At 42.9% G+C, this 141,600-nt stretch overlaps 6 protein-coding genes and 1 long non-coding RNA gene across 7 annotated transcripts in view; 3 read left to right on the top strand and 4 right to left on the bottom strand.

Moving 5' to 3' along the window:
- Positions 1 to 937, top strand: part of LOC134548700 (uncharacterized) — a 4,954-nt gene extending 4,017 nt beyond the window's left edge. The window contains exon 3 of the long non-coding RNA XR_010079874.1: positions 260 to 937. This is a non-coding gene — a long non-coding RNA (uncharacterized LOC134548700). The remainder of the gene's footprint in view (positions 1 to 259) is intronic.
- Positions 938 to 26,037: 25,100 nt separating this feature from the next.
- Positions 26,038 to 33,726, bottom strand: PSMG1 (proteasome assembly chaperone 1). Its single transcript, XM_063393191.1, has 7 exons — positions 33,566 to 33,726; positions 33,231 to 33,328; positions 31,917 to 32,068; positions 31,508 to 31,570; positions 29,361 to 29,559; positions 28,354 to 28,490; positions 26,038 to 27,316 (listed from the first exon to the last, which is right to left on the bottom strand). The coding sequence occupies exons 1-7, from the start codon at positions 33,685 to 33,687 to the stop codon at positions 27,242 to 27,244; spliced, it is 846 nt and encodes a 281-aa protein (XP_063249261.1). The 5' UTR covers positions 33,688 to 33,726; the 3' UTR covers positions 26,038 to 27,241.
- Positions 33,727 to 34,412: 686 nt separating this feature from the next.
- On the bottom strand, positions 34,413 to 77,551 carry BRWD1 (bromodomain and WD repeat domain containing 1). The gene is made up of 41 exons (XM_063393185.1): positions 77,419 to 77,551; positions 77,227 to 77,285; positions 77,055 to 77,084; positions 76,809 to 76,868; positions 73,638 to 73,788; positions 72,736 to 72,834; positions 72,358 to 72,518; positions 71,970 to 72,191; positions 70,516 to 70,616; positions 69,868 to 69,938; positions 68,788 to 68,888; positions 68,125 to 68,165; positions 67,315 to 67,413; positions 65,793 to 65,943; positions 65,222 to 65,356; positions 64,111 to 64,239; positions 62,696 to 62,921; positions 62,198 to 62,383; positions 61,147 to 61,330; positions 59,890 to 59,980; positions 58,821 to 58,961; positions 57,321 to 57,406; positions 56,255 to 56,450; positions 54,969 to 55,085; positions 54,763 to 54,870; positions 54,304 to 54,428; positions 54,124 to 54,206; positions 53,665 to 53,776; positions 50,488 to 50,549; positions 49,544 to 49,699; positions 48,854 to 48,974; positions 47,436 to 47,561; positions 46,822 to 46,897; positions 46,291 to 46,335; positions 46,047 to 46,193; positions 45,209 to 45,361; positions 44,774 to 44,943; positions 43,164 to 43,399; positions 42,173 to 42,355; positions 40,734 to 41,711; positions 34,413 to 38,118 (listed from the first exon to the last, which is right to left on the bottom strand). Exons 1-41 carry the CDS (start codon positions 77,474 to 77,476, stop codon positions 36,995 to 36,997), a joined length of 6,900 nt encoding a protein of 2,299 aa, XP_063249255.1. The 5' UTR covers positions 77,477 to 77,551; the 3' UTR covers positions 34,413 to 36,994.
- A 3,181-nt stretch (positions 77,552 to 80,732) lies between these two features.
- On the bottom strand, positions 80,733 to 85,537 carry HMGN1 (high mobility group nucleosome binding domain 1). The gene is made up of 6 exons (XM_063393190.1): positions 85,446 to 85,537; positions 85,115 to 85,147; positions 84,975 to 85,004; positions 84,824 to 84,874; positions 82,902 to 83,033; positions 80,733 to 81,625 (listed from the first exon to the last, which is right to left on the bottom strand). Exons 1-6 carry the CDS (start codon positions 85,458 to 85,460, stop codon positions 81,578 to 81,580), a joined length of 309 nt encoding a protein of 102 aa, XP_063249260.1. The 5' UTR covers positions 85,461 to 85,537; the 3' UTR covers positions 80,733 to 81,577.
- Positions 85,538 to 85,575: 38 nt separating this feature from the next.
- GET1 (guided entry of tail-anchored proteins factor 1) lies at positions 85,576 to 91,656 on the top strand. The gene is made up of 6 exons (XM_063393189.1): positions 85,576 to 85,771; positions 85,802 to 85,921; positions 87,525 to 87,690; positions 88,511 to 88,578; positions 89,866 to 89,980; positions 90,646 to 91,656. The coding sequence occupies exons 2-6, from the start codon at positions 85,832 to 85,834 to the stop codon at positions 90,717 to 90,719; spliced, it is 513 nt and encodes a 170-aa protein (XP_063249259.1). The 5' UTR covers positions 85,576 to 85,771; positions 85,802 to 85,831; the 3' UTR covers positions 90,720 to 91,656.
- An 898-nt stretch (positions 91,657 to 92,554) lies between these two features.
- LCA5L (lebercilin LCA5 like) lies at positions 92,555 to 103,542 on the bottom strand. The gene is made up of 7 exons (XM_063393186.1): positions 103,380 to 103,542; positions 100,706 to 101,220; positions 99,624 to 99,761; positions 97,994 to 98,087; positions 95,707 to 95,810; positions 95,285 to 95,411; positions 92,555 to 93,732 (listed from the first exon to the last, which is right to left on the bottom strand). Exons 1-7 carry the CDS (start codon positions 103,540 to 103,542, stop codon positions 93,146 to 93,148), a joined length of 1,728 nt encoding a protein of 575 aa, XP_063249256.1. The 3' UTR covers positions 92,555 to 93,145.
- A 10,771-nt stretch (positions 103,543 to 114,313) lies between these two features.
- Positions 114,314 to 140,944, top strand: SH3BGR (SH3 domain binding glutamate rich protein). Its single transcript, XM_063393187.1, has 7 exons — positions 114,314 to 115,122; positions 120,937 to 121,122; positions 127,384 to 127,464; positions 133,959 to 134,198; positions 137,269 to 137,298; positions 139,365 to 139,469; positions 140,448 to 140,944. The coding sequence occupies exons 1-6, from the start codon at positions 115,078 to 115,080 to the stop codon at positions 139,425 to 139,427; spliced, it is 645 nt and encodes a 214-aa protein (XP_063249257.1). The 5' UTR covers positions 114,314 to 115,077; the 3' UTR covers positions 139,428 to 139,469; positions 140,448 to 140,944.
- Positions 140,945 to 141,600: the final 656 nt, after the last annotated feature.

Genomic DNA, 141,600 nt, shown 5'->3' with positions numbered 1-141,600 from the left:
GAGAGAAGGGCTGTGTGCTAAAATGTTTAAGAAAGAAATCTCCTTTACCTTGGTGACACGTTCCCTTCTTTTCCACAGTGCTGATGAACTGTGGCAGGTTGCTCAGTTAGGGAGGCAGGAAGAAGTAGGAAAAATCATCATATTTGGGAAAAAAAAATAAAAATTACAGTCTCCAGCCCTCAGCTGGGTGGCATTCAACAGTCTGTGATGTGGCAGGTCAGAGAAAATTTTCTTGTGACAAGTTTCTTTCCTTCTACAGGTGGTGAAAGTGATACTCACCCTTTATTTTACTGCCAGCACCAAAAAGCAGCTCAGGAGTGTCCAAGCCTGGCTGATTCCTACCACAGATCCCACTTGCAATGGCCGGTCACCCTCTCTCTGTGATGTTTGTGAACCCACCAGCCATGGGCCAGGCAGGGTCAGTCCTTGAAGCACAGACCCAGCAGGTCCAGTCTCACATCACATTCTCCCTTTGAGCACCTGAAATCCCTGAATGTTGGATTATACCTTTTTCTGGCCCAGAGATGGGGCAACTGAGAGGCACTTTAAAAACTTTTATTCCATTTTTAGTGTCATGTCAAGAGTGAGACGATACAGATGTTATAATTCATGCTATCACAATCAGAAGCCAAACTATTTCCTTATTACAAAACATTATAAGTGTTTCTTGACCTATCAGCTTTTGGCACACAATGCTGCTTTAAAGCAAATCACCTAAAATTACCCCCGTGGGTCCTACTACAATGCATCTTTCATAGTTCTATTTTTCTAAAATATCTAGTCTTATTTGCAAGGCCATCCTTTGAAAGTTGTTTCCAGTTCCATTTCTCCCTCAACAATATCCGTCCTATTCCACAGAATTTCTAAGTCATCATTTTTTTATCTCAAAATTTGCATACAGATACAAACTATGTGAGCCTTCTGTCGGGCTTTGAGAATTCTCTACAAATCTATTTCCCACACCTGAAGTCCCTTTTTGCCTGCATCAGCCCCTCAGCTCTGTCTGGAGGTTCCTGTCCTCACCTGCAGATGAGAGTGTAAAACTCATTGCTCTTCCAGACCTAATCCAACCCAGGATCCCAAGTTCTTTGTGGGAAAAGGCAGCCACCAAGCCAGGTCAGCATCCACACAGCTGGATTATTTTTGGCAGTACTATTGTTACCATCCAGAAACACAGTCATTTTTAAGCTTAGATTCCTAAAATGAGAGAAATTCTGACCAACACACCATATTTTCATCAGGTTCTCAGATAAACCAGCACATCTCTGTGTCATCTCCATGGTTTGACAAGAATTGACTGTCCACATTTGTCTCCATCATTTGGAATACTTTGATGCCCCAAGCATGCCAGGTGGGATAACAAATAATTAATTCACGTGTAGAACATGGAAAGAATCCACTGCAACATGAATGAGAAAATCCTGTTTCTACACCTCCACCAGCCCTCAGAAACCTGAAAGATTCAACTTGCTGAGGAGGCAAGTGTGCAAATTCAGCACCAGCTTCTTTGGGCTGAATTCTGAGTATTTTGCTACTTCATAGCAAGTCATCTTTACACATTTATGACCTGGCTAACCTTTCCCAGGCGATTCCAATCCCAGGTGAAACCCAATTATCTCATACATGAAGTTAGTCCTGCCTCTTTACCTTGTCCTGCCTGGTACAAGGCTAATTCTCTTCAGATCCCTGAAATATGAGATGACAGTACCATCCTCTGGATAAGCAAGATGTGCTGAAAGCAAACACTACCGTAAGGCTTCCAATCCCAAAAAACCAACTCAAAATCTCATTTCATATCTGACCCACTGAAATCAGACCACGTCACAGCTCTCACAGGGCTTTGCTGTCTTTTCTAATGCACACACAGAGCTGTTCCCACCTGCTAAGAGGTGTGTCCTTCCTCCCTCCCCCTCATTTGAAATGTGTGATCCTAAAGGCATTGCTTTATAAGGAGGATTAGGTCAGGTCCTCCCCTAGGTGTTGTAGGAACAAGGATTTTTATGTGGACTCTCTGTCAAAACAAGCTGGGATTATTAATATCAGCCTTGCTTGAACAACCACCGTTGGATTTTCACCACAAACCTCTCCTGGCATCTCCAGTTTCTCCTGAGAGACCACATCAGCTTGATCTAAAGAGAAGGCCTGGACAGAACAGATGGGGATCACTGTGGAGAACTGAAAGACCTGTGTTGGAGTCTAGAACATTCCTCTGGCCACCCTGGAGGGTTTGGAGACCGGACAGGGGGGTCTGGGGTCTGTCCAAGGGGGTCAGAGCCTCACACAGAGCCCAGGAGGACACTGCCTCTGATCCCTGCCATGGCAGTGAATGCCCACAGTGTATGAAGAATCACAAGCTGAGAGAATTCAAAATAAGTAGTATTTAGTTTATCATAGAATGTAAATGTAGAATCTAGGATTCTCAGTATATGGGGTTGAAGAGGCAAGATGGAGGAATTGGGGAGTGGCCCCTGTGCTCCTTGTTCTTGCTCTCGTCCCCCATTTTCTGCTGAGTTGGATCTCAAGGATTGGTTTAGAGTAGAACTGACATGTTAGCATAGGTAGTAGGTATTGGTACAATTTTGTAAATAAAAAGTTCATTTTGGACAGTGGTTGGGTCAGGGGTACCGTACATAAGGTGTGGGGCTCTCTGATCTGCCCAGTCCCCCGCGTGTCCTGCTCTGCTGGGGATGCCTCACAGAGCTGAGACAGAACTGAGATAAGGTTCCCTGCCAGGGAGGCCTGGCAGAGCTGAGAAAGAACTGAGATAATGAAGAATAAACAACCTTGGAAATGTGCACTGGCAGACTCAGCTTGTCTGCTCTACCTCTGGTGTGAAACACTTAGGGCAAAGAGAAGACTGAAAACCTGATTACCTCTGGGAACAGCAACCCAGAGGAAACTCCCAGGGAACAGCAACCTTGGGGGAACTCTTAGCACCTTGGAGAACACCAACCCCAAGGAGAATCTCAGGGAATCAATAACCCTGAGAGACCTGAATTCCCTTCCCCAAAGTCTATTTGCAATATTAGCTGGTACACAGGTGGCCTGGGGAAGATTTCTGACTACAATCCATCCATGGCTTTAAACACTCGGAAATGTTAAGGATGAAGTCAGGCTTTTTATGGAGACAAAATTTAAATTTGAAGGGGACCATTGAAAAGCCAATAAAGCAATGACCCAGATCAAAGAAGAGAATTTCTTAAGGAGCACCAACATTCCTGGTTTGCACTCCTCCTCTACCTGCTGCAGGCTTGGTCTTCAGATCATTTCAGGTGAATGAGTGGAGCTGCCACCATGGGTGAGATGGGACTGTCAGGGCATTATTCCTCCTCCAAATGCACAAGATTCTTTATTTCACTGATTTGCCACTTCAAGCACTCATTCATATTGCAGTGAAATAAATGCACAAATTCCCTTCTACTATTTCTTCTCACTCACCACACCTCCAGTCAGAGCTGTTCTTTTTTCTCCTGGTAAATTTGGGTTGACATCACTGACAATCACATTGTGATTTTCTGCTCCCATCCTTTAGGAGCCACCCCTTCTTCCAGTCCAGCCACTTTTTTAGGTCCTTCAGGGAACACTAAGGAACAGGTTGTTTCTTCCCACCCCACTATGACCAAACCACAGGCTTTTTTCTTAAATATCTGCTCTGGCAACCACAACACCACAGGAGTTGCCTCCTCCCTGGCTCTGATCCCAAATCCTTGGGGTAAATCACTGCATCATCCTCTGTTACAACCCACTGAATGCAAGGACCCACTCAGCATTTTACCTCTCACTGTAATTTCTTGAGAATATTGTGAGTCAACAGGACACACCCGGCTCAAAGACCAAAATCTTGCCACATTTACACACTCAAAACTTTAAAGTATCTGGTCAGATCTGCCAGCTCAACCACACATTTGATGATCTTCACAAAATAAGGCAAGAACAGTATTTCTTCCTGAAGATTTTAAGTGATATCCACACACAAAATTTCTCACCATGACCTCTTCACCACAACAGAAAGGATAAATTCTGTTCTCTCTTCTTAAATTTCACAAAAAAATTCCCTTCTCTCAAAAAAGACCACCACTGAGTATTTTCTCAAAAAACTAGATGGACAGAGCTAGGAACTCATGGGGAATTTTTTTCTGTCTCACATTTGTTTAAAGATCAACAGCCTCACTAAGACAACAATAAAAGTGTCTGGACAAAAGTAAATCTCAGTTTTCCCACTGAAGGGAGCATTGCTTTCTACAGCTCACTGACCCCCCAAACCAGGAGAATGAAACCAGGAGGAAATGGAAGAATCCAATAAAAATGTGTTGGGTAAAAAGTGGGGGGGAAAATAAAGAGCTCTTTAACTGATAAATTTTAAGACATGATAACCTTTACAAAATTTAATAGTTTTACTCTGACCAATATTTATGCTGTTGAAGATAGAAGAACTGACCTGGGATAAAAACAGATTTCATCTCTTTGTGGAGAAATGTTCACAAAAACTCCACAAAAAGGGTTTTTTTAAACACAAACCCTCATGGTGATTTTGTCCAAAGCAGTACCAATAGCACATTGTTCAGTTTCTATGAGCACAACAGTTTATCACAGCAATTTCTGTGTGACTGTTCTTCTGTGTGAGGATGTTTCCCAAGTCAAAGCAAGAAGGTTGCAGAAATCCTGCTTCGAAGCATTTTCTCTTGTCCATGGATCATGAAAAGAATGATGTTCCTTAGAATTCTAAGGACTTGATGAGAGCACTGGAGTTTAGGTTTGAACCCACAGCAAAGTGTGATGACTTTGCTCATTCAATGCCACACGAAAACACTAAGTCATCAAAGAAAGAGCTCCTGAAATCCCTGCATTAAAAGAGATTCCCGAGGTCAGGAAAGGGTCCAGCTGCCTGTGGCAGAGCTCTCCTTGGGCCTGGGGGTTCTGCATCATGCCAAGCACCCATCCAGGGGCAGTGTGCCCTCACCTGGCATTTCATCTTGGATGGAGCTGGGACAGCTGTGGCAATCTCCTCTGCAGCCTCCAAACTGCAAAACTCAACCACAGAACCCTCAGGCCACCTGAATTTGCAGTCACCCATACTGGGCTGTGGGTTTGGGGGTAGGGGCCTCCAGAGGACCCTTGCAAGACAAATTTTTCCATTATTCCACCAAAACATTTCATTTCTTCTCTCGAATCCAGTAGCATTTGACCCCACTCAGAGCAAGTTTCCGTTATTTTAAAATACCTTTCTTTTTTTCTGGATCAACCCTAAAATATTGTCTCTCAGCCCTTTATATATTGTCTCTCTCAACCATTAAAACCATCTGACAGTCATTCAGTTTAACTGAACACCTGCTGCCTCATTGTAATGGAGAGAGAAGTACTGTGAATTACATGCTGCTGTAAAAAGAGGAAGGGACTTTTAAAAACCATTAAAAAATTCCTCTGTGTTCAGTTTCTGAGAAATACACTCATTATTTGGCTAGAAACATTAGCTGTCAACTAAATGTGACTTGGACACATACAGGAAAAAACAACTTGGAGCATTTTCCTCTGAGTATCTGAGGATGATATTTCCACACCTTTGAGAGCTGAATCATATTGCATTTCCTTTTATAAATCTCCTACTCACTCCAGTAGTCAAATATGCTTGGGAAGTGCATATATTTTTTTTAAAAAGCAGTTTTTCTAAACAGTTGAACAGCAAGGCAAGAGGTTATTGATTTCCAGCTTGCCAGTAGAGCAGAGTGATGTGGTTGGAGACCACAATGAGCTTAGCACCAAAGGAAAAAGCAACAGAGAACTTGTATCTGCTGCACTGATTGCTGTTTTGATTTTGTTTCTTCCTTCAACAGGAGCCCTGCAACAGAAATACATCCAGGGATGTGCTATTTTGACCTCCCCTGATAAATAAAGAACATTATATTTGTATTTTTACTTGGATATTACAATAGATCATGTGCTGGTTTCCACCTGTCCATAATCTGCTCACAATTAAATCAAATTCATCTCAGACACACGAAAGTAAAGAATTATTTCTCTCCCACAAGTCCTTAAACATGGGTAACTCACTTTAGATTTCAGCACAATTAATGCCATGACTTCCTTGCTGTTGGGAATTCAGAATAATAAAATGGGCTGGATTAGAAGGACCTGAAATAAAATCTATTTCCAACCCCCCTAGCATGGGCTGGGAATGCCTCTCTGGAAGTTCCTGACTCTCTCCATTGATTAGAGAGGGGGTTTCATGAGAGGTATCACAGTGATGTGAACAACAACCTTTTGTTGTGAAAGCACAGTCCCATTGCAGATATTACCAAAAATTCTGTTTAATGTGGTCATCAGAGAGGGTTTCCCCCAGTGTTGCCATGGAAAATGTGGATTTATGCCACAACCAGTCCAAGAGTGGATGGAGGACTTCTGCATGACCTCCTGTGGGGCTCCAGCTGAGTCAGAGTTGCTCATCAAGCAGTTCCTGATGGCCAGAGAGCCACTTGCCTCATCCTTTTTTGGGTATAATCTGCACTTCCCACCCCACTCTCCCCAGAACTTCCTCTCAGGGCAGGCTGTGTGGTGCTTACACCACCCATGAGCTCAGCTGGCTTTTGGCGTGCAGGGAAGAGACAGAAATGCCAACCAAAGAGCTCCTCCATCACTGGGTAGGGATTCTGAGGGAAGAAAAGCAAGGGGAGTACAAGAAGTGCTCGCTCTGCTCACAAAGCTTGCACTTGCTGCCTTTTTCAGGCAGACAGGGCTGCAGCTAATCACAACTGTGCAGGAATCCCAATTTCTTCTGAAGAGACACACCTCCCTCTGGCAGTGAGAAAATTCCAGCAGGAGCAGATATTCCAGGTGCCTGAGCTCACGTGGCCCTGTCAGCTGCTCTGCAGAGGGCTGTGCTTCGTGTTCAGGGATAAAATGCAAACAATCATAACAAAAATAAAGGTAATTTTCAAATAGAAACACCTGTTTCCCACAGAACCACAAAAATCTCCAGGGCTGCTCTTCTCACTGGAGCTGCAACTCATTATCAGGGACAGCCTTGCAAAGAGTGTTTGGAAAGAGATCAGCAGATGCATGAGCAGGCTGCTAAGGTGTTTAAAAAACACACCCAGAAAGGTGCTGGTTATTTGAGATTGTTCATAAGGAGAAAAGTAACTTCACTCCTGAAGCCCCCAAGCTGCAATGAACTTGGCAAACGCAATCCTCTGCCTCCTGCAGGTGCACTCTGTGGGGAAAAACAGGAATCAGGGTGCAGGGAAGCCCAAACCAGTGCCTTAGACAGCAGAGAGGGAGTGCAGAGACAGGGGAAGAAAGGGGAGACAGCAAAAACTTCTCATATTCTGCTCCCAGCTCAGCCAGAAAGCAACTGGTGGCAGCACCTGTCTTGAACCACTGTTTGTTTGCTTAGCTTTTTAAAAGACAGATGTCACAGGTTTTTGTTAGGTTACAGTGAAAGATGTAACCAAAAGTTTGTGTTCTATTATCATCTGCTAAACCCAGCTGGGGCAGGGTTCTTTATCCCTTCCAGGACCCATCCTCCCTGCAGGGGATCTCTGCTGTCCATGGGCCATCCAGGCTCCCTGCAGGGCTGATCCAATTCCATCATCCATGGGAGATGCTCCACCCAGGGGAGGAGCCCAGCATTCCCACCTGGATAAACCCTGGCATTCAGAGCCCAGCACAGCCTGTGTGCACTGCATTCCCACCTGGATAAACCCTGGCATTCAGAGCCCAGCACAGCCTGTGTGCTCTGCATTCCCACCTGGATAAACCCTGGCATTCAGAGCTCAGCACAGCCTGTGTGCTCTGCATTCCCACCTGGATAAACCCTGGCATTCAGAGCCCAGCACAGCCTGTGTGCACTGCATTCCCACCTGGATAAACCCTGGCATTCAGAGCCCAGCACAGCCTGTGTGCACTGCATTCCCACCTGGATAAACCCTGACATTCAGAGCCCAGCACAGCCTGTGTGCTCTGCATTCCCACCTGGATAAACCCTGGCATTCAGAGCCCAGCACAGCCTGTGTGCTCTGCATTCCCACCTGGATAAACCCTGGCATTCAGAGCCCAGCACAGCCTGTGTGCTCTGCATTCCCAATGGATAAACCCTGGCATTCAGAGCCCAGCACAGCCTGTGTGCTCTGCATTCCCACCTGGATAAACCCTGGCATTCAGAGCCCAGCACAGCCTGTGTGCACTGCATTCCCACCTGGATAAACCCTGGCATTCAGAGCCCAGCACAGCCTGTGTGCTCTGCATTCCCACCTGGATAAACCCTGGCATTCAGAGCCCAGCACAGCCTGTGTGCTCTGCATTCCCACCTGGATAAACCCTGGCATTCAGAGCCCAGCACAGCCTGTGTGCTCTGCATTCCCACCTGGATAAACCCTGGCATTCAGAGCCCAGCACAGCCTGTGTGCTCTGCATTCCCACCTGGATAAACCCTGGCATTCAGAGCCCAGCACAGCCTGTGTGCTCTGCATTCCCAGAGGAAGGCTGGACCCATCTCACCCCACTGCACCTTCAGAGGAAACTGCCCCTGCTCCAGGATCATCTCTGCTCCCACAGAGCCACAGCTGCACTGCAGGAGGGCTGGGCTGGACCTGACCAACAGGGGGTCAGGCTGTGTTCAGACTCTGTCAGTGGTTTTTATTTTTACTACAACATTTTTAGTTTCATTTTCCTAGTAAAGAACTGTTATTCCTATTTCCATATCTTTGCCTGAGAGCCCCTTAATTTCAAAATTATAATAATTCAGAGGGAGGCAGTTTACATTTTCCATTTTCAGGGAGGCTCCTGCCTTCCTTGGCAGACACCTGTCTTTCCAAACCAAGACACAGGTACATCAGCAGAGCTCAGATTCCACCACAACCAAAGCAGTGGCATCTCAGTGGGATTTCCTTGGGCCAGTCATGGATTCTGGTGGGAAAATGACCCTTCCCAGTGCTGTTGTTGGGGGAACCATCACCCAGCTTGCCTCTCCCTGGCAGTTTACTCCCTCACTCAAAGTGGTGCACACAGGGAAGGTGACCCACCTTTGTCCCTTACAGAAACCGTGTCCATGCTGACACAGGATGCCCCCCCAGTGCAGAATCCCCTTGGAAAACCTTTTTTCCTCCTCAGCTTGCACTCCCAAAGCTCCTGAATCTAGCTCACAGGGGGATTTCCCACTGCCTTGCCCCCAGGATAATGGGTTTTCCCTGGCACATCCCTGGCCAGCTCTGCTGCCCCTTCCCCACCATCTCCTCCTCAGTGACCCTACAGAGCCTCCTCAGCACGCCTGTCCCCACTGGGACTCCTCCAAAGCCTGATTAAGGAAATCAGAAAGCACCACAGACCCTTTCCTGGGGTGCCCTGGCATCGATCTCCTTTCTCTGGAATGCAGCATCCACCTTGGATGCTGAAAACTGCTGAGGTTGGATGCTCTGTGGAGGCACTGACCTGCAAAAAATCAGATGCTCATCATGCAGGGGAAAACCCTAAAAATGCCACCTCCTAGGGCATCTGCCTGGATAGTTCATTAAATATTCAAGGATTTAGGGGTTTTTTTAATACTTTGAGGAATAACAATGCTCTGTAACCCTGTCCCAACCCCCCTGACAAATTTATTTTTGTCTTGACATCATATTATCATTTGGGGAATTGCTCACTTCCAGTAAGATTGTCCTTAAAGGGGAAAAATGTGCAGTGAGAGAGACCAGATCAGCACCCACTTGTAAAAGAACATCATCCCCACCACTTTATCAGCTTTTAAAAGCAACGTATGCCTGAGAGGAACAAAAAATAAGAGAGGTTTTGTGGTTTGAGAGCTAGGGACCCACAAGGATCATGGAGTCCAACCCCTGGCCCTGCACAGAACAGACCCAAATTCCCACTCTGTGCTTGAGAGCATTGTCCAAACTGTTCTTGCAGTCTGGCAGCCCTGGGGGTGTAACCATTTCCCTGTAGTGATATTATGGGAATGACATGAGTGGCATCTGATGCCAGTTTGTTCTCCAAACTGGTGAGTGTGGACTAAGAAGTCACACAAGACCCCTTCCACTTCACTCAGTGTGCTCTTCTGGTTGATGTTGTGTCTTGCACAATGAAAAACACAAATTTTTTTCCTATTTTTGTCCAGCTGTGGACAGAACAAACTTTCCAGGGAGATATCTGGGAGAGAGGAATCCCATAACCTCCTTTGCTTCATTCAAGGCCTCTGTCTCTTCCCTGCACAAATAATACACGCAGAAGTTTTTAATTGGTTAAAAGGAATTAAATGAAAAAAAAATAGAGGCAGGAAAAACCCAGCCCCAAAACCCAGGGTGAAATTTAAGCAAGTAGAAGACGTGCACGGCTTTGCTTTGAGCTGCTGGAACCTGGTTCCATTGGGTTCCACGGATTACTGCAGCACCCAAATTTTTCCAGAAATCTCAGACAAGTTTACCACAGCAATTAAGCTGTCTGCCATCTGCAAAAGATTTGCCCAAGAGTTTTCCTAATGTTCCCCCCACACACCCCCTGAAATACATTTAACTTAATTCTTTCAACATTTTGCCTATCATTCAAGTCCATGTACATTAAGCACTGCAGAGCTGGCTGGATTTTTGAGGGCAACTTTCCCTTCTAAGGATTAGTTGTGCGCTGGTGCACTGAAATTTTATATACAGAGTAACACTCTGAATATGAATTATTTCTCGTGGAACACTGCGCCTATTCTTGGGGAGCGGAGAAGTAAAAACTTTACTGGGAGTTCCAGCCAAGGAGCTGAGATTAACACCCTTTATTCTCCTCCCAAATGGTGAGTTATTTCGAGAACACTGGCCCAGGCTCCAGCTTGATGTCTCCATCACACTGTATAAAAGTGCCCTGCGAGTAAAAACGTGCACTCAGCCAGTGACAACGAAAGACGTGGACCTGAATTCTTCACTGGAGAAGGTTTCCAGTTTTCCCAGGAACATTCAGCGTGCCTCGCCGTCCAAGGAAAACAGTGGTTAGGAAAACTGAAGGGTATTCTTTAAGTTTCTCCTCCTTGCACATAAACTGGTTGTTCCCGACTGCCTAACGCTGGTGGGTGTTCTCACTTTTCACTATGGAAACTATATTTTTTTTATGGAGCTCTCTAAATACAGATTTGCTTGTGTGACAAATAATCAGCCAGTCTGCGGCACGTTATTTTCTCTCTCCCTCGGTGTTTGTGCTTGCATGGCAAATTCTGTTCTTCCATCGTGTACCCAAATAGTGAGTCCCTTAAAATAACCTCCAAAAAAAGTGATTTGTTTACAACTAAAAGGCAGGAGAGTTGGTGGCACGACCTCTCCCTTCTGGAGACTGATTTTGACAGAACTGGGAACAATTTTAGGGTGGTCAAACATTGGCAGGGACTGCCCAGGGAGGTTTGGAGTGCCCATCCCTGGAGGTGTCCAAGGAAGGGCTGGAGGTGGCACTGAGTGCTCTGGGCTGGGGACAAGGTGGGCCTGGGGCACAGTTGGGACTCCATGGGCTAGGAGGGCTCAGAACCTAAATGGTTCCGTGATTTTGTGAGTTTTATGCTGTTTCTATGACTTTGCAGAAGCACAAGATAAAGGTCAGGCCTTAGAAGAACTGAGAATTAGAACTGGGGTTTTCACAAAGCCCTATAAAATACTGCATAATGGAGAAGAGTAGCAATTGTGAAAAGAAATAACTCAGTCCCTCACCTGGGTTCAGTGTGGGGCCTTTGTAATCCTTGACTGACAAAATCTAACAGTAAAATATAAAACTTTGCCCTTGAAAGCACATGTTGAATTTTAGGATGATGAATCTGCATTTTAAAGTCATTCATCAGCCTCTAAAAATCATTTTGTGACTCTGTGATTTTATAGATAATATTTTATATTCATTAAACAAATTAACAGCTTGGTTTGCTCTTTCAGTCTCTTGTGGTGTGTTTTTCCTATTTCTGAGTGATGAAGCCCTTTGGACATGTTGTCCTTTCCCAAAATCCCAGAACGGTTTGGGTTGGAAGAAATCTTGAGATTCCAACCCCCTCCCATGGGCAGGGACATCTCCCACCATCCCAGGCTGCTCAGAGCCTGACCTTGGACACTTTCAGGGATAGAACATCCACAGTTTTTGTGGGAAAGTACCAAAAAGCTCAGAAATGTGATCACAGATGAGTAGTAATCTGCATGACCAGTCCCACCACACTCAGTGGGAACACTGGGATAGCAAAACGCTGTGCAGAGTTCTCAGATTGGGTTTTAGCCAGCAGCAGCACACACAAACTCTCCCAGCTGCCTGCCCCATGTCATCCTGTCCATCCTTATCCCATCAGTCCCAACCTGACTGCAAAGCGTGTCCCATCCTCCTCCAATCTCCACCATCCTCCACAGCTGCAAGGTGGAGCTGTTTGTTCTTCTTTCTATATAGAAAGTCAAATTTACAGCACTAAACGAGTGCTGTACCCACCCTACTTACACACCCTTTCAAAAATACCACTGCTATTCAAAGCAGTGGATGTTGGGCACCAAAAAATAATAACCAACAGTGTGGAACACATAATTTCCATGATATTTTTTTACAGCCCATGGGCCCAGTGCTGGTCACACCAAAAAGAACACACACAAAAATACAGCAAAGCCATCAGAGAGGCTGTGAGCTCCAGCAGCCCTGCAGAGGAGCAAGAGCTCCAATCCCCTGCCATGGCAGGGACACCTCCCACTGTCCCAGGCTGCTCCAGCCCCAGTGTCCAGCCTGACCTTGGGCACTGCCAGGGATGCAGGGGCAGCCACAGCTTCTTTGGGCATTTTTTGTTGGCATGGTACTCATGGGAAGGAAACACAGAATTTGTGTTTTAGTCCAGGGTGCAGAATAAGGAAGGGCTACACAAACACCAAGTGCTACCTGCCAGACCTTACACCACAGATTTTGCTTCAGGGATTGCTCCTCCAGCTCTCTGGAGACATCCATCATGTCCAGCATGGCAAGGTTCCAGCTCAGGGAAGTGTTCAGACTGTGCTTACATCGAACAGGAGCCAAGGGGGAAGGGGGAACCTTGGGAAACAAGGAATGGTGGGGTTACCACAGACACTGTGACCTTTAAAATCTGTGGGACACAAGCAGAGGAAAATGAACAAACTTGTCTAGAGGGTCTATGGGGAAAGGCAGTGCCTACAGCACAAACAGAGAATCATAGAATCAAGAATCATCCAGGTTGGAAAGGAGCTTCAAGCTCACCCAGTCCCATCATCACCAGCACCAGCATCCCCCCAAACCCTGTCCCCAAGGGCCACCTCCAGACTCCTCCTGAACACTCCCACAGACAGTGACTGCAAACCTCCCTGGGCAGCTCAGCCCAAGGCCTGACCACTCTTTCAGTGATTTTTTTTTTTTTTTAATATCCAATCTGAACCTTTTCTGGTGAAATTTGAGGCCATTTCCTTAGTCATTTCCCTTGGGACACAGCAGCAGAGCCCAACCCCCCTCACTGTCCCTCCTTTCAGGGAATTGTGCAAAGAAGTGAGGTCCCCCCTGAGCCCCCTTTTCTCCAGGCTGAGCCCCTTTCCCAGCTCCCTCAGTCATTCCTCATAACTCACATGTTACAGACCCTTTCCCAGCTCCATTTCCCTTCTCTGGACATGCTTTAGCAACCCTTCCCTTCCCTTCCCTTCCCTTCCCTTCCCTTCCCTTCCCTTCCCTTCCCTTCCCTTCCCTTCCCTTCCCTTCCCTTCCCTTCCCTTCCCAAACCTTCCCTTCCCTTCCCTTCCCTTCCCTTCCCTTCCCTTCCCTTCCCTTCCCTTCCCTTCCCTTCCCTTCCCTTCCCTTCCCTTCCCTTCCCTTCCCTTCCCTTCCCTTCCCTTCCCTTCCCTTCCCTTCCCTTCCCTTCCCTTCCCTTCCCTTCCCTTCCCTTCCCTTCCCTTCCCTTCCCTTCCCTTCCCTTCCCTTCCCTTCCCTTCCCTTCCCTTCCCTTCCCTTCCCTTCCCTCTGGACATTCTTCTGGCTTGAAATTATCCTGCCTAGGAATTCTCCTTCCAAAAAGTCTCTTCCAACCTAGTGATTCTGTGATTCTGTGAAATCCAACTGCTGTGCTGCCTCCCCCCCTCTCCCCTGCTCTGTCTGCACTCTGGGATTTTAATGGACTCCTGGTCTCTCTCTATATCCTGTGTATAATTTTCCCAATTCCTCAGACAGTTTTATTCTGCCACAGCCTCCAGTGGTCTCTGCTCACAGCCCCTGGCTGCCAGGCCAGTCGCTCCAAACTTCTCACCACACCTGGAAAAGCAGCAACAACCAGAAGTCCTGAACTCAGGCAGTATCTGGAGGTGCCAACACCCCATCCAAGCCCAGAAGGACAAAAGCTGGTGCTGAAAATCACCTTTTGCCACTTCAACTCGGAGTTCATTCTTCATGCCCACCACAAAATTCACTCACCAGGTGCAGGACTGGTCTGCCTGTGTGGTGTGAGGAAATTACAGCCAGGTCCATGGCACCTCTGAGTGCCCCACACCAGATCACTTGGGCAAACAAATTCTTCCTGATTTCACCAGCATTGAGGGGAATTGAAGCAGGAAGACAGCAACAATAATTTCAAATATTGGCTCTCTGTTTCTCTAAGAAGTGAATAATTTTGAAATTGACAGTTTGCAGCCAGCAAAAAAAAAAACCAAAATAATTCAATAAATCAGCCTAATATGCCTTGGCATAGCAGGTATGTGCTTAGGTATGTGTCTGTTCACAGGCTGGAGGTCTGCTAGTTGAATTCATATATTATTTTAAAGTGAGCTAAAATGCTGTCACTGAACAGCAGTTTATTTATTTTTTCTCCCCAAATGAAACCTCTGGCAAAAGCATATGAACAAAGTAGATCCTATCTATTTCACGTGTATTTTCTGCATGAAATCATCCCTGGAAGTGTCCAAGGCCAGGTTGGATGGGGCTTGGAGCAACATGGTCTAGTGGAAAGTGTCCCTGTGCGTGGCAGGGGGTTGGAACGAGATGATTTTTAAGGTTCATGCCAACCTAAACCATTCTGGGATTCTATGGAATTCATTTTGGGAACAATAGGAAAGCGCACACTCATGGTAACAGCAGTGTTGCTCAAAAAGCGTATTTTATAAAACGAAGAAAACATCGAGAGCAAATGTGTGGGATAAAAAATGTCATTTTGTACTAGAGACCAAAACAAAACACAGCTCCATTTTCAAATGCTGCCAGAAAGAAAAACTTTGAGTTGTGGATGTGAGTTATAAACCACGATTTCATCTCACAAAGATGCCCCAGCAGGGATCCGCAGCTGAACTGGGAGCACTGGGACTTTGCTCCGTGGTTTCCCTGTGGCAGGGCTCTGAGAGCCAGAAGGGTTTAAAGTGGAGCAGCAAAACCAGAGCACTGAAACTCAGCTTCAGAGCACTGAAATTCAACTCCAGAGCACTGCAACTCGTACAGCGTGGCAACACTGCCCTCCTGCTTCCGAGAGAGTCCTGCCCTCTGCTCTGTTCAACACACGGATGCTGAGAGGTGTCCCAGCAGCTTCTTCTACCGCAAAAGTGTCAGGGATTAGCTCTGTGTTTCCTTCAGTCTATTCAAATCAACTTGTGCAGGCAGTAAAGACACAGCTGGACAGGGAAAAGAGGATGATAAAAGCTCAAACCTTTAATTTTGTGGTTTTCTCAGGGGGAAAACATAGCTGGAAAAATCAGCTCAAAATCCACTGATTTCTGGGTTCAGCTTCAGGCTTTGTGAGCAAGCTTAGCACTTTATAAGTGAATTAACTATGAAAAGTAACTAAAATAAAATAAGAAATAATTATAATTAAGCACAGAAACACAGAATCATCAAGGCTGGAAGAGCCATTCAGGATCACCCAGTGCCACCCCAGCCCCACCAGCATCCCCCAAACCCTGTCCCCAAGGGCCACCTCCAGACTCCTCCTGAACACTCCCACAGACAGTGACTGCAAACCTCCCTGGGCAGCCCAGCCCAAGGCCTGACCACTCTTTCAGTGATTTTTTTTTTTTTAATATCCAATCTGAACCTTTTCTGGTGCAATTTGAGGCCATTTCCTCTCATGCTTTCACTCAAGACACAGCAGAAGAGATTGATGCCTCTCCTCCCGCACAAATAAAAATGATTTCTATCTGTTCTTTTCATGAGCTTAAACATAGTGGAAAATATTTCAAAAATAGGGGAAATGGTTTGTTGGATTAGACTAATCCTGTTCTTTCTGCATTCTGTTTTTGGGGGTGGCAGGGAGGGAAAGATGCAATATTCTTGTGCTGGCCAGATTAAAATCTAAATTAAAATTATGTAAATCTAAAAATAAATGAGAATTAAATGAAAATATTAATCCCTCTGACCTGTTCCTACCTGCTCCTACTGAAATACTTGTCCTGGGCCAACAAAGCTACTGAGAAAAGTGAGGAAGAGAAGAGAGGACAGCCCTTGCTCCCTGCACACTCCAGGTGCAGCCTGAGCACAGGATGACTCAGAGGGTTAATTTAAGCATTTGATGAAGAAATTAATTACTGATTTACCTGGTCTAATGGAATGTGTCCCTGCCATGGTTGGGGGTGGAATGAGATGATCTTTAAGGTCCCTTCCAACCCACACCATTGTGTGATTCTGTGATTTATGATGCTGTAAAGTAAGATGATGATGATGGAAGCCTTTGATTCTGTTCAACACTTTACTTGAGCCTCTGTGTTTTTCCCCTTGCAGAAAGAACAACAATCTGAGATGTGCAAATAAACCAGGAAAATTGGAGGGAAGGAAGGAACAGCTTGCAGGGCAATTGTGAAAAACAAATAACAGCAGTAATGAGGAAGGAACAGAAAAAATCTCCACAAAGAGAGGACATGGGTCAGGATTTAGAAAACATTGGAAAGACTCAAAAGGTACATGGAAAAAAAGCTTGAAAAGGCTTATTGAACCCAGGAGGTGAACAAGACTGAGTAACAAAATGAGAAAAAAAGAGGTTTACAAGGAAATAAATCCCTTTGTTTCCAAGATCCCACAAATCAGGCTCTGGGTACTGCTGCTGACAAACCCAAGTCCCAGGTGTTCATGTGTCCCAAACTTCCCTGGACTTCTGTCCTCCTTTGAAAGTTGTCACATACACATTCACACTTCAAAGATAAAAGTTTCCCTGGTTAAAACTGGCTGTGTGCTGATCCCTTAGGAAGGATATTTCCTCTTCCAAAGGAAGAAAAAGAATTAGAAAAAATTGATCTGCACATCTGCCCCATGCTGGCTGTCACCTTCCAGGCTTCCCATACCTGTTGGGTTTTCCTGACATGTGGCATCTCTTTGATGCCCAGGAGCTTGGCTTTGTTCTGCGCTCCAAGGTCACACAGAGGGCTTTTCTCAAAGCATCCTTCAAAGCCAGCTCCCTGACAATGACAAATCTCGGTTTACTGCCTGTCCTGAGGCCTCACAGTGTTCCCTAAGACATCCTAGTGGTGCTTTCAAATCCATCACTCTCCAAGGCAGATGTAAAGTAACCATGGAAAGCTGTACACAACCATCAAACCATATGAGCGGTTTTATAACTCCTGGCAACCCACTGAATGTTAAATATTGGATTAACCTTCAGCAGCTCTGCTGGTGCTTCCTGCACTTTGGCAGAGAGCTCTCCCCACCACGGAATGTTCGTGGAATGGGCTACAGCTCTCACTAAAGAATTTGAAAATGGAGGCCTTTGTTTGTTCTACTCTCAACGTGCAGCCAGAGGGAAATGGAGCAGCACAACAGGATCACAGCCTGGGAGATGAGGCTGCTGCTGCTTTTCAACCTCTGTGAAATTAGTTTGTAACTCTTGACTTGCATGGCTGGCCCAGGGAAAAACACATGCTCGAGTTGCTACCAACCCAAACCTACTCTCTCATGAGTTTTGTTTCCCTCTCCTCCCTTCACTCCTAAGTGAGAGCTGTGATCCCTTTGGGATCAGGACTGGTTTTCCTTGTGCAAGGTGATTTTGCCTTACATTTGCTCGACCTTTTCTCCCTTAGCATGAGTGTTTCTCCAAGCAGGAATAATTTCCTCTGAGAGGTGGCTTCGGGTCTCTCCGCTCCACAGATTCAAGCACAAGTCCCAACACTGCCTTGCACCTCCTGCCAGCTTTTCATCAAGGAATTTCCTCAACTCTGCATCCTTCCTTGCAGGGTGAGAAGCCTTGTGTAGGACCAAAGCCATCTCTGGGGAGAGGATCTGCAAAACCACAGGCACCAAAGGGACCCAGTTACAGCTCCACCTCTGTAGGGCACAGATAGAGGAGCTGCCACGAACGTGACAATCCTGCCCAGACACCTCAGGCACTGCAGTTGTCACCTGCCAACTGTTAGCCCAGATTGGGGCAAAATAAATAAACTCAGCTCAAAGGGGCTGCTCCACCCCTGGAGGTGCTCAAGGACAGGTTGGATGGAGCTCTGAGCAATCAGGGATACTGGAAGGTTCCTTGCTCATGGCAAGGAGTGGAATGAGATAATCTTTAAGGTCCTTTCCAACCCAAACCGTTGTGTGGTCCCGTGATTCTGTGAAAGGCATAGGGAGAAACCTGATCCCAGAGGATGCCAGGCAGCTCTGCTGGAGAAACTCCTGCATGCACATTCCTCCTGACTTGTGTTTTGCATTCAGGCACAAGCTGCAGCATCCTCAGAGGCAGGAGGACTGATGGGCTCCAGCACACAGCCCTGCAGAACATGCCAGCAGCCCCGTGACAGGGATAATCACCACGTCCCAAACACCATTTAAAGAAAGGCAACCTGTCAAGTTTGCTTATACTTTGAGGCTCAGCCCCGGAGGACTATGGCGAATTTCCAACACATCGAGCTAATTGTAGTTTACATTCGCTTCACTCTCCATTAGACCTGCTCCACTTTCCAGGGAAGCTAATTGGATCCACAGCGCTTGGGCAGCCGGAATTTTCTGCAGGAAACCCGAGCAGCTCTCCTCACTGAGCAGAGCTCTGGGTACCAGGCAGAGGGAAACATGCACACGGGCTGTGGCGTGTCACCCTCGGCATCGCCACACGCCCAAAACAGCCCCAGCTTCCTCCACCCTGCTGGAAATAAAACATATGGAGTTAGCACGGCCGCTGATTGGATTTTGATTGCTCTGAAACGCTGCCAAGTTTAAAGTGGGGAGTGCGGCCTGAAAGGAAATACAGTAGACACCAGACAATTTATTTGTTTCTGAGCAGGGACCTGGCTGCCGGGCGGCTCCGAAGGTGGCTAACGAGAGCAGCATGTTCCCATATGGAAACCAGATGGCGGGACCGGGCGGGATCCGGGAGCGCGGCACGAGCGGCGTTATCGTGGCAGAGGGGAGAGCAGAGCCCTGTGAAACCTGTGCCAACCACAACAGCAAACTGCTGATAAATGCCTGCCACGGAGAACATTCCAGAGGGGTCGGGATGGTGTGGGAGGTGGGAAGGGAAAACACCCCTGGAGACAGGAAAGGGATGGTCATCGTTGTCGTCAGTGCCATGGGTAGAGCTCTCCCAGCTCAGCATGGCAGCCGATCCTATGGATGTGAGAGACTATAAAACCCTGGAAGAGGAAAAACCAATCCCCCAGTGCCACAGTGTGGCAGCTGATCCTATGGATGTGAGGGACTATAAAACCCTGGAAGAGGGAAAACCAATCCCCCAGTGCCACAGTGTGGCACCTGATCCTATGGATGTGAGAGACTATAAAACCCTGGAAGAGGAAAAACCAATCCCCCAGTGCCACAGTGTGGCAGCTGATCCTATGGATGTGAGAGACTATAAAACCCTGGAAGAGGAAAAACCAATCCCCCAGTGCCACGCCCATCAGAGCTCTGCCCACCCAGGTGATTCAGCCCCATCCACAAGTGACACCACCAGGGGAGGCTGTGGCACATAATATACAGGAATGAAGTCAACAGAATTCCCTGAATTCCTGGATTTAGCACAAATTAATCCATCGTTTTGACAGAAGAACAAGGAGATATCAACCTTCTCCCCCCACATTTTGGATGTTTAAGACCAGAATGCTCTCACACCTTTATATTTCCAGTTTTTTTAAACAGCAGTGTTTTGATGATGGCATACAAAAAATAAGGACAAGTTTGTCTGGATTTTTTTTTAAATTAAAAAAATCCCACCAAACCAAACCAATTTTGAAAATTAACTCTTAGCCTGAATGCAAATTAATCTTCTCTGACAATTAAAAAAAAACCAAAAAAACCCACCCCAAAAACAACCCCCCTTAATAAACCCTTAAAGTTCAAATTGTCCTTTTTATTTTGCTGAGATTTTTTGTCATGTTTTCCCAGACCCAGAATAGCCATTTTTCTGAGGCTGCTTTGCTTCAGCCAGTGAAGGGGAAAATAAGAACTATCCACACGGTTTCAACTCCAAGGACAGAAAAAGAAGGAAATAATTGACCATGTCAAATCACGGTCCAGCCAGCAACCTGACAGTGACCACAGGCACATTCCCCACTGCTCATTAACTGCTGAAATGCTTCCAGGACAGGAGCATTTTGTGGAAAAACAGCATCCAGGGAGTCAGAGTCCATGACTAAACAAAGGTTATGCTGCTACAGTCTGTTTTCTCACCTCAGGAGCTAACAACTTTTCATTTCTTGATTTTATGATTTGACAGATACAGGGAACAGGGGGTTTTGAGCCATTGTCCACGGAAAAGGCATCAGCTTTTCCACATTAAGTGCTCAGGATTTACAGCTTTCCCATTTGCCGGTGACAGTGCAGGAAATGTTTCACTGGTTTGTTGCATTTCTACACATTCACTGCATGTCCTCAGTGAATCGTGAGAGCAAAGCTGTGATTTTGTGTTTATTAAATTTATGCTTGATTTATGCAAAAGGAGGGCCGTTCCAAAGCCCACAGAAATCAAGTGTTTACAGAGACTCTGAGGAAAACCCTCTTGGGACAGGAATGTATTTAACGACAGATTTGAGCAGCCCCAAACTGAGACTTGGGTCAGTCTCCCTGGAAGATTCCAGGGTGCTCTGACCCCATGTCCTTCCTGTGGTTACTCCTGGGTGCTCCTAGAAATACAAAGTTCCTAAAAATGCCATCCTAACTCATAGCTGACTCTTGGAGAATTTCATGCCCTGTCCTTTTGGGCCCATGATTGTCTGAACACAAGTGCCTGTGTGTGCCCTGCTTGGAGGGTTTGAGCACCAAATACAGAATATTTAGGGAAAACAGAGTAGAAGAGATAAGGGAGATGCACAGAGAAACCCAAACTAGCCACACACCCATCAGAGATGGAGTAACTCCTGAAGGCTGGCAGAGGCAGGCAGAAGCCAAGGGGCCCTGGGGTCATGGAATGGTTTGTGGAGTCATGGAATGGTTTCAGTTGGAAGCAACCTTAAAAATCATCCAGCTCTACTCATGGGCAGGGAGACCTTCCCCTATCCCAGGCTGCTCCAAGGCCTGTCCAACCTGGCCTTGGACACTTCTAGGGATCCACAGCTGCTCTGGGCACCCTGAGCCAGGGTCTGCCCCCCCTGCCAGGGAACAATTCCTTCTCAATATCCCATCTAACCCTACTCTCTTTCAGTTTGAAACCATTCCCCCTTGTCCTGTCACTCCAGGCTGTTGTAAAAAGTCCCTCTCCACCTTCCTTGTCATGCTCTTCAGGTACTGGAAGGCTAAAGTTGTTCCCCAAGCCTTTTCTTCTTCAGGAATCTTTAATGCCAAGCCCTAAGAAACAACCTTAATGTTGAGCTATGTAGCCAGGAAATCAAAATAGACACCTCAGTCATTGCTTGTGATGCTCTACCTGGCTAAATAAACCAGCCTTCAAATGAAAAATAACACTTATTTCACCAAAAGATCAGAAGCTGTCAGTGTCCAAAGGCCTCTTGATATGATCTCAGCAACCCAGTAAATCAGTATTTGCATGTCAAAAATCTCTGAGTGGTTATTTAAGTCTGTATATACACATACAACCATAATTTGGAACAAAAATAAAAAGCCATTGGCATGAGTTTTAGTTTATTTCAGGGTAAAGCAGTGGGTATCACTTATTTCAACATCATCCCATGCACCACAAAGCTACAGGATGATGCAGTCTTATTCTAATCATCACAGAAGTTTTGCACTGATTTATGATAAAAGAGGAAAATTTGCCCCATCCCTGTCTCCAGCTGCAGATATTTTTTTTCCCTGTGTAACACCCATGATCTGTTCTCCTGCAGAAACAGGTCACATCCTGGCTGACTCTATACCTGCAGCTGGAAAAGCCAACCAGGTGTGTTTGTGTGAGCTCCAGCAGCAGAGGAACTCAGACTTTTCACTCTCTAAGCCAATTTTTCAATGGCAACCCCTAAATACACCAGGCAGGAGGAGTTCCCTGAGTGATGCTCCTGTTTCATGCTCAAAAAATGTAGCAAAACTCTTCAGTCCATAGTCTCTAGAATATTCCAGTCTGTTCTTTAAGGAAACACAACTCTGGGCCAAGGCTGAGCACCTGCCTTTTCACGTCCCACTTCTGGTTTAGTTCACAGAAGCACAAAATATTCAGAGTTAGAAGGGACCCATTACAATCACCAAAGTCCAATTAATGTTAGAAGTCCAACCCAGTCAGACCTGGGTTGTCCAAAAGTTAGCACCAAATATTTTTTGAACAGAGACAAAGTTGAAGTCTCAACAACCAGTGGTCTCTTGAAAATTTGGTGGCTTTAGGAGGAAATTCTTCTCAGGGAGGGTGGGCAGGCCCTGGCACAGGGTGCCCAGAGCAGCTGTGGCTGCCCCTGGATCCCTGGCAGTGCCCAAGGCCAGGCTGGACACTGGGGCTGGAGCAGCCTGGGACAGTGGGAGGTGTCCCTGCCATGGCAGGGCTGGCACTGGATGGGATTTAAGGTCACTTCCAAACCAAACCATTCTGAGACTGTGATTCCATGACTTTGCCACAACTTTTCATCACAAGGAAAATCCAGCCCTCATGGGGTAAATAAAAACCTCAGATGGCAACTAAAAGCACCCCAAAACATACTCAGTTTTTAAAATTGATTCTAAAATCAACTCACAGCTACCTACACTTGGAAATACCTACACCAATGGAGACTGTATTTTTATATATATACAAACATATATATATATATGCACTTGCTTGCCAGCAATGTCTTAATCTTTAAAAGCTCTTTAAAAGCTAATTCACTTGGCTACCTAAAGAAATTTGTTGCCCAGTCACATCAGAGGAGGACTTTTGCCTTTTTCCAGCAGGTTTTGCATTTCTGGCTCTCAAGTTCTGACCAAAAGGGTAATTTTTCAATCATTAGAGAACAGGTTTGACATTTAGGATTTAGTGCCCTGTAATGACATCTTTAAAGCTGGAGAGTTACAGTGTACTGAAAAAAAAAAAAAAAAAAAAAAAAAAAAAAAAAAAAAAAAAAAAAAAAAGTTGGCCAGACAAGTAACAGCTAAGAAACTTACTGGAACAAAATGCATATAATAAAAGGCTTTTTATCTTTTAAACACTCAAATAATTTTGTCCAACTGTAGTAAAGACCAAAACTCTTTTTAATCCTCTCACTTGGAGCACACCTTTAAAACAAACCACAACAATGGACGGAGCTTCCTGCATCCACTTCCTCCTATGACCCACTCTAATTCTTTGAAATAAATGTGTTTCAGGTTATTTTTGTAAGGGCAATGTTTAGTGTCTGTCCCCCAGTGTGTAAATGTGCAGAATACACCAAAGATTTAACATCTGCTATGAATAATTTTACAGAGGATCTCAAGTTCTCCTAAGGTTATTAGGATATTGTACAGGTGGCCAAATTATTAAAGTATGGTTTAAATCCAACACTTAGGCATTTTCATAACGTGCATTGGATTTGAGGGTCTGGAAGCCACATGTCAACACCAGAAAACACCAGGCTGGCTCCCTGGAAGTCCCAAAAATCAAAGCCACTTCCCAAACATTACAGCCTGGCTCCACAGCATCGCAGCTGCGGCCACGGCACCCCCGGGGTGGAGGGGATGGAAAACCCAGGGCAAGCTGCTCTCCTCTCAGACAAGTGACCTTTTCCATCAGCATTACAGCATTGCTTTCTCTACCCCACACTGATTAAGTCGAGACTTCCTCCAAGTGAGCTGGATTTTAACATCTGACTCAGAGCACACACTGCGGGACAGAGTAAAGGCTGAGGCGCACAGAGCCAGCCAGCTGCTGCTGCTCCTGGGTCTTTGTTCAAAAAAGGGACAATTAAATGAGGGAAAACTATTTAAAAATTACATGAAAAAGCCCTGCTTGCTGATAACACTCAGTATTTGCTTCTGGTTTGAGCTGCTTTAGGAGGAATGAAGGGGAGACTCATGCCTGCCATGCTCAGTGGGGCAGAGCTCTGGGAATTTGGGTCCCAGCTGGGAGGAAGGACATGGACACGATTCACACCAGCACAGGCAGCATGAGAACCCACTTCTGCAGCCTAGGGTTCTGCTGGGCTGCTCTGGAGACCACAGAAAGTGGGGTTTAGTGCAGAAACACTTATTTAAGGGAAGCACTCGCTGTATTGCAGCAAGGGAGAAGTTCCTGTAGCAATTCCCTCTGTCCCATGGAGTAGAGGTGGACACCACAACCTCAAGAAGCACCTAAATGATCACCTGAGCTCCTCAGGTCTGAGGAGGCTCCAGGATGAGCAGAGGGCTGGAGCAGCTCTGCTGGCAGGAAAGGCTGGCACAGCTGGCATTGCTCAGCCTGGGCAGGAGAAGCTCTGGGCTGAGCTCAGGGTGGCCTTGCAGGGCCTGAAGGAGCCCCAGGAAAGCTGCAGAGAGACAATTGCCAAGGGCTGCAGGGACAGGAGCCAGGGAATGGCTCCCAGTGCCAGAGGGCAGGGCTGGATGGGCTCTTGGGAATCAGGAATTGTTCCCTGGCAGGGTGGGCAGGCCCTGGCACAGGGTGCCCAGAGCAGCTGTGGCTGCCCCTGCATCCCTGGCAGTGTCCAAGGCCAGGCTGGACACTGGGGCTGGAGCAGCCTGGGACAGCAGAAGGTGTGCAGGGGTGGAACAAGGTGATCTTTAAATCCCTTCCAACCCAAACTGGATTGGGCATTATCTTTGTAGAGCATTGCTCTCACACCTGTGGCCTGCACTGCAGTGATTCCAACAGGTTGCAAGGCAAAAGCAAAGGTGTAAAATTAACCTCAAATCCAGGGCTTTTAGGTCAGGCACATCACCTTGGAGTCAGACCCTTCAGGAATGGATAAACACCTCTGCGTAGCAAATAAATTCTGCAGCATGACAAAGCAGAGTGGAATTGAGAAGAACCCTTGGTTTGGAAGACATTCAGATCAGTGTTATCTAAAAAAAGTTTAAAAGTGGCTTAAAATGACTTTAAAAAGTGGAAAAAAAGCCCTCTTCCAGTCTCACAGTTTACTCTGGTTTCACAATTTGTATGTAGCAAATACCTCAGGAAACCAAGTCTTACACAATCTCATTTTAAACTTCTTCCCCCAAAGCTTTGAAGCCATCTGCCACATTTGACAAGTCTGAAATTGGTGAACTCCTACAAGCATTAAAGCCACTAGCTGTTAGGAAACAAGAAAGTCTCTCTGCAGGCTCTGATACTGGAGAGCACAGAAGGGAAAAAAAAAAACCTGCAACATTCTAATACGGAAAAAAATCTCCAGTCAGCACTCACATCTTATCAGAGACACAGTTCATCATTAGGTCAGCGGATCTCAGAGTACTTAAGGGGTGAATATGAGCTGCTTCCTACATCAAATTTTGGAAAAAGGCAGAATTTTAAATGAAAATCATTCTCTCATTTCACTGCCCTACAGTACTTCCCCACTACATCCTACCCAAACATTTCCTGCTATGGAGAGCTTTAAAGTAAGAATAGTGAACCCTTGAAGAATTCTGCCAAAATACCGAGTTTCAGTCTGATTTCACCTCCCAAGCTGCCATGGTTTTGTTTGCCACTTTTATTCAAGGTGTTTAAGAGCAATCTCGCACCTCAGCATAAAGGCAACTAGTAAAAAGTGAATTAAATGTAATATAGTAATTGTTTTGAACCATTGAAAACTGCCTGGATGATCACACCAATACCAGAAATACATTCACAATTCCTCTAAGGAATAATTTGCATAATTTACCATTAAAGATATTTCTTGCTATCTGCTTTATTTATTATGAACCAAACCAAACACGGAAAAGTAAAAAAACATGGTGCAGCCAACTTCCAAACAACAGAATTCTCAGATCACACATAAAACCAATTTCTGAATTATAAGGATGGACAGAAATGGGGAAAAAAACCCCAACAAAGCTTCAGAATTTGGTCCAAAATCCAGTTCCAAAATCCAGCACCACTTTAGGCAAGATCTGCTCATCTGTAATTACCTGAACTGGAATCTACATCAGTGACAGTTCTGTGAAGGAAAACACTGTTAAAAAATATCCACTGAGCATTCAGTGTAAGTCACACCCAGCCAAGAACAGAATTACCTGGGAGCAGATTCATACTTTAACACCATTTTCTTAAACAAAATGTTTAATTAAACAGAGTACAACTCAGAACTGCACCTCAATCCTAGTTAATACTTTAAATAAACTGCTGAACTTTTTACTAACTTCCAGAGAATTTTCTGAGACACTTTAAAAACTTTTACTTTCCTCTAACAATCATATGCTCTGCCTAAGAGATCTTTTATTATTCCTACCATTGCCCAAATGTTGGTGTTTTTTAAGTGAATTAAATCAGTTTGCTCTGGCAAATCCAGCTGAAGCAGCCTGTGATCCTGTCAGCCCCTTTGGCCAGGACAGCTTATTTTTAGCAAGTTTTAAAGGCATTTACCATACTTTAATTACTGCATTTTGTACCAATACATACATTAAAAAGAGCATGTGGAGCCATAAATAGGCATAGACAAAATTCTCTGTGGATGGAAAAGGACAGAGTGCACATTGTCTCTATCACAGACAACTCTTTGAAGACCATCAAATATTAGAAAAACCTTCAGGTCTCAAAGTAAAAAAGCAGAGTTCTTGTTAGATACAGACAGAATTCCTTATTTGCATTTCCTCTTTTACATATAAAAGGAATACTTTTAGGTAAGAAAATCCCTTTAGGAGGAGAAAAAGGAGATGCTTTTCCATATCCAAGGTATCTTCCCTAAAATAACTCCAGAAGAAAGTCTCCCAAGCCGTGCAGAAGGGTGTTTGCAGTGATGAAGTTAAAAGCAACAAAAAATGAGTGGAAAAGTAAACATCCACTGGAACTTATTCTACTTTTATGGAAAAAAAATCCCAAAAGTCCTCTAGAGAAGAAACTGGGGTTTACAAAAGTGCAGCATCAATGTTCTGGTCAGATGTAGATATTATTGTGAGTTTCACTGGTTGTCAGGAACTTCTTCAAAATTTTTGTGCTTTCAGAGGCATCCTGGGGAAAGGAAGAGAGGATCAGCATCACCCACAGTGCTGGGAACAAAGTAAGAGCCCCATTTTCATTACTCTGAACATCACTTTCAATAAAATATTAACTGTGAACAAACCACAGGTCTTCTGAATGAAGTTATCCACAGGAATCTGCAGTTCAGCAATAAAATGGGATTTATTATTTTGCATTCCTCCTTGCTTGGACATGAGGGGAAGAATCTTTGTTTTGTCATTGTTCTCGTTCAGAGTTTAAATATTTACGTCTTACTCAGCAGAACAGAATGAGCTGTACTGAAAACTGGTTTTAGAAATGAAATAAACACCTCAGTACATACAGATCTCTTTGGCATTTAAATCTGGGTTCAAAGTGTTTTCAACCAACTCAAATTCAATTAAAAACATTTCAGGAAGAGTAAAACATTCATTTTAGGAGCTGCACTGGGAATTCACGGGAGCAATGGGATTTACTGTGAGGGCGATGAGGCCCTGGCACAGAGAAATTGAGGCTGCCCCATCCCTGGAAGTGTTCAAGGCTACGCTGGATTTCACAGCTGCTGGATTAGTATAAAAATGTCTTCAGAAATTTGGTCTTTCAGGTCCAAAAAGAAGTTACAGGTCAAAATGGGTATTTTAAGAAGCTTTCCTGTATGCCAGAAGAGAAGCAGATACAGAGGTAGAACAGAACCGTGAATAGAAAATGTAAAAATAAAAAAAACACACAACAAAAAGCTTAAAAGTTTTAAATGGGGCAACTCCAAAGGAAACTGCAGCTTACACAATCACAAAAAAATCCCTCCCTGATATATTCCTACCATTAGAAGAGCCTGAAAATTCAAAATGAAGTTTTGGAGGAAGCTGTAGATTCGTAACTTCTAAGCCACACAGATACTACAGCAGGCACAAAGCACTGTCATTAAAATCTGTCTTTTTCTGCCTCTTCAGATGAAATCCTCACAGGGGAACAAAAACAGCAGAATGGAGGAGATGAAGACAGACAAAACCAGGCCACAGCTGCCACTAATTTTAGACATGGAGTTTTACCTTGGCTAAACTCTTCAGGACTTTAGAAGAAAGCAGAGGCTTGAAGGCTTCAATGGTGACCGTGTCCAGCTTGATGACATCGGTGTAACACTGATAGAGCACTGCAGGGATCTGCCACACCTGGCAGTAACTCAGAACTGAACACAGGGCAAAAGAAAATCTGTGTTAAATTCAGCAGAAATGCAATCTCAGTTCTGTGGATAAAAATCAGAATTTTAAACCCACGGAAGTTTCATTACCAGCTCAGGATGCTGACTGCAGGAGCAGCCTTTCCTCAACCCCCAGCAACACAAGGAAATAAACCACCAAAAATTAGTTAAATGCAGGTGTTTCTTCCTGGTACATACCTTAACTGGAAACTGTAGTATTGGTAAATAAAAAAATAGCAACATCTGCAAAAAAACCCAAACAAAAAAACCCAAACAACAAAAAAACCCGCAAACATAAAAAGTGTGAACAAGAGAAAATCATCCCCTTTTAGCTCCTGCCAGACAAGCTTTTCCTCATGCTGCTACCATTAGGGATTTTAAACTGAAAAGCTCGAGTTTTCTATTAAATTACATAATAAAACTGAACCTCACTTCTCCATGAGGTTGACCAGCAGCTCTGTGCAAGCTTCCTTACCTGTAATATACAGAAAGGACTTTATGAGCTTTTACTGGGGATGCTCAAATGAAAATAATCCTTCAAAAAACTTAATTAATTACTAAGAAAAATTCCCCAAAAATCCACTGTACAATATGGTTTGTAAGGCTATACTGAAGCATTTTCCAGTACTTCTGTCCCATACATAATGGGTAAAATGATTTGTGGTTGGTTTGGAAAATGGTCCCTATTTTCCAGGGCAATGTGTAAGATGGGAATCTGTCAGTAATTAAATTTTAAAAAGCTGACTTGTCAGAAAGTTCCCACAGTTAAGCATAAATTCTAATTGCAGTGGAATGCTTCTCAGGGGGAATTTTGTGTTTCCAGCAGCAGCCCTGTAATTAATTGGAATTGCAAAGTACCAGCAGCAGGAAGATCTCTCACAATGTTGGGCTGCTCCAGCAGCGGGCAGCAGACTTCCTCCTGGAATTCTTTGGTCTTCAAGGCTTTCAGGAATGGAGATACAAGTGTCAGAGTGGATTCCTGAGTTTTATAATCAGCTACAGGACACGTGGAAAGGATGGTTACTTGCAAGCCTTTCTTCTGCATGGAGCCAAAAACCTGAAATTAAAAAAAAAAAAAATCAGTAAAATTTCTCTTCTCACAATAAAAGAAGAGAAACCTCAAAGATTTCAATTTCAGAGTGAAGGGCACTTGAACTCAGGTTTGCAGGACTAAAATCACTTTGAATCACAGCCTGGAGGTAGAAATTTCCCAGGCATTCTGCTGGGATGGAGGTAAAAAACCCCAAAATAACAGCTGACATATTTAGCAAGTCTAGTGATCTTCTGGAGAGGTTTTAGGTTTTCAGCACTTTCTATTCCATATATTAAGAACCACTGCTTTAATTAATGGTGATTGTAGAAAGAAAAAGGATCCCAAAGAAAAACAAGCAGTTCATTGAGCTGCATAACATTTGAAATGAAAATTGTGCTCCCCAGATGTCCTACAATATTGTAAGAGTCTTCATTTTAAATGCACAGATTTTGTTTCATTCTAATCGAGTTGAATTGAGAAAGAGAACTCTACATTTTCTTTCTCAAATTCAAAGAACTGAGTTTTGAAGAACCTTCTGGCCATCATAAAATACCAACAGGAGAAAAGAAAATAGAAAATTTGGAAGCAGTGGCAGAAAAGTGCCAACAGTTTCTGTCTGTGTGCCAATTCCAGGAGGGGAGCTGCCTGTGCCCCCCTGTCACTGCGTCACCACTGTGACAGAAATCTGACAGAAATATTCAGAAGCCCACAATTTTTCCACTTGCTTTGTTGGGAACACCAGGTGGAATTCATGGCTGCAAAACTCCAGCCTGTGTGTTCTCGTCTGTCAGTGATCCCTTACAGAGAAAACACACCCAGATGTGAAGGTCTGACTTGTGGAGATGGGAGATGCTCAGTAAATCAGGATTTACACACAGAAAAAGGTCTGCAATTCACATTAAAAGCAAAAAGATTGCTAGCATGTTGTTTCTGCTGCACATTTAAAAATACCAATAACCACAAAGCCTAAAAATACTCAGGAACGTTGACTTGGTACAACCACACTCCCCCTGTTTAGGAACACCCACAATGGAAATCACACATATCCAAACAACTGGGGTGGACAACAACCCCCCAGTCATCTTTCCTCTGCAATCCCACTTTAAATGAAGAGCAGGAATGTGTGGAATACAGCAAAATGTTCGAGATCTCAAGGTTTTTAAACTTCCAAATGGGCCATGACCCCCCTGCAAAGCCACACTTATCTCTAAGCACAGCTTTAGAACCCCTGCTCATCCCTCAGCTCAGCAGAGATTTAAAGGCAGGCAGGGAGACACACAGCAAGACAAAATAAGCCACACTTCCTCCAGGCAAAGCAGTGACCCAAATCCATCAGGAAAATCAAGAGGAGGAACATTCCCCCCCGTCTTTATCTCGTTAAAATCAAAATGATGATATTTGGAGGGACTTCACTGAGGCAGCAGTGCTCCTGCACCTGGCTGATGCTGGGAATGGCAAATCTGGGAACAAATGGGACAAATGCTGCTTGGGAGGCACCTTCCCCTCCAGCTCCCTCTTGGGAAAGGCACAGAACACACCCAGCAGCTGACACCATCCACCAGGAGCTCCTCAACTGGTTTGTCTGCTGATCCTTTGGCAGCTGTCCAAACTGCTGTTGTGGGTTTTTTAAGGAAAACTTCTCCCAGGGGTGAAATGCAGCTGATATAAATCATGGGAAATGAAAAGCAAGCAGGAAAAAGGTTTGGGAAGTGCTTAAGGGCCAACAAAACTGAAACTGTCCAAAAGGAGTGACTGCACTCAGCTGGGAGGTTACAGCAGAAACAGCTGGCAGCATCTAGAAAGGGATTTCACAGAACCTGCAGAGAGTAAAAATTATCTATTTTTGAATATTTAATAAAAGAAAGCCAGAGGGAAAACTTATTTAACACTGTCATGTTTAAAGTATCAGAGAGGAAGATGGAATCCCACCCTCAGGATTTTATTACTCCATTTATTTTCTTGCCAGTTTTACCTTCTCAAGCCACTGGAACTGTTGGTCCTCAGCCACGTAGCAACTACACTGGCACAATAAAACCTAGAAAAAAAAGTAAAAACTTGTGTAAGCAAGTGGTTTAAAAGGCACAACAGCAGCTCATAATCACCTGTACGGATGATGTGGCTGCAGACAATAACTTGGTTATTTTGGGTTTCTTTAACTCTGTTTCAGAGAGGATTTTTTGCTCACAAATGCAGTGAAACTATGAGGCTGTGACATCTTTGTGCTGAGCTCCACACAGAACTTCAGAGTTTCAGTGGGAATTAACCCTCCAGATAATTTATGAGTTTAATCTGTGATCCTGAAGTGCCTTGTTTGGGGGTGGATGAAGGCTCTCTTTTTCAGAAAGCCAAAACACAGAGGAATTGATGCTCGAGTCACTTACTGTGGGATCTGATATCAATCTGTAGAACAAACAGAAAGAGTCTGTGGGGAGGACGTTTGTGGTGCTGGATGTTCTGCACCACTCATTCCACAGCTTCACAACTCCAACCACTTCCCAGCACACAGAATCCAGGATAAAAGATGACAGGAAAGCTAAAAAGGCCATAAAAATACTGTTAATTTATAAAAAATAAAACTTCCGTTTTACAAATAAATAGATAGACTAAATTAGATTATTGCAATCTGAAGGAAGAATAACTAATTTTTATCAATTTAGATCTACTGACCAAATCTAAGAATATCAGCAATGTGAGTAGCCCCACTGTACCCAAACTTAAAAAGATGAAGAAATGTTCAATATATACATATCCCTATCATAAAAATCATTTTTTCTTAGGAATTATAGCATTAATATCAACTTCAATTTCTTTAATATTAATTAAGGATGTGAAATATTAAGTCTCTAATACTTGCAGATATAGCAGATTAAAAACAAAAATCACTGAAGCAGCAAGGCAGAACTATTACACTGATTCTAGAAAACAGAGGCAAGAGTGTGGCAAAAATGTTCATAAACCAGATTCCTGTCAAAAGCTACAGAAGACAGATCCAAAATATCTATTACCATTTTTCAAGGAAAAACCTAACAAAACCCAAACAAATTTCCAAAGTTAACTTTGATAAAATCTGAATGTCACTTAAATGCAAGCAAGACAACTTGGTACTGTTAGAACAAAACTTTTGCAAATTAATAAACAATCCCAGAGAGCTTGCCAAACAAAAGCCAGGTAAAAGAAAAGGGGATTGTCCCAACTAAAATCCCAAACTAAAACATACTTCACTTCTCCTGTTCACCTGAAAATACATGGGTTTTTAGCAGGAGCAAACAACTGTAATAACTGTGTTTTACACGTAGAGAGGAACTTCAGCTTTCTCTGGACAGCTCAGCTGCCTCCAGGTTTAACCTCTGCTCCTAAACGAGGAGCTGCACATTCAGTAAATAGAGGGGTTTAAAGAGCTGGAGAGGGACTTTTCACAGTGTAATGGGGTGACAAGGGGGAATGACCTCAACTCAAGGAGGGAAGGGTTAGATGGGATATTGGGAAGGAATTGTTCCCTGCGAGGGTGGGGAAGAGCTGGAATGGAATTCCCAGAGAAGCTGTGGCTGCCCCTGGATCCCTGCAAGTGTCCAAGGCCAGGTGGGACACTGGGACTTAGAGCAGGGAATATCCTGGCACATTTACACCTCCCTCCCAGTTTCTGCCTCCTCAAATTTACCCCCCAAACCCCCAGCAGCATCTGGTTCTGCACGCACCCGCAGCGTTCCTTCCAATGGCCACGATGAACCTGGAGCACACCAAGGGCTCCTCGGCACAGCCGCCCGCCTGCCAGGTCCACAGCACATCGATCTCCCTGGGAAAAGAACCACACAACACCCTGAGCTGGCAGGGATCCACAGGGACCATCCAAACCCAGCCCCTGGCCCTGCCCAGACCCGCAACAATCCCACCCTGGGCATCCCAAAGGCTCCTGGAGCTGTGGCAGCCTCGGGGCCGTGCCCATTCCCTGGGGAGCCTGGGCAGTGCCAGCACCCTCTGGGGGAAGAGCCTTGCCCTGATCTCCAGCCTGAGCCTCCCGCGCCGCCTGTACCTTTTCTTCTCGATCTCCCGGCGGATCTCCCGGTCCTCGGGCGTCTCCTCCCGCGCCTCCTCCTCCTCGTCCAGGCCGGCCCGGGACGGCGCCACCACCACCTCCCCGAAGAAGGTCGCCATGGCCGCCACCGCGCCTGCGCGGGCCCGCCCTCAGCGCCGGAACCGGGCCCGGGAGGCTCCGGGGCACCGCGGGGGGAGAGGCGGCGACATCGCCGTGTGCCACCGCCTTCTTCCGAGGATTAACCATCCTCTCAGTGAAGAAAATCCAGATATCCCATTTAAACCTCCCCTGCCTGAATCGATGGCGTTTTGTTCTGTCCTTGTTCCTGGAGCACAGCCCGACCCCCCCGGCTGTCCCCTCCTGTCAGGGACTCGTGCAGAGCCACAAGGTCCCCCCTGAGCCTCCTTTTCTCCAGCCTCAGCCCCTTCCCAGCTCCCTCAGGAATTCTCCATTCCCTTCCCAGCTCCCTCAGGAATTCTCCATTTCCTTCCCAGCTCCCTCAGGAATTCTCCAGCCCCTTCCCAGCTCCCTGCCCTGCCCTGGACACGCTCCAGCCCCTCCAGGGCTCTCCTGCAGGAGCCACAGCTGGGCACAGCCCTGGAGCACAGAGGGACAATCCCTGCCCTGCTCCTGCTGGACACACAATTCCTCACCCAGCCCAGGGGCCAGTGGCCTCCTGCCCCCCTGGGCACCCCTGGGCTCGTGTCCAGCCCTGTCCCCAGCACCCCCAGGGCTTTTCCAGCTTTGCAGCCCCTCTGCCCAGCCTGGAGCCCCACGGGGTTGTTTGAGCCCAGGGCAGGGCCCGTCCCTTCGCCTGGTTGAACCAAATAAGAGCACAGTGACATTCCAGGTGTATGTACAGCTTTACTTTGGTCCACTAACACATGTACATCATCAAAGCCTTCAACAGGAAAGAATTTGATTCCTTTATGGTTCTGTCCTGCACTTTAATGTTTCCCTCTGTTCATGCTGCCTGATCACCTTCACAGATCCAGGTCCTGCTTTAAAACAAACCAAAACACCCCCCGAAAGTCACATTATTAAATAAAAATCCTACTTTTAAAGGTCTACTACTTTACTTCCCTGAGTACAGCTAGACCAAACCAAAACTGGTCACACTTAAAGGAAGGTGAGAGGACTCCCAGTTCTGTAAGAGTCAACATGCTCCTTTAATAAATTAAAAATAAATAAACTCTTAAAGGGTGAAAGACTCAAAATACCTTTCCGGTTTAGTAACTCCTCTTCCTACTGTCTATGAGTATAAAATTAAGAAATACAGACCAGCACACGCTTTGCTCAGAAAATAAAAGTATTAGGATTCCTAAGGCAGTGATTCCCTCTGGGATCTACAGCTCCAGAGGCCAGACCCTTCTCCAGCTTTCAGGGATCACCATGAACCTGTGCGTGCAGTGACAGAATACAGCACCTGAAAGAAAATCTGCTTTGTAAATCTAAGCCTAGATTAGAAATATAAACCTACCAGCCAAATTTTAGCTGTTCAAATTGAAAATTAATAAAAAATCTGATGTTCACTTCAGTTACTCCCAAATTGGATGTTGTACTCCAGAGAACACTGAGAATAAGCAGCTGCTAAACAACAAAGTTTATGGAAAATACAAAAAAAAATAAAATAGTGGACTTACTACCTTGTAACAAAGTTTGCTCCTCAAAAAAACCCCACAAACCCACCTTCAAGTTTCATCACTAAACACAACTGTGTTTGTATTTCAGAAACCAAATAAAGAACCCAGATAAACATTTATCTTGAATTTACAAAATTCTGCTGAATCCTCTCAAACACTATGCTCAAAATAAAACTTCCTGGGGCAAGAACAATTTAAATTATTTTTGGACTTCATATGGAAGTTTTAAGGAAGAAAAAAAGGAGTATTTCTCTATGCTGAGATAATAGGCAGGATAGCAGAAGTGATGGTAAATGCAGACAATGTCAGTGAGGGTGTTGCAGAAGTGGCTCTCACTGATGCCAGCTCCCTTTTCCATGATATTATTTCCATTTGTAAAAGGAGTTCTGTTGTTATTCACCAGCACTGTGCAGCTGCACTCAATTTCTTTACCCCCAAACCCTTCCAGATCCCACTACCAGTCCAACCTGCTGGAAAACCAATTCTCAAACTTGTTCTTTCAGTTCAAATAAGCCAGTTTAGGATAAATCTGATATTCTGCCACATCTTCTGCTGAATGATGAAATCGGGAATCACCAAGTTTTCCAAAGTGTTAGAAAGGGAAGCTGCAGAGCAGAGGAGGAACCCTGGAGTGGGGAAGGAGCAGAGATTCCCTGGTGTTGGGCTGGGGGCAGCCATTGTAGGGCTCCCACCAGCACAATTCCAGTAAAAACTAAGAATTCAGAATTGCTGTGTTTTTGTCGTCGATATGTGTTCAACCAGGGATTTCCACATATTTTCCTGGAGAAATTTTCTTTCTTGTCAACAACAGCCACCTCAAACATTGTGAAAACAGGAGATGTACTGCAATGCTCAGAAATTGGTAACGTTTAATCAAGGGGAAATCCAACATTCAAACACTTTAAATATGGAGGAACAACGGAAATGTACCAAAAAAAAGTCTGGAATGTCGGAATCCTGCACCTCAAGCTTTCCACGCATAAAGAAAACAGAACAAGTGTTTTGTTTGTTTTTCTATTTTATAAAGAAAACACACAAAAACCCTTTAGGCCCAAGAGTTCCCCTGCATTTCATAATCTTAAAGTTTACAGTATAGAAGTCACATTAATGATGTACTACCTGTCAGCAGAACCCTCTGGTCACCAAAGCCTCTGGAACTGGCAAATGAACTTCTTTGCTGGTAACTGCTTGTCAGCAATACAAGTACAGAACTTTTAACACCTGCACTGAATCAGGCTGTGAAGTTATGAAAAGCCTTTTCATTCCTCTTTCTCCACCAGGTTTTTAGAGTGTGTACTATTATTTAGAAGCCTGTTACTATTGTGGATGATTTCATACAGCGTTAGAGATGTTTGGAACCTGTTCTTGAATGTTGCATGACCTAGGTAGTATTTCATTGCAGCACCCATAACAATAATACTCAACATACTGCTATTAACCTGTTTGCAGTGTTTTAACATTTTTTTAACTCTTGTTTATATGTAATAAAATACCAGTAAAGACAAAAAATTGCCCCTATAATGAGGCACATTTTGGCATCTGTGCTAAATGCTGCTACATGGGCAGGCAAGTGCAAGTCAAAATATGAAAAAAGGAGCAAGTCATCATCTAATCACATTCATAACTTTTTCATAGAAAAATATAAATATATTCCCTGAAATGTAGGACAAAGAAGAGCCAGCACCCATCAGGAGTTCTAGTGCTATTACCATTAAAAAAAAAAAAGAAAAAAAAAAGAAAAAAAAGGAAAAGAAGGGACGGGCTGGCTTTCCTTTTGTTAAGGTTACGTTTCGCACGCGGCGTCCTCGAGGGCTCTGTCGTCGTCGTCGTCGCCGTCGTGGTAGCGCACGGTGCGCCGGCCGCCGTTGCGCGTGCGGATCTTGGAGCGGCGCCGCGCGCGCCGGCACTCGCCGTACTCCACCTCCTCCCAGTCCTGCTCCTGGCTGCCTTTCCGCCGTTTCCTGCGCTGCGGCCTCCTGGAAGGCTTCAGCGAGTCGTAGCTGAGGGTTTCTCTCCTGCTGGGTTTTGATCTCCTCTTGCGCTTCCTGCTGTCCGTGGCGTCGCTGCAGATGGTGCTGTCAGTTCCCGACTCCGAGGTGAGGTTGGCTTTGGAGCTTCCTGCAGTCCCGGCTGCTTCCCCGTCCTCGGACACAGAGCTTTTCTCCTTTTTCTTCCTCCCCATTTCGGATTCTGTTGTTTCTCTCAAGTCCTCCACCGGTTTTAATCTCTTGAAAGAAGCTCTGGGTTTTTTATTTGCTGCTACTCGGGTATTTTTAGTTTCAAGTTTAGTTAATTCAAAATCTACCTCCTCTTCGGAGTTACTCGTACAATGGTTGTGGGCTGAAGCTGCCTGCCTCGAAATTGCCCAGCTTCCCCCATTTTCTACCCTGTGGTTTGTGGAATTCTCCTCCGAAGAGTTGTAGTCAAAATTATTTGGAGTTGCAGCACAGAGGGGTTTCTGTGGCTGCACGTGGTTATCACTCTGCTTCTGAGTCTCTGTCTCCGAGTCAGTCCTTTCATTCTCAGACTCAATAATGTATTTCCTTTTAGAAACAGAAGGCTCTGGGCAGGAAGGTTTTTTCCTGCCACAAACCTGCTCGCTCTCATTTTCAGACCTGGAACAAGCCTCCACCTGCGAGCTGTTGAACAGCTTCTTCCTGCAGGCCGAGGACGCGCTGCCCTGGAGCTGCCTGCGGTTCTTCCTGACGGGGTAAACGCTTTCTGAGCTGGACAATTCCTCCTTTGCGTGGCTCAGGATTTTGATTTTGTTGGCTGCCAGCGTGGCACACCTGCGGGGGTTCTTCTTCTCCCCCACGCCGGACACCTTGATGTGCTTCTTGTAGTTGATGATGCACGTCCTGCTCCGCAGCACTTTGGCACTTTGGCCGGCCTCCTCTGATGCTGGCTCTACAAAAAAAAGAGTTACAAGTTCTTTTTAATATCTCACACTGCTGAAATTATTAGTTTATTATGCCCAAACACTGCCAGCTTTAATGAAATACAATATGAATATGAAATGATATTGAATGAATGAGATTTTCTCTGTTAACAAATTATTGTCTCTATTAAAAAATAAAGAAAATAACTTTACAATGAATATGAACAATATGAAATACACAAATACTGAATTTTCTTTTGATTTCAACTGTTACGTGCAATTTATCTCAATTCTTTACTAAAAATACCATTAGTATCCCATTAACTCTTGAGACTGTCACTTTCCATGGTCTCAAAACAGCTTTCTTTAGCATCACCCTGTTAATTAGCTCAGAAATTACCAATTCCCTCACTTAGCCAACAAATGCTGTCATATTATTAATACTTGTAGCATTAAAAGTCAAACTTTTCCTACTAGAATAAAACTTGCAATGATAATTACACATTTTAGACCTTTTTATCTTAAAGAAGAAACTCTAATATTTCATGTGGATGCAAGTTCCACAATTTTAGACAGTTTCAGATGGAGAACATTGAAACTCCTTAGTGATCCTTAGTGACTTTAACACTCAGATTGCTGCTAACAGTGAATCTTCCATTCAGTGTTTTTGTAATTAATATAGAACTTGCTTATGTTATAAACCAAATATTCAATGTGTAAATCATATACTATGAAGATCAGTGTTTCCCTTCTAAATAAAACAATTCATATATATGAATAAAAAAATTGAAAGTTCTTGAAGTAAAATTTAAAAAATAAACAAAGAGGGAAAAATTACGAGGCGTAAATTCCAATGTCCAGCTTGAGTACCAATATTAACAATCTTTTCATATACCAAATCTGGTCTTATGTAAATGTTGATCCCTTTATGCGCTACTCCAGTATATTCCTATTTTTACATTTTCAAAGGATAATTGATTTCCTTTCTTTGTTAAGAGTTTCCAGAAATGATACATGAATATTACTACTTGTAGTAATTGTACTGTGTCATTTGATGGCCAAAGCACAACTCATTTCTGCTGCACATCTGCAAAATGCTGTACAGAAGGTGAATTAATCCACAGACTAAAAAGAAGAGTTAGATCTTATATTATACACTGTCCTCCAATATTATTAAGTAGCTGGAACACAAGGGTAAAGAATAAAGAAGTCCAGTCTTTCTGCAACACTGCCAGAATATTAAAATTATACTTCGTATACAAGATCGTAGATTTGGAACAAATCTACAATAAAATGTATTGAAATTTCCCACTGAATATCCAGAATTTAAAGCTGCAAAGGTGCAGCCAGGTGGTACAAGCAGAAAGAGGGAGCATTAACCAAGCACCTCCAGAAACTGGAAGAGCTTTTAAAAGACACAAAGATGTCAAGGTCTGGTTCATCAGGGTGTCCTGGAGTTCAGGCCCAACTCCAAACCTGGAATACTGGGCAGGAAAATCCAACCTTAGCTCCAGGCAGCTCAGCTGCAGGGGGCACTACAGCCCACAAAGTGCTGCCACAATTTATCTCAAAACTTGGCTTTCAGTCTTTTCTGAGATATAAAATCCCATGCTGAACAGTACATATCTATAATATATATTATCTATAACATAATATACATTACAGAACTACATACAGAATGTTTTGCATATCAAATAGATGTTATTTTTATTAAATGTATTTCAAAAATAACTGAAGCAAAGCTTCCACATGAATTGTTTAGCTGGCTAATTGAGCCGTGTGTATATACACATCTAGAGTTACAGTTATATATATACACAAAAAATACGTATTTATTTGAAAAGGAGAAACTCTACCAGGATGCCCCTATATATGTATTAAGTATAAGATCTTGGGACAAAACAAGTAAATTTTCCTCATGGAAAACTGTCAAGCCAGAGTCATCTTAACAGACAATAATTTTCTTAAGATTCTTGAAACTCATTGACAGGTTTGGAGGGATTACACCAAACACCAACCTCTGAATAGTCTTTCAAATTCCAAATTAGGACCAATTCCCTGCCTATATAAGGCACAATGCACTTGACCTGGTTTAATAAACATCAGCATCATCCTCATAAGCGTAAAAAAACCCCCAATCCTAACTGTCTACATTAGGATCAGCCAGCAGACAAAGATCTGAGTGACAAATAAAATTACAGAATAAAACCCAAAAAGAAAATAATTTAACTTTCTGAAACAAGTGGAATATAAATCTTACTTCTGCCAAGTGCCTGTCTGTGTTAAGGACTCTACATATCATTGGCAGAATAAAATCTCAAAGTCAAATCAAATTTCAGGTTCTGGTACACACCACGGATGTGAGAATAATTTAAACTCCTTTTTGTCAAATTAGTTTTGAAAAATTATCAATAAAGTTACTTCAAACTGAAAATAACACTTATAAATGTGCTCTAGCACAGAAAATCTCAACAGAAAACTAAAGCAAGTAACAGAACTGCAAACCAGAGGGTTTTGGTTACCAAAACCTTCAAAACAAGGAGCTGGACAAAGAGAGACAACACTCGGCTCTCTTGGAGATTTTCTCTGTTAACAAATGATTGTCTCTATTAAAAAATAGAGAAAATAACTTAAAAAATGTTACCTTTTCTAACGATTTTTGTTTTTCCTTTCCTCTTTCTCATCTTTGCTTTCGCAGAAGTTTCACAGTAATTGCTGTTATTGGAGTCACTCTCCGAGTCCGAATCAGGAGAGTGATGGAAGCTGGAGGCAGCTCCAGATTTGGAACTCCTCACAATCCTAGTGGGCACCAAGCTCTCCCACACAAAACTCTTCTCCTCCTCTCTGGCTTCTGCTTCAGATTCTGCTGTGTCCTCTAAATCACTCAGGACTTTTGCTTTTTTTAAAGGAGGAGACAGCTGCAGCCCAGAGGCTTTCCTGCCATTCCACCTGTCCGACTCAGAGTCCGCCTCATCCTCAGAATTGCTCGCTGCAGGCTTGTGATGTGCAGGTGTTGAGTGGTCAGAAACCTTTTGGCTGCTCCCATCCTCAGAATTATGGCTTTTGGACTCCTCCTCTGAAAGGTCTAAGGTGGGACTTTTCACTTTGGGGGAAACAGAGCAGGCGGGGCCCCGGAGCTGTTTGTGCCCGTTGCTCTGCCAGCTCTTCTGCTTGGCCTGCGTGTCGGGCTCAGAATCCGAGCTTCCATTCTCAGATTCACTGACAAATTTCCTTCGTGGAGCAGAGCAGCCACTCTGAGACAGAGTTTTCCTCTTGGTGAGCTGCTCTTCTATTTCCTTGTCGCTCTCAGACTTGAGGCCTGCCTCATCCTCGGATCCCTCCAGCAGCATTCTCCTGGCGGCGGCCGAGGCGTTGCGGTGCGGCAGCTTCCTGTTCCTGCAGATCCCGATGCTCTCTGAGCTCGACACCTCCTCCTCCACGTCGCTCATCAGCCTCAGCTTGTTGGCAGCCACGGCAGCGCTCCTGCGCAGGGTTTTCCTGTGCCTGCCCTTGCTGTTGCTGAGGGACTCGGATGTCACCGCTGAAGTATTTTCAGAGTCGCTTCCATACAGCTTTTTCCTGACTGTTTTCCTTGTATTCCCGTTCTCCTGAAGAAGTGAACCTGTAAAGGAAAGCAGGGATTAATATCTTAAATATGAAATAGCAGCTTTGAAGTCTTGTCAAAACTGGGACAGGTTTAACCCACAGACATGATGCATTAAATATATTCCTAGTGACAGTCAGGTGCTTTTGCTGTCATAAATTTCAGATTCATTCTGCTTTCATGACAACTAAAACTTCTTTATGAGTTGCTGCTTTTTTTCTTAACTTAATGTTGCAAGTTGTTCCCTCTCACCAGGCTCTTATTTCTGCCCTCTTCCCCTAGTCATGAAAAAATCTTTTTAAAAGTTGAGTGCAGTATTTGAGAGCTTCAAAATTAGCACAGATTAAAAAATGAGTATCTTACACATACAACGATTTACAAGAATACTAACTCCACCCAGTTATTTTTATAAATATAAATATATAAATATAAAACCTTGAGCTTTTCTTGCTGTTCTGCTGAATCTCCTGCCACCCTACCTGTCTGTTTCCTCTGAGCAGCCCTGTTCCGAGTCAGCCTGCGGCTGCTGTTCCTCCTGCACACCCCGTTGTGCAGGGGAGGGGACACAGGAGCCCCAGAGCAGCCCTTGCTGTCTTCTGAGCTGCTGGAGGAGGATGAAGATGAAGAAGATGAAGAAACCACAGAACCTTCTATTTCACTCTCTGTTGAAAGAAAGAAAGAGCAATTAGCAGGTAGAATTCTCAATAGCTTCCAGTTAAGAGTTACATTTTGCTAATCCTGGAATCTTTAGGATTTCCTCACATTATCTTCAAATACATTCTCATGCCTAAATGTCTTACAGGGATCAAACTGATAAATCAACAAAATCTACATTCATGCAGTGTTCAGTGACAGGAAGCTTCTTTAGCCTGTATTTAAGTTTCAATTAAAATAAAACAGCTCTTTTCAAACACCAGATTTAAGTGAAAAACATGTTTAAGAAAACTCCAAAACACAGAACATTTTCTAACACATATCACCAGAACTTGCATTCTGATTCTCTGAAATAAGCTGAATTTTTGTCAAGGGGAGGTGTAGGGAAAAAGACAGGAAAGTTTTTAAGTCTCAGAAACTTCTGTCATTTGGTAATTGTGAATGATAATTATTATATAACATATATATACATATGTGGGCATTTAAACTGTATTTTATATAGGATCAATTATCAAATACTCTATTATCAGATACTCAATAATCAAATACTCCAACTCTTTCCTGTTGACAGATTTCCTAATTAATAAAAGTAAGTTTACTGTATTCTACACAATTTCAAAGCAAAAAATATATATAGTACACAAATCTTTTTGTAGCAATCACTGTAAATAATGTAATTGTCCAAAATCCAGTAAAACACACAAAATTCCGCATCACACAAAAAATCCCAGACCTTGTTTAAAAAAATTCTGCGTTAAGAATGCAAACTTCATTGAACAACTCAGAATGCAAATGGGAGCAATTCTAAATTCTGACCTGATGACAAAGCAGAACAATTAGTGAGTGTTGTGGATCTGGCTTTGCCATTCCTCTCGAAGGAGGCCAGGCAGGCGGAATCCGAGGATTCTCCCGAGGAGCTCTGGTTGTAGGAGCCAGCGTTGGGTTTATGGCTTGCGACACACGCGGCTCTGCTTGAGGTAGGCTGAGGAAAGGAATCTTCCTGCTCAGATTCGAGTTTGGCCTGAGACTTCAATGGTTTCTGCTTCACATTTCTAGGGAGAGTGAAAGTAATAAAAGCAACACAGGTTGTAAAACTAGGAGAGAGAAGGCAATTATGTGTTTTAACAAGATTTAATATGATTTTCTATTTCTGGGAGGGTATTTTATGAGCTCATGTGGTGTGGGACAACTTTAACTCTGGCCAGGATAAAAATGAAATACTTTCATTAAATTAACAGTCTGCCCTCCTAGGGAAGTCACACAAGAGGAGACAATCTTTCTCTGCTCTGAGAACCAGAATTTAATGGTGGATGTCCTCCAGACAATTCATGTTCTCTTATTTTCACTGCAGCAGCAGCCTCAGTTCCTGTTGGATTCCCAGCCTCTGGTTTACTGCACATGAGTCTCCAACTAGAAACTATCCAAACAAACATTATTCCACAATAAACTGAGCTCCCAACACACACAGAAGGTGGAATCTTACAGACAGTCAGTGTTTAAAATAAAGCAAACCTCACTAATTTAATCTTTCCTTGCCTCAGTGCTACCTGCCATCCTGCTCAGTCCATTATTTTCATCTACAGAACTGTTCTGTCAGTTTTTTCCTTGCATTGCAGGTTTTCAAACATTCATCCAGGTGCACAAGGTGTGTAAATTCTGTTATCCCAAACCTCCCTTCTGCTGTGCCCCACTGAACAGCCCCACACAATTCTCCAGGTACGAGCACAAACAAGATTCAAAAGACAAATTCTGCCTATTCTGGTGTGTGGTTATGTTAAAGTATAAAAGTAATCTCCTGAAATTAGAGGGTTTTTTAAATTAAACTCTTACTCCTACCCTCTCCTTGCCAGAGAAGGAAGACTGGACAGCAACAGAGGGGAAAAGCTCAGTTTCAGTAATTTAGCTTTTGTATTTTGTCCCACTTTGTCACACAGGCAAATTAAGAACAGGAGTAAATCATGTCAAACAGCAATTGTGTCAAAAGCTTGCATGCCTTCAAAAGAGAAAAAGCAAATCTGGCTGCCAACTGAATGCTACACCAAGTGACAATTTCTAGAAATTCCACAGGACTCACTTTATTCTGTCTGTAAAAAAATACGTAATTTATGCCAATTTTCACCTTTGTAATATATCCAGAAAGTAAATCTTTGTTTAATTTCTCATTAGTTTAGTTAAATATTGATTTTCTGGTTCAGATATTAAAGAAAATCCCAAGCTTTTCTACTCTTCTGTCCCCTTGTATTTCTCAGTTTTATAGTATTAAAAAGCCCACTGGGTTTTTTTTTTTTTTAAACATATTTTTCCTGCTGCATGAAAATTATAGGAAGTCTCACTGGGGTCACAAATAATTTAAAAAACCAAATGTGAGAGTCAATATGAATATCAGCCAGATGAGATAAATGTTGATACCTTCACAATTTGATTACCTGAGCGTTTTGGTGGGCTGTTGCACTGAGCTTTGATTATTAAATCTTCTCGTGTACCTCTGGTTTCTCCGGAGCTTTTCGTTCTGTTTCTGGCCATTTTTGAAATCTGAAACAATTCTTCGGATTTTCTCTTCAAACAGTGCTGACAATCTCAAGGTCATACTGTAAATCTAGGTAAGGAAGTGGTTTCTATTAAAAACAGAGCCTTTGATCCAAGAGCAGTATTTGTAATATCACAAACTGCACAGAAAAGCAATAGTAAAAAAGCACAGGCAGTCCTGTGTAACACCAAATAAACAGGAAATGAACATATTAAATATTTTTATCCTATTTCTCACCCAGCCAGCAGCTTTATCCAAAGTACTGATAAACAAATTGCAAAATAATACTGAATTTCATTAAGACATTCATAAATCCCCAGATATTAACAGCTACCTTTGACTTTTTGTTTGGAGTATAAGATTTTGCATTACTAAATATCAGTCTGATATCTTTGCACAGTTCCATTGGAGTGTCATAATTCCCAGCTTCCAGAGTTTCCTTCACTGTACCAAAATCCATTGGAGTGTCTATAATGTGTCTGTAATCCTATAAAAAACATATGAAAAAAAATCAGTGAAAGTATAAAGAAAAAAAAACACTTTTGAATTTATTTCTGTCATTTAGGAGGAGCTAAAATGACACAAATTATCTTCAGCAGCAGTGGAAAGAGAAGCACCACAGCAGAAAGCAGTACTTTTGCTGAGACATGTTGATTTAAAATCTCTTTTTTCATTATTCCCTGAATTTTACGGTGAGAACCAACAGATCTGATGTAAAAAAACAACCAAAAAAAGCCCCAAAACACAATGACCTCACAAAAAATCCCCATATTAACCCCCATCAAAACACCCCAATCTTTCTTTCTACTCATTCTTTTTCTTTTTAAGAGAACCTGAAGATGTTTTTAAAACCTGAAGTGAGACTAAAACTCAAAATGTGGCATCATCAGGAAAAGTTATGTGCTGCAAAAAAGTTTTGGTCCTTTAAATTAAGTTTGTTGGGTTTTTAGAGAAAAAAAAAAGAGACTGAGGGGGTACTAAGGTTATCATGAATACCTAAAAGAGGGGGAAAAAATCAAATTCATAGCTCAGGCTCACTAAACAGATTTTAGACCTTCAAGAAACTAATTTTAATTAAGAAATTACAGATTTTTCTAAAATAATTCCCTTACAATGCACAGGAAGGCAGCAAGAAAAAAAACAAGCTCTTAAGGTTATCAAGTACAACTTACAGGATATTGATCCAAATCTACTGGTTGCCTGAAAGGTTCAGAATCCTCACACTGGAAAATTAAATTCACCAGTTCCATGCACTGCTTCTTCCAACAGTTCTCATCATAACCACCTTTCAGGTTTTTTCCTTTTTTTAAGCCCCGTCCCTTGAGGGAAAAAAAAAAGTTAGGGAAAGCATTAGTGAAATACAGCAAGAAAAAATTCAACCTGTTTGGGTTATAAGGTAAAGATTGGCCAACTCACTTTTCTTCTTCTGTAAGATGTTCTTGGAACACATTTTTCATCATCCTGCACAAAATAAAATCAATTATCTTAAAAGTGATGTAGGGAAAAACACTGGATGGAGGCTGAAAGTGTCATTAGATTTGAGACTGTGGTAAAATTAAATTTTCTTCTTAATTCTTTCAATAAGACAAAAGATGAGCATAAAAAATACAACACAGCATCTGGGAGACTTGGAAAGCAATATCCTAGATAAGGACAGGAGCTGGAGTCTGGAATCTTCAGTGGTTTGAGAAAAGGAAAAACCACCATCAGCAATTGCAATTAGAGGTTACCCAACAGCTTTGAACTTTGGTGACTAAATATTACCAATAATGCAATTCATTGATAATAAATGACATAAAAAAAGCCATAAAAATTCCCAACATAGTCCATGTTTGTATTAGCTATGTAAATAACTCAGCAATTTCACCAACAATATTTGAAGGTTGCTGGTATTTTCTTACCACCATAAATGACTGGAATTTTCCACAAAAGACCACCCCAACTTACCAGATCAGCATCATGACAATCTTGTTCATCATCTGTTGTGCTACATAATTCAAAAATGTTTGTACAGTCCTGGTCACTGCAATGCAATTAAATCTCTGTTACTGGAACAGCAAAAACAGAGCTGTTGTTTCCTAAATTAAACTCAGCCACAACCAAGTGCTCCATATAAAAGGGAAGACAGTAACTGAGTATTAAATGGAATATAAAGATCAGGATTAGGGATTTGAAAGGGGCCTGCCCAGCTGCAGCAAGGCTGCCCACACTCATTTCAAAATAAATCTCTCTGTTTATTTTAAGCTTTCAATTAAGTCAGACAAGCTGCAACAGGAACTTCTGCACAGGACAGCACAGAAGTTACATTTACAGGCTGAGCTACTTAACACACTCAATGTCAAGTGACATTTTGGGGCTGTAATACCAGGGAAAAAGGTAAAATGCCTCTAAGCTAAACATTTCAGTGTTTAAGGTAACACTCAGAATTATGCACCTGTCCTTACAGTGCACTGAAAAGAGTCAAAGCAGGGTTCACCACAAAGGGATATTGAGCTGTTTTTACTCTCCACTGTTCAAAAGCACAAGGATTCAAGCAATATTTAGATTAAAATGCCACTTACTTAATAAACTTTAGGAGCTGGGTGGTGATTTTTTTTGCAGCTCTGGCAATAGCACTCCCAGGCTCGTTGAAGGTTCTGGCATTGCTTTCAATGTATCTGACTTCCCAAACCAATGCTGAAATTCTCCTTCAAATTAGAAAATATTGCACCTTTAATACTAAAGAAAAGCTTAAAACCAGCCAAATTTTATCTGTAATTTTCTCTCCAAATTAGATTTAGATGTTTTTCTGTTTTCTGTTCCTTTAGGGCAGTCTCAAACTTTTCCTTCACATGGAAAACCCTCAGAAGCAAACCCAACAATGTACAACTCATTTCTCAGCTCATTATTGATAATTCATCCTCAGTTTGTGATATAAACTCAATTAATTCAGCTGACCAAGGAAGCAGTAGCATTTGTTACCCCTAAATCATAAAATACCACTGAAATCACCCAAGGACTATGGATTTCCTGGAATCTTTAAAAACACAGGCATTTTTAAACAGCTTACATTTGATTTATTCAAAAGGAGGGGGAAGAGTATAATTTAATCACTGTTCTAAATTATCACATTTCTTCTAGAAATATCAGAAGTTGCTTGTTACAAAGCCCTGAGAAATGGAACACAAGCTGAGTCGTATCTGAGGAACTTTTAATTAATAAATACAAAGCACAAGCAATTAAAAAGGAGTGACAAGACCTTTGGCCAATTGTATTTTTAAAGACATCCCAGCTATGATGTCCCTTTCTGTCTTCCCTTAAAGGCCTTGCTTTGAGGCCAAGTGACCACTGAAAACAGTGCCCCTGTAAAATAACAGATTTGAGAAACTGCTATAAATTGAAATTATAGCTTGAGAGAAATGAGCTGCCACAAATGTGTAATTTCATTTTTACAACTCATTTTCCCAATTCCTTATACCTGTGAAGGAGATACCAAAAGTCTGCAGTTTTTCACCTGCAGAATTTCCAATTATTTCCCAAGATATTTTTTCCATTTTATAGAGGAGGAAAAACACGAGTTATGTCTCTTCACTGTATTTACAGACACCGAATGTAGGTCCAGATGAAGAATATACTTAATTTTATTTTCAAGCTATGATGTACCAGCACATCCAGCAAACCAGAGCTTTGTCATCATTACACTCTTCCCTCTTCCTCTTCTGTAAATTTTTACCATTTAAAATGCTGCTGTTAATATTTAACATTTCCCCTCTGGTGTTTAAGCTGATTTCTGAAAATAGCAGGAGCTTAAACCTTCTTCGAGTTCAAAGTAACCGAAGGACAGCATTTCAAAATCTGAATTGTCATCAGCACTGAAGTAACTTCAGGGATTTTTTTTACTACTTGCTGATTTCAAATGGTGAATTCCTCAAAGAAAGAATGTCAGGGTTTACTGCAGCTCTGCAGAGCCCCCAGATGAGTTTCCCCTGGCAGCACTGACCTGTAGAACCTGTTGGCCAGGCGGGTGCGGATGGTGGTGAGGTCGGTGGGATACGCGATCACCGTGCAGTACTTGGGGTACGTGCACAGGTCCACTGGGCCAGCGAAGGCTGCTGAGATGTCTGGTTAAAAAAAGAACAATTTAAGAATTTAACTGTCTCACCTCATTTTTGGCCTTCCAGTGCCTGAAGGAGCTGATAGGAAAGACACAGAGAGACAGCTGCCAAGGGCTGCAGGGCCAGGAGCCAGGGAATGGTTCCCAGTGCCAGAGGGCAGGGCTGGATGGGCTCTTGGGAATCAGGAATTGTTCCCTGGCAGGGTGGGCAGGCCCTGGCACAGCTGTGGCTGCCCCTGGATCCCTGGCAGTGCCCAAGGCCAGGAGCATGGAAGAACCTGGGACAGTGGAAGATTTGGTCTCCTGGATTGGCTTTCAGGTCAATCCCAATCCAAGCCCTCCTGGGATTCTATTTCAAAGCCTGTAGATCCATGACAAGTGAGCTGAGTGTTATAAAACCAATGACATGTAAAACCATAAAGATCTCAATACAAAAACAAAGAACTACAGAGAAAAACATTTGCTCAGTAAAATACTTTGTCACAGGGAAATTTTAAAGGATGCCCTGGGTATTCCAGGCTCTGTCTATAAATGTAACAACAGGAGAAAACCACCTGAAGCTCAGCTCACACTCACCAAGAGTCATGAGCTGGTCAATCCCACGGATTATCCGTTCACAGGCCTCATCACGGGACTTCAGCCCCCACTCCCCCTCCTGGGGTTTGTACAGGAGCTTCTCCACCTCCTCCAAAGTCACAGAGACACTCGCTCCTAATTCTTCAGGCTGATCGACTGAAGAGAGCAAGTAGGGGCAGGAGTGAGAACAAGAGAAATTGCTGAGCACTCACAGTTATTAAATAATTGTATAAATAATAATATAAATAAAAAAATAATATAAATAATTGCAACTGACAAGAAAAACCCTCGCCTTGAAGTAGAGTTTAATGCTAAGGCTGTAGGAAAAAGATTAAACAAAATGGATACAAGCAGCAAAATGTTATAAATTCTGTTTATCTGCAGTTTTGAATTAAGTTTATCTTTTTGACAGCTTATTCAGTAACTACTTCCTCAGTATCTCCCCAGCTTTCCTTCCTGCTCCCAGCTGCTACTGACAAGTACTGGAAAAGTGAAATCTTAAGACAAACCACAAATGCCACTCCTTTATTTACAGATAATCTGGATTTGACCAGCAAACTTTATAAATTGCTGGTTTTAAACTATGTGCAGTAAGGATTTGCTGACTGGAAATTATTTTATTTATATTCTTCTTACACCCCCTTGTATTATAGTACACAACAAAACCATAGTTTGAAACTTGAGGTGTTTTTTGAAACCTGACATTTGGAAGCAGCAGGTTTTATTCTCTAAGTCAGAGCTACACCTTTAAAGTATTTTTTTTCAAAATTGCTCTGGAAGATGCAAAGGGAAAAAATATAGATATATTCAAATTATTTCACTAAATCTGAATCACGACTATCTTTAAGACAGGAATCACCTCAGGTCCACAATCTGCACGAAACAAAGGAACTGGAAAGAGGTAAAAGCACATTAAACTGTTTTATTAAAGGGTTTCTACCTACCATTATCAGGGACTGGTTCCATGTCCCATGGGCTCAGCTTTTCAATTTCACCATTGTCCCATCTGATTCACCAAGTAAAAAAAAAAAAAAAAAAAAAAAAAAATTAAAGTTACCTTGACTGAGAACTGTTCCCTCCAAGCATATTTAAATCTCAGCTATAAGCACATTTAAATTACAGCTATTTGTTGATATTGACCAAATACACTGTAAAAACATGCACATAAACAAAGGCATTGGTTTGCAGTCAGCAAAAAGGAAATGTTCTTCACAATCAGTTTCAGACTAAAATTGTGCTTCTGATTTTGGCTGTATGTAATTTACCCAATAAATACATAAATCAATTTTACAGAGCTTGTATCAAGAAGATGAAGAAGAAAAAGAAGCTGCACATTTGGAGAAGTGTGGCAACATCAAGGGGAAGATTTGAGAAAAATACAAGAGAGGATTTTTCCTGCTGATCACAGCAGGAATTATATCCACAGCAGGCAATGGATTAAGGGAGAACAGGAAGTGAGGAATTTCATGTGCTAGCATGCAAATTTATGGGGCAGAGGACATTAAGACAAAGAAAAGAACAAATATAAAATGAAGAAACTGAAGTTAATTGAAGTCCAAGACAAAGCAAAAGCAACAGTTCAAAGTGTTACTGATAGTTCTGGATATTCACTCTGATATTGAAGTGTTAGATGTGAACATCATTCTGAGAGCTCTCCAAATCCCACCATATTTGGGCAGATTTTTACATGTTTTTAAAAACACATAAAATACCAAAGAATACTGCAATTTTCAAGGTAAAAGCCATCTGACTGGATCAGCTTCTCACCTCAGTGATCCAGAGAGGCAGAAGTACCCTGTATGCAGTGCTGGATCCTTCCTACAGCTGGATTAATCCTTATGTTCCCATTTTTAGTTTTTATTACAAGCACATAGCAGAAACAAATAGATCAGACTGCAGCTCACAAGTTTCCCTCCAGAGCTTTGCAGCTTTGCCAACAGTTCCCTGTCAGAGTTCTCCAAATTCCTAGGTCCACTTAATAAACTCTGATATTTGGATTGATGCCTCCTGTGTACTTATTTCAAACCAAGTGGAAACTGAAATGATCAAGCTCAGAGTATTTTATCACTAAACCCCTGCTCTGGCAAGAGCAGCTCTCTGCTGTTTTGGATTTCTCAATGCCTTAGGAAAACTTGGATCATTCAGCCTGTTTGATTTTTATGAACTAAAAGTCCTAAAGGTTGGTCTGCTCAGTTCTCCTCCCCAGTTACTGTACAATACTTCACAAGTTGTTGATATTCACAAATGGATATATTAATGCATAATTTTGCATGTAAGACTTTATCAGGAGTTTAGTACAGCTTAAGCCTCACTTAGTTCTGCTTAAGTTCCACTCGTTCAGGTAATGCCACCTCATAATAAATCAAGCTGCCTCTACACAAACACCTATTACTGTCTTGACAATAAAGTAACAAAAAAATTTGAAAATTATCTTCAATTCATTTATTTTCCATACAACAGTAACAGTGATAAACTGAAATAAGTGTGACAAAAAGAGCAACAGACCCAGCCACATCACAAAACTTAAATACAGCTGCCAAACACTACAGATATTTTCATACACGTATCTTGGGATTCTGCTCTCAAAGAGCTGTTTGTGAGGCCAGGCAGAATAAAGTCCTTTTGGAAAGGGATCTTAAGGAACACATTATTCCTTCCTTCAAAGCAGCTCTAGACTTTTCTGCTGAAGGCTGATGCATTAAAATATTGAAATATCCTTTAGGTCTTATAGGGGAAAGGAGCCCAGGAAATTGGCACCAGGCTTTTGTTCATAACTGGAAACCTGATTTGGAACTGGCCAAGAAAAATCCAAAGCCCACCTGCACTTGCTCCTAAGAACATCTGTGGTACACAACAAAACACATGGAATGGATGGGATATGGAAGGGAAGGTAACAGGCAAGAACTTCAGTGTGGGAGTTACTTCCTTCCCACTGAGGAAACATCATGAGAGGGAAGACAAGTAGATGAGACAAGGAATCAAAATATGTAACACAATCTTGGCAACCTCACTGGATTGTCTATTAGCTATAAAATTTCCCTTCTTTGTGATGAGCAAGAAGTTCAAAAGCCTTTGAGTGAAAAAGCAATTAAGAAGCCCTCCAACAATGAAACTGTGACTATTAAATGTACTGTATAAGACATGAGAAGTATCTCTGAGCACGATGGAAATAGGAATATTGAACATTAACTGTTTTTTCTCTTTGCAGTCCTCCCTTGCTGGGGGAAACCAAACCAAGCAAAATCCCAGAATGATCCTTTCAGTGCCTAAAGGAGATGACAAGAAGGCTAGAGAGGGACCTTCACAAGGGCATGGAGTGAAGGACAAGGGGGAATGGCCTTAAGCTGTACAAGGGGAGGGTTAGATTAGACACTAGGAAGGAATTCTTGACTCTGGGGGTGGTGAGGCCCTGACACAAGTGGCCCAAAGAAGCTGTGGTTATCTCTTCCCTGGCAGTGTCCAAGGTCAGGCTGTTTGGAGCTCTGGGTAAGCTGGGACAGTGGAAGCTGTCCCTGCCCCTGGCAAGGGGCTGGACCAAGATGATCTTTAAGATCCCTTCCAACCCAAACTGTTCTGTTTCTGACTCTATTCCAAACAGCTTGGACAGGTCAGGACAAGGTCAATATCCTGAGTCTGAACACTGAAGTCCAGAGATATCTTTGTTTACCATTCTCTCCTTTGTGTGAAGGCCTTTTTGTGGATATGAAAAAGGGTGCACAATGTGAAAGACAATGTGTGAGGACTTGAGGCGTAAGGGCCTTGATGTCAGCAACCACAGAGGAGATTCAGCATCCCCAAACCAGCTATCAGTGCAGACCAATAATTAATGTTCACAGAAAACTGCAATGCTTGCTTTGTGGAAGGGACCCAGAATTACTCAGTACAGGAAATGTGAAGAGGTCAACAACTGCTTTCACCATATTACTACTCATCAACAAGTTTCCACAAGTTATTCTATATTCACACTGTGCTACAGCAGCAATTTAAAACCATTAAGAAGTGACAATATCAGGAGTAAAATAATTTCAGTGAACAATTTACACGTTCTCATAGCAATGAGGCAGTTGTGTGAGAGCAAAGACACTCTAATAACATTGGAAATAAAATCTTTTTGTACTCACTTGACACTGTAACACTGGAAGTGGCTGTCTGGATACTGAGGCTGGTAAGGTTCCTGTCCCAGCACTGTCCCAAACCACCAGGCATCGTCAATAATGGAGCGGAACCTGTCGGCTGCAGCAAACACAGACACTGCTGAGAGAAGGGTTCAACTCTGTGGCTGCCACAGGCAGCCAGAAAAACTTCTGATAAATGTATTGATTGATTTCTCTCCATAATTAAAGCTCTAGACCCACTGACATGTAAGACTGTTATTTAGCTTTAAAATAAAAAAGAAAACAGAACAGTCTGGATACATATTTTGGTGGCTGTATTTACATCCTGCAGTCCCTCCAAGGTTCAAATTTCTGCCTCTTGCCTACCAGAGAACCCTCTGACCCTGCAAACAGCACATGCAGCAATTAGCCAAGGACACATCTGGATTTCAAAACTGTTCAGTCCAACACTCAGCAAACACTTACAGGCCTGCCAGTTCCTCTGCCGGGCTTCGTCGTAGAACTGACGTAAGATCAGGAAGTCGATAACGTCTGGCATGTCGTGGTACCTGGATAAAACAATCATCACTCACGTGTGTCTCAGGGCTTTAGGAAGAAGAGAAACATATTCTTAAACAATTTTCAGGAAACTAGAACTGCACATACCTGATGGAAAATGATTTGTCTGTGTGTTTCCCAGTGGCGTGATCTATAAAGGCGAGTTTGAGGCAACACAACGTGGGAGGACCAACTTCGTATCTAATTCCAACAATTTTCACCAATTCCTGATCCTACAGGTAAGAACAAACAGCTTCAGCAAGTTTTATCTTAGGGACCATGCAGAGAACTGTTAGTTTAACATGAATTAACCAACTGTACCCACATGCAGAACTGAAATTGGATTTGAGATTTCAGTGGAAGGCAGTCTGTCAGCCTTAGGATTTTAACACAGGTATTTCATTTGGCTTCTCACAGAAGATTCTGAAGACAATCTCATAATTGCAAACACTTTCCCAACAGGGAAATATTAGTAACCTCACAAATCCAAGTTCTGCAAGTAGAGTAATAAAACTCTTCTGTCACAGACTCTGTTATAAACCCACAGAACCTTCAGTGCAGACCTACCCTAAGCACCACTTTCCTCCAGGGCTCCTTGTGTGGATTCAGTTCATAAATGTTATTTCTTCTCACTGCTTCAATGTAAGCTTCATGCCCTTGTCGGAAATAGATCACCTAAAAAACACCCCAACAAGCCCAAACAATGAATGCTTTCCTGTATTTAGCAATCACAATGATCACAAGCATTGGAAGATTTTAATCCATGTTCCTACCTCATCTCCCATCTGAGGGACAAATGGGGACCTTCGGAGCGCCGTGTCTGTGATCCACACTGGGGGGTGCCAGTCATAGGACAACTCCAAGTTCAGTGGTTGTGCTGCAGCATCAGCCTTCACAGAATCAGACAAAATGGACATGAATTCTAAACAAATCATTCCATTTTGACTTGGCAGACAACAGTTTAACTTATGAAGGACAGATCTGCAGCATTTCCAAACAGTATCAGCAGAATTCCTCCAAGGTTCTGCTTGAGATGTAACTGTGTGTGTAAAATTCTAATACTAAACATTCCTTTCCTATCTGGAGATTTTAGGGAGCAAGTAATTATTATGCAGGTCTTAGCAGAAAGTTTTATAATTTAGATGGCAGTCTCAGTACCCAATAAAAAATTAATCAGGCTGTAAGAAACTGCTTGAGTCTACTTAGAAGAAAGTGAAAGGATAGAGAGAAAAACAGACCAAATGTATCAAAATTACCCCAGGCTTAAAAAAAGAATTTGCTCCTTTATGAGAGAAAACAACTACCAGTAGTTATTGTAACTTAATTTTTAAAATTAATTTTAAAAATTCAGTAGCTTAAAATAGAATAATTATAGTAACTTACAAAAAAATTAAATATTCAACCTAAGTATAAAATGGCCACCATCAATGCAGTGACTGTGTCCCCTATGCATTAAAACAGGTAAAAAAACAGTTTAACAAATTTATAGGGTTACAGAATGGGCTGGGTTGGAAGAGATCTCAAAGATCATCCAGTTCCACCTCCTGCCATGGGAAGGGACACCTTCAAATACCCCAGGTTGCTCCAAGCCCCAGTGGCCACCCTGGCCTTGGACATTTCCAGGGATGGGGCAGCCACAACTTCGGTGGACAACATGTCTCAGTGCCTCAGCACCCTCAGAGTCAAGAATTCATCCCTAATCTAATCTAACCCTGCCCTCTTTCAGTTTAAAGCCATCCCCCTTTGTTCCATCCCTTGGGAAAAGTCTGATATTCTGCACTGATATTTATTAAACACATTTCCCCTTTAACACCATCAACCTTGAGAACCCTTTTCATTTGGAAAATGAAACTGCCTTCATTTGGAATGCAGATTCTTCCCTACAAATCAGCAGATCCCTCTCCTTGGGAATCCCAAATCAATTCCATGTACTCTGTATGATGACAAGAAAGATCCTTGCCTAACAGCAGTAACAATTCCTTTAACAGCTTCTAACGAAGAGACCAAACCCTAAGAGAGAATGAACCGAAGATTACGCAGAAAAAAATGAAGATTGTACCTCGTCCTGCTTTTTTGGTTTGGGTTTTTTCCTCCTCTTCCTCCTTCTCCTCTTGGGAGGAGAGGATTTCTCAGCGGACACCTCGTCCTCGGAGGAGCTGCAGTAGCGCAGCGCCTTCCTGCGCGAGGTGCGCACCGGCGGCTGCAGGTTGATGCCGGCGTCCGCGATCCAGTCGGAATATCTGCTCGAGGAATCGCTGTGCACGAGGGCAGGGGAGACACAAACACAGCTCTCACTGCTGCAGAATACTCAATTCCCTCACAGAAACACCAGCACATGTTGGTGAAAGCAAATTCAAAATCACTTTGCCCGGTTCTAAACATTACTTGAAGCTTAACGTGAATCCTTGGGAGAATCCAGTAATTCAAAGTACATTTCTTTAAACACCTAAATCTGGTGGTTTCTAGAATCAATAATTTTACTCAAGAAAGCTGTGCAATGGAATTCTGGCCTAATTAGGAGCCCTCCCTAAGGAACACACGAACCAAATGCTGCTTAAATTCTTTACACTTATCCAAATCTCAGCTATGTTTCCACATTCCCTCTGAGTATTTTTTACTTCTAGTACTACAGAATTCTAAAGGAATATCTAAAATAACCACAATGAAGTGATTAAAATCTTATCTATAATAGTTCTACATAAAACTAGAAATTTCTTAAAGTTCAGATTTTTCAAAAAAATTTTTAAGAGCAAGGAAACAAAAAAACACCCCACAATTCCCCAAATGAAATTAGGAAAAAAAATTCCCAAATGACATCTTTCATCCCTCTAAAACCAGACCAAAACACACTATAGAAATATTCCAGACCCTCATTTCTCTTTGCCATTGACAAAAAAAGCAGAGGGACTTGGGACTTACATTAAAAACTAGAAATGTTTTGGTGAAATGGAACATTGTATTGTATAACAATACAATGTGTCAGTGAAGTATATGAATTATACCTCATATGATGATTATTATTATTATCACATGATCACATCTGAAGCACAACAGAGCTTTCATACAACTTCTAATTTGTCAAAATTCAAGTAAGATTCATTATGGGATGTGTTTTTTCACTTTACCTAGAACTATTGCTGTTGCTTTTCTTGTCACTTCTCCACTCTTCCTCTTCATCAGATGAACCAGAGCCCTCACTTTCTTCAGCTTCCTAAATTTAAAAATACAAAGTCAAGCCTCACCCATGTTTTAAGGGTCTGAAATTTAAAAACATGTTGTCCATATTATCAAATTTAAAAGAAGTTTGGTTAAAAGTTGTTAAAATGGAAAGCGAAGTAATCAGGTCATGTAAAACACATATAATCTGACTGACAGGGCAGAATTTACATTACAAAAGGAACAGATCAAGACAAACGGTCACATCTTCTCTCCACACACAAGGGGATATTCTGTCACTGCTATGATTTTTTTTTCATTAGTTATGAATCAGATGAGGGTTTTTTTCCCCTCTCTCCTTTTAGTATGAATTGATTGACCAAGTACCAATTGGAGTACTCATGCAAGTATTTAAATGCAACACTAAACAGTAGAAATACACCGAAATATGTGACAATTTTACTAATTTCCTGATTGTTGCTCATCAACTATTTGCATTAATGTAACGTTTTAAATGTGTTTTTCATAACTGAGTCAGTATGATGCACGGCTCATGTGTCAAGTTGTATTTCGTCAAGCAAAAATTAAAAATAGCAGGAAGTCTGATGAGATTTCAATTGTAGCTTTAAGTGTTTGACTTAGCCCAGCTCATTGGCATTTTCAGAGTAACAAAGCTAACAGTCCTCTCACTAAAACCTGCTCATACACTGCATAGATGGACAGGACTCACTGAAATTCTTATTCAAGGGATTTCCTATTTTTAGCCACACTGAAATTCTTTATTAAGAGGCAAGGAAAGGACAGTCCATTCCCAAGGAATATAATTCCTCATCTTACTTGCAAGATTTCCTGATCTCCTGAACCTGCTCCCTTTTGTTCACTGTTCCTCCTCAACAAAGTGACTGCTCCAACAAGTCTGAGCTTCTCTGCTCCTTCCACTTCTCCCCTGCCCAGTTCAAAACTATTTCCTTGTGGGCAAGGCCAGCCAAGGGCAGTCCTGTCACCCATTTACAATCTGGTAACACATCAGACACAAACAAAAGGCTCCTGCCACCCACAGAGTCCTGAGTCACCCCAGCCCAAGAGGAACAGACCCTGTGGAGAAATCCCATTGTGAAGAACCTTCAAAATTTCCACCGAAAAACATTAAAATATCCAAACATTTAAACTCCAAATGTGACCTGAAGACAACCAACTGTGCATCAGATTTTTGCCTTGGGCTGTGGATTTGGTTTAGAAGATTCTCAGCAAAACCAGCTGAGCCATTTATAAACTGACAGGAAATATTGTCTTTATGAAAGCAACACAACGGGTTTGGGAAGTGCTAACAACCATCCTGCTCACAGAAATACTTTCTCTGGAAAAACAAGGGATAGGGTTTTCTGTTTGCTTGTTTAACAGACAAAAGGCACACCTACAGGAAATTTCATTTATTGAGCCACTCAGTCCAAACTCAGAAAAGAACTCACCTGCTCTATCAGGCCAAAGCAGTTGTCCCTCTCCTCCTCAGAAGACTCCAGCTGTTCGATGTTATTCCGTGTCCTGTAGCTGGAATATTTCCGTCTGTGCAGTCGACGCTTCGATTGGATTAATGACGACTCAGAGTCACTCTGATTTATAAAAAAGGGGAAAGGCATTAATAAAAATACTTATCTGGCAATTTGTTATGAAGGAGAAAGGGTGGCTAAAAGCCCTGCTGAATGCAAAAACTGAAACAGCATTATTAAGTTAAAACTCCCTTTCACAAGAAATAATTGTCATGTAAGCCCGAAGTCCAAAATTTGCTGTTCCAAATTTAAGACTAATTGTTCTAAGAAATTTATAAACTCTTTATAAACTACTGTGGCAGCTCCATTCACATCACCTGATAAATGTATTACAGAATCAAGACTTTAACTGTCTACAATGTGCAATTATAAGAGCAGAGTATGGTTTGTAGGTTGGAAGGGACCGTAAAATCATCTTGTTTCAACCCCCAACTCCCCTCAGGAAAGGGGATTGTGCAGTAGAATTCTTGTGTCGTAGTGTTTTGTACTCTAAGACACAGCAAATCAGGCATAAAAACAGCCCAATAACCCATGTTTCCTTCTTGCCAATCTCTCCTACAAAACAAGCAATGAAAAAAGCACTTGAAAGGAGGGAAGTCTGAAGAAGTTTCCCCACACACAAACTTAGCTAAAGTAAAAGGACAAGGAACAGCAAAATAAGCTGTGATTCCTCAGGAATAGGACCTTGAATGCTCTCACTGCTTTAGCAGGACTTGCAATAACTGTGTGTGTAAGTAAGTCAAACCACAACTGCCTGAAAGCCACCCTGCCTTTAAAAATTACTCCTAAATACCTCACAGACGCAGGCAGGACTGAAATCAAAAAGAATTCCAAGTATCCATTAAAATCACTCAAACCTTGTTCTGCAATAATTGGGAGCTGAATAATCAGGGTCCTTGGAAGACCATATCAGAAAACTCTTCATTTATTTTCTATGCCACCACTTGTCCTTGGACACAAAATGCTCACTTCTCCAGAAGCTGCCACATACCTTTTCCAGGGACTCAAATGACTTTTTCTTCTCTGTTGCATAAAGATCTCTCTCTTCTTCCCCTTTTGCAATCCGATATTCTTCCTGTTTCCTACAAGAAAGCCATGAAAATCTAATTCTACACCTGTTTTGACAATGCTGGCCTCTTTAAGGGCTCTCTCTCACGCCCAATTCCATTCCATTTTTAATTTCAGATGTTACTGTTGCTCAATTAACTCTAAACCATCCTATCATTTCCACATGAGAATAAAAAATATGGATGCTAAGAAAGACTTCCTTCCAAACATCAAAATATAATTTATGTTTTCAACCTCATTTTTAATTCACATTTTTCCATTTGCAATCATTCTACCTCCCAACCCTAGGAATGCTTCTTAAAACCTTCAGAGATGTGGCAGCACCTATGGCTGTGGCTTTAAAGAGATGTTTAGTTACTAATTCTCCTTTTCACAGTTGAATCCTGATAGTACTTTTGAAAGCAATTGGTTTATCAATTCAAGGGGTTATAACTCATCACCTCCAGAAGTCTCACAGACAGCACAGTCTCACCCAACTGTTCCATGGAAAAGAATTCAACCTGTATCTTTTATTTTGGAGAAAGCAAGAATCTAGGTGACCTAGCTGGCCTGGAGATGATTGAAAACACTAAAATAGAGGAGAATCATTCTGGATAACTGTCCTTTCTTCTCACTGAATGAACTTTACAGCTGCAAGTTTTTAGCACATCTGCCCACAACACTGAACTATTCCAACAGCGTCCACTCTACCTTTGGTGTAACTCAATTTAGACAAACCAAACTGCTGTGCTGTCCCTAGTGCTGCCTTGAGTTTTAGCTTTTATATTTTTCAGATTCTGTACTGCATTAGTGTGTAACTCTGAAGTCTGTATAATATAAAGTGTTAGTAAGCTCTCTTCATTTGGTCAGACTACACAATCCTTCTGGGCCTGGAAACCAAGGTTACACCAGCTGCCTCAGGCCCTGAAAAGTATAAACAAAAATGATTTGGGGGGGAGAAGCAAACCAGGGGGAAATTACTTCATTACCTGAAGCTACAATTGGACAATTAACCTCTGATATGCAAACAGACCAAACTTTTATCTGTCTGAAAACCTCGTGACCATCGTCCATCTCAGCTGTAGCTCTGCCAGACTCTTGCACAGCTCAAGGTGTATCTGTTAAAGGCCTTTTAACAAACACCTTCTTTATTCTCTAACTCTGTCTACTCTCTGCCCTAGGCAGCCTCTCCAGGCATCACCTGAGCAAGCTGGGGGGGATCTCTGGCACCACCACCCTGCGCCTCCAGGCCTGCAGGTCCCTCTCAGTGGCCATCTGGCTGCGCGGGGCGTTCTGGTGCATCTGCCGCACGCCCTCCACCTGCCCGCTGCGCCGCAGCCCGATGTTGGGAGGGGACTGGATGTCCAAACTCGGCCTCCTGAAAGCTGAAACACACAAAGCAAAACGGTTCTGCCATGCTGCAGGGAACTGGAAGCTCGTTGCTGCCTGCTACAAGAGAAAAAAAAAGAATAATGGCCACGTATTTATCTCTAAGTATGTGACTCGTGGCCTTCAGGGGATGATGTGTCATTGTAGAAACCATAGAGAGTATACAAAGGATTTTTTATATGGTTATTTCTGCTACTGTTTTCAAAAAATCAGGATCACAGAGTCATTCAGGCTGAAAAAGACCTCCAGGATCCAGCATCTGACCAATGATCACCTTGTCAACCAGAGCAGAGCACTGAGTGCCACATTCCAGTGGTTTCCCAAACACCTCACAGTGAAAGGAACCGTGGTGTGACAGGTTCCTCTAAACTGCTTCAGACAGCTCTGAGGCTCTAAGAAGCACTTTTCCTAGAGCTGAGTGCATACAATTAAATATATAATTGTGTAAGAAAATACAGATTTTTCCACCTATGTTATGTAATTTTGTAACTAAAACTACAAAGACACAGCTTAGGAAAGTGTCTTGTTTAAATCTGTAAGGACGGCTCAAGGGAAAGCAGTTTGAATAATGGCACAATACTTACTTTGCAAAAAGTAAGGAAAGCAAAAATAACTTACATTGGCAAACATTTGCAAAAATTTCTATTGTATATATTTTGCATGTTGTTAATGATCTTTTCCTTTTAAAGTGAAAGGCTTTGTAATTTAATCACAGGAATGAACAAAAATAACCACGTATCACAATGTTAAAGGAATCTCAGCCCCCAAAACTACGCTGAAGTTAAAATCTGTTTCAGTATTTCACACAGCACAGTAAAACTGGAGACAGAACAATTACTGAAGAATTTCTCAGCAGTCCTCACCTCTCCTGGGTGTTCCCTCGCCGTTCTGGGGCCCACTTGGAGCAGACTCTGGATCAGCTCCGTTTCTCTGATCCTGTTCCAGCTGCAGCTGTCTGATCATCCCGTCCAGAATGCTGGGCTCCAAGCCTGCCTCGTCCTGGTCAACTGTCTGCTGGCCAATCACCTGCTCAACCACTTCTCCATCACCTTGCAAGTGTAATACAGATCAAATGAATGGAGTTATTCCCATTATTTATTCCAAATAAGACATTCATGGAATGGGCAATCGAACGGTTTGTAAACATCACTGCCCACAGAAAAGAACTGCAACATCCATTTGAACAACTGATTTTTGTTTGTTTGTTTAAGTTGTATTCACTGTAGGTCCTTCCAGCATCTTTAGTGAACATAAATACAAAATATCAAGTGAAAAAAAGAGGTATTTTTAAATTGCTGATATCCCCTTAGGAATTAGTGCATAACCTACTTGTAAATGTAGAGCTATAGTGATATTCTTACTTGTTGCTACATATCCAAGCTGAGGAATCAAATGCTCATCTGCACAATTCTCTCTTCCTGGCACCAATCTTTGATATTTTGTTGGATGAGGGTTTCCATCCACGTCCACCAAGAAGGGAGGGGGCATGAGGTGAGGGGCCTGCTGAGTCTGCTCATCCAGCACGTAATTGTTGGAGTCCCGGATCAGCGGCCGATAGTCCGTGTGGAAGAACATCTGATCAGGGATCTGAAAGGAAATTTTATTTTTATGTTAGCAATCTGGAAAAAAGAATATGCTGAAGAACAAAGAACAAGGACTAAAATCTCTAAAATCTACTTAAAGTAAAAGAAAGGACAAGTTCCCAACTAGAAGATTTACGTATAACTTCAGTTAACCTGGATGGGTGTTGCTTTTGCAGGCAACAAAATTCTTTCAGAAAACAAAAAACTGAGGTAACTTAATGCAAAAGGACTGTTTTACACTTAAAAATATTTATCTCTCGTTCTGCATTTTCCCCCTACAATTATCAGAACCACAGAATATTCAGAGTTGGAAGAGACCCACAAGGATCACCAAGCCCAACTCATGAATGGCCCCAAGTTTCCTTGCAAGGAAATCTTTGGCTAAAGTCCAACATCAAATCTCAAAGTAAAGTTTTCCTAATCATGATTTCTTTCTTCATCTGTGTCGACCTCAAGTTTTTTTCTACAACTGAAAGTCTGCTGAGTCCATGAGGCTGAAGGAAAATGGTTTCATAACTATAGGATCAGTCAGAATGTTTGCTTCCAGCAGTGATGGGAAAGGTGAAGGGAACAAGTTTCAATTTTAGCTGAGAACGTAGAGCAAGGAAAAAATAATTTTTTAAGATACACATAGAACTAGCATTGCAACCTGAAAAATGGAAGAGAAAAAAAAAAACCAAGGTGTATTTATCAACACAAAAAAAGGAGGCTGATAAATTCAATAATTTAGGATAGGATAAATTCAGACATTTATCCTACTCACATTTTTCTAATATTTCAAAATCCACAGGGTTGGATCAATAATTTACTTTTGCTTAATTTAATCAACTACAGTGAATTTGGGCTTGAGTAAGGAAAGGCCCAAAGAACTGCAAGATAAACCAGTAGAAATCAGAAACAGAAGCATTTTTAAGGTTGAACAATTAATGTGAATTAGCTGTCTCCAAGATGGAAATGTATTCCAGGAGGATTCTTGGGAGCTACTCCCATGGGAATGTTAAGACATTGGTTTTTTTACTGCTGTGCCAGGATCATATAAGCAAGACAATTTACAGACATCAAGGAATCCATTATATTTAGATCCTCTAACCACACAGATGATTTTTTATGTATGAACTTTTAAATTAATTCATGTAATAATGTAATTTCAGTTAAAAATTCGATGCAGAGATCTGATAAAAAGCTGAACTAACCTTTTCATACGGCCTGCTACAGCCAAAGCCAAATATCAGCAGATGTCCATGAGAATCTGTGCATGCAAAATGCTGCCCATCTGGTGAAAATTTACAGTCAAAAACAGCTCCATGTCCCTGGCCTTCAATCTGGATTGAAGGAAAAAAAATTCAAGATTATTTGACCATTTTTTCAGAGGAAACCATAAGCATCAAAAATTAATTACTCTATTAAAGCCATCATGCATTTCCCTAAATACCTCCATTAAGGCACAAATAATTTTGTTAGTTCTATAATAAAATACAATATATTGCTTTCCCCCTTCAATTTAAGTCCTGAACCAATTCTAAAAGATGAACTGGAGTGAATGAAAGGTTACTGTTCAGTGAATAAAATAAAGAAATAAAAATGTTTTTCTGAGGCTTTTTAGCTTGAAATAAACTGGAGCTAATATACATTGGTTTTGTTAAACAACTTTCTAGACAAACCCAGGGAATTTAAGAATTTAAAAATTAAAAAAAACCAAGCTCTTTGCTGTTGACTGACCAGGGAAAAAAAGATAAAATTTTTATATGAACATCAGATCAGAAATTAAGTCTCAGAGAAAATAACCTAATTTAAAGTGTTAATGATGAGCTGTCAAATGGAGCCCTCAATCACTGTGCCAATGGATATTATCATTTTTAAGACTGTGGAAAATACAAATATCTGTCCAGAGGTGTCTTGAAACAATGGCCCAAAACACAGAGCCTTTTAGATGGCACCTCAACCTCAGCTGAGGAAAACAATTAATGTGAATGAAGTGCACAATGATCTTCAGTAACAAAGAGTGGAAAAGCTGCGAAAATCAGGAAATTCTAAGGTAAAAACCTCTAAGGAAAAAAAATTAATTAATACACGTTGCTGGTTAAGGTTTTTCTGGGGGTTTTTTTTTGTATTTTTTGTTTGTTTGTTTGTTTTATTTTTTGTGGGGGTTTTTTTGGGTGTTTGTTTGTTTGTTTGTTTTTGGGGGGTTTTTTTTGGGTTTTTTTTCCCTAAAGGAGCAGGGGTGTGAGTGTTGGCAATTCCTTAAGCTGGTACTGAACACCCTGCTGTGTGCTGAGAACAAATTGTGTTTAAAGAGGCTCTTACCATGTTAAAATAATGCTTTGTTTTGGTGCCTTTGGTGATGTCCCATATGAAGATGTTGCCATCGTGCCCTGCAGACAGCATTATCCTGCAGTCGAAGGGGTGAGTCTCCAGCACAAACACTTCATCTGCATGGCCCTGCCATTGAAAATTGCACAGCACAGGGAAATAAGGAAAATCCACATCAGCAGGATATTCACAACAGAGCCCAAAGCCTGGGCTGTCCTCTCTGCAAAATAAACTCCAGGCAGCCACAAAGATTTGAACATTCCAAAGGTAAAAATTTTCTAGATTCAAGAAGGAGTTGCAGAAATATGAAGCTTTTGCCAAAGGATGGTGAATTATTCAATAGGGAAGTTACTGCACAAACATTTTATCTATTCACATTTATTTTTTTTATTAAGGGGAAAGTCCAAAGCAGGAGGCAGCAGCAAATTTTGATTAAAAGAATTTCAAGGACCACCACACTTACTGTACCATCCACACAGAGCTTTCAAGACTAATCAGCTCTAATTAAAAATTCAACACTGCAATTCCAGGAAAATCTTCCAAAAAACAAGGAAAAGTTCCATACCACCAAGTCATGGAGCAATTGCCCTGTACTGGAATTCCACACTTTGAGCAGGTGATTATTCACAGCCGTAACAACATAGTTGTCATTCTGGTTCCAAGCTATCATCGTTACTTTGGGTTTCATGAATTTGTCTTCTTCTGCACAAGTGTCACTATTTTAAAAAAGTCAAACAGGTCAGAGATGTGTTTTTTATGTTAATAAGCCCATTTCTGTATGAAAATACAGTACCCATTTTCCTGTGTTAATAATCAGACAACAGAAAAGAAGTGAAGAATTGAATTTGGGTTGAAACTCTGTCCACAAAATCCTTTGCTTAAAGCAAATCTGGATTTTTAAATTTTAAAGGACTTGATAATCTCTTTACCATTTGAGAGGCAAGGCAAAAAGGCTTTGCTTTTTCATGGAATCTTGGCTCCTCTCCAGTGAGAGTCCTAACACAAATCCTTTAAAATTTTGGACTTTTTACAGTCAGCTTTTCCAACTAACTGATTCCCAAGCCAATCTCTACATTAGCTAAGCACTTTTTAACGAGTCCCAACAGAAATACAGTAAAGATAACATTTTGTTTTAACCTCAATCTATTTCCTCATTCTCTCCTCAAAATACATTTATAGATACCTTAACACTGCCCCTCAGCCTTTCAGTCAAGCAAAGGATTAAGTTTTCCTTGAAACACCTTCACGTGGGATGATGTTTTTTCCACTTCAAGCAGAGGCCTCTTACAAAGACTCTCAACTACACAGGCACAGTCAAATCTCAAAGATTTGTAACTCCTCCTTTGTAAAATCAGGTTTCTTTCATGGTGTTTTTCATCACAGGAAAAGCCTGAAATCACCCCCCAATCAAGTAATGAACCCAAGATTTAGCTTTTCATTTAATCATCTACAAATCATTTAATTAAAATCTCATTTAATCACCTACAAATGAATTTCTGTTCAGTGTCTGTGGAGGCTTACTGAGCTTCTGGACTCCTGTAAATCATTCCCCCTTCAGATTTACCCAACACCACATAACACCCTGATTTTCATCTTTAATAACATTATTCAGACTGGGTGCCACCAATATTTCATTAATTCACTTTTTTAAAAGCAGAGAATGGGAATAGTCAGCAAGATCAGCCCTTGAGGAAAGCCACCTATTCCACGTCATAGCCTCTCCTGCAAATAGGTCACCACCTACTTGATTTTTGCTAATCTAAAAATATTTCTCCTGTGACATACCAGGTGTCAGACTAAAACCTAGACACAGAAAGTAGATTCCTTCTGTTCACTTTTTTCCCTGAAGAGGCAAGAAAATTCATTTGGTACAGAGTACATTTGGGAGTTTTATGAACACTTAGGAATCTATGAAAGCACAGACTCGAACTCAACAATTATTAAATCACCAGAACACTCAAGTCATCCCCTCCCAAAACCACAGAACTTGACCAGAATGTTGCTTTCACTCTCACATTTGAGTAATTGAGCTTTTCAATCTTTCTGAATTTACACAAAAGAAACCAAGAAATGAACACTTCACCTACCCCAGCAGTCGATCAGACATATCCAACAAAATGCTCCTCCATTCCGCTTGCTCGAAGCGCCAGATCCGAGCTGTTCCATCTCTGCTGCCACTTATGAACCTGAACAAGTTAATTAAAATTTAATTCATTTATCTCCCAAATGATTTGCTTTAAAGTAGGTTTAGAGTTACACACCACCATAACATAAATTTTGCAGTGGAAGATTGATACTGACAGAAGTGAAATCTTCAATTTGTGTTTAAGAGAATTCTTTCCATTAATTTTATTTCCAGAAAAACTTGGAAAGAATTTTGCTGAACTGGAAAACTGAATAAAGTCATCAAAACATGAAGCACAGAGAACCAGGTTAAAAAGTTTAACTCAATTCACAAATTCATCCTCAACTCCTCCTCAGTACAGGATTTTAATGTATTTTAAGGAATTGCAGTTTCAGCAGAGGCAAGAACAAACCAGATGAAAAGGTTGTAGTTTATTTTTGAACATTTTCATTGCATTTTTCCTATTTCCTATACAATACTCAGTGAAATTGAAAGGAAAGGAGGAGGAAAAGGAGATTTATGAGACCACAAACACATTGGGTACATTAAAAAGTGTTAAAATTCCTCCAGGTAAATAAAATCCCAGCCAGGCCAAAAATATCATCTAACACAGATCAGCAGAAAGCTGGAACAGCTGAAGTTGAATTATGCTCAAAAATTTCCCTTCTGAGTTCTAAATAAATACATTTTTCTTACTGGGAACACCCAGTAATAGATTCTTAATTCCAAAATTATGTATTTTTTGTCCATATTCCAGCAGCTTTCAACATACCTGTCCCCACCATTAGAAAACTGAATACTGTCAACTTTGTCCTGTAAAAAAAAGTGGAGTTTGTTAGAAGTTTTATTTTTTAAACAGGAAGTATGTTTTTTTGACAATTCTGACTTCAGTAAAATGTGAAATAATGAAAAAATAAAATGCTGTGCAATTTCTAAGAGCTTTAACTGCATGGCAAACCAAGTCCAAACACTTCTCAAAATTTACTATCCATTAATGTATTTGAAATGTATTTTTTAAAAACTGTCTGCATTAAACATGAAGGATCAACAGATTAAATACTCTGGTTGACAACTGAATTGTATTTAAATACATTTCCAATACTGGAAGTCAACTACAATGGTGAGGAAAACGATTTTTGTTGTTCCTGCTCCTACTTACACATTCCTCAAAAAATAAACAATTATTTATTTTCATCACAATAAAAACTGTAGGAAAAGTAGATACCACACTTTGTCTTAGAGTGGAAAAGTCTCCTCTACATAAAAACTAAGTACTGATCAAGCCTTATCAATGCAACAAAAATAAAGTCAGATTGTGCAGTAGAGAAAACATTAATGCAAACAACATTAATTAAGAGCATTGCTAAAAACCCATTCATAAAATCACCTTGTGACTGCAATGCTGCTTCAAATGACTAATTAACTAATTACTTACAGCATGACTTTCCAATTCAGCTATTTTCTCAGGTGTTTCAGAGCCAAAAAAATACATCCTGATGACGTGGTCAGTGCTGCCAGTTGCTAAAAACATACCACCTGTAAAAATCGAGCAATAATTAATTTGATGTGGGAGAAATTAAAACAGGTCACCACCATTTCTCAGAGGTTTAAATTAAAAAAAAGCCCACAACTGTTTGAAGAATGGAACATTTTTTGTGCTCTTCCACTGACACACATATGTGGAAGGAAATCCCTTTCTTGCCCCAGAAAGTGTTCTCAGCCATAGTAAAAATAAATTAGTGTTAAAAAAAATATTAAAATACATCATTAGGGCAATGGTGGAACTTTTAACATTAAATTGCACAGAGATGCCTTCAGTGGTGGGGAATATGGTTCTGGATAATCAGAATTATGTGGATGACTCTCACTGTAGTCTGTGGCTCATTTGTGCAAGTGAACTGCATCAAAATTAGGCTGAAATGTGAATAAACCAGTCACGTGGAGCACACCAGTATTTAGCTGTGGTGGCAGAAATTCCAAGATCTGCCTCTAAGTGCTGTCAAAAAAATCCTCCAAACAAGCAAAATGTCCAAAACACCCTCCCAACACAAGGCAGGGCTCTATCCTGATAATGTTAACAAGCTACACTTTGATTTGCTTTATATTTCTGAAATTCATATGAACTGAATGCAAGAAAACCACAAGCCAGGAGTGAAGCACATTAAAGAGACATTCCTGTTCCTTGAGGGAGGAAGATCTTTGTGAGCATCCCTGGCACTGGATCAGGAGCTCCTGCTGGCAGGAACCATTAAATTAAAATTAAAATTCCAGTGAAGATGGATAGAAGCAAATGGACATTACGTGATTTTTACTCCTGTGAAATCACCGATATCTTCAACAATCTTTCACTGTTAGCTAAGGGGAGTCCCATGATTTAACTATGTCACAGCTAACACAGCACATCTGTGCAATTATTTCCTCACAAATGCAGGTTTTGTCCATTTTAAAGATGTCACAATCAAGTATTACAAGAGAGGAAAGAAGAAATCACGAGGCTGAACTCCATCTGACTTACCCACACTGAAGGAAGAACAAAGCATCTGAACCCCTGGTCTGGGTTTCTCTGTGAACTTCACTGGCTTGGTGCTTAAAAATAAAAAATTTGAAATAAGCCCCACCACCCAAAACTTAGCTTTTAGCTACATTTCAAACATAAAGGGGTGTTTCCTGAAACATGGATTATTTTATACCAACTACCATGACGTGGCACAGCACCAGACACACACTGATCATCCTAGAGCTCTTTCTGGTAGTAATTAATTATTCTGGGTACAAACAGACAGGAATCACATATTGAACATTTCAAACTATCCTCAACATATTCTGCATGCAAGTTCTATAAAAAAACATCCTAAAACTACAGGACTGCTGGAAAACCAACACCACCACCAAGTTTTATTATACTTTCCAACATACTTGCATTTCCAGCCATTCCTGTTGTCCTACATTTGTACTTTTAGTGAAGAAAGAAATGAATATATTTCACAACTAATCTCCCAAGTCAATGGAACAACATTCATTTGTAAAGGATATCATTGGTGATTTTAAAATAACTATGGAATATAAGCATATAACCACAAAAATTCAGTGGAGTGAGAAGCACCTGACTTATTTTACTCAAACCTAGGATGGCATAAAGGTTAATCACAACCCATTCACATACTTGAATTTCATGGAATCTGTGTCCCACTGCCAAAAGCAAACAGTTCCATCTGCCCCCGTGGAGACCATGTAGCGCAGGGAGCCTTTCACCATGGGACTGAACTGCAGGGAGGAAGGCAAAATCACACACAGGAACAGAGATTCAAAAATTGTTCATGAACTTCTCAAAAAGTCAATGTAAAAGCTCGTTTTCTTTACTATTTTTCACCTCCAACTGCTGGAGCAGTTGTTGGTAACTCATTTTTAGTGTTTACAAAGTAATACCTCCCTTACTTTAAGATAAGTTTGTGGTCTGTGTTTCAATTACTGTGTTAAAAAAAACCCAGTTTCTTCAGTGGTTTGGGTTTGATGCTTTCACTGACCACAATCACTCACTGAAAATCCTGTCAGTGAATAAAACAATGAGCACAGCAGACTGAAAAAAGTGAAGTCTGAATAGATAGGTGTAGTTTAAAAATAAATAAGCAGAGCATGAGATATGAGATAGTCTGAATATATAACTTAACATCATATGTAATTTTAGAGGAATTTTATGGGAATTCCTCAAAGTAGTTCTTTAAGACATGGATTTACTGCTGTGCAGAGAGCAACTCTTTAGAAAACTTTACAAACAAAACTTATTTAAACTGTTCAGCAATTACTAACTTTGGAAAGTCATATAAATTGTACATATTGCAATTATAGTATTATTAAGAAAGCTTAAATTAAAAAATCCACACACTATAATAAAAGAAGCACCACAAGCATTTAGGCATTAAAAACCAACCAAACTAAAAATGCAATGAATGCCACAGAAAAGCCTAGGTATGAAGATTACTCTCTGAGGCAGCATTTTTGAGAAAACTGCAAAATTATTTGTTAGTACTGAGCTCCACAAGCCACTTTTCACCCCTCAATACAAGCTGTTGGTCTCACTAGAAAACACTTCAAACCTGGATAATGAGCTGCTAATTTCCGTGTTAATTAAGGAATTAAAGGCCAAAACCAGACTGAATCCAAAGCACCACCAAGAGCACATCGTGTATCAAACCACTTTCAAATTTAAATACACACTTTGTCCTGCTGAAATAATTCCTATTTTTGAGATTAAAACAAATCACACATCTCAAAAGTTGCAGGAATAATACACTGGATCAGAACACATTCACACAAAATAGCAAATCATGTCTCCAGTAAGAGACAACAGGAGGATGTGATATTTCCCAGAAATTCCCTTTTGTTCCAACAACCCAAGTATTATAGGTAGTGATCTTTAAGTGAAAATTAATTCCTGTCATTATCTTCAGTTGAATAGTTAGGAATTCCAGAGAGACAAGGAATTTACTTGTTTTTAAGCAGGTTTATCCTGTGATTTGACATGAATATTTACACATTCAGATTTCACTACTCCCATAGGCAGCCACAGAGAAATAATTTCATTTTTTAATATGCAGAAAGACTTCAAAAGCCCCATACCTGCAGCGAGGTGATAGACCCTGTGTGCCCATGGAGGACAGCAACTGGTGCACAAGTCCTCAGACACCACACTCGGATCATCTTGTCACAGCTGCCAGCTGCAATCATGGTGTTCTCATAGTTCACAGCCATGTCCGAGATCTCTGCTGAATGTCCTCGTAAGGTGGCAAATAATCTGCCATTGTGAGTGGACCAGATCTTCACCAGGCAGTCATCTGACCCCTAGAGAGAAAGATTCTCACCTTTAATTACAGCAAATTGTTCCACTTAAGCACAGCGAGGGAGCTACATTTGACTCCACAAGTTTGAGCACAACACCCATTTCCAAGCTCTTTTCCTTGTGTCATCTAAAACTATATTCAGAGTTGGATGTATTTCATCAACTCACAGTAAATATTCTGTGTCCAGTCCTGTCAAATGCAACACAGTAGACAGAAGAGAGATGGCCAAGGATCCTCCTGTGCATCTTGACATGCTGGTACATACTTCCTGGGAATGAAGTGCTGAACTTGGCATATCCAGTTAATTGCTTTGCTCGATGCACCTCCACTAAAACACAGAGGAATCACATCACGTTTCAAACATGTCTGTTCTAAAACCTGGGTTTATTCAACTGCCATTAATATTAAAAAGCGACTAGAAATTACTTTCAGATTTCATGAAGTCAGGTTTTGTGGTATCTGCATTTTTTTCTGTGAGTAAAAGCAGTATTTAGACTGGTTTATTTTAGACTCAGCAGCAGTGGGGAGAGGTGAGAGGAGCTTACCAAGATTTGGGGGGGTGCCATAGTTCACAGGCATTTCAGGGGGTCTGCCTCGATGAAGAGCAGCAAATGCAGAGCCCTTCCAAACAGTGTTCCTACAGTCTGCAAAAACAGATGAAATTCATCATAAGTACTTGTTCAAAATGCCAAGAGAGCTGCAGTTCCAAAACACAGCAAAGAGTCCATCTAGACTGGCCTCAAACACAGACTGAACCCACCAGAAAAACAGGGAGCAACTGCCCCAAAACTTCTCACAAACAATGAAGAGTTAAAGGGAAAAATCCATTTAATAGTAACAGGAGAAAAAAACCAACACAACCAACCACCATACCTTGATATTATTCCCAAATGATGGTACTCCTGCAGTTCACATGACACAAAACTAAAATTTCAGCTGATTTTTAATGTTTTCCTGAATATTTACACAGGAGCGCAATGAGTAGTTACTAACATGAAGTTATTTAATGAGATGATCTCAAGAACCTTTCAGTAACTAAAGAGGATTTACAAGAAAGCTGGAGAGGAATTTTTCATAAAGGCTTGGAGTGAAAGGACAAGGGGGAATTTCTTCAATCTGAAGGACAGGTTTAGATGGGATGTCAGGAAAAAAATCCTCCCTGGCAGGGTGGGCAGGCCCTGGCACAGGGTGCCCAGAGCAGCTGTGGCTGCCCCTGCATCCCTGGCAGTGCCCAAGGCCAGGTTGGACCCTGGGGCTGGAGCAGCCTGGGACAGTGGGAGGTGTCCCTGCCATGGCAGGGGTGGCACTGGATGGGCTGAAACCATTCTGAGATTCCAAGAGGTCACTTCCAAAGTGTCAGTTCTGCCTTTCTTACACTATTCCCCAAATGCTAACTCTGTACACATGACAATGTTTCACACCCACCTCAACAAAGAGCAGTTCCTACCTTTTGCTGTCCGCAGCAAGGACTGTCTCCCTGCCCCCAGTAAGGAATTCACTCTGGAAATGCTGGGTGGGATCTCCTTGTCCAGGATAGGGCCGATGCGTTTGCAAATTTGTAATAAATGATCTGGAGCCACATGTTTGTTGGACAGCACCTGACAGAAATTCAAGGTTTAAAAATAAGGATGGTACATCCAGAACAGATGAATCTAAAAGCATCAATATGCACAGGTATATCTGATAATTTTTTTTTAAGTTCACCTTTCAGAGAAAAATCAATTCTGTTAAGCTCTGATCTAGTAAATTCAGTGGGTACCCTTCAAGCTAGGGAGAGCTGTAGGAAAAATAACTGGAGTAAAGTTGCTCACTGCATATCAGTATTGTACTACTGGAAGTTTGCAGGAATCACCCCTGTGGCACCCACTTGTGAGGCACCCTCCACTGAGGGTCTTCGCCCAATTCACTCTATTATTTGTACTAAAAATAAGAAGTAAAATTCAAACCCTCCTAACTCAGGATCACAGAGAACATGGTTGCAATCAAGCACAGGAATTTATGCAGCTACTGCTTGTACTTGTTCAGTGAAGTGCAAACCAGCAGGTTTGAGTACAATCTCTCTGGAAACAGTTTCCTTGAAGAACCAGTACTACACAGCCCAAGCCTGCCCTACTTCCTTCAACCAAAGGATCAAACCCATCATCCCTACATTGAGGAACGAGCCCACACTATCTGCATCAAGCAACCTAAAAAAAAAAATCACACCCCCACACACACTCAGATGTCTCAGGCAAGAACAGATGTGTGAGGGTTTTGATTATTTCTTCCCCCTTTTTCCTTCTGGGAGTTCAATCTAAAAAATCCTTATTCTTATCAACCACAATACTGTGGAAGTTAAAGACACAAAGTAAGAGTTTAAACAGCTCTGAGTAGAGCAAACCACCAGAATCATAAATGGAAGCTGTTGGGGAGGTCTGAAGCAGCTGGGATCAACAACCCCATGCTTCCTCCAGTGCGACCTGGCCTTGAAGAAACCAGTCAGGCCCAGCAGCCACCCTGCTCCTGCAGCAGCCAGGGAATAATTCCCAGCCAATCCAGCCAGGAGAGGCTCAGGGCCAGCTCAGGTATGTGGCCTCCTGCCCAGGAGGACACCTGAGGACACAGGCAGAACGAGCTCGTGCTGCTGATGCTGCTCCCGTGGCTGAGTGAATGAGCAAAGTGTCCCAACAAGCGGGAATAAAAATACCACACACTGCCACAAAGTTGTCCAAATGCACACTGAGCATTCAGAAGGCACGATTTAAGTCACAGCCTGGCACTTGTTTTTAATAATAAAATCCAGGTATAAAGCTTAGGGGGCACGGGTTGTACTCCTGGCAGGGTGGGAGGTGATAGCATCAGTGAAATAGTTCCCATTATCCCACAGGCAAATCTGTCCAAGCAAATCAGCCCATCAGATGCTAAAGTTGATCATAAGAAACAAATCTGGTAGCCCAAAGATTACAAAATGCAGTTTGACATAATTTCTTTATCAATTTTGATTCTTGAATTGGTATAGAGCAGTACCAGCCACAACATTCAGGACAGAAAGGTCAGCATGCTTTCTGCCAAACACTAAAATCCTTTTTGTTTGCATGCCATCAGCAATAAGTGTATTTTCTAAATGCAACCCTTGCATAGAAAACCTTGCAATTTCTTTCTTTCTGATGTAGTTTTGCTGAGATTTTGGAATGAACACTTATTTCAGAGATTTGCAATTCCAAGCTGAGCAAAGTGGAATAATGACACCACATGATTGCATTTGTCTGTGGTCTCTGCAAATTCAGAGTGAGACCAGTGGGACAAGAGGTTCCCAGAGCCCCTCAAAAAGCAGAAACTAAAACCCTGAGAAGATTAATTTAGATATTGGGAAACAGGACTGCCCTGTGCAGAGATTTCCTTCAAATTGTGCACAAAAAAAGAGGTAAAAGCAGCACACACTGAAAAATTAGTTTGACAATTGTATATGCAGCATAATCAGAGTTAAAAAGCAGCCCTGAAATCAGAAAAATACACACATGGGATCTCCCAATACCCTGCCTTTTGTCAGAAGAAATGGGGTAAGAAACCCCATTTCTTACCCCATTTTTGTTGCTTCAACAATGAAGCAACAAAAAAACTCCCAACAATTCCTTTTTAGCTTAGTCCTACTTTCATCTTGCCTAAATTCAAGGCCAGGCTTCTCAGTGACTTAAAAAAATCTGATCCAAATCCTTCCTTGCTCAACTGACCACAACAAGAAGTAGAGGAATCAAACTTATCATTCCAAGCAATACTTAAATAATTAAGAACATGTTTTAAACAACGCTTCATTCCTTCTCTATGCAAATATGATCCTGAGATTTTTAAGTGCTTCACAAGAGGGAGTTCACCCGGAATGTCTGAACCTTAGGTGGAAAAAGCAAGGATAAACATCTCTTTAAAGGAATCACTATCAAATACAATAAAGCAAAATAAAAATCAGACTGGGCACGGCAGGCACCAGCAGGCCATCTCTCCCCAGCGTTCTAACTCTTTGCCATTTAAGAAGCAGCAAAATTAAGCCCTAAAACACAGCTCTGCCTTCTGTAAAGACAATTCAGAACACACCACGCCAGGCGTGGAAGGGCAGAAAGTACATTTTATGGAGAGATCACCCCCATCTTTCCAGCACGTCAGAAACAAAGCCATGACCAGCGAGCAGCCGGCGATGTGAGCACATTCACAGGCACCACAACTGCCAACCCTCGGTTTCTGATGAGCGATTTCATTTCCTAATCTGTTGGAGGGGGCTGAAAGAAACCAACCAGAAAATAAATACCGACAAATCACAACGTGCCTCACAACCTGGCCCCTGAAACTCCGAAATGAAACCTCGCTGTAGATTGGCTCTTGCCTACATGTAGGCAGTGGCATGTACCACTGCACAACGCCAAGCTCCACCTCTGCTATATAAACAATATCCTCAATTTAAACCACCGCTTGTGTTTTTGTTAGTCTGATGTAAAGAAATTAAAGGCCTTTTCTGAAGTAAGTCCAGGGTTCAGAGCTAGAATGCTGCTGGAAGGGGAAGATTTGGGCCTGCTCTTAAAGGTAGAGGGTTTAACATCAGTGTTATCACCGTAAATAAAAGGGTTTTTCTTAAAGAGAAAAGTCTCACCAATTCTTCATAACTTCTATAATGCTCATTTCCTTGCCAATCCAACCTTTTAGGAAGCAACTAAATAAAGGAAAAACAAACAAAAAAAAAAGACCGTGAGCGGTTAAAGGGGAAAGGAGGGATTACAGACCACATCCAAAACAATGTGTGTTGAGGGGGGGAAAAGTTGAGACAGCGGCAGAAACTTGAATGACTTGCAAAGGAAACTTTTGACTACAGCAAGATTTCATCAGAGCCCACACAGACCTGGTGCTGCTCCAGCTCCTGCACCAGCACCTGCGGAGGGAAGGGGAAAAACACAGTCAGGGACAAGCCACGATTCGGCTCCTCCAGAGCGGGGGGCGCGGCTGCTCCCACCTCCTCCAGACCCGCTGCGGGCAGCGCGGGGTCCCGGCGCCCCGGTGAGCCGCGGACTCACCTTCAGCGCTCTCCTGCAGGGCCCGGTGCTCAGGAACCGCGCGATGAGGAAGTAAAGCTCTGTAAGAGACACGGCAGGAGACACGGGGGATGAGCCGGGGGGCGGCCGTGACCCATCCTGAGGGGGTGGGTGTGGGGGAGCAGGAAGATGGCGGCACCGGCGGCACCTCCTCACCCCGGCCCGCGGTGTTACCTGATTCAATGAGCGGCAACGACGAGCCGGAGCTGGAAGAGGCCGCAGGCTCGGCCATGGCGGGCTGAGGGCGGCAGGCCCGGCTCGGCACGGCGCTGTCAGCGCCTCCCCTCCCTCCCTTCCTCCCTCCCCTCACGGCCGCCCCCCCGCTCCCCTCAGCGCTCCCTCCCTCCCTCTCCCCCCTCAGCGCAGCCTCGGCGGCGCCGCCGCCATCGCCGCCGCAGCACCCGCCACGGCGCCGCCGCCGACACCTCCGCCGGGAGCGCCCGCGGGGGGGCGGTGGAAAATAGTTCCCGCAGTAGCGGGCGCGCCGGGGGCGCAGCGGCGAAGGCGGGCGGCCGCAGGGAATGGACGCGCAGAGCGGCGGGGTGGGCGGCGGGGGGGATGGCGGGGAAGGCGCCCCGAGAGGAGAAGGGGAGTAGGAGGCGCGGAAGGATCGCGCGAGGAAGGCGGCGGTGACGGGCACCGGGGGCGGGGCTGAGCGCGGCCAGGCGGCGGCGCTGAGGGTGGCGGGGGAGAGCCCGCGGCCGCCGGGCTGCTCTGACCGCCCCCGGGAGCGGCGGCCTCGGCCTTCCGAGCCCCGGACAGCCCTCCCGGGGACCCGCGGCGAGGCACCGAGAGCCGGTTCCAGGGGACGAAGCGGTGACGGAGCGGGCGCTGTGTGCCGCCAGGCCAAGGCTTTTGCCTCGAGTGCCGTGTCCGGTTCCGGGCCCCTGGCTGCGAGGAGGATATGGAGAGCTTGCAGATTATCCGGAGAAGGGAGCGGAGAAGGGGCTGGAGCCCCAGGAGCGGCTGAGGGAGCTGGGAAAGGGGCTCAGCCTGAGGAAAAGGAGGCTCAGGGGGGACCTTGTGTCTCTGCACAAGTCCCTGACAGGAGGGGACAGCCGGGGGGGGTCGGGCTCTGCTCCCAGGAACAGGGACAGGAGGAGAGGGAACGGCCTCAGGCTGGGCCAGGGGAGACTCAGGTGGGACATGAGAATGTTTTCGCTGAAAGGGCGATCAGGCATTGGAATGTGCTGTCAGGGAAGGTGTTGGAAGTCCCCATTCCTGGAGGAGTTCAAGGAACAAAAGGCGCTGCTCTGGTCGGTGACAAGGTGCTGATTAAAGATTGGACTGGATGATCTCAGAAGTGTTTCCCAAGATAAATGACTTGATAATGTCCTTTAAAGATAAATATAAAGATAAAGATAATGTGATTCAAACTGCACTGCCCCGCGTGGTGCCCAGTGTGTGTCCCATCCCAGCAGAGATTTGAGAGCATCAGAGCTGTGTCCGTGTTGGGGCTTGGGGACGGCCCAGCCTCCTGCTGTGACAGCAGAGCTCCAGGGGAGATGCTGGGGGACCCTCGGCTGCCCCAAACACCAGCCAGGGGACGGGCAGTGCCCACACCACTCCAGCAGCACGGCTGCCCTGGCATCACTGATCCAAAAAAACCCAAGCAGCTCTGCCCCCATGCCTGTGCCACCTGGAGCCTGGCTCCTGGAGACAGGATTTTGGGAGCCAGGACATTGACCTGCTGGAGAGAGCCCAGAGGAGGCTCCAGGATGAGCAGAGGGCTGGAGCAGCTCTGCTGGCAGGAAAGGCTGGCACAGCTGGCATTGCTCAGCCTGGGCAGGAGAAGCTCTGGGCTGAGCTCAGGGTGGCCTTGCAGGGCCTGCAGGAGCCCCAGGAAAGCTGCAGAGAGACAATTGCCAAGGGCTGCAGGGACAGGAGCCAGGGAATGGCTCCCAGTGCCAGAGGGCAGGGCTGGATGGGCTCTTGGGAATCAGGAATTGTTCCCTGGCAGGGTGGGCAGGCCCTGGCACAGGGTGCCCAGAGCAGCTGTGGCTGCCCCTGCATCCCTGGCAGTGCCCAAGGCCAGGTTGGACACTGGGGCTGGAGCAGCCTGGGACAGTGGGAGGTGTCCCTGCCATGGCAGGGGTGGCACTGGATGATCTTTGATGTCCCTTCCTACCCAACCCATTCTTTATCTTTTTTCTTTCTCACAGTTGTTCTCAGCCCCGCCCAGCATGAACTCTGATAAAAACAGCAATGGCTGTAGTTGTGTTACATTTTAAATCCAATCCAATCTATTTCATACCCCACCTCTGGTACCTTGAAATGCGTTTTTAGAACCTTGAAGTAAGTTATTTTTATCATTCCCTTAAGCTGAACAACCACTAGCAGTATACAAAGATAAGAGTATCTTCCAAGAAACAAATTTTGTTGTGGTGTTTTATGTTGAATCAGATTGTGCTCCACTGGATGCAAATCTGCATCAGCTCTCACTCCAGTCCTTAGCTGAAGAGCAAATAAGTCTGGTATCACACAGGACAGAGTAATATCAATAAGTTACAATAAATTGAGCAGTGGGTAGCAGATGTGAGGGAGATGCTCAAAGTCCACAGGATCACAGCACCAGAGACCCAAAACACATGAAAAATAGACTGTAATTAGACTAAAATAGACTGTTTAAATTCTGCAAAAGCAGGGATGAGTGGTTATTTTGGGGCATTTACCTGCAAGTTTATTACTTATTTAACTGGTGGGTTCAGTTTGCCAAACCCAGAGGGTAAATAATAATGGAGCTAGACCATGTAACTATTAAAATAAACCAACAAATATGGTACCTGGAAGGGGGTGTTGGGGGAAGTGACTTAGAAAAGTGGCATCAATTTCCAGTTTTGAAATATCCAAGAACTTGAAGCCAAAGCCAGGCATGCTCTGTGAGAAACACACCTTTGATGGAATGGAACAGGAGGAGGTTGTGGCCTAAGGTTGGGAGCCTTCCTACAGAAAAGTTAAAAATTGCTGAAGTATTGAAGAGGTAAAAGTGGTAAAATTCTTCCTGGAATGAAAGTATTGATGAATAAAGCCAAGTTAGAGGTGAAACTGAAGTGTTTTTTTAAAGAAATAACTGCAACAATTTGAAAAAGACAAAATGTACAGGAAGCAGGTTCTGGGCTTGCAGGTGTTACTTAAGAGGATAAACAAGTTCTGAGGGAAGAGAAAAAAAAAAACCAACAAAGAACAAATGTTACAGTTTGATCTTGGCTCCTCCCAGGACAAGGTGACGGTTGTCTGGCTGGCATCTGATGCTTAATAATTATTGACTTTCTTTAAAGCAAACAGCAGAGCACAAAGCTCTCAGCTTTCCAACTGCAACTCTCAAACTGCAAGTTGAGATGAACACTGCAATTCTCCACTCCCTGAAATGCCACCCATCTCTTTAAAGATAGAATTTTAACACTCTGAACAGTTAAAAACACAGTTAAAAATCCAAACCACAGCACTCAGATTGTGAGTTCACAGTCAATGCAGGAGCTACGGAAACATCCTTTCATAATCAAGATTTATTTGGCTTTTGTTTGGTGATCACAAACACTATCAACAATTTTACAATTGTTTTTATTCACAGAACTTTTTTTAATCTAAAAACTAATTCTGTTTTTTTCTAGCACTATTTCAAATATTTTTCACTCCATCTTTGTAGACAACCTGTCCTTTAAAACTAGATGTAAAATTCCAGTATCTCAAATATTGACGTAACAAGTTCCATCTGCCACGCAGAAACTTTTACTTAAGACAGTATTTAAAGATATAAAATCAAAGTTTCCAATCTTTTGCATCACAGCTACAAAGTTGTTGGAAAAAAATAAAGCTGCACCTACCAAAAATAACTTTGTCACTGATCTACACCACTCAGCAAGAAATCCACCACTAGGGAGCAGTTTTATTAGATAAGCAATTCTACTGATGGTACAACCATAGAGAAAGATAAATAACTACAATGTTAAGACATTCTCAAGACATCATCATGAATTCCAAAGTCAGATCTGTGCTATGCTTCATTTTATAGGATAGAAAACTGTCCCTTGGAGCCTGTGGAACGTGAGGCCTAATCAAGGCCTCAAAGCCCTCTCCTTAATTAACACGCTGTTAATTTCTGGTTTTATAGAAAAAAGACAGCCAGTACTTGATTTTACCACTTACAAAAAGCATTTACACTTATCTAAATATGTAAAAAAATGGGTTGAGTCGGGATTCTCTCCTTTTTAAAAACATGTTTTCTAGAACTACTAAAAAACTTGCATTTACAAAATAGTTGATAAAAATATTCCTCTGAATTGTACAAGAAGAAAGATTTAAGGACCACCAGTTACAGATGTGGGAGCAGGTGTCACTCAGACTTCACTTCTTTCTCTGCAGCTGCATCAGGCGCTGGGGTCTGGAAAGGGGAAAAAAAACCCAGAACATTTGAGTGCAGGAAGTTTTGAATGGCTCAGATTAGTTTGAGGTGGTTTTAGTGCAGGACAGAATAACCCTGACTCATTCCTGCAGATTTCTCTTGAATGACCTGCTAAACCAAGCTGTCACAAAAATGCTCCTTGGATCCCCTAGGATGCATTTCAGGATGTTCATTCATTACTAAACACACACTGCTAAGGATTTTAATTTTAATTGGATTATTGCCTCTATGACAGAAGAAACTTTAGCTTTTACACTGCTACAATTACCTATGAGGCGTTTAGAAAATACATGAGGTAACACTTCATGCCCTTAAATTTCAGTGCCACACTTAAAATATTCTTCCAATCTTAACCCTGTTTAATTCTTAGTAAACAATAACATCCAACAGGACACTCTACCTCTTCCTCTTCTAGACTCTGGTATAAAATTACAACTGGAATTTTGGGTGGTGTGACCAAGTCATCATCCATTCTTTGTAAATTTACATAATCTCTGCACCAGTGAACTAAAGAGACCCCAGATGGGAATGCTGCCAAATTTGGTTCCACTGCTTTACTGAAATTATTACAAGCACAAATTAAAACACTGCAATAATGCCAAAAATTGAGTCAGCTGAAGAACTCGTAGTTACAGCACAACTTTCTCACACTACAAGCTTGCAAATGACAAATTAAATGCTCCTTTTCACTGAAGTACCATCCTGTACCTTCCTTGCCCACCAAACCCCATCATCTAAAACAAAAATATTCCACTGAACTCCTGAAAATGAGGGGACTTTCACTGTCACAAAAACCTGACACCAACTCTAGGCCCGTAACCACACTTGTGTTTCATCCACCTGTCCTGGTAAGAGGCACTGCTTTTCCTTGCAGATCTTGTCCTAAATTTGTAATGGACTTATGTCTTTTATTCCAGGAATAAAATACAGAGTGGAGAATGCTGTAAGTGACCTGAACAATAACCACAGAAAGTTCAGCCACTCTGGCACCGTGGTGCAGCCAAGACTCACCTGGCACAGTCACTTCTCCAGCAACATGTCACTAATTGTTGTATTTTGTCCCTGCACCAACCTGTCCTTTCTCCCAGCACTGTCTGTCAATGTCACCTCAACTTTGCTTAAATCAGCTCTGGGCTTTCACTCAAGACTCTTTCCAGGCCCAGGGAAAAGAATATTTCATTTGTCAAGAAACTTATAGCAAAACCCCCAAACTTCTCAGTAACAGCAAACGCAAATCCAGCCCTCCAAACTTCACCTCCTCAGTTTTAGCTTCCCCATTTTCTGCAGGCAGGTTGTCCTTTGTCTGTTCCTGGTTTGTCTCTTCTGTCTGTTTTCCTTTAGGCCCCTTCTTCCCCTTTGATGGAGCTTTCTTGTCCTCAGATTTATCCTACAACGAAATACATTTCCAGTACGTCAATTGTTAGGACCCTCCAGGTAAACCTCGAAAATAATATAAAGCACAGAAAAGCAAGATGGATTTGCTAAGCTACCAACAACCTCTGATCACCCACTTACAAAATATTTCAGAATTACATAATTGCAACACACTGACTTCTATACTTTGGTTGCCAAAATATATTTTTCTCCATTAGTATTTATTTAAAAAGCCCACTATGTAAGGAGCAAGCTTCTCACAACTGGAAAAAATACTGAGGAAAGTTTTAAAAATTGAGGAAGGTGATGCAAAACTTTTTTTTTTGATAAATCAAATAAAAAAATCTTTGTTAATCAATAGCTTGAAGTAGTTATAAGCAGAAAATCAGTATCACATATGTCAGTCAACATCAATGAGCAGCAGTAAGTGCAGATGCATCACAGACACTGCAAAAAAAATAAAAACAAAAAAAGGAAATTACAAAATTCTTTAGGCTTACAGCCCTGAGAGTGAGAACACACTGATACTCAAACCACCAGAATAAAGGTGGATTTCTGATCAGTAATTGCTCAATATGATTAATACAATGAAAACATCAGGAAGTCTGGAAAGATTATTAGTTTATTTGAAATGAAGAGAAAAGTTTGGGTTGAGGGGGATCTGAAAGATCATCTCATCCAACCCCCAACACCTCCCACTGTCCCAGGCTGCTCCAGCCCCAGGGTCCAACCTGGCCTTGGGCACTGCCAGGGATGCAGGGGCAGCCACAGCTGCTCTGGGCACCCTGTGCCAGGGCCTGCCCACCCTGCCAGGGAACAATTCCTGATTCCCAAGAGCCCATCCAGCCCTGCCCTCTGGCACTGGGAGCCATTCCCTGGCTCCTGTCCCTGCAGCCCTTGGAAATTGCCTCTCTTTGTCTTTCTTATCGATTCCCTTCAGGTACTGAAAGGCCACAATGAGGTCACCCCAAAGCTCTTGATCAATACATCAGAAAGAAAAGCTTATGATGACAAAGGGACACTGAACAACACAAACAGCAGCAAGCCAACAGACACAAGGCCATTTTTAATTCTCCCCAAAACCCAAAGAATTTTACAGTTCACTTATTTGCACTGTGAAAGCTGTGCTGAAAAATTCAAAGATCACACAAACTCACTTTCTTACACAAACACCTGAAAGCTTGACCACGTGAAAGGAAACTCATGTGATTTTTAAGTGGCTACTACATTTTCTCCCCTGTCCTAACACACTGCTTTAAAACATCAGTAGGTGTATTTTATCCCCTTGTTACAGAGATGAAATACAACGCTATGCACAGAATCACAGAGTTTGGAAAAGTCCTCCAAGGTACTCCAGTGCAACTTTAAGTGAGCACCACTCTGTCAACCAGAGCAGAGCAGTCAAACAACATCCAGGCTATCCTTGGAGACCTCCAGGTGATTTCACCACCACCCTGGGCAGCTTTTCCAATGCCTGACCAGCCTTTCTGTGAAGAAATCCCTCCTGATGTCCTAATGCACAGTTGCTTTGACAGTCAAGCAGTTCCACCCAATACCAAACCACAGCGTAACACGCATGGATCCGTGCCCACACCTCCGTGCAATGCCTGGAGCTTAACAACCATCTGCACACACAGCGATGGAATGTACCTGTAAATACTGGCAAAAGCACATTCAAACAACACTTCAGCCAAGCTGAGTGTTCCCACAAGGAATAAAACCATTCCAGCTCGGTGCACTGAGGACGGGATGCCCTCAAAGCACCACCTCCCTCCTCTCCCTCCCCTCTTGCAATTCACTCACCTTTGCCGGTAACTTTTTAGGTTTCGGCTCCGCTTTGGCAGGCGCGGGTTTCTGAGTAGAGAGAACAAGTCAGGCGGGGATCCGGCCCTCGGGGACCCGTCCCGGGCACGGCCTCCCGCCCATCCCGCGGGCCCCGCCGTTCGCCACTTACCGCGGAGAGCCGCGCCGATCGCCGCTTGGGCTGCGGGCAGGGAGAGACAGCGAGGGAGGGGGAGAGAGACACACAAGGGCGTGAGGGGCGGGCGGCCCGGGGGCAGCCCCGCCTGCCCCACCGCCCTGCCCGCTCCTTACCTCCTCGGGGGCGTCCCCGTCCGCCACCGTCACCTGCAACACACACGGCGCGTCAGCGGGGCGGGCCGGGACCGGCCTCTCGCCGCCCCCCGCCCGCCCCTTCCCGCCGCCGCTCCCGGACCGCGGAGCCTCGCCGAGCCCTCCCGAGCCTCCCACACCCCCAGCCCCCTCCCCGGCCCGCCGAGCCACCCGGCACAAGGGGAAGGCTCCGGCCCCCGATACCGCCCGCCGCACCGGAGCCCGCGGCGCGGCCGTTTCCCGCCGAGCCCGGTCCCCGCACGCCCCCGCCCGTTCCCGCCCGGCGGCTCCGCTCGCTGCCGCCCGCCTTCACCTTCCTCTTCGGCATCTCGAGGCTCCCGGCCGCGACCCCCGCGGCTGCGGCTGCTCCTGCGGCGCGGCTGCTGCGAGCGCTGCTGCGGCTGCTGCGAGCGCTGCTGCGGCTGCCTGCGAGCCACAGCCCGGCTGCGCAGCGGGGCCGCCCCCCCTCCCCATCCCAGCAGCGCCAGCGGCGCCGCAACAGGATCCAGCCGGATCGCGCGCGCCCCGCCCCGAGCGCGCCGCCGCCGCATTGGCCCGCGCGCCTCACGTGCCGCGCGCGTCCCCGCCTGCCCTCACGGGCCGCTCCCGCTCCTGGTCCCGGTCCCGCTCCTGGTCCCGCTCCTGGTCCCGGTCCCGGTCCCGGTCCCGGTCCCGGTCTCGGTGCCGGTGCCGGACCCCATGGCGGAGAGCGGCGCCTGGCTGCTGGTGCTCAGCGCCGTGTTCCTCTGCAACGCGCTCAAGATCCTGCTGCCCTCCTGCTCCTCCATCGTGAGTGACGGCGCCGCGCCCGCCCCGCGCCCGCCCCGCGCCCGCCGGGGATGGAGAAGCGGGAGGGGGGCGCGGGCCGGAGGATGACTGGAGGGGAGGGCAGGGAGCCGGCGGGGCGGTGAGGGGGCCGTTCACCACATGAGGGGAGGGATGCCCCGGCTGTGACGGGCAGGGTCTGGTCCCGCTCCTGGCCTTGGAGGGGAGAAGCTGATGCTGGAGATGGTGAACACAGCCCCGTGGCTGGGTGGCTCCAGCAGCTCCGGTTACATCGGCCTGAAGTTCTGGGGGATGAGTTACTGGGGTGGTCAGTGATGCTCCTGAGCCTTCAGCCCTTAGGATGGGTCACGGAATCATGAAATGATTTGGGCTGGAAAGAACCTGAAGGATCATCCACTTCCAACCCGGCTGCCGTGGGCAGGGAGCCTTGCACTGAGCCTGGCTGCTCAGAGCCCCGTCCAGGCTGCTCTTGAGCTCCTCCAGGGATGGGACACCCACAGCTTCTGCTTTCGGGAATAGCAAGGACGGCTTTGCTCAGTCTTGCGTGTTTTCAACAGATGGACATGCCCATGTTGAGATGGGAGGTCGGTGGATATGGAGATTAAGGAGTTGAGCCATTGTAGGAATAAACCTTAAGTCTCAACCACTAAGCAGGGTGTCCCTGTTCTGATCTGAAGCATTTCTGTGGAAATGCATAATAGAATTGAGGACAAAGAACCTCTGTGACTGCCAGATAAACTCACAAGGGTACAAAGATGCTGAAATCCCTGTCGCTCTGCTCTACCATGGAAATAACTTCACTGGCACAGAGATCAGTGTGCACTGTTCAACAATGGACAAAAATCCTTTAAAATTTAAATCACCCTCAGCAATTCAGGAAGCTGAACTCAGTGTTACTAGAGATGAGTGATGAAACAGCCACATGAGGAGAGGCTGAGGGCATTTGGTTTGTTCAGTGTGGAGGAGACTGAGACTGGGATCTGCAGCTCCTCCCCAGGACAGCTCCAATCTCTGCTCCTGTGACAGCGACAGGGTTTGGACTCAATTCCTTGTGGGTCCCTTCCAACTCAGGATATTCTAAGATTCTATGAAGATCTCTACTCAGCTTTCTGCTGTGGTTTGAAGATGGTGTTAATGGTCTCACTGACTGCAGGCCTGAGGACAGCATCCATAGGGAAAAAAGTTACACGTGTCTTGGGGAAGCTGGAAAGATTTCCTAAGGAACAGCAAGGAAAAGATTTTGTGTCCTTTGTGCTTTCATTTCTATGACAAACAGAGTTCATGAACCGACAAGCAGGTGGTGCTTCAAGAGAAGAAATTAGGAAAGCAAAAGGAAGGGAGAAAAGGTTGGAATACTTGGCTGCTGGAGCTGGAAATGGGAATGATCACAGAATCATTTGGGTTGGAAAAAAACTTCAAGATCACTGAGTCCAACCTGAGGCTGTTTCCTCTCGTCTTGTCACTTGTTCTCTTCTTACCCAAGGATTTCCTGCATCTCAATGAAAAGTCCTTTTTTATGGGAGGCTTTTGAGCTCATACTTCATACACATTAAAGCAAATCAGTGGGATTCTGGATCAATAATCAATAGTTTTCTTCACTTCTCAGATATCCAGGCTGTTACAGAAGGATGCAGAGCAGGAATCCCAGATGAGAGCTGAGATCCAGACCATGAAGCAGGAGCTTGCCACCATCAGTATGATGGATGAGTTTGCCAGATATGCCCGGCTGGAGAGGAAGATTAACAAAATGACTGACAAGCTCAAAACCCATGGTACAATTCCATGTCTGCTCCCTTTTCCAAAAGGAAAAACATTTCCTGTTCCTGAAAAGCATTCTGGCAAGAGTGTTTTCACTTTTAAGTATTTATCCTTCAAACTTGCCTTCCCCATCTCACACATTTTCATTGTCTTTCCTTTTCCTTCCTTTTCCTTTTCCTTTTCCTTTTCCTTTTCCTTTTCCTTTTCCTTTTCCTTTTCCTTTTCCTTTTCCTTTCCTTTCCTTTCCTTTCCTTTCCTTTCCTTTCCTTTCCTTTCCTTTCCTTTCCTTTCCTTTCCTTTCCTTTCCTTTCCTTTCCTTTCCTTTCCTTTCCTTTCCTTTCCTTTCCTTTCCTTTCCTTTCCTTTCCTTTCCTTTCCTTTCCTTTCCTTTCCTTTCCTTTCCTTTCCTTTCCTTTCCTCCCTTCTTTCCTCCTTCCCTTCCTCCCTCCCTCTCTTCCTCCCTCTCTTCCTCCTTTTCTCCCTTTTTTTTTCTCTCTGTCCTTCTTATTTTTCCCTTGTTAAACTCTTTGAAGACCTTGCTTGTGTCTTTCCAGGAATTTCCTGGGCTTCACTGTAATTATTTATTCTTTCTCAGTGATGCTGATCACTGAATCCTGTTTTGAGTAAGTCAAGAAAGAAACTATAGTGTGATACAGAACTGGCAGTTTGTTGTAGGAGGGTGTTTTTAATATAGCTGTAAGTCATTTGGAAAGAGACTTTTAAACAGGGTAATGTCCAGTCTTAAGCAGTGAAATACTAAAATCTTACTAATTTGATGTAATTAAAATTCGTTATCATAATTAATGGAAAGTAATATCTTTTTTTTCTTTAATAGTGAAAGCACGAACTGCCCAATTAGCCAAAATAAAGTGGGTCATAAATATTGTATTTTACATATTGCAGGTAAGTAAACATTTTGTTATGGATTCAACTTAAATCCTCCGTAGTGTTGCAATTCTCTCCTGGTTTATTGGCCCATAATTGATCACTCAGGGCTCCCCCAGCCCAGGGAGGACATGGAGCTGCTGGAGAGAGCCCAGAGGAGGCTCCAGGATGAGCAGAGGGCTGGAGCAGCTCTGCTGGCAGGAAAGGCTGGCACAGCTGGCATTGCTCAGCCTGGGCAGGAGAAGCTCTGGGCTGAGCTCAGGGTGGCCTTGCAGGGCCTGAAGGAGCCCCAGGAAAGCTGCAGAGAGACAATTGCCAAGGGCTGCAGGGACAGGAGCCAGGGAATGGCTCCCAGTGCCAGAGGGCAGGGCTGGATGGGCTCTTGGGAATCAGGAATTGTTCCCTGGCAGGGTGGGCAGGCCCTGGCACAGGGTGCCCAGAGCAGCTGTGGCTGCCCCTGCATCCCTGGCAGTGCCCAAGGCCAGGCTGGACACTGGGGCTGGAGCAGCCTGGGACAGTGGGAGGTGTCCCTGCCATGGCAGGGGTGGCACTGGATGGGCTTTAAAGTCCCTTCCAGCCCAAACCATTCTGTGCTTCCAAGGACACAGAGCCTGTCAAACAGAAAGAGTTTCTGCTACTGGAAGGAAAATGCTACTGATGAAATCTGGTAGTTGACAATGGAAATTTAACTTTCATCTTCAGCTCTGTGTTTGTGATTTTGGGGTGACAGGATTGGAGTTTGTCTTAGCTCTTTAATCGCTGGGGATTTTCTTATATATGGCCTCAAATCTAGGAAAGTTCTGCTACATGTATATGTAATTCTGGCTTTGGAAACAAAATGCACTTCTGCTGAGGGTGCAAATCTCCACCTACAGCTGCCACACATTTCCCCACAGTGCCTCATCAGATTGTCTGTGTGCTGCCAAAGAATTTTCTAAGGAGAATTTGCTAGTGAGGATGGCAGTGATCAGCTTGAAGATTTCCTTAGGGGACTGTTAAAGTGAGCTGTATTCCTTGTAGGCAAAAATTGAGGCTAAAAAGGGTCATCAGAATTATAAGAAATGCTGTGACTGTGTTTGACTTTTCTGGATTGGAACGAGGGTCTTGAAAGAAAATGAGTTCTCACTGCAACCTCCTAATATTGTATATAAATTTAAGGTCATACTGAATCTAAAAATATTTCAAAGAAGATAAAACAACAAACAATTCCCTTTCATTAGAATTTATTATTTGCTGTTTCAGATAACACTGGGAATGTACTTTGATGTGTGTTATTATCCAAACTAATAAAAATTCCCCTTGCAGGCTGCCCTGATGATCTCCCTGATCTGGAAGTATTACTCCGAGCCCGTCACGGTGCTCCCAAGCAAATGGTTGGCTCCCCTGGAGCGCCTGGTGGCCTTCCCTACAGGAGTGGCAGGTGAGGAAAAGGAAATTCCCAACCCCAAAGCATCCATGGATTATCAGCAGCTGCTCCTCTGACTCCCAGGGCACAGGGTTCAAATATCTGAGCAGCTCTTCTGTGTGTGCTTAGTTCTGGTTCTTGAACTGATAACAGAATTTTGTTATTTTTATTTCCACCCAAACAGAGCATTGTCCTCATCTGTATTGAATAAACCCTGGGGAATTTTTAAATTAGAAAATCAGAAAATCACCCAAAAGGGAGTTTTCTTCATAGATGTGCTCTGAATAACTATATACTTAAAAACAACTGATTTCTACTTCAGTGGAAATTTACTTTTTACCTCTCTCAGATCCTGAATTTAGGTTCAAGCAAAGCATTCTGTGACTTGCCAGGCCTTAAACTTCAGGTATTTTCTCTTGGGTCTGTAGCAGATGGTTTTAGCTGTGGGGTGCACTCACCACACTTCAGCTCATATTTCTGTATTTGGTGTTCTTTTCCCAAGGCAATCCAGACTTTTTTGGGACCAGCATTGATTTATCTCCCATCTCTTGTATCTCCCTTTTGTACATAAAGAGTTTTGTTCCTGTTGGCCCCGTGAATTCTGAGTTTCATTTTTCACACTTCCAAGGTTGTTTTGAGCTGTGCAGGTTCCTCAATGGTGATTTCTCCCTCTTTTCCAGGAGGTGTGGGAATCACCTGCTGGCTCGTGGTCTGCAATAAAGTTGTAGCTATCATGCTGCATCCCTTCAGCTGAAGGAATCCCAGCAATCCCTGGACTCCTCAACTGCATTTTTGTTATCACTCTTTTAATTTAATTTTTAAAGAAGGAGAGTTATCTTTCATGAGAAAGGTCTGAGACAATCCTTGTTATCCCATTTGGATATCAGTCAGTCCTTTGGATTTCTCTTCCCAGAGTTTGTCTTTCAGTTTGGAAAGAACAGCACTGCTGGTTATAAAACCTCACTTTGGGTTTATCTGTGGCAGAACCATAAGGTTTTGTCATGGCCTGTTGTCACCAACACCTAGAAGTGTTGGATTTGTGGTTTTAAATTGAAATGTGCTGGCTTTAGGAGTTAATTTGGGAGCTTGGCTGTTCGCTGTAAAATGTGGTAGCTACACCCCGAGGTGGGATCGTGTTGGGTGGTGCAGAGGGCAGGGGGAGGTCGTTTGCTTGGCTTGGGGCAAAAGAGAATTTCCTTGTAATTTTTTACCCTAAAATTGGAATATTCTCGAGCTCTCCTAAAACAATAGATGTGTTTAATCAAGATTTTATCTCTTAAGAGGTTTCTTCAGCTGCCAAACACAGGCTCCTTTCAATGAAGCAGGAGACAGGGCTGTTCCTGCAGAGGGGATGCTGATTTAGCTTCCCACTCTGGAATTCCCACTCTGGAATTCCCACAGAGGAATGATCTATTCTGCTATTCCAGGGCCTTTTCCTCCCTGCAGGAAGGAAGGGGCCAGAACCCCTCCAAAACTGGCACTGCCTTCAAAACCCAGTTCAAAAGTTCAGGGTGTATTGTGTGTGTATATATGGATTAAATATTTTTGTTTGGTTGGGTTTTTTAAATGTTAATTTAAAAATTGGGATTTTATTTTAGCCAACATGAAAATAAATATCAAGGAAAAAATGTTGTGATTGAATCTTATGTATAATTGTGTTGTTATTAAGGAAATAAAGCTTTTCAACCCATCTTAGGTTTTCTCATGTCTTTTTTAATGTTAACTGCAATTTTCCTAAACAACCCACAAAAACCCCAAACAAACAAACCCAAAATGGCAAAACAAACCCCAAACTCACCAAAATCCAAGCCAAAAAACAATGCTCCCCATGTTTGTGCACAAGAAAATACTCTTTGAATCAACTGGGCTAATTTATTATTTCAATTATTTTTCTAAGCCTTTGAAATGTTGCTGCAAGCAGGTTGAGCTCTGAATGTCTTTGTCATTTTTAAAAGCTTCTGTAGTGTAATTTTTGACTTTTTTTAAAGTGCTACTGCCTTTAAAAATTAACAGAATGCCCCTAATTTTTCCAATCTTCACATGAATTTAGCAAGTATCTAATGAATTACTGTGAGGAACAAAACACAGTCCTCCTCCCCTCGGTTACATAACCTTAAACAAGGATTTTTAGAGGCTTTTTGGGGACTGGCTATGCCTGACTTCTCCAAAACAATGCTTTCCTCTTGCACATTCATCTCTGGATGTCAGCTGGGGAAGTTACCAGGCAAACTGCTTTGATAGGTTCCAACAGTGGGGAAGAATGAGGCTTTAGAGGTTTCTAATGCTCGTGAAAACAATGTAGGAGCAAATTATTTTTATTATCTGTGAATTCTGGAAGCTGTTTGGGGAGTGAAGGAACTAAAAAAGTGTTTTCTTTTATTGCATTGTTGGTTCTCACCCAGCAGTGAACTTTATGAAAGCAGCATGGAGCTGACAACCACCCAACTTCCAAATTCCAGCTCCTTGGGAATGCAAAAACCTGGAAATTCCTAAATAATGACTAACTTTTATCTGGTAACAGGTAAAAAACCTGAAAATTCCTCAACAAGGACTAACTTTTATCTGGTAAAAGGTAAAAAACCTGGAAATTCCTAAACAAGGACTAACTTTTATCTGGTAAAAGGTAAAAAACCTGGAAATTCCTAAACAAGGACTAACTTTTATCTGGTAACAGGTATAAAACCTGAAAATTCCTAAACAAGGCCTAACCTTTACCTGGTAACAGGTAAAGAACCTGGAAATTCTTAAACAAGGCCTAACCTTTAGCTGGTAACAGGTAAAAAACCTGGAAAATTCCTAAACAAGGACTAACCTTTAGCTGGTAACAGGTAAAAAACCTGGAAATTCCTAAATAAGGACTAAGTTTTATCTGGTAACAGGTAAAAAACCTGGAAATTCCTAAATAAGGACTAACCTTTATCTGGTAACAGGTAAAAATGATAAGGAATTATTAATACAACACATTTGTGGATAAACACTGAGCACAGAATGTTTTTTGTGATAACTGGTTGGATTGTTTTGGGAAAAATCATGGAAAGCAACTGCCAGTGCTTGTAAGATTTAATAAACATTTAAGAAAGTACAACATTTGGTTTTTAACGATTTGAATGTTTCAGCTTTCTAAAGGTAAGCTGATGTACTTAACTATCAGAAATGACTGTGCATTCCCAGAAGTTGGTTTTAATGAGGAGAGTTGGACCCTGGCCCAGAGTTTGGGATTTGCCTTGCCCCCCTCGCTTCCCTGCCCTGGCCCTTGTGCTGCTGGAGCTCTCTCCTTGCAAACAGCCCTCCCCAAAGAGCTCCTCCCTCAGGCTCTCCTCCCTCTGCCGAGGCCAGGGGGGCTTGCCCAAAAGAAGGTTCATAAGCCCCAAAGGTGATTTTCCCCCTGGGCACAGCGGTGGTGCTGCAGCTCTGGCTGTGCCTGCTCAGGCTGCCTGCTTTGCATTTGGCACCCGAAGTCTGCAGCCCCTGATGCAAATTCTCAACAGCTCGTGAGGAGATGTATTTTTTTTTCAGCCTAGTGGGGTCTTTGCTTGGAAGAGTATTATCACTCCTGGCTTTTTTTTGCTGCTCATTTGGTTTTTTCTCTTCTTTTTCAGCTTCTTCCACTGCCTTTCCCTCTTGATTGTTTTCTTTTACTCTGTCACTTGGAGGATTTTGTTCAGATTTTGTCAGACTTTTCAACTCCTGTTGAAAATACTCCGTCTGTTTTTCCATTTCTTTAATAAACTCTGGAAAATTGCATTCTTCCATTAGCAGTTTGTCCCCTGAAATATTGGGGGGTTTAAGAACATGAAGAGTTACGAAGTTTTAAAAAGAGCAAGTATCACATCCTTATTTCACTGCTTCAGTTCTTATTATTGATGCTATTTGAAATACCAGCTACAATAAATACAACAGCATGGGGCAAGATTTAAACAACATAATTTGCCACTGAATCCACGCTAATATCTTTATTTTTACTTTTTTCATGGTGCTGAATTTAGTTAAATGGATTGAGCTGCCATTATGTACAGTAATGGCTAAATAGAGTACCAGAAAAGTCATGTACAAGCAACAGAGAAACCAGGTGAGATCTGAACTCTTAATTGCCACTTTCTGGCTTTTAAGTAGAACTTGGAGGTATGCAGGATTTTCTTTCCCTTAATTCACAACAATTCCCTTAATTCTGCTTGTGTGGAGCAGAATACAGAGCAACTCTGTCACATGGAAGTGAGGGGGCTCCACTTTTCAGCAGGAAAAGGAACATGTGTTCAAAAATGTCATTTATCTGTGCAGGGGATGACTTGTAATGGGTCCTGTGCTCTGGAGAGACCCACAGAATACCCCCAAAATGAGACATAATCCAAGCTTAAAGGAGAAATAAGAAGTTGTAGGAACTAAAAGCCAAGTAAGGCTTCAATAAAAGTCTACTATCAATAAGAGAAACTCAGATTTCACAGATTTTTCAGAGGGAGCATCATAAGACCTGTGTTTTCTGTCAGTTTTAGAAGGGCATTTTAAAGACAAATGCTGACTTTGGTTATCTGAGGGGCTCTGGAAAGGCTGCAGGCTGCAAAGGCAGAGTACAAACCTCAGGAGTTAACACATCCCAGGAATAGGGATGTGAGCTGGCATCACCTGGGTAAATGTGTGACCTGGAGGTCTCCTGCTATTCGTGACATGTTTAGGATAGTGGCACTCAGCCCTTTTCTTTTCCTAAAAGCCTTAAAGGAAATAACAGGAATGTTTCTCAAAAGAAAAACATGAATGAAGCAACAGCAGTTGCTTTTTCTTTCCTATGTTCTATTGAATTTCTTCAGAATAAAAACGTTTACAGATGAGTCCCTTGCATGTAACTTTTCCATGAGAACACAGTGGCTGAGATTTACACAAAATCTCTTTCCAGGGATCACTGTCATGAGGAGCTGCTCCCAGCCCTCACATTCCTTTTCCTTCTCCAGCCATGGAAACAGGTTCACATCAGTGATGAAAATTCCCAGCCATCGCTTTGAGCTCAGTGTTTGTTTAGTGTGGATTAATGAGTGTTAATTATCCTGTTACAGACAGAACACTGAATTTTTACCACCCTGACCAAGAAGAGCAGCAGGGTGAAGATGCCACATTCTGCAGAGCAGCTCTGCTCTCAGTGCAGCACCACCAGCAGCTGTATTTCCTAACCCAGACGATTCTGTGACTTCAGTGACACTTCATTCATCATTTGCAACTAGTTCCTGTCAGCCTGGTGCCATTGAAGGGCTGTCAGAACCACATAAATCACCAGGACTTCTGGTAATTTCCAAAGATCAGGTGAATTTCTGAAAAAAATGTTAAACCTACCTCTGTGTGTCCTGTTAGAAGTTTCTAGCATTGCTACTTTCTTGGTTGCTTGCTTTGCTTTTCTACCCTGGGCATTTGAGCACGCTTCCTTTGCTTTATCTTCTCCAACTTTATCTCCTCTTTTCTTCTACAATTGACAATTAAAGGTAAAAATAACGAGGGAATGCTTGTTTAGTGACTTTGAAAATAACACAATCAGTGTTCAGATTAGATCAGTGTTAGATTAGTAATTTGTATTGCTGTTACATTCTTATTTTGCATCACAGTGTTATTTGTGTACTGTAATCACACAAATCATGCAAAATCCACATCCAAGATGATGGACCAGGCTATCCAGGCATATTACTGCAACTTAGGGAATAAGATACACCTTAGCTGAGAGTTTAAACAGGGGATTGGGTTTGGATCCAGATCTTTCCCACCTTTTTTAGCTGGATTGGATTTTTTTCTGTTTCCTGGTGCTGGGACAGCAGCAGCTCTCTGAAACTCTCTTTATCTACTTGTACTGATCTGTCTACTCTCTGACCTGTTGAATAGGACAAGCATTAGCAACACAGTAATTATATTATTGATAAAGACAAAAGATATCTCTGACAATGACAATACTGATATGTGACCAAGAATTTAAACATTTTTTAATGCATATCTTAACACCCTTAAAAAAAAAGAAAGAATTTTTTCTGCTGAATCTATGAACGCTGAAACTGGACACAAATCTGGATTTCTGAGCTTTTTCATCTGTACATCAGTGCATCCTAAACATACTTGTATACATAAATATATAAAAAATATACTACAAAGTCCTGTTCAGACAGAACATGTAAAGTCAGACAAGTGTGTCTATGCCCCAGAGCCCACACTGGCTTTATTTTTGGTTCCATTCTGGTGTAAATTTGAGAGGTCTGCTATGAAGCCTAAGAGTTCACTTTCCTAAATCTGGGTCTTTATGGAACCCAGCTCATGGGAAATGCTTAACACTGTTTGAAATATCAGTGGTCTTTGGAAGAGATTCCAAGGGAGTGGCTGAATGAGATGTTCATAGAAATACAGATAGAGTATACTATTCCTTTACTCTATTTTTGGAATAATTTTGACACGAGTACAGCAGTGAGAAAGTTGCTACCACCAGAGCAGCAAAACCGAGCTCTTACCCACATCCACATTCACCCTTATTCCCAGTTTTTAGCTCCGAAATCCAAGGATAAAACGCATAAAAACGGAGCCCTCCCGGTGTTCGCAGGCGGGCGGTGAAAGGGATGCTGGTGAGCAGCCTGCAATGGCTCTCGTGATGCGGGAGGAACTGGTTTCCCAGTTGCTCCAGCTTCTTCTCCCAGTTGCTCCCGGAGCTTTTCCAGCGGGGCGTTCCCCGGGATGGGGACTAGGGGGCGCTGCCCCCCCAGGTGAGCCGCTGCCACCTGCCCGGCTCCGCTCTCGGCCGGGGCACCCGCAATCCACGGCTCCATCCAAAAATTCCACTGCAGTCACCTGCACAGAGCTTTTGGATCACCCGAGGAAGCCTCCTCCAGCCACTCATCGGAGCCTTAAAAAAAACAGCTCCAAATTTCCTGCTGGCTACAAACTTGTGTGAACGTCAACTAGAAAATAATGACCCGAAGAGGCAACTCTTTAGAAATCTGCTAAAGGAAAATTCAAGTCAAGAGTGAGAAGGAAAACAAGTTGTCAGCGATTCCAGCTCTGGGTTTCCAAATCCATTAACTGGCAGAGAATGAAACCTTTTTCTAAAAATTCCAGAGGATGGGGCAACTTTGCTTGGAAGCTTTCATTACAAAATATCATGTCTCTCTACAACTAAGCTCCCTTATCTTGCTTAAAGGAAAGAATTTAAATAATAACTATGGTTTAAGTATCATAATTGAACAGCAATATTCAATTTCTATTGAATACAAGGCCATATATGAGTAAACTAAAAAAGAAAAGAGATAGTTATGTGGTGTAACTAAAACAGGAATTCAGAGTTTCATAAAAAATGTGGCTGACTTGGGATGAGAACCAGAAAGATGTGTTTTTCTTAATTTTACACCTTGAATTACCAATCTTTTCCCTTAGTAGTAGTTCACTGGTGGTTAAGGCAGAGTTAATGGGTTTGCAAAGGCAATGAAGAGGAAAGAAATAAGCAGCCAAGCATGGTTAGATTTTGTATTGCTGCCGTGATTTGAGGAATTCTGTGGGGAGCATTTCCAGCAGGCAGGTTTGCTAAGTGCTCTTTGGTCCTCACATGATGGAATTCCTGATTTCTGCTTTACTACAGGAGCAGCAATATCTGCTCAGTGTTTCCAAGAGGTGCTTCAGCCAGAGAAGCATTCCATTTAGATCATTCCATCCCAAATTCTGGGTGTAGTGGAGGCATCTCAAACAGTGCTGGTTGGATTTAACCAACTCAATCCCACTCCAGACAGCTGCCCTTGGAATGTTGGATAGAGACAAGATTCCATGGAATAGATATTTCTCCCCAATATCCATGAGCATCCATGTGAAAGAAATATTCTTTTTTAAAATGCTCTTTCTTCCTTGCTAGAACTTAATTTATATTGTTCTTTTCTATCATTCAGGCTTTTAAACTTCCTAAACCTTTTCACCTTTTCAGCCCATACAAAAGCGCTACTTTGGCATTTAAATTGGAATAAACCTCCCAGTTCTAAGACAGTGGAAGTGTCACCAAACAAGTGAAGAAGATGATTACAGACATACTTTGGTCATTGGGAACCCAATCACTTCTGTCCCTCAGGGCTTTTGGCATCCGATTTGCATAAATATTCTTTATGTAAAGTTGCCGATCCTTTTCCTGAGAAGAAATAAACACTGTTAAGCTTCTAATATGCATTAAAAATTACTTTTTACCCGCTTAATTTTCACATGCTGGGTGAATCCCATCAGGGATTTCATCATCCTTTGCCAGACCCACGTGGTGGCTTTGTCATTTTCATTTTTCCAGACTAAACATTTTTTGCCTTTACTTCCTCTTTTTTGTTGATTTTTTAAAAAATTCATTTACTCAGTGCCCTTGTGATATGCTCAGTTGGTTCACAACCTGTTGCTCTGGTGGTGACTTGAACTCCAGAGGTACCTTTTGACATTTATTTAGCAAAATTCCTCTTTCCTTAATGAAATCTTCCTTAAACACAGAAGACAGATCTCAGCAATGCTCTCACCACTCCAGTTTTCAGTGGAAAAAAAGAGTAGCTTCATTTATTTGGGAAAATTACAAGTTATCCTGGAAGTGGAATAGCCTGAAGTAAGACAGGTGCCTAAAACTATGAATTTGTAAGGATAAACTCTGTTCTGGCACAGAAATAAGGTTGATAAGCATGCCTGGTCTTCTTTGTGGCAAATCAATAGAAGGTTTTGTGGATCTAAATAGAAAATTCAGAGACCTGGACACACAGCAAACTGCACGGAAAAGAGATGAAACAGACCTATTTTAGAGAGAGTTAAGGTGAGAACTGTACTTTGGAATAATTTGCATTTTGGGACAGTTTTATATTAGTGTTCCTGAGATCATAATTGTTCACATCTCCCAGATCTGCTGGTCCAGGAGATCAGACTGACAGGGAAAAATCATGCCAAGGACCAGGAGGAAACTTCTGCACCTGCTACACAGAGAAAAGGAATAAACAACACCCCTGGCAGAAATCCCATCCTCCATGAATCCTCAGGAATTGCCTGTCCTGCCCTTCACAATGTCTGGGGAAATTCCCCTTAACAACATCTTCCAGAGATATTTGATTCCATTTAGAAGAGAAAGCTCCCCAATGGGATCACCTTGACACAGCAATATATAAATAAGTGTATTTTAACTGTGTTACAAACACAATTATGAAAAAGCCACAAGGGATTCCAGGTTTTCTGGAATGTGTAATGGTTTTTTTTGTTACAACTCATATGACATCCCATTCCTGGCAGTTTGGGCTTTATACCCATTTGGTTTTTCTGTGTGTTTGATTTATAAGCATTACAAAAAGTGCTGAACTGGACCTATCCATCCCAAACCCATTTGTCTAAAAACCAAACTGGAATTTGAGCAAACTCTTGAAACATTTCCACGAGTCTTTTTGTTAAACTCTAGCTTTTCAGGTTGTAATATTTAGCTCATTTTGACTTGTTTCTGTGAGGGAGCTCATTTAAAGGGAATAGATGAATATATCTGACCCCAAGCTGGCAAAATGGTAACACACTGGTTTTTTTTTTTTTTGTAGATTATAGACTCAAGCAGGAAACCAAATTCCATTAGTAAATACTGTAAAAGAATCAAAAGGAATAGATAACATTAAATACTTGAATTTTCCTGTAGAGAGAGAAACATGGATAAAATCTGGAATACCTTAATTTTTTGGTGAACGATGCTGATTTCCACCAGCAAATCTTTTGTGATCATTGTAGCTTCCAGGAGTTGTTTACTCTTACTTGCCAGCTGGCGACTAAAGATGCTGTTGTTCAGCTCCAGTTGCATTTCCAGACCCTTAAAAGAGTGACAGATTTCACCATATGGATGTACTCAGGGTAACAGTTGGAGAATTTCAGTTCTTGACAGATTTAAAGTATAAGCGTGCTAATAAAAAGACATTTAAGCTAATAATTATATATAATAACAGTTATTATCTTCTAATCATAGTCATATAAATAATATCACAAATTATATTGTAAACAATACATGAAACCATACTGAAATATCTGAAAAATTAACTTCAAATAAGAAAAAAATTTTCACTAAACAAAAGAAAAGGTTTTGCCATTCAATCCTAAAAATAAAAACATACATTACCTTTCTGATGGATTAATTAATACAACCATCTTTGAGAAATGCTAAGACTTTCTATTCACTGTGGCAGAATAAGGAGGCTTAGTGTAAATGAAAATTTGGTGATTTATTGGGTTCTTTCTCTTCAGAACCCAGGGCCATGCACTGAAATTCCAGCTCCTAAAATGCTTTTTATAGTTGCTCACTCCTCAAAACAGAAAGTTTTTGAAAGAGGCACTTAATTCAGCTGCTCAAATTTACCATTTCTTTTAAGATTTCCTTACTCTTTTATTTAATTCTATGCATAATAGACCCCATAGGAAATAGAAATGAATTCCTGGAAGACTATGGAAATTTCACTCTTCCAGTTTTGCAATAAAAACTGCATTCCTATTTTTTTTTATGCCGGGGTCAGTGAGAGTAAACAAACATGAGATATTAAAAGGAGACGAATTATCCCCTCTTGAACTTCCTTATACTTAGGATTAAAAAGCATCCAGTGTTACAGCATTATATCAGAATCATTCCTGTGATAAGAAATAGCCAAATTTTTTCCACTATTCTTCCACTGAAATCTCTCCTGCTTGATGATCCTTGTGATTCCCTCCCAGTTAGGATATTCTACGACCCTACATTCCACAAACACAATAATTTGCAGGCATTACCTCTATCCTCTCATCCTTCGCTTCCAACGCTTTGTTAAGGACTGACAACCTGCGACTAAGTTCCTCCCTCTCTGCCAGAGCTTTGTCCTCTGACAGCACAACCAAAGTCTTCAGGTCACATTTCGTTCTCCTCAGCTCCGCTTCGACTTTTTTGAGCTCCCTGGCAGTGTTTTTCTCGGCCTCCTGGGACATTTTCAGGAGCTTCCTGAGCTCTCTCATCTCGTTGCGGTGCCCTGCCAGCAGCCCCTGCAGGTGACTCTCCTCGTTGCTGTACCTGGCGATGGCCCTGGCGTGCCTGCGGTTCAGATCTTTCAAAGCCACGTTCTCTAAGCTCGACGCCTTGATTTTCCTCTCCAAGTCGATTATTTCGTTCCTCAGCTCTTTGATTTTGTGCAGCCTGGCTGAGGATATTCGCTGGCCAGTGGCGTTTTTGTCCTGGTAAACCACCCCGCTCTGCAGGGCTGGAAAGGAGGAGGTCAAATAGGTTTTTTTTCCAGCTGGCCATTTCTTCCCTCCTGCATTGAGAGCAGAGTAAACCGGCATTGAGAGACAGAAATTATTTGATACAAATCAATCACTGTGTGCCTTTCTCCTCATATAAACTCCTACTAATTATATACTACTCCTGAACAGCTCACCCAACTACAGAATTGTGGTTTCTTCACAAAATGCCCTGAAACTCTGACGTACAGTGAGCAGCCTGGTCTAGGGCAAGGTTCCCTGCCCATGGCAGGAGCTAGAACAAGATGATCTTTAATATCCCTTCCAACACAAACCATTCTAGGAACCATTCTATTCACAGATAAATGCATTAAATATTTCATATTTCTGCATCTTTCTGTGCCTGCAGTGGACCACAGCGAGCAGCCAACGGAAACAAATGGAAATAAATTGATGGAAATCAATTTTCAGTCCATGGCAATCAGTTTTCTTCCTGTAAATCATGAATTTCACCAGCATAGCCACAATCTGATGAATCAAATCCAACCCATCAGAATCTACACCTTGAATAGATGCATGATAAAAAAACCACTGACCAATCAACCAAAACCAACAGAGTAATTTACAGGTCTGCCAGGACTCAAAAGCCAACATGCTCCCAACAGGACATGGTTAAAATCCCTGCAGCTGGGATTTCTAACCAGTTCAGCTTTCCAGTCAGCTCTGAATTAAACTACATTTTAAAATAAACCTTAAATGCTCATTGCATAGAACAGATGTGCAGTTGTCTGTGTGGTTTCTGAACAGCAACTGAAAAAATATATTAATGGGCTACTTCTCAGTGTGTTGCTGCTATTTGCCCCTCCTGAAGGCCAGGATTCTGTCTGAATTACTCTCCTTTTCTTTTCTTTAAGGCAGATTAGAATTTAGAAATAGTCAAGACTGTAAATCTGAGTGTATTCCCCTTTTTCAGGCATATTTTCAATTTCTCTACAGCTCTCACAGCACTTCAGGCAGTATTTTGCTAAAAAGTTGATTATCATTTATAGATCATCTCATATTTTTATTTTATGGATAAAACAGGCAAGGTCCTGACTTAAAACACACCAGAATAAAAGGACAGATCTTTCCAAGAATTTCTGTTGAATCCAATATCTTATGCAACACCATTCCACTGCAGGAAAACTGCAATATGACCACAAATAGTGTCACACAAGTATTTGCAAAATTACATTATCTCACTATTTTATTTTGCCAGAATGGACTGAGAGGATGGAAAAAAAAGGGCAAATACCTTTCTGCAAAAGCTGTCAGAAGTACTGTAAAACGTATTTCATTTCCAGTAGGCATGGACAAGCAAAAATAAACACATTTTGCAAATGATATATAACATCTACAAATATATACACTAAAATATCCACCACAGGTCGAGGTCAATAATGATTTTTTGCTAACTAGATATAAAAAATGCCATTATTTTTTCTGGTCTGCTACTTTCATGCCAGTATAACTTCTTGACAGCGGCATATAATAACAGAGACAATCAGTGGTTCTTTTGCTTTTTTAAGATGGATTTCCATCCTGTAGCTTTGGTAAATGAAGATAAAATTTTGAAGCTCAGCAGGAAAAGGGTTGCTGGTTTTCCATTCATTGTGTAGGATTTAAGAAAGGATGGGTCTAGATGGGAAGAGATGCAGACATGGAGAGATTCCTCACTGCTAACAGTGGCATAAATTCCATGTACATTTGCATATTTGTTCTCTGTGCTCATTCCACTGAGGCACAAATTCATTTCACACGATACACCACATCCCAGCTGGCCACTAAATGGCTGTTTTCTGGTCAAAACTGACACTTTTGAGCACTTTTTTCACCCATTTTCCTCATGAAAGGCTTTTTCAGACTTGCCAGATGCTGCATGGTCGAAACCAAAATGTGGCAGAGCCATTTTCAGGTCCTTGGGTTGAAGCTGAGGAATGAGGATTGCCAAGGGCTCCCATATCCCAGGTGATTCTCCCTTTGGATCACTGAGTATTGTGGGATAACACTGTAGGGAATCTCTCTCTCTCTTCCCTCCCCTTGTTGGTGTTTGAAACAGAATTTATTATATTCTTTCACTGAAAACCTATTGTCCCTGTCTTGCTAATTACTGGGGCGGGAAAAAAAATAAAACAAAGAAAGGGAACAATGCTACTTCTCCAGAGAGTCTCAGACTACCAGAAAACAAATTTACCTTTTTTATCACTTTGGGCGTAGGGAGACAGTCCAAATTTCTTTTTGTCCTTTGTCGTCCTGTCCTTTTTCTGTATTTCCTTCTCTTCAGTTCCTGGGGTTTCTAAAGGTTTGCCTCCTCTGGCTCTTTCAGGGTCAGCCACTGACAAAGCTCCTGGAATCATCACTGGGAGAATGTTCACTTGTGTCTTCTCAAAGAGGTCACCACCCTACCTGAGATTTCAGAGTATTTCATGTCATAAAAATATCATTAATCACATTTTTCAAGAATTAGACAGCAAATCAGATCACAAAATTAACTAATCCCTTAAAACAGCAGAAAATCCACCTTAGCTGCCATATTAACACTCTAAGCAGAGGATAGAGAAGAACCTAAAACTAGTTTAATATTTTTGTAAAAAGCATGTATAGCATATATTTTTATAAATACTTTTAAAAAAATAAAGTTATATTTATAATTTTTTTTTATTTGATGTGTAGCATAAAATAAATCATTCTAAGTAATTTTCTAGGTCTTTCTGAATAGCTGTTATGCTGCTTTTATTTTTTTTCCCTTTTTTCTCCCCCTATTTAAATGGTTTTTTCCTTGCTGGGAAGTGCAAGAACGGATCAGTTCATTCTCCTGGCAGAAGAATTTAAACACTGCAGTTCTGGTAAAAATTATTTCTTGAGATATGGCTTGATATCCATTCCATTTTCTTATTATCATGTTCCAATCCACTTCAGGTGAGGAGAGTTTTGCCTTGAGCCACAATTGTGGAAAGGAATTAGGTTCTAAACATACCCGAAAGCAAGATTAAAACACAAAAGAGGTTAAATGTTGGGACCCAAAGGGATAATTAAACTTTTATTTTTTGCACAAAAGAGGAAAAAAAATAGAAAAGGAGGAAAAAAAAATAGAAAAGTAGGAAAATATTTGCTAACAGAGGGATTTGAGAGAGGCAATGTCTCATTCATCTCATAGCAACAACAGGGCCATGGAGAAATTAATTATTACTCCCTTAAAATTCATTTATAAACAGAGAATCTTACAGAGTAGAAGGCTAAGTTGTACATTTTGGGGGTCTAAAAGGAGGATGGTAACCATGGAAAGGAAATTTGAGGGAGGTTAAAATGATATTTTAGTTCACACGGTGTCACGAGCCAAAGGATGGTCGTGATGGTTCGTTTTGATTTCAGAGTGCAAAAAGAGGCAGTGATAACTTAATTCAAGTGAAATCAATTGTATCTTTATTGATACACACAGTTATGCGATAGAAAAGAAGGGGAAAGAAGAGAGGGAGAGAGAGAGGGAGAGAAAGGGGGGTAAAGAAAGGGTATAGCTACCAACTGACAGACGGGGGTCCTCGTGACGTCGTTGCCAATAGACCACCTTCGCAGTCCTCGTGGCACGTAGGTCAATAGAGCCGTCGTCCGTTGGGGAGATCTCAAAGTGTGAGTCGCAGGGGGAAGCTTTTATAGTCATTGCAGAAGCAGGGGGCACCCGGCCAATGCACAATGCAGGCAGAAGTGGGGGGCACCTGGCCAGCGTGGGGGGAGCACCCAAGAGTCATTGTGAGGAGCCCCGTTGCACATTCAGATCAGGCAGGTTTGGGGCAAGCAGGTCTGGGCTCTGCAGCAGGTACAGCACAGTCAGTCAAAGCAAACACGGCCTCTGCAAACACGGCCCAGGAACCGTGACAGTGTCCATTGTTCCTGCACGGGTCCCTGAGGAGGGCGTCTTGGTCCAGTGGGTGCAGCTGCAGGGAGAAGCTTGGATGTCTCCTGTGCTGTGGCCCAGGGTCCAGGGGGGGTCTCAGCCTCTGACAGTCGTGAGGCAGAAATGAGGGATTTTCGGACCGACTCTTACACCACCCCGTGACTCACGACTGGTCGGCAGGAGAGCTCCATCAGTCGCGTTCGTTGCGTTGTTCTGAAGTCTTCAGGACTCATTGTCAGTGTCAGTGGTATACCCCGGAAAATAGAGTCGAGAGAAAGAGAGAGGGGAAAAAAGAAACAGAGAAGGAAAAGGAAAAACAAGAGACATCATAATGATTAATATTGATTGTTAATATCTCAAAACAAATCATTATGACAAAACAAATCCAATGACATTAAAATTTCAAAACAAATAATTGTTGTTGATTAATAAAACTCTTAAACAAATCATGATGATAAATGATTCATAAAATCAAATAATCAAGACAAAATCTTAACAATATTAAGTAAAATATTAGTTAAAACAATTTTCAATCAAGGCAAAAAATTATTGTAAAACAATTTTCAAGTAGCATGAACAAATTTAAAAATGATTAACACAAATCACAAAAATCAAAATACATAATTTTCTTAAAATATATGTATTACTTAGGCAAAATCCATTTCACAGTCCGCGGCTATGGCCTACTTGTAAAGTTTGTCTTGTGTCAACATCTCTAAGTATATCTATTGTTTCTAAGTAAAGAATGAGATTGCTGCAAAACAAAAGCCAATCAAAATAAAGTTAAAAGAACAACGATGGGATGACATAATTTGTTATCAAGGTCTTGGTTTTATCTAAAATTTCACTTAGATCCTGATGGAGCAACAATTACTTTACCAAAGTGAGGTTCATCCCAATCAGAGTAGGCCGTAGCTTGTGGATCAGTGTGTAATTAGATTGTAAAAGCTGGTAAGAAGTAACTGGAGCTGAAAAAGAAAAATCAAAAGCTGTAATTTTAGTAAAGTTACAAGCACAAAAGTTCGAATGATTTTTGGTTTCTAGTATAACATTTTCTACAGTTACAACATCACAAGCAGTCCTAAAGCATACACATCCATTGCCTACATATAAAAGCACTGTTTCAGGAGTCTCGTTAGGATAAACTTTAAAATGACAAATATTTTGTTCTATGTCTAAACAAATGTAATTTTATTACTTTCACAAATAAAGCCTTGTTGTTCTCGGACTATGCAGGATTCTAAGTTAACAGTTTGCCATTTTTTATCGACTTGACGGGCCCACTCCCTATACTGGAAAAGATAGAGAATAGCTCCATCATGTTTTAATCTTAACACAATAATAGGGAATATCAAATGTATCAAAGCATTACATATGGTCAATACAAAAGCTGTGGCTGTATTTATAAAAGAGTCATAAATAAAATTCACTAAGTTCAACTAGAATTGAAAATCTCTTTTGAAATCATTGGCATTGTTCCAAATTACTTTCCAAATTTCAGTAGAAAAAGCTGCCATCTTTTATAATTGAGGCAGCCACTAACTGCATCCACTACTAAGACTGGAGGCAGCTAAGAGCTAAAAGATTTAGTTTTGCGATCAATTATCAATTTATAATCATTCACATTTACCAGTTCTCTGTTTGATAATATGTTTGATAATAGCCACTGAGTCGTTCCCAAAGCCAATAAGGACGACTGTAAAAGGTGTTGTCAAATTCTTAATTGTAACAACCAATTTATTAACGAATATTTCTAAATCAATACTGTTTAAAATTCTTAATTTTGTTCCTATAACACAAATAATGTTTAAAATATCACCAGTTTTATCATGGTTTTATGTGGTCTTTATGTCCATCGGAGTTCTCCTGTGAAAAGTAAACACAACAGAATCTGCCTTCAAAGGCAGAAAAGTTAGTATGAAGGAATTATCCAGGGTGTGTTTATGCTTGGAACTGCCGGGCAAAAAGCAGTGATTTTGGAACATTTGTTAGCCTCCCATCCATAACAGGTATGAGAAGCCCATTTGATCTTTTCACGTTTTGCCCAATCTGGGACAATTTCTGCAGAAAAGTGAGACTGCTTGGGGCAAAAGGGGGGGGCTGTTCCAGTGACTGAGGCAGGTTTGTCTGGGTTACCATCCAAGTTCACTGTCAGATTTTTTACAGCTCCAAATGAGGCTCCTTCGGCCACCCCGTCAGGTGGGGGGGTTGCATATGGAGAAGGGCCTCTCAGGACAACAGGTTGTTGTACTGACAATCCTGAAAAAGCAAAACACCATTCCATGTGGAAAGGATCTGTAGGATAAGTAGGACCAAGTGTTTTGTGGGCGGTTGCCTCAAAAATTAACAATTTTAAAGCCTCATGATGAGAATCACCCCATTCCCAAATTTTTCCTTTTCTCAGCAGGCTGTAAAGGGTTCTGGCAATTATAGAAAAATCAGGGATGTGTTTTCTGCAAAGCACTAGTAATTCTGAAACTTGTTGCAGTTCCTTCGTAGATTCTGGCATTTTAATTTGATTGAAGGAGGTTATCAAATGCGTATCATGCTTCTTTTCCATCAAATTCCCAGAAATTTTACTTTCAGGGGAAATTTGTAGATCAAAGCTTTCAAAGTTGGAGATTATTTTCTGTTGAGGATCTTTCACTTCTTCTATTTCATCCCTACCCACAAAAATATCATCGATGCATTGGTAAACAGCTACATTGTCAGCTATGGGTATTTTTTCTAACTCTTGGGCCAAAGCAGGGTGGGCACGGGTGGGTGAATGTCGGTTCCCTTGAGAAGGAAGGCTTTGCTTTGGCTCCTTGCCTGGGTGCTGAGAGGGGGAGGGTGCGGGGGGTTGGATTGTTAGACTGTTTCTGGGCTCACTGCCCAGATTCTCAGAAGAAAGGTGTGTAATTTGCTGTGACTTTTTAGGGAGGGGTTGCCCTGGCAAATTTGGGTTTTGTTTGGGGACCCCTTTTTTAATATCTAATAGCAACAAGTGTTGGCGGCTAGTGATTTGTTTACTTTTCTCTGGTTTTTCACTACTAAGAGTTTTAACATAGTTGGTCACTTCTACTGCAATTTCACTTAATACATAGACATTACGATCACTGGCAGGTGAATTAGATTGAGGGGCTGGGGGCTGGGAGGGGGTAGGATAAGGACTGAAACCACGATCTGTAGATCCGGTTGGTTCACTTGGGTTTCCGAGGGATCTGTCTAGCTTTTCTACAGAACTTAAAACAATTGCTATAGGTTTAAGTAATTCCAAAGGCTTTTGAATTAAAGGAATCATAATTTCAGGCTTTACAGGCAATTGCATTGGAGAGTCATCATGTATCATTTGCAGGCAGGCAGCTTTGTGAATGTTTTCCATGGGCTGTTCGGGAGTACCAATTAAAGTTAAATGGTTTCCCTTTTCCAAGGGGTTATACCCCTCTGCCCAGTGAGCTGAGCATTGAATCAGGGACCATGAATTATGTTTTAAGGAAACTCCATGTCCCCAATACCCACTAACTTCTTGTTCTGTCAATTTAATTTGATCTCCACCACCGAGAGAAACTCGGGAAACATGTCCTGTCTCTGATTCATGAGGGAACCGCGAGTACTCTCCTTTTAGCTTAGATAATTCAGTGGTGGTGTCTGGGATTTCTTTAGTGATTATGTGTAGGTCTGAATTTTCATCAATATAGTTGCATTCTGTTTTAACTAGAGGTGTTGTGTTAGGGCAGCAGTGTTCCTCACAATTTTTTACTAACACTAATTCTTTCTGGGGGTAAATCTGATAAATGTGAGGAGTTTCTTTTTCTTCTGCCTTTTTTGGGAAGTCAGCATTCTCTAAATTTTTAGAATATTCATCTCCCAAGGCAGTCCGTAGCAAATTATTTTCATCTCGCAGCAAATGATTTTCATTTTGCAAAATTTCAACTAAATTTTGAAGGGAGTCTATTATTGCATTTTCTTCACTTCTTCGCTTAAAGCGAGTTTCTACAGCTGCGGTAAGGCAGGCTCCCAGAACTGAGCACAGTATGGTTTTATTTTTGCCCAGTTTAAATTTTGTTTCATGTTGTAAAGAACATACTTTATCAACCACACTTTCCAAATTAGACCAGTTATTATTAGCCCAAAATTCCACCTCTGGAGAGGGTCTGGCATTGTGTTTAGCTAGTAGAGCATAAAATTCAGTTTTATGTATAAAATCATTAGTCATTTTGTAAAGGGGATCAGAAAACCACTACAGGGAGGTAATGCTTGGTTGTACACACACACAGCTACGCTGCGTCTCCCCTCTTTCCCTGGGGTGGGTGAAGGGACAAAATCTGTCTGCTGAGGCACTGTTTAGTTACGTCAAGGTGTCCCTTCTCTCAACAAGACAGTTCACACACAAAAAACAGTTTCTCTTTTTGCACTAGGAGATCTTTTGTGAAATCCTGAAGACAGATACACCTCAATAGAGTATAGGGATGCTTTTCACCTAGGTGTCTACAGTGTGCGAAGAATCAGAAAAGCCCCCCTTGCTTTCTAGCTTCGTTCACCGAAGTGACGGGCTAGGTGCGGCTGAGGCAAATCTTCCTCTTCCTAGTACAGACTATAGACAACCTGCAACCCCTCTGTCAATCAGGATCCTGTCCGTGACGCCAATTTAATGTCACGAGCCAAAGGATGGTCGTGATGGTTCGTTTTGATTTCAGAGTGCAAAAAGAGGCAGTGATAACTTAATTCAAGTGAAATCAATTGTATCTTTATTGATACACACAGTTATGCGATAGAAAAGAAGGGGAAAGAAGAGAGGGAGAGAGAGAGGGAGAGAAAGGGGGGTAAAGAAAGGGTATAGCTACCAACTGACAGACGGGGGTCCTCGTGACGTCGTTGCCAATAGACCACCTTCGCAGTCCTCGTGGCACGTAGGTCAATAGAGCCGTCGTCCGTTGGGGAGATCTCAAAGTGTGAGTCGCAGGGGGAAGCTTTTATAGTCATTGCAGAAGCAGGGGGCACCCGGCCAATGCACAATGCAGGCAGAAGTGGGGGGCACCTGGCCAGCGTGGGGGGAGCACCCAAGAGTCATTGTGAGGAGCCCCGTTGCACATTCAGATCAGGCAGGTTTGGGGCAAGCAGGTCTGGGCTCTGCAGCAGGTACAGCACAGTCAGTCAAAGCAAACACGGCCTCTGCAAACACGGCCCAGGAACCGTGACAGTGTCCATTGTTCCTGCACGGGTCCCTGAGGAGGGCGTCTTGGTCCAGTGGGTGCAGCTGCAGGGAGAAGCTTGGATGTCTCCTGTGCTGTGGCCCAGGGTCCAGGGGGGGTCTCAGCCTCTGACAGTCGTGAGGCAGAAATGAGGGATTTTCGGACCGACTCTTACACACGGGTTTTAACACATCCCCTTCACTAACAAAATATGAAAGTATTTTCTTAGAACTTTCTAACTCCTTTGTTGGCTTTTTTGCTTTGTGCTGGCATTTTATTTTAAATTAAATTACTTAAAGGGGAGAGGGGAATCACATAGCTCCCAAAGAAAATTAAAAAACGTATTTCAGGAGTGCACAGAACATTTTAGGCTGAATCAAAACAGTTTCATTACTCTTAATTCCTTTGCATGAACAATTTTTCCTTGTGGAATACTGAGGAATGCCACAGTCCTGCTAAATCTGAGGCAATGCAATAACTCACAAGAGATGAGAAATCAAATTTTGAGCATTAGGCAAAGCCCAGGTTGATTCAAGATCTGTATTTGTGTTAAAATTTGATTTGGCACTGCCAACACTTTCTAGGCAAATTGTCTTTAAAGCAAATTACCTAAAATTAAACTTAAAAGTACTGCTTTAATTTGTTTTGATGAGAAGTGTGGCCTGAATCTGCTCATCCAGAGCAGGTGTTGAGAAGTAAATAAAATAGAAAAGGAGAAGACAGGAAAACCAAAGGTGAAGCAGAAGAAGCAGAGAGTTGAAATGAAAGATACTGCAATGGAATTAAAAAGGCAGGGGATGGAGTGGACAAACTCCTGGAGAATTTATGTTGAAAAGGTACAGGAATCAAATAACTGGGGCCAAATTCCTGTGTCGAAGATGAAAATGTCTTGGCAACCCCTCAGCGTCCACCTGGACAGACACACAGTCCCACACCCAGCCCCAGGTCCTGGCAGTGCCCTCAGTGTCACACAATCCCACACCCAGCCCCAGGTCCTGCCATCTCCCTCAGTGTCCCACAGTCTCACACCCTGTGCCATGTCCTGGCAGCTCCCTCAATGTCCCTGCTGGACACACAGTCCCACATTGAGCCCCATGTCCTGCCATCTCCCTCAGTGTCCCACAGTCCCCTACCCCATGTCCTGGCAGCTCTGTCCCACCTGGACACACAATTCCAACCCAGCCCCAGGTCCTGGCAGCTCCCTCAGTGTCCCACAGTCCCACACCCAGCCCCAGGTCCTGGCAGTGCCCTCAGTGTCCCACAGTCCCACACCCAGCCCCAGGTCCTGGCAGTGCCCTCAGTGTCCCACAAACCCACACCCAGCCCCATGTCCTGCCATCTCCCTCAGTGTCACACAGTCCCCTACCCCATGTCCTGGCAGCTCTGTCCCACCTGGACACACAATTCCAACCCAGCCCCAGGTCCTGGCAGCTCCCTCAGTGTCCCACAGTCCCACACCCAGCCCCAGGTCCTGGCAGTGCCCTCAGTGTCCCACAGTCCCACACCCAGCCCCAGGTCCTGGCAGTGCCCTCAGTGTCCCACAAACCCACACCCAGCCCCATGTCCTGCCATCTCCCTCAGTGTCACACAGTCCCCTACCCCATGTCCTGGCAGCTCTGTCCCACCTGGACACACAATTCCAACCCAGCCCCAGGTCCTGGCAGCTCCCTCAGTGTCCCACAGTCCCACACCCAGCCCCAGGTCCTGGCAGTGCCCTCAGTGTCCCACAGTCCCACACCCAGCCCCAGGTCCTGGCAGTGCCCTCAGTGTCCCACAAACCCACACCCAGCCCCAGGTCCTGGCAGTGCCCTCAGTGTCCCACAGTCCCACACCCAGCCCCAGGTCCTGGCAGTGCTTTCAGCATCCCACAGTCCCACACCCAGCCCCATGTCCTGGCAGTGCCCTCAGTGTCCCACAAACCCACACCCAGCCCCAGGTCCTGGCAGTGCCCTCAGTGTCCCACAAACCCACACCCAGCCCCAGGTCCTGGCAGTCCCCTCAGTGTCCCACAAACCCACACCCAGCCCCAGGTCCTGGCAGTGCCCTCAGTGTCCCACAGTCCCACACCCAGCCCCAGGTCCTGGCAGTGCTTTCAGCATCCCACAGTCCCACACCCAGCCCCATGTCCTGGCAGTGCCCTCAGTGTCCCACAAACCCACACCCAGCCCCAGGTCCTGGCAGTGCCCTCAGTGTCCCACAGTCCCACACCCAGCCCCAGGTCCTGGCAGTGCTTTCAGCATCCCACAGTCCCACACCCAGCCCCATGTCCTGGCAGCTCTGTCCCACCTGGACACACAATCCCAACCCAGCCCCAGGTCCTGGCAGCTCCCTCAGTGTCCCTGCTGCAAACACAGTCCCACACCCAGGCCCATGTCCTCCCCTCACCCCGCCCTCTTCTCCCTGCACCCCTGGCACCCACAGGTGAAGGATCCCACCTTGTCCCGTGTCCTCTCTGGGAATCTCTCCCCACTTCCACCCCAGCATGTGCTGTCCCCTCACGGCCTCAGCAGCCTCCATCACCGGCCTCCATCCCTGTTGCTGTGGGAAATGGCGGCAGCACCCTGGGATTGGGCTCTCACCCTTTTCCTCCCTCTTCCCTCCCTCTTCCCTCACCCCAGACGCAGCAGAGGAGCCCATGTGTGTATTTCCACCCTCATATTTCTGTACCCCAGTAGGGTTTTAATGGGAATGTGGCAATGTGGGTCCTGCTGTGCCCTGGCCGTGGAGGCACCTCACGGCCTGGACGCGCCCTCAGAGTGCTCAGGCCGGACCCAGCAGGCCCCAAAATCAGGGTTAATCTCAACATTCTTAAGTTGAAAAAGGGGAAAAATCCCCTCAGGATGAAGCCATGTTTTTCTTTGAAGCTGCACACAGTGGGAGTCATGGCCCAAAGCCCTCAGGAATGGCATTTCCATGTACATCTCAGAGAGTGTTTTGGGTATGAAGTCAAGCCGAACCAAGAGTTCATTGGCAATTCTGTCCCAGAATGTGACCATGAACATTTAGTGATACAAATATTTACTGCTTTAAGGACATGGAGTGACTCTTGTGGGTGGTGCTGTGCAGGGCCATGAGTTGGACTCAAAGATCCTCGTAGGTCCCTTCAAACTCAGCTTATTCTGTGATGCTTTGATAAATTATTAACATCATTATCACAAGGCTGATCAGTATGCTGTGAAGCCCAGGATCATTTCATCCTTTGGTTGTACTTCTTCAGGGCACAGATCACCAAATCATTTGGAAACATTCTATTCCAAAAGGGCAGTCATTTCCCAGGCTATACTCACATATCAAATCTCCTGAGAAACAAGCATGTGTAATAACTTCAGGCAATAATTAATGTTTTCTCACTGGGGTTTTTTTTTTTTTCATGGTTGTTGTTCTTTTTCAGAAAAATACTCTGAAAATACCTACTTCTAATAGGCTTGTGGCTGGACCTCCTGTTGCCTCTCAAAAGTAAAAAAGAAATGACAGATGGTGAGCCACAGTAAACTACCCATACTGTTATTTTTAGTTTTGAGTGCAGTTTTTCAGGATCCCCGTTCTACACATGGAGTACTGCATTTCCAGCTTCACATACTGGTTAACACAGACAAAAAGCTTCCTTTCAAAGCATTTTCACTCTTTATTACTATGTAATAGGGGTTTTAGTCCTATCTAATAAATTCTGGAAATAAAGTATTATAATCCCTTTTAAGCGTTTTCAGGATCAGACATTACTATATTCAATCTCAATATATGAAATATGTTTTTCTAAAACCTAGTCCAGTTTCAACCCAGGCACAGGGTCAGCTTTACTGAGCTCATGTTGCTCACAGCAGACACAGACTTGGCCCTTAAAATTTGAAAATAATCTGTGACCATTTAACATTCTTCAAATACCTCTCATGCCCAGAGACCTCCTTCAGCAAGTATGTGCAGGCAGGCACTGAATGGTGATAGAAAGTGACAACCAGATGGAAAAAACCAGCAGCCTGGATAACACAGGAGAATGAGAATATTTTTTGCCGAATATTCTGGACTTTTTCTTACACCTTGCGCCCTGGAAATTTTCACTGGTGATGCAAAAAGAAGGAGAAAATGCAACAATAGGGTCTGGGTACATCGAGTCAGGCAAATCAGTAGCAGGCAGTGTCCTGACACACATTTATGTCAGGAAAGTCCCTGAGCCCTGTAGTGTAGATGATGATCTGAATTCTTTAAAGCTGAGAGCGTTCATAACTAGGGCTTATTTCAAGACGATCTCTGCTACAATTACTTCTGCATCTGTGCTCCCCTTGCTTTCCCCTTCCCCTTTATAACCTCAAATTTCCAGCTACAACTCCAAAGCCTTGTAGTGCTCTGGGAAAAGCTCTTTCCTGCCGGGCATAGCAGTGACGGTGCCCATGCAACCCGACAGCTTTGGGATTGCCCCCAACACGAAGCTGCCAGCTCCCCGTCCCTTTCTCCCTTCCCAGTTGTCCCTTCCCCCTCTCCCGAATATTTCTCCAGCCCTGTCTCATTGGTGCACTACTCTCCCTTGCCTTTTTTGGGCTGCCACCCTGTCAATCTAATGCAATAAGGCCAGGGGCAGGTGCAAACCCCTTGCTCTGGCTCCTCTTACTGACCAATCCTCGTCCCAAAATACCCAAGAGCCAATGGAGTGGGAAAAGCCGGGATCCCGGGGAGAGGGAAGGAGGGCAAAGCTGTCGGATTTCGAGGGGGAGGGGGCATGCATTTAGGACCCGGCTTCTCCCAGGAGCTGCGGAACATTTGGATTCCTCCGGGGATCGTGGTGACTTGGGGATAGCAGGGCTGCTCTGCTGATTCACTGCCACACTGCCAGCATGGTGATCAAAGTCTTTGTGGCCACATCCTCGGGGTCTACAGCGGTAGGTGACTCCTTCAACATCCTCCTCTTACCGCCGGGATCAGGGTGGGGAATTAGCCTGGGAGATTCCAGGCGAGAATCTGCAGTGACAAAAAACCCACTGGAATTCTTAGCAGGAACAAACTTTTGTTTTATTCTGCCCTGACCACCTTATTCTTGAAAGTTGCTCAAGATGTAGGGAATTCCTACAGTGCAGGCTGGCTTGGCTGTGAGGTTTTACCACAGTTACAACATTTGCACCTAAATTATCTGTCATTTCATAGATTTACTGCTGTTTGGGAAAGTACCTGCAATATATATACACTGAGGAAGAAAACAGTGGGTATTGTGTTTGTGCAAAAGCCAAGGTAGACTGTTTACAGGAGAAAATAAAGTGTTTGTTTTTAAAAGAGGCTTCAAGACACTGCTCCTGCAAAGGGGGAACTCTGCTTAAGAAAGAATCTGGAGCTGGATAAAGTTAGGCAGGAAAACTTCTTTCCCAAGCCCCTTGCTTTTCCTGGGGTTTGGGAAGTTTTTTGTTTACTTGGTGTTTTCTTTTTGTTTTGGGGTATTTGTTTTTGAAATTTTTGTTTGTTTTGGGTTTTTGTTTTGGTTTTGGTTGGTGGTTTTGTTTTGTGGGTTTTTTGTTTTGTTGGTTTTGTGGTTTTTGTGGGGGTTTTTTGTTTTTTTGGTTTTTTCTGTATGTGTCTGTTGAAATGTTACACTGATGATTTTTAGCATTGAGATCTGCTGTAGCTGTCAGCAGAGAGTATCAGCTGAGGGGAAGGGCATGCGAATAGTAGGGAGGTTGGAAGTCCGTGGGAGGTGGGAACCGGGAAAGGACTGTTTCCTTTTATATCCAGTTCCCAGATGAGCTCCGATTTCAGTTTTCCTTTGGCACTCCCTCCCTCCCAGTGACACGGCTAAACAAACTGGCTGGTGCTTGCACAGAGCTGTAACTACATCTCTATCTCCCTGACACCAGCTCCATTTCTTTAAGAAGATTCCAGAGTGGAAAAGCTCCAAAAACCACCCTCCATTTATGGGACTGTCATCTGTAGGAAATGAACTACAGGTCCTTCATCAAAATTCAAGTTGGAATACTGCTGAGAAAGTTTGCAGTTCTTTCCCCAGCTTGTTCCTAAGCCTTACATTCTAAAACTAATATTGATATTTAGCTTGGTGGTTTGGGTTTTTTTGGTTTTTTGTGGTTTTTGTTTTTGGTTTTTTGTTTTTGTGTTTTGTTTTGTTTTGTTTGTTTGTTTTAGTAAACTTCAGATACAAGGGGAAAGAAAAGAAGAGGAAGTCGGGAACTTCTGGTCTGGTAGTTCACAATTTGTAATAAAACATTCACTGCTCAAGTAGCTTTATAAATTGTCATGTGCTGTGCATGGACACTCCTCTTGCTCCTGATTGGCCTCTTTTGATCTGGAGACACCAAAAGAAAATGATGGAATCTTTACATGGCAATATTTCTCTATATTTGCTCCTCTCTGGTGTGCTGGGTGTGTGTATATCTGTAGCAATCTCAGCATGTGTTCAGATTACTGATTCTGAATTGCAACGCCAAGTACACCTGGAGTAGTTTTCCACATTTTCTGGTGAATATGGATGGAAGGCATCCTTTCAATGAACCTTTAATGAGTTCTGGTATATATAAAATAAAATTCACTCACGCAGAAGAGACAGAGAACCCACACACCTTAATATATCACTAAAATCCTATTAAACAGAAATTCTGTATCAAGCACGTACAGCTTTTCCTGAGAGGAATTAATTTAATTCCTAAACAGTTTAAACTGGAAGTTTAAATTGTCCTATTAGCACTGGTGATCTCTTCAAATTTGGTGGCTGATCCCATTAAAAGCATGGTGTTGATTTTGAATTTCAATATAAGACGGGCCCAACCTCTGATGTAAATCAGCAGAGGATAACTAGCAAGGAATGAAAAAGTCTCTATTTTATGTACTACGTGGTCACCCTACTCATTCCAAGTGTTTTATATGTTAATAAACACCTTGTGCAAGTGAATGCAGTGAACCCAGTGACATTCTGGTGCTCTGGATCAGATACTGGAAGGTTATAATTCATTCTGGCTTTGGAGCAAATCTGCAGTCTGTATTTCTCCCCTTGATGCTTCAGAAATTTATTTTAAATATCTCTAGCTTTATTATCTTTCTGCTCCAGACTTAGCTGATATTGAACTGTTCATTAAGGCAGATGGAAGTGCAGACACTTATTTATAGCGCTAAAAAACACTAAATGCTTGGCTTGGAGCAAGCAATAAAAAAATAAAATAATGTTGTTAGTCACAGAGGTGTTTAGGATGTGGTACTGTCCTGGAAGATTCAAAACTAGGGGAGAAAGAGGATTCATGTCATACACAGAGGAAGTCTTACAATCTATGACACCTCTGGAATCCTTTTATTTCTTGTGGTTTTGGTGACATTTTTACAAACTTGTCCCCCTTAAAATTGGCATCTAAAGCAGCATAACCAGCAGGGCAAGGGAGCAGGGATTCTGTCCCTGTGCCCTGCTCAGGTGAGAGCCCACCTGCAGAGCTGCCCCAGCCCTGGAATTCCCAGCACAGGGAGGACGTGGAGCTGCTGGAGAGAGCCCAGAGGAGGCTCCAGGATGAGCAGAGGGCTGGAGCAGCTCTGCTGGCAGGAAAGGCTGGCACAGCTGGCATTGCTCAGCCTGGGCAGGAGAAGCTCTGGGCTGAGCTCAGGGTGGCCTTGCAGGGCCTGAAGGAGCCCCAGGAGAGCTGTAGAGAGACAATTGCCAAGGGCTGCAGGGACAGGAGCCAGGGAATGGCCTTAAGATGAAGGAATAAAGGGTTAGATTAGGTATTAGGAAGAAATTCTTCTCTGTGAGGATGATAAGGCCCTGGCACAGGTTTCTCAGGGCATCTGTGGCTGCCCTGGATCCCTGGAATGGAAGGTTGGATGGGGCTTGGAGCAGCCTGGGATAGTGGATAAGGTTCCCTCCCCATGCAGGGGGTTGGAATGAGATGATCTTTAAGGTCCCTTCCAACCCAAACCATTCTGTGATTCTATCATCCAGCCTGGCCTTGAACACTTCCAGGGATGTGAAATCCACAACCTCTCTGGCAATTCTTACACTCCTGCTAGATAACATTTATTTAAAACCGTTTTTTTGGTTTTTTTCTTATTTTAAGGGACTAGTAGCTAGGGATGGTGCAACTCCAGTTTTGCTGAAAGAAAAGCTGGCATTGCTGAAATAATATCCTGCTCATCACCACTTTCCAAGTAATCTATGCCCAAGCAATTTGAATTCTTCCCATGCCGTCAGACACAAGGGAGGGCACAAACAACCTCCTGCAGTCTCATCCATTCTGGGAAAGCCTTTGCATGTCCTCTATGTTGTTACATGCTAAATTTCCCTCTGTGAATGCTGCTTCCTGGAGAGATTCTTTTGGTTCTACTCTTAGTGCCACCCACAGCAAAGGTTTGATTTGTTTGCAGCAAAGGTTTCACACTTGGTTTTGTCCCAAGTCTTTTGTTCTGCCAAACCCTCAGTAATGGTGAGCCCTAAGACACAGCACACCTTCTGCTCTGTTTATCTTGTCACAGTCAGAAACTCCTTGCCTTCTTCTTAAGCAGCATAATTTCATGAAGCTTCACTGCTTTACTTTAGCATTATTTTTTCACTCAATTTTTTACTTTCAGGCCTGATGCTGCCTGAGCCTCCTTTGCATTATGAACCTCAAGCTGAAAAGGAATTATTAAGCCAGGTTTAAAAGTTTCCATCGTTTCAAAAAGTTTAAAAGCTTTCATAAGTAGGGGAGCACAGAATCCGTGGCTCCATTTCTGTTCTCTCCTCAGAAGCACTGTCTGTCTGGAGCAGGAGTTATTCCAGGAGCCCTATCTCCTGCAGTGCCTGTGTCCAAAGGGACAGGCTGACCCTGGAATTGCAGCTGACAGCACTTGAGTGCCCTGGCTCTCAGAGCATGTGATGTTACTCCTGCTGCTGCCTCGTGCAGATTTTATTAACCGTTTGTACAAACATTATCCTGCCACTTTCTCCAGTGAAATGTCCCCTGAGCAATCCTTTCTACTGCCTGAATGTGTTCTGCAAATAATTCCACAGCTAAATAGCCAGTAATGAGATTATTTCTGTTTAAAAAGAGAAAATAAGAATAGAAGTAAGCAGCTTTGAACTCTGTCAACTGCATGGTTTTTGACTACTTTGGATTAGTGTTTTCATTCAAAGTGATTCACTTTTTTTTAGCTCACTGCAAACCTCTGTTGTTATCACAAAAATGTACAGCATTTTATGTTTGTTATTTTTTATAAGCAAGCATATGTGTAGATAGATGCTTCTTTGTACAAGGAAAAGAACTTTTATCCTTACTCATGAGAATTCATCCTTCCAGGGAATAGGCTACCACTCTATTTCAGCTCTTCTGTTTTATTAGATTATGGAAATACATAATCCCTGATTTACCTCTCATCTCATTGCCTGTCCCTCTGATTTACGCTACCTTGGTGTCATTTTAATTTCAAGTGTTCAGATGTCTGACATATGGACATGGTTTCAAATCACAAGATACAAAAATTGCCTTGATGCCTCATTCTAGCTGTGTCTGGTGGCAGGTTCTTTAAAAGCAGTAGCATTCCTTTAGTAGGGAAGTGAGTGTTACATTTTCAGAGTAAAGGGATGGGTTATAAGCTCAATGCCTGCACAGAACCATCATCAGAGGGAATAAGGGCCATGAGTGAATTTTAGGTGTCACAGAAGCTGTGTGTAAAAGCTTCATTTGTATGTAACACATTCTTCATGGTCCAGCTGGAATGTCATTCTGTAATGGGGGATGTATTTAAGCACAGGAGTTCAGCTGTGTTGGATTTTCTTGAGCCTTAACTCATATGTCACATCTCAAGAAGCAATGGCCATGAACTAAACCACAAGAAGTTCCACCTCCACATGAGGAAGAATTTGTTTACACTGAGGGTGGCAGAGCACTGGAACAGTTGCCCAGGGAGGGTGTAGAGTCTCCTTCTCTGGAGACATTCTACACATGCCTGGACACTTTCCTGTGTCACCTGCTCCAGGTAACCCTGCCTTGGCAGGGGGTTGGACAGGAGGATCCCTTCCAATCCCAACTATTGTGTGATTCTGATTCTGTGAAATTTATTTATGCCTAACATAAAAGAACAGAGACAGAGAGAAACCTGGCTCACAGAAAGCTGAATGTCACATGTGATCGGTGGGAAGAAGGAGGCTGTAACATGCTGAGGGAAATATGAACAATTCCAGACCTTTACTGACTTCAGGCAGGATCACCTTAAGCGTGTGTACATCACATTCCCAGATCTGGGAACACAGTAGGAGGCTTCCTGCTGAGCCTCATTTCTTAGCTGGAGTTGTCACTGCATCCAGGGAGGAAAGAGGGAAGCTGGGGGCTGGGTGTGTGGTAGCAGGGATGTAGTGGCAGCACTCTGGGTGCTGACAGAAAATGTTGAATCTCAGCTTCAAAACGTTTGAGGGCTACTGGAGTAGTGAATCCCAATTATCTCCAACTTTCAGGAAGAATTTTTTCATGGAAAAAGAATTGGAACAGGCTAACAGGGAGGTTTGGAGTCTCCATCCCTGGAGGTGTCCAGGGAACAACTGGACATGGCACTCAGTGCTCTGGGCTGGGTGACAAGGTGGGGATTGGCCAAAGGTTGGACTCGATGACCTTGGAGTCTTCTCCAATCTAAAAGATTCTGTAAACTTGACAAACTTGCCTGGGTTCTTGTAATAGCAGATGCTTTTAGAAAGCCATTTTCTTTTTAAAGAAGGAATGTTGTTTTTCCTCTTTCCTGCCCAGATAAAAAAGAAACAGCAAGAAGTCGTGGGCTTTTTAGAGGCCAACAAGATTGACTTTCAGCAAATGGACATAGCAGGAGATGAGGACAATAGGAAATGGATGAGAGAAAATGTCCCAGGTGAAAAAAAGCCTCAAAATGGAATTCCTCTCCCTCCACAGATCTTCAATGAGGAGCGGTACTGTGGGGTAAGAAGCTGTTTGAAAATTTAAATATCTTCAGAGAGTGGTTTCTTACAAAAAGGGACTCTTTTCCATTAATAGGAAGCATCAAACAAACTCTTTAAAACAATTTGAGATTCACTATGAAAGTACAGTTCTCAGGAAACATTCAAGCACAGAACAGCAATGAAACAGAAGATTATTTAATTGTGAGAGAAAAATATGCATGGAGGGAAAACTGGCTGGAGAAACTTCTTGCAGTTTCAGTTAATTTTGATGGAGAGTGTTGATATTTTGTTTGTTTGTACTTATGTGGGCTTTAAGGATGTCAAGTGGATATCTGAGGAACCAGAGGCTGGGACTAGGAACCTTCTTTTTCCATTATATTATACAAATAGATAGGAATGTTTGTTTACTAGAATAGTTCTAAAATATGGTTTGAATTACTGGCATTATATTGCTTATTCGATAAATATCCAGTTCTTCATAATATTAACTGTAGCACTCATCAGATGCTTTTATATTTTCATATGGGCTTGTAACAGGTTCTTTCTCTTGAGACAGTTTGTTCAAAACAGAGAAAGATAATAATGTGCCAGCATGAATATTAGGACTGTGAATCAAAAGAGATAATCTGACACCTTTTATTTTCTCATGGTCTGGGTGGAAATGCCCAGTCTGGAAAGTGCTGGTGGTGGGAATGAACTTGCAAAGTGCTCTGGAATGCAGGGCACACAGTGAGCCTGGTTTGGAGCTACTGCACAAATCCAGTGGGAACTCCTGCAAGGTTATACTGGAGGAGCAGGGATTTTCATGCCTCTGAGTTTGCAGAATTAACTTCAGTGCTCTCATAGAAAAAGTTGATAATACGAATATTGGAGTGCAGCTCTCTCGTTTTCTCATAGAATTCCTAAAAAAGAAGTTGGTGTGTTGGAGTTCATGTGCATTTCAGCATCCAGTCTGCACCAATAAAAAGCATAATTTGATACATCTTACTCTGGGTTTTGTGGCAGCCAGTGCTGCAATAAATATTTCTGATGTTCCCTGGAGAAGTTATATAAGGAATTAAAGAGTAATTGCCTTATAAAGTGTTGTGACTGGTCAGTCTTGACAGTAAATGATAAATACACAGTTTTTACTCAATGTCTGAAGCTATTTCAGGAAGCCAAATAATCTACATCTTGAAGTAAATTCAAGTGAAGAAATAGTCCTTTGCAAAAATACCTCCATGGGGAAAGGAGTTGCAGCTACTGATTTAAAAACTGAATCAAATTCACAGTTAGTCTAAAAGTCTCCAGAATTCTAATGTACCAAGCTCTCAAAGCTCAGAGCTAATGATCCCAGTGGGTGCATAACAAAGACTAATTTATAGCATCGTTATTTCCAAATAAATAAGGTAATGAGATCCATATCAGTGCATGAGCTTTACCCTTCTCCCCAGGGGAAGGTGCCTCGAGGGAGCTGATGTGGGCTGAGAACACAGCCAGGGGCTGCCAGACTGCTGCAAAATCCTCCCAAGTGACATGTTCTACAATAAAACCCTGGGGGTCTGCATTCTGCTTCCCTGCACAGCCTGTGCAGGGCCAGCAGAGCCATTGCTCCAAAATCCAGAATTGTTTTGGGCTGGGTAATGTTTATCTGATACATCTTCTCCTGTGTCCCACTCCTTTGGCCTCAGCCATTTTATTAAAAATATCCCTGAGGATTGCAAAGGTGTGTGTGACTCCAGTGCAGTATCTTGAATTCATGAATGTCTTTTTAAAATATATTGCTCACACCAGTTTTTAAGGGCCTCACTCTTGTGGCACCTAAAAAACATTGACTTTGTAGCCTGGTTAAATGCAGGCAGTTCATACCCATTTCCTGCTGTGCCCAAATCACCCTTTAGCTTCAACAACCCAAATCCAGTATATTTGTAAATGGGAATCGTATCCTCTGTTAATCTTCATTTTGCTGGACTAAACAAGTCAATCTCCTTACACCTCTTTCTTTTTTCTGTAAGACATTTTCCCTTTCTCCTTCCTGCTAATTTTTATTTTCTTTGTTCACAGTTAGTACTTTTGATTTTTTTTTTTTTGTAAGATAAAATCTATTCCGTTTCATTTCCCCTCATTCTTCTTTCTGGGATCACTCTTTTCCCACGTTTCCCTTCTTATCGATGGTCTTATCAGTTGTTCTTATCAATGTTTGCTTCCCATTCACACATGTGCATGTGTGTACACATTACATCATGATGGGCTGGGAGATCTGGCCTTGGGAGATAAAAAGTTAAGATTAAATATTCCCTTCCTTAACCTGAGAAAAAGGGATTTGGAGAGAAGCATGACAACCTTCAACTATTTTAAGGGCTGTGGCAAAGAGTGAATTATTGCTCTGAATTCTGCTTTGAGCTAGAGGTTAGTCTAGGTGGTCTCCTGAGGTTACTTCCCACCTGAATTATTTATGATTTTGTAAAATATTGTCTGTTCCATGTCTGCTGGAGGTGGGATGAGCTGTATGAGAAGAAAAGGCAGCAAAGAAAGATGAGAAAATCAGAAAATACATCGTTTTCAAGAGATTATGTCATTAAAGTTGGATCAGAACCAATGGATCTGAGTGCTGCAATGATTCCTGCCTTGGAGGAATGGTCCTTTGGGACCTTGTCCAATGTCCTCTTCTGCACTTCAGTGACATTTTTGGAGTGGTGGAAAGGAAAGGGGGTTCTGGGGGCAGGTGAGGACTCTTCTGTTTGTGCTAGAATAGAATGACATAATAAGAAAGCACAGTCAGTCCCCCTCTGCACATTTGCTTTTCTGCTGATACCTAAAAGTATCTTAATTTTCTGGGTGACCATGAAGAGCTGCTCCACTCCACAGCTTGTACACTAAAATGGAGGTTTCTTATAGATGGATTTTTATAAAGATACACTGCCTAGGAGCAGCATTTCCACGAGGTCAGAGAAGCTTAAAACGGCCTGATAAAATAGCTCAGATCTTATTTTTCTCTCAGATCTTTGGTATTGCCACTTGAAGAAATAGATTAGAAATTGATTCATTTTGTATGCCTGGCTACAGCACCGATTTCAAGTATCCATTCTAATCCATCAGTGCTGGCAATTATGTCCTTATTTGATCTTTTTCTTAAGCTGCTTCTTTGCTCATGTCTAGACAGACGTCTGCATCTGTGTCACTTGCTAAATATACTGAGCACTCTGTTGCTCTTGTCTTTGCTTTTGCTTGACAAAACCCCATAAAAAACTAGGAAAGAAATGAAAGGTAAACTTTTGTTTTTCTTTGTAAGCTGAAATCTCTGCTTTCTTCTGTCAACTGAAATCCGTAGAATGAAGTACCCTTGTACATACTTTATAAAACTTCTCTGAATTATTAGGTAAGACTTTTATTTCATGTTGGAATGTTCTTTTTCAGCCCAGAAAGCAGCTGTGTCCTGAGCTGCATCCAAAGCTCTGTGGGCAGAGGTGAGGGGGGGATTGTGCCCCTTGTGCCCTGCTCAGGTGAGAGCCCCACCTGCAGAGCTGCCCCAGCCCTGGAATTCCCAGCACAGGGAGGCCGTGGAGCTGCTGGAGAGAGCCCAGAGGAGGCTCCAGGATGAGCAGAGGGCTGGAGCAGCTCTGCTGGCAGGAAAGGCTGGCACAGCTGGCATTGCTCAGCCTGGGCAGGAGAAGCTCTGGGCTGAGCTCAGGGTGGCCTTGCAGGGCCTGAAGGAGCCCCAGGAAAGCTGCAGAGAGACAATTGCCAAGGGCTGCAGGGACAGGAGCCAGGGAATGGCTTCAAACTTCCAGAGAGTAGGGTTAGGTTGGATATTAGGAAGAAATTCTTTGTGAGGGTGGTGAGGCCCTAGCACAGGGTGCCCAGAGAAGTTTTGGCTGCTCCATCCCTGGAAGTGTCCACAAGGCCAGGTTGGACATTGGGGCTTGGAGAAACCTGGGATGGTGGAAGGTGTCCCTGCCCAGGTTGGAATGAGATGATCTTTATGGTCCCATTCCAACTCAGGCCATTTTACAATTTTATCACTTATGTAACTGCTGAAGTCAAATTTATGGAAATACAGGGATCTCTCGGGGTTTGTAGTCCAGTTTGCTACTCACAGTAGGGTAGCTTTAAAGTTATCTTATATTGCCTGGGGCTTTGGCCATCTGAATTCCAAAAGACTCCAAGGACGGTGTTTCCATGCCCTCTCTATGTTCTCTGAACTAGCGCTGTACCAAGCACTGGGGGGAGGAATTTTCTGCTGATTTCCAGTTGACAAATGGCACCACTTAGACCATTTGTGTCTTTTCATACACATAAAATATAATTGCTTACCTGAAATAAATTGTTCCTGCTTATTTTTCTTACTGCCTCCTTTGGGAACAGTTATCTTGAGTCATTCAGCAAATGGAGAGATGTGAACAAGTCACCATTAGTAAAGCATGGGTGCAAATACACCATAGCAAAACTTTTCCATGATCACTGTAGGCAGTCCTTTATCTCTTATTTAATACATGAAAGCTTCCTCCTCAGTATGAGGAAATGAGTGACCTTCTTTTTACTGTGGGATGTCATTGCACACTCCCTGTTGCCAAGGAGCACCTGATATAAAAGATTATACCCACTTCTAAGGAGTTGTCTCGTCATTCACACATTTCACTTGTGTCCTCACTGTGGTTATCTACAAGGTTTTGTGTCTCTGGAGAACTTTAGTTCACTTGCCATGGGCTACTTTTCCTCATAAACCTATATAAAACATCAAGTCCACTTCATGGCCTTTCCTTCTTGTTGTCTTCTCTTTGTTCCCCAGCTCATGCCATGATTTGCTCGGGCAAACCATAAAACACCACATGCTTTATGAGTATGTGGTGTTCAGGAGGGCACAAGTTTCCTGTGTTTACATGGCCATGCCAAATTTCAGCCCTTCAAATTGTAGAAAATTCTCATTTTCTTGTTCGCTGCACTACTCCTAAATCCGTGGGTCAGACACTGCCTGGGTTGGATCAGAAGGAGAATCCCACAGGATTGGGAAAACAGCAAAGAGGTGGTCTGAGAAATGGGTGGCCTGGAGCAGCAGCAAAATGTGCTCCAGGGCTTCTCCCAGATGGAGCAGTTCCCACTGGGTGTGACTGTGTGAAAGCCAATCTGTCTCTCAGATAAATCAGTGAAATGGGCTGTCATTTGTCATGTCTGTAAAGCTCTTCCAAACTGCACTGAAATGCCATCAATTCCACTCTTGTTGGCATTGAGGTGACTTCAAAACCATCTACTCCAGCCTTTCTGATAATTTATACTCTGGAAACACTAAAACAGTTTGATAAAACGACTCGGGTCCTAACCAAGCTTTACAAACAAGTCTCAAGGGTGACTCAGCTCCTTATTATTTACAGGCTTCTATTCTTGGAGTTATTTGGGATTAGAGGAAGGATGATAACATGATCAAGGCAGTAGTGTAGGACTCAGCAGGACATGTTCAGTCCCCTGTCTCAGAGCTGGGTGTCATTCTGGGCCAGTCACTTCTGACTGGACATTCTGCTGGAACTTAAATATTTGTTGATTTTTACCTGTGTAAGATGTGAGCTGTGAAGTTCCCAGTAACGAAAATAGTGATAGCAAAATTTCTTAATTGATAGGAGTGTTGTAGAGGTGAAAGCAGTAAAGAGTATGCAGGCTGTAGCTGGCAGGGTAGAAGGCATCCCTGGTCTTCTCAGTTCCATTTCCACTGAAAACAGGCATTTCATGTAATGATTTCTAATTTCATTTCACCAGTGTACAAGACATTTTGGCTGGTATATGAGTATCAGAGAGAACAGCACAACCCTTTCCTAAATTTGTCTGAAAATAACATCATTTTCTGACCAGACTGCTTTTCTTTAAAATAAAGTTTCCTTGTTGCAATTTCACTTGAGCTATCATGTTGACTTGCCTTTTATTTGCCATAAAGAAGTTCCAGGATTTTGAGGGCCTATTTCATGTCCTTTACTCACAGCAAGTTTTATTTTACCATTTAAAGGGAATAGCTTTGCCTCGGAGTGTACAGCCGAGGCACATTAAAATGAGACAATTTTATCTGATTCTGCCATGGATGGGATATAATTAAAGTGTAAGTCTCTGGACAGATTTGCTCATTTATTCATTTTGCCACCCTGTGTGAACTCCCTTTATCTGTGTTTTCTTCCTGGGGCTCCGATAATGCAGACAATTGTACAAATGCATGGTCATTCTCATCAGTGTAGGATTTGCCCAGGCTGGTCTCTTCCTCGTGTGCTTTTTGTTTGATTTTTGATACCAATTCTCTGTTGTTTGTTTGTTCCTTTCTTAGGATTTTGAATCCTTTTTCTCTGCTAAGGAAGAAAATATTATTTATTCGTTCCTGGGCCTTGCTCCTCCTCCAGGCACAAAGGTATGCACTTCTGTCCTTCCATGGGGATCATTTATTTGATTTTAATAAAAGATGAACATAGGCAGTGACTCAGCATGTCACATAACAGGCAGTGACAAGCAATACATTAGATGTTGGAAGCAGCAAAGTGTTCTTAGGGGGAAAAAAAGTGGCTGGTTCAGTAAATAGTAGAAAATACTTCTGTCTTGCCTTCTTTCACTGCAGGCTTGTTACCATGGCTCCAGCTGATGGGTTTGTTGTTGTTGTTGTTGACACAAAGCAGTGTTTTATTATGTTCAGCTTTTAAACGATGCAGAATCCCTCACACAATTCCTAGGTTGGTTACAAGGAGCCTTCTCTTGCTCCTGACCACAATGAACAGGGATAGTCTTGGCCCCCAATAGCGGGGTTGGGATCAGACCCATCCCATCCTTCACTGGCACCGTGGAACTCTCACCCTCTCCTGGAGGAGACAAAGGCACACCCAGCCCTTCACCAAGTCCCTTTGGCAAGTCTGCCTGTGGTTCTCCATCATATTTTGACAATGTTCTAATATATTTCTGGCAGAAGAAAAACATTTTATTCTGGGTTTTTTCCCCCCTGTTTTTACCTCATGTTGTTTTTACTGAAACCAGTGTGTTTCTTCTTTATTACAATCTCCTTCTAATTAGAAGCTTTATAACTGTATTACAGCTCTGCTATCCTGGGCTCATGTTAGATGGTAATAAAATGTTGCCATCTTTAACGTGGGTGAGCCAACAAAAGAAATTAATCAAGAGAGTGATGAGCCAGAGTGACAGGAGAATTCTGCTGCACTGTGATGACCTGGCTGAGGAACTGCCTTGGAGCAGGAGATCTGCCTTTGGTCCAACTCTGCAGCAGTTTTGAATGAAACACCATTGGAAATATCTCTTTATCCTCTTCTGTAAAAGCAGAGAGGAAAAAAAACCAAAAAACAAGGAACCAAGGAGCCTTTGCTAAATGCTTTGAGAGCCACAGCTGAAAATACACCCAGTTGTTATAAATGTCTTTGACTGAGGCCCTGCATGATAAGGAGAGTGATTTAAACTTTCTGCATTAGCTGTGCCATCTCCCACCCAGGGAAATAAAAATTACTTGCCTACCCTCACAAGGGTCTTGTGAGAATTCATTTAATTAACATCCACAAAGCCATGAAAGGCTTAAAGGACTGCAGGTATTACATGTTACAATCATTATAAAATATATGTGGAGAATCAGTGAGATAAAGAAAATTGCATTTTTCCACCTTCCCACTCCACAGATTATCTGCTTCTTCATGCAAGGTCCTGGTAGATTCCATATCTATGAAGCAAAGTAACAATTTTTTAGAATTCATTTGTTCCCAGCTGTCAGCAGAGGCTATTACAGTTTCTACTTTGTGACAACCTTGGAAATGTTAAAAATAATATGTTTGGTACATTCTGCTGGGCAGATTTGTTTGTCAGTGCCATTGGTAGCAGGCAGGTCTTGTTTACAGTGATTAACTGCTGCCTCAGTGGTGGCTTCAGTCCAGAGAGTGCACATAAGTGAGAGCGTTTGTAAAGTCCCTGTTAAATGTGGAATTTTGGTAGTCTCCCTTTCAGAGTCTATTCCTGTTTGTGAGAGACCTCCACACTTCTTGCAGAGGTGTTTCTCAGCATCTCCACTGCAGGAGAGGCTGCCTGTGCTTTGTCAAGCAAAGAACTCTCCTGCTCTGCCTCAGCTTCTGCCTCTGCTTCTGCTTCTGCCTCCCCCTCATTCTGTCAACTCCACCTTAGATAAGCACAATGGATGGCTCGTGACACTGATTTCCAGAGGCATAAATCTGGAATTATAAGTCAGGTGTAGAAGAGATGGTGATGATGACACATATGATAAGGTTTCCTATTAATCCCTTCTTTAAAAATTGTGTGGGTTTTGGGTTTTTTTTTTTCTGGAATGAAGAAGCAATCTATAAAGCATGGAATCACCATAAGGTAGTAAGCATTTGCTTTCTAGGGATTTTTACCGTGCTGAGACATGACAAAGACTAATGTGAAGCTGATACCTGTTGGATACCCTTGCCTTAAAACATTCTTTTTCTTTTTCCATCCATCTTTTGTCTCATACTGCACCAAGACTAGAGAAGTTCTTTAATGGCCATGATTCTGTTTCACAGCATCCTGACCAGGACTGTTTTGAGCTTATTTCCTTCCCTCTGAGGAAGCAGATGAACCTTTTGGGGCTCCCTCAACAAATTATAACTTCCCAACAAACTCCTTGTAGTTAAATTTATTGCCAATTCATTGCCATTGCTGAGTGCAAAATACACTCCGTATTAGTTATCAGTTCTGCAGATTCTCTTGTTCTGTTGTTTCTATATATCAGTATATTCCATATATAAAAGTGCCTCATCCAGCCCTGGAATTCCCAGCACAGGGAGGACGTGGAGCTGCTGGAGAGAGCCCAGAGGAGGCTCCAGGATGAGCAGAGGGCTGGAGCAGCTCTGCTGGCAGGAAAGGCTGGCACAGCTGGCATTGCTCAGCCTGGGCAGGAGAAGCTCTGGGCTGAGCTCAGGGTGGCCTTGCAGGGCCTGAAGGAGCCCCAGGAAAGCTGCAGAGAGACAATTGCCAAGGGCTGCAGGGACAGGAGCCAGGGAATGGCTTCAATCTGGAGAGAGGAAGATTAGATATTACAAAGGAATTCCTTCCTGTGAGGGTAGTGATGCACTAGAAAATGTTTCCCAGGGAAATGGTGGCTGCCCCATCCCTGGAAATATCCAAGGCCAGTTTGGATGGAGCTCTGAGCAACCTGGAATAGTGGAAGGTGTCCCTGCCTGTGGAACAAGATGATCTTTATGGTCCCTTTCAACCCAAATTATTCTGTCATTCTCTGATTCTGTGATTTTATCATACCAAGGACTTGGTATGTGCCCATAAAATTCAGTGACTTTGCAGGAAACCAATCCATATTTGTGGTGCTTCAGCAAGGGTCTCTTAGCTCACATCATCCTCTCTTCTGTTGCCTCCTCACTACAATGGTTTTTGTGTTTTCTAAAGCATCATTCAGCAGGGCTGAGCAGAACTGCTTGTTGTGCCTGAGAGAAGCAGCAGAGGTAGTGCTTGTGTTAATAAGTAATTTAATCTATTAATACCAAATACTCCTCACCTGAAGGAATACCTGGTCTAGATAAGCTCCAAACAGGGTTCAGGGCAGGCTGGGATTTAAGGGCAGCTGTGCCTGATGCCTGACCCATAAATCACTCACATTTGTGCTAGATTTCTGTGAGATCCTATTTAATCTTGGTTTAGTGGCCTGAGTAGTCCCAATGGGATACATGTGGAGACCTGAGCTATAATCAGTGTAGTTTGGGGTCAAGTGTGTCAATCTCAGCTGCCTCAAAAGTTGGGTACTTTTTTTTTAAAGCTGGCACCACCTTTATGCTTAGTCTGACTCAGTGAACCCAGTGATTTATGTGAGGTGAGGGTCTGTTTTCAAATATTATGCATACTTGAAGCCTTAATCTCACTATTCTTGATCTTAATATCCAGAGTCTTGATTTCCCCAAATTTGTAGATACTCAAGCTTCAGTTAGTGGAAGAAGGCTTCTGCTAAATCTGCTTTGAATTACAAATTTGTGCTCTGTGCATTTTATTTAAAGAGAAAATGACCTGTCAGCCAATCTTTAGAAATGGTACTTCATTTTGAATTCGCTGAAAATTAAATTCTGTGTTTCTATGGAGAGCCAGTGTAGCGCTGATATTCTGAATGTCAGAGTTCTCCATATAATTAACAAGAACTCTGTGTGTGTATGTGTGTGTGTTCTGGCTGATAACATGCTGCTTGTAGAGTTTAGTTTTTTTAGCTACAACTCTTTTTTGTGCCTTATGATCTAAATATGTGATTCATCTGAGATGGATTCACATGATAGGGTCATTTTAATTAGGATGCTCTCTGTGGTCCTTATGTGTTTATTGTCCCAGCCAAAAATACTGAGTAGCATGGATTTTAATGAAATGTTAATATTTGTGCTGAAAATAAATACTTAACCAATTTCAAGACCACTTTGGATGTGGCTCTGAGCAACAAGGTCTAGTGGAGGGTGTCCCTGCCCATGGCAAGGAGTTTGGAATGAGATGATCTTTAAGGTCCCTTCCAACCCAAATCATGGTCAGTGATCTATTAATTTAATTTTCATTAACACTGTTCTTTTCATTTGAGGAACTTCTGCAAAGAAATTATCTGTCAGAAGTTGCCATTTCCTTAAGAAAATAATGTATTAACACAGTGCTGCACAAGAGAAAGTCAATGTTTGTTTGTGTTACTACATATTTTAATCTTCAGGTATTTTTTGGCTTCTGGGAAAAAGTAAACAATAAACCAAGGTGAACAAATGTCTCTGTAGATGTGTTTTTAATAACAATGCCACCAGCATCAGAATGCAGTGAGCCTACAGTTTTATGTGTACTTGAAATGAGACGATAATGCCAGAAAAAGAAATCGTCTTTTCTCCCTCCTCCTTCCTCTGGCTCCTTCTGCTCCCTCCCAGCTGCTCATTCCTCTCCCCGAGCATCCCCCACGTGCTGGCAGAAACACTTGTGCAGCTGTGTGACAGAGTGTGAAACTGGTGTGAGGTACAAACGTTTTGCTTTTTAAAGTCTTAGTCTGGATCAGCTCCTGCTCCAGTTCCAGAGGAAGGAGGACTTAGGGACCTTTGTGCCCACTCTTCTTTTCACTGCGAGTGACTTAGATGTAAAACTGGCTTTCCACAATGCAGGAGAAAATTGCTAAAAGAGCACCAAGACTTACAGGCAGTCAGGTTCCAGCAAAAACATCAAACTGCTGTGATATCTGCTTCCTAACATTTCTCCTTTCTGTCATTTCTGTCCCCATCCAGCAGAGCTTGTCAGCAGGAGGACATCTCTGATGTCCCACAGCACATCTTGGGACAAAGATCCCTCAGGCAGCACTCAGCCAGTCAGCTCTGGGGACAAAAGGCAGCCAGATGTGCCCTGTTCTCCAGGATGAGTGCACTGGCTGAGGAAATCATCATGGGGACACTGGAGGAGGACTTGTGAAGTTTAAAGGACAGGGGAACATGACTGAGGGCTTCTGTTTAACTGTAGAGACAAATGAAATGATGGAAAAGCAGCAAACCCCAAAGCAAGCAGGTGGCTGAGTTGTAAGGACTTGGTCACAGGGATGGGGAAGGAGTTTTTCTCCTCTCAGGAGAAAAATGCTCTTCCCAAAGCGTGTGAGACTCAGGATGACACAGGACAGGACCCCTTTGAGTGCCAGAGGAACCACTCCAGATAACAGCTCTCAGAAGGGGTCAAGTTTTCTTTTAATTAATAAAGTCCTTTACCTCACCTTCTCTAATACAGATCCCTTCCAAAATCTCCCACTGATGATGATTAAAATTTTTTCTTCATAGCTAATTTGTACTCGTTTTGCATCTCCCTCAGCACTCATCCTATCCCTGTCTGATGTTTACTCTGATCTATTCTGGGAGTGCCACCATATCCCCTCACAGCATCACTTTCAATAGATTAAAGCAATGAAGCTTTTTTTTTGTCACCCTTTCATAAGACAGGCTCTCCACTCCCTCAGTGCTCCTGTAGCCCTCTCTGCACCCATTCCAATCTAAGTTTCTTTTTCTTGAGCCTGAGTGACTGGGATGGCACAGAGCAACCCAGAGGTGGTTTTACCTCACCTCAGGCATCTGAGGATCACATTTTCTTTACCTCTTTCATTGTCACATCACACCCATGGCTCAGTTATCCCATGCTCATTTAAATGCATCCACCTTTTTCTTCCTTGATGATCATTAACTAATGAGCTCCTAAAGTGCAATAGAAAAATCACTTTCTAATCTCTGACCCAGAATTGCTTGTCTCAAATAAGGTGACTTTGCACTTCATCATATTTCTGCTGTTCTACTTGAGGCTTCCTTTTATCTGACACAGTGTGGGAGCCACTGTGACCTTTCACAGCCACCCAGCTGAAGGGACACCAGGATGTTTGTCAAATAAAGAACCTCCCAGGAGGTGCTTGGTTATGGTGCTGGAATAAATGGAGTTGATTGATGGATATGGAAAGAGTTTCCTGATGTTTTGAAGCAAGAAAGTTGAGAGACTGAATGTGAAATCCTTTGTTACTTCTGTTTTCCAGGAGCTTTTGGATGATGTTTAATTGGAATTCATGCTGGTGGAAAAAGGTGTTTTTTTCCCTGAAGCTCAAATGTGCCATCAGGGTGAACTTTGGTTTCTATTGAATTTTCCAGAAAAAAGTTAGAGAACCTGCTATGCTGAGAAGTGCTTGAATTCATGTTTTCCTCACACTAACCCCACCTGGCCAACATGCCAGCAAGTGTTCTTTTCACAGCAGAAATACCCCCTAAAAGGGATATTTTCATTTGAGAGCTGAAGCAAAAATAGAAAAAACACTTTCCCAAAATAAGAAACTCAAGAATTTTATAGAAATGAATTGTTGGTTATGTGCCCTGAAGCTTACCATGTCTTCCCCTTTGCTGCCAGGAGAGTGAAAAGTCTGATGCCACAGAGAAGTCTGATGCCACAGAGGAAAAATCTGATGCCACAGAGGAGAAGTCTGATGCCACAGAGGAGAAATCAGAATCCACACAAGATAAATCTGATTCCAAGGATGAAAAATCTGATGCCACGAATGAAACTGAGGCACACACAGAAGACAAGGCAGATGAAGGGGCTGCTGAAGAGGCTCAGTCTGACCAGACACCTCCAGAAGGAGGTCAACAGGTAATTTTTCCTTTCTCTTTGTGATCTGAGGGTTTTACTTGTGCTAAGCACATGAAACATAAACCCACAAGCCCTCCTGACATGCCCTGGGGTGACTGATTGCAGAATGTCTTTTGGATGTATTTTTTTTTTGATATCAGGATGACATGAAATCTGGATGAAACCTGGATAAAACTCCAGGGAATTTTGTTCTGATTCTTGAATAACAGCAGCTGCCTTTTGCCACTTGTTACCAGAGGCTTTTTTATTTTATCTTGATGGTCATTGGGAACCAGAGTCTAGTTATGGAGGATAATTTAGGACTAGACATCTGAGTCCTGCCGTTGTAAAAAAAAAATAAATAAATTGCCCCTCTTAACAGCCAGCATGTGCAGTGCTCATAAATCTGGTTGTAAATGTTTGCTGCAGATCTGACAGGGACTTCTCCAGGCCTTGCAGAATCCCCTGGGCAGTGCAGAAAGGGAAGCCAATATTTCCCTTTCTGCTTGCTCCTGCTCTGGTATTACAGATCTCACACTGCAGCTCAGGTTGTTGTTTAAGGATGGGTTTATTTGGATGCTGACTCTTCTCAGGGAGTCAGGTCTTCTGCTGCATCAAGCACTCACACTTGTCAGGTTCTTCTGTGTTTGGAGATCAGATGATCCCTGGGGAATATCCAGCACAAATTCATCATCTTTTACATTTAAGATCAGAACAAATGGAGTTTGGTGGTTTTTTTTTTTTTTTTTTTTTCATCTAGGTGCAATATTTCTCCAGAGAAACTTTTCCCCACTTCCCTTTTTAATAGTGACTGATCCAGCCACTGTTAGGCTGGAAAAGCCCCTTTTACACTCCCTCATGCACATCTCAGCCCCTGGGAGGTCCCACTCACAATTTCAAAACAGTGATGAGGAGGGACAGCCCTCAGTGGGAACTAAATTCCTCTGTAAGGAAAAAATATATCCAAGCACTTTTCACGTTGCTGTGAATTTCAACTGGTGAGTGCCATCAAACTCCTTCTCTTTTTGGCTTATAAGAGAAGCCAAAACTGCAGCCTGGCTCGGGTGCCTTGCCCTTGTGGCTGGCATTCTGCTTTAATGTATTTCAAATGAGAGCAGAACCCTGGAATTTGTCTGCAAATGTGTCAAGCAGCTGTGTAGGAGAGGTTTTGCACTGACATCATGCAGTACCCTCCTATACAACCAGCACCTTGCTCCACTTCTCACAGAAAGGATTGGAGCCACAAGTGGAAAATAGATTTCTGTGCAGTTTTTTCAGGGAGGGGAGAGGCAGAGGAGAGAGCACAGAAAACACTTTTTGCCCTGTTCCACCACCCACTTCCCGTGTCAGCCAGGACAAATCGCTTCAGTGCCGTGGCATCTGCCTGCCTTGCTATAGTTCATCCCAATTATCACTTCTGTTGGGATGGCATGAATCATTCTGTAGGAATTCTGCTGTTCTCACTCACTCTCTACAGACAGCACACAGAGGAAGGGGTTAGATGAGAAGAGCAACTCTGAGGCAGCTACAGCGAGATGAATTCCACCTTTTGCTTCTGTATCTCATTTTATGCTTAGAAAAGGAAGTAAAAATACCATTTCCTTAGCTGAGCAGGGCTTCAGGAAAGTAAATATGCTCAAAGGCTGCCAGATTGCCATCAGAGTATCTCCACTGGATGTTAAGTCCCAAAGGATAGAGGTATTTTCAACACAAAAAAGTGAAAGATGGCAGTTTTATGTTCTATGGCTGAATTAATATGCCTGTGGGACTTTGGTACTGGAATTTTGGCCTTATTTAGCACAGCTTCAAACCATCTCAAAAACTGACTCCCATTTGCGAGGTGTGATTGAGCCAGCTTTTCTCCAGTGACTTTGCAGGAGAAATGTCAGCGCTGTGGAAAAATTCTGGAAGAGTCTTGGAAGAGATAAAGTTCCCTCAGCCTTTGCCAGGAGCACAGGAGAGAAAACAGAACCAACTGGGGCTGTCTCAGCAGGGAGGGTGCAGGTTTCAGGAGGCTCTTCCTGGGACATGCAGAATTCCAGAAGCTCCAGCTTTTTGGCTGAATGGATGAAGTGCCTCCCATTCTCACTTTGTCTGTCCCTTTGGTTTTGAGTTTCTTGAAGAGAAGGCTGAGCTCCAGCTCACATGGACCCTGCTGGTCACTCGATGTGCTGGTAATAAATTTTCTGTAGTTTCACAGTCTGACTTTGACTTCAGATTTAAGCTTGGAAGTCAGAATATTTTTTTAAGTGGTGTCCCAGTTAAATCAGTTTTCAGTACAGTTTAGGCTCCCTTCAGGGCAAAATTATTTTAAAAACATGTTCAGAAATCATATTATAATGTATCCTGTCTCAGCAATTCCCTAGGCCATATTTAAACCCTGGCACTGCAACTCACTCCCTTAACTCATTCCATGAGAACTCAAATCAACCCCTCTGCCTTCTGTGTGGCACTGTGACATTTGCCTCTTTTCTTTGGGATTTTGTGTAGGATTAGCTCTTTCCCTCCAACAGCCAGCTTAGGATCTAACATTAAATTCTATTCACTTTGTACATTTCTTTTTTTTTTCTTCTTTTTTATCTCTCTCATCACGTCTGCTCAATCTACAGTCTAAAACCAGCTTGCATTATTTTTTATTCCCTGTTGAGCCAAGGCATCTGTTGCAGCCTACAACACTTAACAGAATCACAAGCCAGATTCTGAATGATGATATATAGCATAGATAAGACTCTATAATTCTGATTATACTTTCATTTTGTAGACCAGCTAGTTACCAAAAAAACCCACAAAAACTTCACCTGAACAAGCAAACAAAACCCAGCTCCAAATCTTTGCTAGCCAATGAAGCAGTTTTGATTGGAAGTAACTGAGGAAAAGGGAGCTCAATTTAATGATTTTATAGTCCTTTTCCAACATAAAAGTTAAGCTTGAATGTGTTCTGTGAGTTAATTTGGAGAAAATTATCTCCAAATGAATCCAGTCAATTCCACATAATTTTCCTAAATTCAGTGTTTAACTTCTGCTGTGTTTTCCCTCTCTGATTTCTGATATTCTTTCTTTAATTTATCTTTTTTACCATTTTCTTCTGTAGGAAGGCAAGGAAGAACATGCAACAACAGGGGTATAGTATATCTGGATATTTTATTATCATCTTTGGTTTGTGTGTATTTGATTCCTTTTCAGTCCCTTTGCTTCACTCAAAAGCTGGAAAATTCTTATTTATGAAAGTAAATACACCACAGTTGTATTCTGCTAGAGATAATGATTGGTCCTATTGTGGTGTTATTGACTGGGAACAAAGATGGGCCTTTAATCATTAAAAGAGAAATTGTCTGTCAGAGAGTTTTCAATAAAATTTGCCAAGGACTCCCATGGCAAGTCTATCTTTGATAATCACTGACTGACACCATGCTGTGATTGCATTTTCAGTGAAAGATTAGTTCTGACAATTTAGGCAGTTCTGCCCATAAAGATTTTTTCCCTCGTGAGAATTTATAAGCCTCAGGTGCAAATCCTCAAACACTTTTCTGCTTTGTCCAAACCTTCAGGATCACCCAGTGCCACCCCAGCCCCACCAGCATCCCCCAAACCCTGTCCCCAAGGGCCACCTCCAGACTCCTCCTGAGCACTCCCACAGACAGTGACTGCAAACCTCCCTGGGCAGCTCAGCCCAAGGCCTGACCACTCTGCCAGGGAAATTTCCTTTCCAATCTCCAGGCTGAGCCTCCCCTGGTGCAATTTGAGGCCATTTCCTCTCCTCCTGTCCCTGCCCCTCCTGTCAGGGAGTTGTACAGAGCAGTGAGGTCTCCCCTGAGTCTCCTTTTCTCCAGGCTGAGCCCCCCCAGCTCCCTCAGCTGCTCCTCCCAGGATTTGTTTTCCTGACCCTAAAGCTCCTGGACCCATGAGCAAAGTGCAGGGTTCCTGGAGAGGCTGGTGAGGCCATCAAGCCTGGTTAGTTGTACCCTGGCACCACCAACAACTGCTTCAAGCAAGAGAAATAATCATTTTTTTCCTTGTAAAAGGTAATTGACTTGAATTTTGGATGGAAGTTGGTAATATCTGAAAGATGTGGCTTGTCTGTGGGCTCTCCTGGCCCTGTGTCAGAGATAAAAAAAGACACCTTTCCTGGGGGAAAATGCCCAGAGAGGAAATATTCCTTTGGCATAAGAACTTCTGATCCACAGATGTTTGTATTACATTTCTGGTTTTGCAGGAGTGATTCTCTAATGCAATGTTTTCCCCCAAAAAACAATTGAAACCAGGAATCTGATTCCAACAGCTCCATGCCCAAGCAAATATTGAAGCAGGATTTCACTCCAGCAGCTCAGGTGTGACTCCTGCACAGACAGGAGGAGCCTGAAAAGAAAAACAAAGGAGCTGCTCATGTACAACCTGCAGTCCTGACTGAAAGCTCATTATTGATTCTTTGATTGGTTTGGAGGAAATCCACATCACTTTTGCAGTCTGAGCAGTTTGTGACGGGCTGGCAGATTGAGATAAAGCGGATTTATACACATGGGAGTGCCTCTGGACGAGAGATCACTGGAAGAGGAGCAGAGGAGCCACAATGCAATTTCCAGCTGATTTTCAGAGTAGAGCTTCATTTAGTGTAGAAAGAGGATAAGCACAGATTGTTGTCTGAGTTACAAATTCAAGCTTTCAGATAACTGTTGATTGAAGCAAAGGGCTGTTGTCTTCAATTGTGTCATTTCTCCTGCATAAAAGAGAGAAATAAGAACTTTTGAGATAGAAACAAGACTATATTATCTGATTCCAGACGATTTTTAGGTAATTCAGGAGTCTGGTTCCTGTGCCATGAATCTTCAGTTGTTTACCTCTCCAGGAAAGTGTATAATTAAAAATACTAAACTTTTTGCCATATTTACACATATTTCATGTTCTCATTTTGATTTTAGCATCTAAAAGGAGCATTTGCAACTTAACCATGTGTTCTAACCTCCTTAAATAGAGGGTTCTTAATTTCCAGCATGTGCCTATTACCAAAATAAAGCTTTGCCATGTTGAAATTAAAAACTCTATACATTAATTCTGGTTTTGAATCTCAAAGAATATTGCAATTACTAGAAATAGAACAGTTGTAAAAGCAGAGCTCTGCATTTCAAGACTGGTTATGTTTTCTTTCAGTTCTTATATGGTCACTATAAATATTTTCTTTTTAAAAAAAAGGAAGAAGAAAAGCAGGGAGATGGAGAAGAAAAGGAAGAGGCGGAGGAGCAGGAAGAGTCTTAGAACAGTTCCCTATGACACAATATTTCTTGAACAGGTTTTCAGGTAAATATTGAGACAACAGGCACGGTTTCTAAATATCTTTACAGTAACATGAACTTGCAATTTTTGTAATTATTGTTGTGGAAGGGTGAAGTGTCCATGCACAAAGTACCCAGCTGATGACTCAAAAGTAGATTTAAGTGTTGCAGCTTGTCTTTCACATGGAATAAGAATTCTTCCCTCTCCTCTCTTACTCAGCTACAGATTCCACTGCAGCTTTTAGGAGCCTCACATGAATTCCTCTCTCAAATTTATTTAAAAACTTAAAATCCTGGTAAGAGAGAGGAGCCTGACAAGAAATATGACTCAGTATAAAATTACTGAAAATAGGCCAAATTGAAAACCACAAAACAGGAAGCAGCTGGAAGGCAGAGTTTGTCCTGTGCAGGTGTGTGAGCTCACCAGCACTGCTCACATTCTGCCAGCATGTGCTTTTCATTTTAATTTTCAGGTTTTCTCTTTCCTCTGTCCCTTATCCCCTACACTGAAATACAGATCAGAAAGTCGCTTAACAGGGAGAAACTGAAACTTATGAGAGAGTTGGGATTTCCAGCAGGTTTTCCAGGTGATGGGGCTTCCTCCTGATCACAGATACTAAGTGCTCTTTCTAGGATCCCTAGAATCATGGAATGGTTTGGGTTGGAAAGGACCTTAAAGATGATCCAGTTCCAGCCCCCTGCCGTGGGCAGGGACACCTTCCACTGTCCCAGGTTGCTCCAAGCTCTGTCCAGCCTGTCCTGGGCTGCACTCCCAGCTGACTCAGACTCTGAGGTAGCTGCCAAAGGTTTCACCAACCAGGTGCTGGTGGGATTTCCCAGCACCTCACAGGGCAGGAAATCATCACTTCTTTCATGCTGCCTCTCCCAAATCTGGGTTCATCTGTTGTATGGGAATTTATTCATCACAACATTGTCCAGAGTTCAGATTTGTAACACCACAGAAGTGCTGAGTTCTAATTTAATTTTCTTTGTTTTTGTTTAGGAAGCACCAGCTGGAGCCACCCCACCAAACAAAAGAAAAATCCCTTTCTCAAGCAAAGCACCACTACCTTTTGTGCCTGTATGAACATAAAAACAAAACCAGAACACAGACACCACTCTGTCCCACCTGTAGCCTTTATATATATATTTGGTATTCCAGTTGCTTGTTAAAATGGATCTCATGTCTGACAGATGGTATTTCAGTCAATTGTTGTGTGTTGGGATAGTTTTGTCCATGTCACATGTAGATTGTGAGCTCTCCAGGGCAGGAACCGTGTCTCTCTCCATGTCCAAACACTGCCAAGCACGTTGCTGCCACTCAGCAGCCAACTGCACTCACACCAGTGACGTCTTCAGAGGAAAAGAAATTCAGCACCAAAAACTGCAAAGAGGCTTCCTGTACACCAGCCATGTGAGTCACTTCTCCCTCAGCTGGCATTTGAAAATGATTGAGATTCCCATTGTGCAGCAGTTTAAATAAATGTGTTTTCTGTCGTATCTGTTCTTTGTCTGCAAGAGCATTAATTTAACTCTGCGTGCAGAGGTTTTCTCCATCATTAGGGTTGTGGGCTGTACAAAGTCATGGAATCACAGAATCATGGAATGGTTTGGGTTGGAAGGGACCTTAAGGATCATCCAGTTTCCACTATCCCAGGATGCTCAGAGCTCAATCCAACCTGGCCTTGGACATTTCCAGAGATGGGGCAGCCACAGCTTCTCTGGACAACCTGTGCCAGGGCCTCTCACAATAAAGAATTTCTTCCTAATATCCCATCTAACCCCACTCTCTGAAGAGTTTGAAGCTATTCCCTGGCTCCTGTCCCTGCAGCCCTTGGCAATTGTCTCTCTGCAGCTTTCCTGGGGCTCCTTCAGGCCCTGCAAGGCCACCGTGAGCTCAGCCCAGAGCTTCTCCTGCCCAGGCTGAGCAATGCCAGCTGTGCCAGCCTTTCCTGCCAGCAGAGCTGCTGCAGCCCTCTGCTCATCCTGGAGCCTCCTCTGGGCTCTCTCCAGCAGCTCCACGTCCTTCCAAAATCATCAGCTCAAGGTGCAGCAGTGGCCAAGACCCAGGGAAATGCACTCTCAGCAGGATGGCAGGGCTTTGCACCCTGGCTGTGCTGACATCTTGAACAGGCTGTGTCTCAGGGAAGACCTGG

This window comes from Prinia subflava, chromosome 3 (genome assembly GCF_021018805.1).
Source record: "Prinia subflava isolate CZ2003 ecotype Zambia chromosome 3, Cam_Psub_1.2, whole genome shotgun sequence".
NCBI classification, from domain to species: domain Eukaryota; kingdom Metazoa; phylum Chordata; class Aves; order Passeriformes; family Cisticolidae; genus Prinia; species Prinia subflava.
Note: the sequence above shows the minus strand (reverse complement) of the source record. Positions and strands in the feature narration are given on the sequence as shown.

Coding starts and splice junctions, on each gene's coding strand:
- PSMG1 (XM_063393191.1), bottom strand. CDS start 33,687: ATGGCGACCTTCTTCGGGGAGGTGGTGGTGGCGCCGTCCCGGGCCGGC. Junction 31,571..31,916: donor GATTGATATCAGATCCCACA/GTAAGTGACTCG, acceptor TTTTTTTTCTAG/GTTTTATTGTGCCAGTGTAG. Junction 28,491..29,360: donor GAGAGATCTTCCTGCTGCTG/GTACTTTGCAAT, acceptor CCCTGTGTTCAG/TTCTGAGTTACTGCCAGGTG.
- BRWD1 (XM_063393185.1), bottom strand. CDS start 77,476: ATGGCCGAGCCTGCGGCCTCTTCCAGCTCCGGCTCGTCGTTGCCGCTC. Junction 77,286..77,418: donor GTTGCCGCTCATTGAATCAG/GTAACACCGCGG, acceptor TGTCTCTTACAG/AGCTTTACTTCCTCATCGCG. Junction 49,700..50,487: donor GGAACCAGTCCCTGATAATG/GTAGGTAGAAAC, acceptor TGCTCTCTTCAG/TCGATCAGCCTGAAGAATTA.
- HMGN1 (XM_063393190.1), bottom strand. Junction 83,034..84,823: donor CTAAAAAGTTACCGGCAAAG/GTGAGTGAATTG, acceptor ATTTCGTTGTAG/GATAAATCTGAGGACAAGAA. Junction 81,626..82,901: donor GGGAAGCTAAAACTGAGGAG/GTGAAGTTTGGA, acceptor TCCCCTTTCCAG/ACCCCAGCGCCTGATGCAGC.
- GET1 (XM_063393189.1), top strand. CDS start 85,832: ATGGCGGAGAGCGGCGCCTGGCTGCTGGTGCTCAGCGCCGTGTTCCTC. Junction 85,922..87,524: donor TGCCCTCCTGCTCCTCCATC/GTGAGTGACGGC, acceptor TTCACTTCTCAG/ATATCCAGGCTGTTACAGAA. Junction 87,691..88,510: donor TGACAAGCTCAAAACCCATG/GTACAATTCCAT, acceptor TTTCTTTAATAG/TGAAAGCACGAACTGCCCAA.
- LCA5L (XM_063393186.1), bottom strand. CDS start 103,542: ATGATTCCAGGAGCTTTGTCAGTGGCTGACCCTGAAAGAGCCAGAGGA. Junction 101,221..103,379: donor CGCCCAAAGTGATAAAAAAG/GTAAATTTGTTT, acceptor CTCTCAATGCAG/GAGGGAAGAAATGGCCAGCT. Junction 95,412..95,706: donor ATCCAATCCAGCTAAAAAAG/GTGGGAAAGATC, acceptor TGTCAATTGTAG/AAGAAAAGAGGAGATAAAGT.
- SH3BGR (XM_063393187.1), top strand. CDS start 115,078: ATGGTGATCAAAGTCTTTGTGGCCACATCCTCGGGGTCTACAGCG. Junction 121,123..127,383: donor ATGAGGAGCGGTACTGTGGG/GTAAGAAGCTGT, acceptor TTCCTTTCTTAG/GATTTTGAATCCTTTTTCTC. Junction 134,199..137,268: donor CTCCAGAAGGAGGTCAACAG/GTAATTTTTCCT, acceptor TTTCTTCTGTAG/GAAGGCAAGGAAGAACATGC.